Below are 136,525 nucleotides of genomic sequence, written 5' to 3' on the forward strand. Positions count from 1 at the left end.
AGAGGCTTTGTAATCCTAGCAAAATCCCTAATGAACCGCCTGTAGTAGCCAATGGTACCTAGGAACCCTCGAAGTTCGGTTTCGGTCTTGGGTATTGGCCAGTCTTTTATTACCCGGATCTTGTCAGGGTTGGGTTTTACGCCTTCGGGCGTCACAATATGGCCCAAAAAGGCAACTTCTTTGCATAAAAATTCGGATTTATCGAGCTGAATCTTTAGGTTGTACATTTTTAGGGCGTCTAGCACTTTCCTGAGGTTTACGATGTGTTCTTGTAAGGACGTCGAAAAAACGATTATATCGTCCATGTATACGAGGCACACGGTGCCAATCAAATCGCGTAAGACGTTATCCATTACCCTCTGAAATGTGGAAGGCGCATTTTTCAATCCAAATGGCATTCGGACAAACTCGTATCTTCCGTGCTCAACCGTGAAGGCCGTTTTTGGGATATCGCGGGGGTGGACCTCGACCTGATGGAACCCGGAAGCGAGGTCGAGTGTTGTAAAATAATTGCAGCGACCCAATTTATCCAATACCTCTGTTATATTGGGTATGGGATACTTGTCGTCGATCGTTTTATCGTTTAGTTTACGATAATCGACGACGAGTCTCCATTTCCGTAGACCTGAGGCGTCTTGTTTTTTTGGTACGACCCAAATGGGCGCTGACCAGGGGGACCTGGACGGCCGTATAATCCCTTGTCTAAGTAGATCTTGTATTTGCCTCTGTACTTCTTGTTTGAGAGCATAGGGGTATCTATAGCTCTTCGCATGGATCGGTATATCGTCCTGGGTATCAATCTTATGTTTAACTGTATTACCAAAGGTGAGCTTCTCCGATTTGACATAAAATATGGTTTGGTAACTGGATATAAGCTCTAGGAGTTTCCCCTTTTCCTCTGTATTTAAGTGCTGTATGCGGAGTTGGCTAAAAAGTTCATCGGTTCTTGTCCTTGATACAGGTTCTCCTGTGGGACTAATGTCTTCGAAATTGTTTAGTTCAACTGTAAGAGAATCGGGCAGCTCTATCCGTATAGGTTCACTGCTGTTGTTTTCGACCATGACGTTGGTTGTACGGTTTTCCGAAGTGTATACTCCAGACAATATTATTACGTTGTGCTGAATTTCTATGTCATGTTCAATTAAAAATGGCCCGTCTTCAGTATTGGTTTTCACATTGATCATCTTGGTCTCATTTGAGTGGAAGTACATCGATCGTGTTTCGGGGTACTTCCTGAACATTGGAATGGTGGTCGAGGGAAATTTAATCTCGTTTGTTGAGGCGAGAATGTCCGCTCTCAACTCTTGTAAAGATTGATAGCCGATCAATCCGTCAAAAAAAGGGTGAAACTCAAAGACGAAGAAGGTTAGTGGTTTCGTGTCGGGTAACGACGGGAAGGGGTTTAATTTGAGGTACCTGTTAACGATATGGGTACCACTAATGTTTCGAACCTTGTGCGGAGAGCTGTACCCACAATATTTCAAATTGACATGCCGTGGACTAATATAGTTTTGATTGGCCCCGGTGTCTATTAAAAATTTTAATTGCCCCTTTGTCGTTTTTAATTCTATATACGGGATGAAGTTATTCACCCGCCTATCTGGAATCCTGCAGCCAGATGAAAATTTAGGTCATCTGTTGTAATTTCTTCTTCTCCATTATTCTGATGCGGCTCGTGTTGGTTAGAATCGTAATGTTCTTTATACGAGTGATCGTTGCTGTACTGTTCGTCAGCACCTTGGTTAGAATCGTAATGTTCTTTATACGAGTGATCGTTGCTGTACTGTTCGTCAGCACCTTCATGATAGTTTATCGCCCTCTGCGGTTTGTTTACAAACGTACCGCGTGAGCTGGAGCCGGCTTCGGCCGTCATGGAGTTTGGTGGCATGGGGGTTTGGTTCCTATGAGGGGATGGCTTCACATTTCGGAACGTGTTTTGTTGATAATTTGGTCGATAATTTGGAAAAGACCCTACATGTCTGCTGGGACCAGCTGATACATTGTTCTGGTTATTAGTTGGTGGGTGGAACGGATGCTTTGCCATCGGTCGGCGAATGTTTAAATCGCATTCACCATTCTTCCTCGCTAACCTGTTTGCCTTATCATTCGCGAATGATAAGGCTTGCCCCAGGTTGGAGGGTTGTAATAACCCCACATGGGTGGAATAGGGTTCGTCCAGCCCATCGATGAATTTTTCTATGCATAATTTTTCGACGAACCTTGCCAGTTCGTCGGGATGTTTCCATCCCTTATCCATCTGTATATGGGTAGAGATACCCGTATAACAGTCGTTAATAGAGGTGTAAAACTCTCTAACGGGGCCTCTACTCTGTTTGAGTGCAAACAGTTTCTGCAAAAGCGTGGACATTCCGCGCTTATCCCCGTAGATAATTTGGAGCTGCTCTTTGATTTTTTCCCAATCTAAGGGCGTTCCGCAGGATGCCAAATTGTCCCCTGCTTCTCCAATGATTTTGTTTCTGACCTCCATCAACCATAACTCGTAAATGGGGGTGCCCGAAAGATGTTGGTAGATGCGCATGACTCGGTCAGCGCAAGTAACCCAATGATTAATCTGCCTGGGGTTCCCCGAAAAGGTCGGCAGATTTTTTATTAAATCAGGGATCCTTCCCCTTTGACACTCCTCATCTATATTTACGTCCCTTCGGGCGTTAGAGGCTTGCATATTTGCGATCTGTGCCTCTTTTTCCTGCAGGGTTTTTGCCAGTCTTGCCACTTGATTTTTTATCTCCTCGAGTTCCTGGGGTTGGGACAGGTTCGCTTCCACTTCATCTGGGTGCTCTTCAACACCTTCGAGATAATTGTTAGATCTCAATCCGGGTCTCGACATTTCCCTAAGTTGCGAGGTCTACACTTGTCACAAAATATTGCAAAAGAACTAACTTTTCACAGTACCCTAACTTTCGGATCACTTTTTTTGCTTACGTAAGATATCACCTTTCGGATGGGACTTCTACTTTGCACGACTTACGTGAGATATGAAAATTCTTTCGGGAAGTTCCTTCGGGAAAATTTCACCAGGCTGATGCTGCTCCGCTTGTAAACCGCAAGGAGGGGTTTTCACCGATCAGGCTGGGGATGCGCTCTCTGTGTTAGAGATCTTGTCCTCAGATTCTAACGCCTTAGAGCGATCCTACCGACTGCGCCAGTTTTGTGATAATCTACAAATAGAGAGAACCGACTGGATGGGTTGAGTACCGAAAGTTTATTAATTCTTTTGAACGGTCGGGCGCGGTCGTGGCCCGACGATCGCCGTCGGGCATCGCGCGTTATTTCTGGCTCAGCGTTTTAAACTGGCACACGGTCGTGGCTTGACGATCGGCGTCGGGCATCGCTGGTGGCGCTCGCTGGGCTCGCTGGACTTGCTGACCCCGCCGATCTGGTTGCCAGGCTGGTTGTCGCTGACCGGTGAGCGCAGATCGCTGACGCTGCCGGCCTGGTCGCTGCCTTGCGTGACGCGGAACGTAACTTATATAATACATATATATATCAGGTGTACAATAGAAAACCGCCGTTTTTTCTCATGATTTGAGGCTTTATTGTAAAAAACTCCTTACAAACTCATTCTTCAAAGTAATTGCCATTGTTAGCCACAACTTTTTCCCACATTTTGGGCAGCTTTTTAATTCCTCGTCGGAAAAATTTTTCATCTTTCGACGTGATCCATTCATCGATCCGATTTTTGATGTCCTCGAAAGAACGGAAGCGCTGCTCGGCCAGGTCATGCGTCATCAATCGGAATAAATAGTAGTCTGACGGGGCGATGTCTGGAGAGTAGGGCGGGGGGGTAGTATGTGCCATTTTAATGTTTCCAGGTATGTTTTCACGACTTTGGAAACATGTGGTCGAGCGTTGTCGTGAAGAAGGATAACTTTGTCGTGTCTTTCTGAATATTGACGCCTTTTTTCCTTCAACGCTCGACTCAGCCGCATTAGTTGTGTCCGATACAGGGTTCCTGTAATGGTTTCGCCTGGTTGCAATAGACAACGCCGAGCTGGTCCCACCAAATACAGAGCATCAGCTTCGAGCCATGAATGTTCGGTTTAGCTGTAGATGTTGATGCATGGCCGGGAAGCCCCACGATTTTTTACGCTTTGGGTTATCATAGTGTATCCACTTTTCATCCCCGGTCACGATGCGATGTAAAAAACCTTTTCTTTTTTGCCGTTCAAGGAGTTGCTCGCAAATGCAAAGGCGCCGTTCGATGTCCCTCAGCTTCAACTCGTGCGGCACCCAGTATCCTAGTTTCTGGATCATTCCTAGGGCTTTTAGCCGATGCGATATTGCTTGTTGCGTCACGCCCAATAAGTCTGCAAGTTCCTGTTGCGTTCGACAAGCATCTTCTTCCAGCAAAGTTTTCAATTCGGCATGTTCGAACTTTTTCACCGGTCCGGGACGCTCCTTGTCTTGCACGTCATAATCGCCGTTTTTGAACTTGCAAAACCACTCCCGACACGTTCTTTCACTAATGCAGGCTTCACCATAAACTTCTACTATCATTCGATGCGCTTCAGCTGCATTTTTTTTAGTATGAAACGCAAAAAGCAACACTTCCCGCAAATGGCTCTTTTTCGGCTCAAATTGCGCCATGTTCGCACATGAATAACACAAAGCAGAGTGAAAATAAACAATCGAGATTTTGTGGAGTTGTTGACAGATGCCTCAACTGTCATTGCCAGGGTTTTGCATATTTTTATCGTTTAATTTGCAGCTGCTAGCACCGCCTATGGGAAAACGGCGGTTTTCTATTGTACGCCTGATATAATATAACTATAACTGATGCAAATTGCTCCATGTAGAGATGAGTGTAAAGCTCCGTATGCCGGGTGAGAATATGACGTACCCAGTGGTACTCGGTGTTTAATCCCAATTTACACAGGTCACACTCGAGCATTGTGACCACACGCCTCTTTTCGATTTTTTTCCTGCATATTATGTTCGTGTCGTTGCCATGCACCTGAACCACGTGCTGAATCCAAACGTCCGCTGCTGGAAACCGAAAACTGCAAAGTTTACCTGTCCAGGACGTGTTGGTGTGTGCCGCTTCCGAGAATAAAATATTGTTTTCCTCTTGCCGGGATATATCGCGATGTGCATCGATTCTGAGCGGCTCTCCTTCAGCGATACTTTCGGGGGTTTCGTAACCGATTATTGGCCTCATTTGGCTGTGTCATCAAGTTGACGTCTACGTCAACAATACAACGTTTTGTAGAGATGAGTGTAAAGCTCCGTGTGCCGGGTGAGAATATGACGTACCCAGTCGTACTCGGTGTTTAATCCCAATTTACACAGGTCACACTCGAGCATTGTGACCACACGCCTCTTTTCGATTTTTTTCCTGCATATTATGTTCGTGTCGTTGCCATGCACCTGAACCACGTGCTGAATCCAAACGTCCGCTGCTGGAAACCGAAAACTGCAAAGTTTACCTGTCCAGGACGTGTTGGTGTGTGCCGCTTCCGAGAATAAAATATTGTTTTCCTCCAGCCGGGATATATCGCGATGTGCATCGATTCTGAGCGGCTCACCTTCAGCGATACTTTCGGGGGTTTTTTTCGAAGTTTTGCAACCTGATGGATGGAATGGGTTCTTTTCGGGTGGAGCAAGCTCCTAGGCGGCGCATCCGCCTCCGCTTCTCGAGCTGGAGGATGCTGCTGGAACAGGAGCACACTCCAGTGGATTGAAGGACTCTTAGGTGCGCTAGCTATTTTTGGCACCTGCTGGATAGAATTCTGGATTGCGCGGGCTGGGCTCTGCATCACATTATTCCTTTTCAGCTTGAGACTATATCTGGAACAGATGTATTCTCAAGTGGATCGCAGGTCTCTTAGACGCGCTAGATCTTACTGGCTCTGATTCGCTATCTTACTGTATCGTGCGCGGCGTTAAAATTTTTGTTTTTCTACGTAAAGCCTCTGCTACCTAATTATGTTCTACCTATGTTTGCTTCTACTACTAAAGCCTGTCCTACCTAGAACCGGTAACAATTGAATTGGCTCTATCTCGGAATTGGTTTGTCTTAGAAAACATGTTAAGGTGTCAAAATGAAGGTATTTAATTTTACGTTTACAGAAAAATTTCATAAATTTATTTTGTTGGTCGTCGGATGAAATCGCGAATTTTCTGTGGAACGCGCTCCATTATTTTCTGCACAATCTTCTGGTCCACCTCAGCGGCTAATTTGTTCCAATTTATTGCCATCTCTGCGGCATCCTACATCACCTTTCCAGTCTTTTCAACTTCCATTTGATTATTGCCCAATAATTTTCGATTGGGCGGAGTTCAGCGCAATTTGGTGGATTGATATCCTTTGCGATGAAATCCACCTTATTGTCACGGTACCACTGAACTACCTACCTGGTGTAGTGGCAGCTTGCCAAGTCAGGCCAAAACTTAACCGGATCTTTGTGTGACTTAATAAAAGATTTAATTCTTTATATATAATACATATATATATAATATAACTATAACTGATGCAAATTGCTCCATGTAGAGATGAGTGTACAGCTCCGTATGCCGGGTGAGAATATGACGTACCCAGTGGTACTCGGTGTTTAATCCCAATTTACACAGGTCACACTCGAGCATTGTGACCACACGCCTCTTTTCGATTTTTTTCCTGCATATTATGTTCGTGTCGTTGCCATGCACCTGAACCACGTGCTGAATCCAAACGTCCGCTGCTGGAAACCGAAAACTGCAAAGTTTACCTGTCCAGGACGTGTTGGTGTGTGCCGCTTCCGAGAATAAAATATTGTTTTCCTCCAGCCGGGATATATCGCGATGTGCATCGATTCTGAGCGGCTCTCCTTCAGCGATACTTTCGGGGGTTTTGTAACCGATTATTGGCCTCATTTGGCTGTGTCATCAAGTTGACGTCTACGTCAACAATACAACGTTTTGTAGAGATGAGGGTAAATCTCCGTGTGCCGTGTGAGAATGTGACGTACCCAGTCGTACTCGGTGTTTAATCCCAATTTGCACAGGTCACACTCGAGCATTGTGACCACACGCCTCTTTTCGATTTGTTTCCTGCATAGTATGTTCGTGTCGTTGCCATGCACCTGAACCACGTGCTGAATCCAAGCGTCCGCTGCTGGAAACCGAAAACTGCAAAGTTTACCTGTCCAGGACGTGTTGGTGTGTGCCGCTTCCGAGAATAAAATATTGTTTTCCTCCAGCCGGGATATATCGCGATGTGCATCGATTCTGAGCGGCTCACCTTCAGCGATACTTTCGGGGGTTTTTTTTCGAAGTTTTGCAACCTGATGGATGGAATGGGTTCTTTTCGGGTGGAGCAAGCTCCTAGGCGGCGCATCCGCCTCCGCTTCTCGAGCTGGAGGATGCTGCTGGAACAGGAGCACACTCCAGTGGATTGAAGGACTCTTAGGTGCGCTAGCTATTTTTGGCACCTGCTGGATAGAATTCTGGATTGCGCGGGCTGGGCTCTGCATCACATTATTCCTTTTCAGCTTGAGACTATATCTGGAACAGATGTATTCTCAAGTGGATCGCAGGTCTCTTAGGCGCGCTAGATCTTACTGGCTCTGATTCGCTATCTTACTGTATCGTGCGTGGCGTTAAAATTTTGTTTTCTACGTAAAGCCTCTGCTACCTAATTATGTTCTACCTATGTTTGCTTCTACTACTAAAGCCTGTCCTACCTAGAACCGGTAACAATTGAATTGGCTCTATCTCGGAGTTGGTTTGTCTTAGAAAACATGTCAAGGTGTCAAAATGAAGGTATTTTATTTACGTTAAGAGAAAAATTTCATAAATTTATTTTGTTGGTCGTCGGATGAAATCGCGAACTTTTCTGTGGAACGCGCTCCATTATTTTCTGCACAATCTTCTGGTCCACCTCAGCGGCTAATTTGTTCCAATTTATTGCCATCTCTGCAGCATCCTACATCACCTTTCCAGTCTTTTCAACTTCCATTTGATTATTGCCCAATAATTTTCGATTGGGCGGAGTTCAGCGCAATTTGGTGGATTGATATCCTTTGCGATGAAATCCACCTTATTGTCACGGTACCACTGAACTACCTACCTGGTGTAGTGGCAGCTTGCCAAGTCAGGCCAAAACTTAACCGGATCTTTGTGTGACTTAATAAATGATATAATTCTTTATATATAATACATATATATATAATATAACTATAACTGATGCAAATTGCTCCATGTAGAGATGAGGGTAAATCTCCGTGTGCCGTGTGAGAATGTGACGTACCCAGTCGTACTCGGTGTTTAATCCCAATTTGCACAGGTCACACTCGAGCATTGTGACCACACGCCTCTTTTCGATTTGTTTCCTGCATAGTATGTTCGTGTCGTTGCCATGCACCTGAACCACGTGCTGAAATCCAAGCGTCCGCTGCTGGAAACCGAAAACTGCAAAGTTTACCTGTCCAGGACGTGTTGGTGTGTGCCGCTTCCGAGAATAAAATATTGTTTTCCTCCAGCCGGGATATATCGCGATGTGCATCGATTCTGAGCGGCTCACCTTCAGCGATACTTTCGGGGGTTTTTTCGAAGTTTTGCAACCTGATGGATGGAATGGGTTCTTTTCGGGTGGAGCAAGCTCCTAGGCGGCGCATCCGCCTCCGCTTCTCGAGCTGGAGGATGCTGCTGGAACAGGAGCACACTCCAGTGGATTGAAGGACTCTTAGGTGCGCTAGCTATTTTTGGCACCTGCTGGATAGAATTCTGGATTGCGCGGGCTGGGCTCTGCATCACATTATTCCTTTTCAGCTTGAGACTATATCTGGAACAGATGTATTCTCAAGTGGATCGCAGGTCTCTTAGGCGCGCTAGATCTTACTGGCTCTGATTCGCTATCTTACTGTATCGTGCGCGGCGTTAAAATTTTTGTTTTTCTACGTAAAGCCTCTGCTACCTAATTATGTTCTACCTATGTTTGCTTCTACTACTAAAGCCTGTCCTACCTAGAACCGGTAACAATTGAATTGGCTCTATCTCGGAGTTGGTTTGTCTTAGCAAACATGTCAAGGTGTCAAAATGAAGGTATTTTATTTTACGTTAAGAGAAAAATTTCATAAATTTATTTTGTTGGTCGTCGGATGAAATCGCGAACTTTCTCTGTGGAACGCGCTCCATTATTTTCTGCACAATCTTCTGGTCCACCTCAGCGGCTAATTTGTTCCAATTTATTGCCATCTCTGCAGCATCCTACATCACCTTTCCAGTCTTTTCAACTTCCATTTGATTATTGCCCAATAATTTTCGATTGGGCGGAGTTCAGCGCAATTTGGTGGATTGATATCCTTTGCGATGAAATCCACCTTATTGTCACGGTACCACTGAACTACCTACCTGGTGTAGTGGCAGCTTGCCAAGTCAGGCCAAAACTTAACCGGATCTTTGTGTGACTTAATAAATGATATAATTCTTTATATATAATACATATATATATAATATAACTATAACTGATGCAAATTGCTCCATGTAGAGATGAGGGTAAATCTCCGTGTGCCGGTGAGAATGTGACGTACCCAGTGGTACTCGGTGTTTAATCCCAATTTACACAGGTCACACTCGAGCATTGTGACCACACGCCTCTTTTCGATTTTTTTCCTGCATATTATGTTCGTGTCGTTGCCATGCACCTGAACCACGTGCTGAATCCAAACGTCCGCTGCTGGAAACCGAAAACTGCAAAGTTTACCTGTCCAGGACGTGTTGGTGTGTGCCGCTTCCGAGAATAAAATATTGTTTTCCTCCAGCCGGGATATATCGCGATGTGCATCGATTCTGAGCGGCTCTCCTTCAGCGATACTTTCGGGGGTTTCGTAACCGATTATTGGCCTCATTTGGCTGTGTCATCAAGTTGACGTCTACGTCAACAATACAACGTTTTGTAGAGATGAGTGTAAAGCTCCGTGTGCCGGGTGAGAATATGACGTACCCAGTCGTACTCGGTGTTTAATCCCAATTTACACAGGTCACACTCGAGCATTGTGACCACACGCCTCTTTTCGATTTTTTTCCTGCATATTATGTTCGTGTCGTTGCCATGCACCTGAACCACGTGCTGAATCCAAACGTCCGCTGCTGGAAACCGAAAACTGCAAAGTTTACATGTCCAGGACGTGTTGGTGTGTGCCGCTTCCGAGAATAAAATATTGTTTTCCTCCAGCCGGGATATATCGCGATGTGCATCGATTCTGAGCGGCTCACCTTCAGCGATACTTTCGGGGGTTTTTTTTCGAAGTTTTGCAACCTGATGGATGGAATGGGTTCTTTTCGGGTGGAGCAAGCTCCTAGGCGGCGCATCCGCCTCCGCTTCTCGAGCTGGAGGATGCTGCTGGAACAGGAGCACACTCCAGTGGATTGAAGGACTCTTAGGTGCGCTAGCTATTTTTGGCACCTGCTGGATAGAATTCTGGATTGCGCGGGCTGGGCTCTGCATCACATTATTCCTTTTCAGCTTGAGACTATATCTGGAACAGATGTATTCTCAAGTGGATCGCAGGTCTCTTAGACGCGCTAGATCTTACTGGCTCTGATTCGCTATCTTACTGTATCGTGCGCGGCGTTAAAATTTTTGTTTTTCTACGTAAAGCCTCTGCTACCTAATTATGTTCTACCTATGTTTGCTTCTACTACTAAAGCCTGTCCTACCTAGAACCGGTAACAATTGAATTGGCTCTATCTCGGAATTGGTTTGTCTTAGAAAACATGTTAAGGTGTCAAAATGAAGGTATTTTATTTTACGTTAAGAGAAAAATTTCATAAATTTATTTTGTTGGTCGTCGGATGAAATCGCGAACTTTCTGTGGAACGCGCTCCATTATTTTCTGCACAATCTTCTGGTCCACCTCAGCGGCTAATTTGTTCCAATTTATTGCCATCTCTGCAGCATCCTACATCACCTTTCCAGTCTTTTCAACTTCCATTTGATTATTGCCCAATAATTTTCGATTGGGCGGAGTTCAGCGCAATTTGGTGGATTGATATCCTTTGCGATGAAATCCACCTTATTGTCACGGTACCACTGAACTACCTACCTGGTGTAGTGGCAGCTTGCCAAGTCAGGCCAAAACTTAACCGGATCTTTGTGTGACTTAATAAATGATTTAATTCTTTATATATAATACATATATATATAATATAACTATAACTGATGCAAATTGCTCCATGTAGAGATGAGGGTAAATCTCCGTGTGCCGGGTGAGAATGTGACGTACCCAGTCGTACTCGGTGTTTAATCCCAATTTACACAGGTCACACTCGAGCATTGTGACCACACGCCTCTTTTCGATTTTTTTCCTGCATAGTATGTTCGTGTCGTTGCCATGCACCTGAACCACGTGCTGAATCCAAACGTCCGCTGCTGGAAACCGAAAACTGCAAAGTTTACCTGTCCAGGACGTGTTGGTGTGTGCCGCTTCCGAGAATAAAATATTGTTTTCCTCCAGCCGGGATATATCGCGATGTGCATCGATTCTGAGCGGCTCACCTTCAGCGATACTTTCGGGGTTTTTTTCGAAGTTTTGCAACCTGATGGATGGAATGGGTTCTTTTCGGGTGGAGCAGGCTCCTAGGCGGCGCATCCGCCTCCGCTTCTCGAGCTGGAGGATGCTGCTGGAACAGGAGCACACTCCAGTGGATTGTAGGACTCTTAGGTGCGCTAGCTATTTTTGGCACCTGCTGGATAGAATTCTGGATTGCGCGGGCTGGGCTCTGCATCACATTATTCCTTTTCAGCTTGAGACTATATCTGGAACAGATGTATTCTCAAGTGGATCGCAGGTCTCTTAGGCGCGCTAGATCTTACTGGCTCTGATTCGCTATCTTACTGTATCGTGCGCGCGTTAAAATTTTTTTTTCTACGTAAAGCCTCTGCTACCTAATTATGTTCTACCTATGTTTGCTTCTACTATTAAAGCCTGTCCTACCTAGAACCGGTAACAATTGAATTGGCTCTATCTCGGAGTTGGTTTGTCTTAGAAAACATGTCAAGGTGTCAAAATGAAGGTATTTTATTTTACGTTAAGAGAAAAATTTCATAAATTTATTTTGTTGGTCGTCGGATGAAATCGCGAACTTTCTGTGGAACGCGCTCCATTATTTTCTGCACAATCTTCTGGTCCACCTCAGCGGCTAATTTGTTCCAATTTATTGCCATCTCTGCAGCATCCTACATCACCTTTCCAGTCTTTTCAACTTCCATTTGATTATTGCCCAATAATTTTCGATTGGGCGGAGTTCAGCGCAATTTGGTGGATTGATATCCTTTGCGATGAAATCCACCTTATTGTCACGGTACCACTGAACTACCTACCTGGTGTAGTGGCAGCTTGCCAAATCAGGCCAAAACCTCACCGGATCTTTGTGTGACTTAATAAATGATTTAATTCTATATATATAATACATATATAAATACTATAACTATAACTGATGCAAATTGCTCCATGTGGAGATGCGGGTAAATCTCCGTGTGCCTGGTGAGAATGTGACGTACCCAGTCGTACTCGGTGTTTAATCCCAATTTACACAGGTCACACTCGAGCATTGTGACCACACGCCTCTTTTCAATTTTTGTCCTGCATAGTATGTTCGTGTCGTTGCCATGCACCTGAACCACGTGCTGAATCCAAACGTCCGCTGCTGGAAACCGAAAACTGCAAAGTTTACCTGTCCAGGACGTGTTGGTGTGTGCCGCTTCCGAGAATAAAATATTGTTTTCCTTCAGCCGGGATATATCGCGATGTGCATCGATTCTGAGCGGCTCACCTTCAGCGATACTTTCGGGGTTTTTTTTCGAAGTTTTGCAACCTGATGGATGGAATGGGTTCTTTTCGGGTGGAGCAGGCTCCTAGGCGGCGCATCCGCCTCCGCTTCTCGAGCTGGAGGATGCTGCTGGAATAGGAGCACACTCCAGTGGATTGTAGGACTCTTAGGTGCGCTAGCTATTTTTGGCTCCTGCTGGATAGAATTCTGGATTGCGCGGGCTGGGCTCTGCATCACATTATTCCTTTTCAGCTTGAGACTATATCTGGAACAGATGTATTCTCAAGTGGATCGCAGGTCTCTTAGGCGCGCTAGATCTTACTGGCTCTGATTCGCTATCTTACTGTATCGTGCGCGGCGTTAAAATTTTTGTTTTTCTACGTAAAGCCTCTGCTACCTAATTATGTTCTACCTATGTTTGCTTCTACTACTAAAGCCTGTCCTACCTAGAACCGGTAACAATTGAATTGGCTCTATCTCGGAGTTGGTTTGTCTTAGAAAACATGTGAAGGTGTCAAAATGAAGGTATTTTATTTTACGTTAAGAGAAAAATTTCATAAATTTATTTTGTTGGTCGTCGGATGAAATCGCGAACTTTCTGTGGAACGCGCTCCATTATTTTCTGCACAATCTTCTGGTCCACCTCAGCGGCTAATTTGTTCCAATTTATTGCCATCTCTGCAGCATCCTACATCAACTTTCAAGTCTTTTCAACTTCCATTTGATTATTGCCCAATAATTTTTTTAAAGCAGACCACGTGGGGTTCTCAACGTGAGTGTGCAGAATTATTTTTCTTCTTTCGAGTTCTATTGAGCATAACTTTCTATAAACTACGCGTAGCAAGATGAAATTTTCAGCACTGAAAGTCGAATGTTTACTGAAGACATAACTGTCAAAACTTTTGAAATCTGACCACCAGGGGCACTGCTAGGATACATACAACTTTTCCCGATCCTACGTGGGACTTTGATTCTTGTCTGCATGCTTTGTATCTCCCGCGTTGTTTTCAGAAACCGCTTCGCGAGTCACATGCAGGGGAGCTGTTCCAGTAATATCGGGAGCACTTTCACCATCTTTACGAGCGCTGTCAGTTGAATCACTTGGAACGATACTTGTTTCCTGTTCTTCGCCTTGACTGTCGCTTATTATCAACGATAGTAGTTTATCATTTTCCTGAAGCTCAGAGGATTGAGCTCCATTTCCCTGAGCGGGCCACTGGTTATAGATTTTTTCTCTGCATCTACAACTGATGAAGCACGGATGTAGCAAGAGGGTTCTAGGTGGGGAGAAATAATGTCTTCCCACCGGCCGCTCTGCTGACCTCTCGTATAGTAGTAGGTCTACTAGTAAGTAACTTCATTCCTGATACAGTCTTACATCGACTGAACGAAGGTCTGCGCCTCTAATAAATTGTTTCAAAGGCAAATAAGGTAATTATCGGGTTAATTATTATAGCCGCCAGATGCGTCCACCGCTGCTCGACTCAAGGCGTCTACATGTTTCGTTCTATCTCCGTTCTGATGCTCGCATTCTGTGGCTCGAATTCTGTGTGCTCGAATTCCTCTCAACTCTGAAAGCCCCACTGACAATTCGCACATTCAATGTGGCTCATGGCTCTTCCAGCGCGGTACATTTACTGGCTTTCTCTCTCTCTATCTCTTTTTATCTCTCTCTCTCCCTCTCTCTGCTTTTCTCTCCCTCTTTCTCCTTCTCTCTCTCTCTCTTTTCTCTGTTTTTCTCTTTCGCGTTTTCTTACTATGACCGGGCTGTTTCGCTCTCCGATTTTCCCAACGTCAACTGTCCTCATGCTTTCTCTTTCTAACTGAACGGCAATGTTCACCGGCTCTTGCTCTCTCTCTCTCGCGCACTATAACCGCTCGCTGGTTGTCTCTCTGGCATGTTCTCTTGCTAGGACTACTCGCTCACTGGCGCTCTACGAAATCGAGCGGACAAATTATATGCAAAGTCGCCACAAACAGACAGTCATTTATATGTATTAAGTCTATTAAGGATTATGTAAGGAATGTTGACTGTGGAGCGACAGATTATCGGTAATTGCGATTTCACCCAAATGTTGTCACGAAGGTATTAGGTGGATGCACGATGGAGAGAGTTACACACAGGGCTCTAGTATGTTTTGTAATTGATATGATACTAGAAAAAATAAATAACAAACGCAAGTATGGTACTGCGAGACGACCAGCAGCGGCGGCTGGGATGACCATCAAGTGCTGTCATGCGAAGTATGCGTTGTTCTGCGTTTGAGTGTTGAAAGGGAGTACCAATGTGGAGTACCAATTGGCATACACAGTAAGCCATTTAAACAGCGAGCTTTATTTTGTTTAAATTTATTCTATCAACAACATTAAATCCAATGCAGCCACATCTATTAGTCAGTAACAACGTTTTTTGATAGGTACGTTCTTGCAAATGCACCCCGTTTTCGTGCAATGACACGTCGGATCGGACATCGGATGACAGAGTACAAAGTTATGCGCGTTAGTAGCGTTAGTATACCACACTAAGACTCTTGCTCTACTCATACAACCATCACCATAAACTTGTAACAAATTGCAGATCCTTCGTACATCTTCAATATTGGCTCTTTGTTCTTTTGTTTACCTTTTCAATACACTTTATTACGTTCTACTGACACATGAATGCGCATAATGTTTTATTCTGTCATGCGCTTTCCTTGAAACCAGATGGGAAGAACGTACCTTACGAACTATGCTACTAACTAATAGATATGGCTGCGTTTTATAAATTGTAAAAATAAAATCTCTCTATGTAAATGGCATACTGTGTGTGTGTGTATAATACGGCGTTATCATAGAACGTCATATTTATTGACTATATTAGTACTACCACCACTTATGCACGATAGTATAGCTACAACAAAAGTATAATAAATTGGAACTGATTAATATTACACGAAACCTAATAATCTAGTAGCGGTGTTACGCTCCAGAACATGGCAAAGTAGGCCAGGTTAGCATAGGGAGGGTTGGTTAGTGCCTTGGGGTCAAGCGAGACCGCGTGCAAAGGAAAAAGACAGGGCGTTCGGAGCTCTGCTTCAAATGCATAAACCAGCAAACTAAATAGGAGCAATAAAGTAAACTTTTAACAGCAACCCCATCATGCGTAGCCGTATGACCATCACCGGATTCTGGTAACCGAGCAGTACTATGCTGGGCTAGGTTTTCCATAGTCGACATGATGTCCCGGTATAGCGGTAAGTGATGTAGGTAAGCAAATTTGGGGCATACGGAAATAGTACATGGGCTGAAAAGTCCCGGGCCTAACCCAAATGCTGTCCACACCCCACCGTTACAGAAAGCAACAGAGACTAGCATTTTGTCTGGTGCAGGCCAAGACCGGTCAGCGGTTGTAGCCGGATCAGTAGAAGAATGCTATCCCAAAAGTGGCCTTGAAGTCGATGAAGAGTGTAAGGTAAGTGCTCTTACGAAACGCAATCATTTTTTCAACGAGCTGCCGAGTGGTGAAAAACTGAGTCTGTGGTACTTGGAGCCACGGATTAGCACAGACTAGCGTCACTACGTCGTCGGTACGTCGGTCGAATAGGGCATGGGTACTCCTGAGAGTATCTCCATTCCGAGAGTTGGAGATGGAGATCGTCCAACGCCTACAAGCCAGCTTGGGTGCGGTCCAACAGGTTCGGATAAGCCAACCGCTTGGGTATTACGACTTTGAACTAATTCATGCGGTTCATGCGGATACATTTGTGGCTTAACTATCACAACAAAACATATGACTAGTTGAATTAAACTATTGTTCGTCGTTAGCTACTACTTTCTCGCATCTTTCAGGTAATTTCCGGATTCCGTGTCGATTCCATTTCAAGTGTTTGGAAACTGCCGTGTGGTCAAGTCCTAACATTTCTGTAAGCTCGTTCTACGTCTGACATACGTCATCCTGATCGCGCAATGCTGCCAATTCTTCAAACTTTTGTGGCTTTCCAGGTCGCTCTTGGTCGTGCTAACCAAACATCCGATGACGATCGCCATAAACATCCGATGTCGAGACGATGACTTCCGGAAGGCACTTTTCTTCATATTGAACTGATGAAGAAGTAGTACCAGGCAAAAGCGCTTTACCAGTAACAAAACTTGACCTTTTCAGATGGTGGAACAAAAGGTAAAAATGCTGTTGTTTACACTTACAACACCCTAGTAACACCCTATACACCCCAACAAAACACCCTGTACTGCGTTAGATGCGTAATGACAGTAACCGTCAAACACAAAACCGTGAAAACTAGTGAATAATGACATCTGCATGAACTAATTCAAAGTCGTAATAGTTTAATTACTAAACTCCTCATTACGAAGTGCATGGCGGTGCAAGCTGACACTGACAGTTGTGTGTTGGTGGTCTGCGGATTCGGACAGCGGTTCCAGTACGGCAGTGTTTGCGCGCCGCCAGCACGATGTGGTGCCCATACATCGTCCAGGGCGGATGCTATATCCGCCCGGTGGCGCTGCATAACCGAAAACGGAGCAAAAAATACTAAACATCAAAGAAAAAAGCCACAAAAAATATTTTTTGAAACGTGGCCAAAGACAGCACACAAACACAGCAGAACCGGTGGCAGATGCCATATGCGGCCGCTCAGCGACCGGGGTTGCGGCGCTGTCGGTGTCGGTGTAGTTTCGTTCGGTCGGTCCACTGATCTGCCTGGTACCCGGGTTTTGAGCTGAGACGTGTGAGCGCGCGCGGCTTAGTACATCCCGGACGGTCAACGCAAACGGTCGTGTCGGTCGGGAATTTGGCTTCGCTTCGTCCCCCGAGTATCCCGGGGCGGTCGTACGGGGTGGTGAGCCCGGTCTGACACTTCCACTAGTCCGATCGGGATAGTAGGTCACAGTGTCTATTTTTGTGTGTGTGTGAACCCGCCCGGATAGGGCTGACGATATGGAGAAGGACGAGAGTGACGATGGCGGTAGCAGGGTAGCAGGAGGCGAACCACCAGCCACCAGCAACAGTAGCAGTCCCGAGGGCATTGCCACGTTCAAGCGAGAGCTGCTGGAGTTCCTAGCGGAGCCACCGGAAGCGGAAGAGTCGGTCACCGTGGCACCGTGGGATATCCGGCTGTTCGAGGGGTACGGGCGCGGCCTGGTGGCGACGCGGGACATCGCCGTCCACGAGCTGGTGTTCGTGGACCGCCCGATGCTGCTCGGACCCCGGGTCAACAACTACGACGTGATCTTCTGCGCCAGCTGCTGCCGCATCCTGAAGCGGCTCCAGCTGTGCAGTGGCGGCTGCCGGCTACCGATCTGCGGCCGGTGTGACTTCGCGGCGCCCGCGTCACCGCACGCCACCGAGTGCCGGCTGATCCAGAGCTGGCAGCCGAAGGATGCGGGTCGGTACGCGAAAAACATCCTGTACGCGCTGACCTCGATCCGGGGCTTCCTGCTGTCCGAGCGCGACCGCCGGATAGTGCTGCAGATGGAGGGCCACGCGCCGCGCAAGGAGATGCTGACCGAGATCGAGGGCCTGCTGAAGGACGGCTACTTCGGGAACCTGCCGGCCGACGGGCCGGACGTTCGCTACTTGCGCCAGGTGGTCAACGTGCTCAACACGAACGCGTTCGAGACGAGCCGGGTCGTGACGGGCGACGACGGCGACGTCGGCGATGACGGCAGCAACGGCGCCGCGGAACACGAGATCGTCCTGCGCGGTCTTTACGTACTCGGAGCCATGATGAACCACTGCTGTCAGCCGAATGTGCGCTACGTCTTCGATCGCCAGCTCCGGATGCGGGTGTACGCGTCCCGCCCGATCCGGCGGGGCGAGCAGATCCTCAACAACTACTCCAAGCTGCTGTGGGGCACCCAGCACCGTATCATCCATCTGTGCTTCTCCAAGAACTTTGTCTGCGGCTGCCAACGCTGCAAAGATCCAACGGTAAGACCGCGCGCGCAGTTCAACACAACGTTACAGAGCGCAACACAGAGAGTAACACAAGGCCTCTACAGGGCCAACATCCATTTCGTAGTTTCAAAAGGAAGCAATCTGCACGTGAAAAATGAAGTTTTTAATGTAATGAGAAAGTTCAACGGTATCGTAGTGAGCAATTGACATCACTGACAAACGACCATCAATTATACGCCCATCAAAGTTGGCTCTTGCAGTAGATCCCAAACATTGCAGAATGACTGGAAAAATGAGTGTTTTCACATCCTCACTTCTGTAGTAAGTTTTAATAACTTTCGAACACGTTGTTCTGTTGGTAGGCGATTCATTTTCTAAACTGGCAGACCAGAACTTTGACTCTTGGGTTGATAGACTTGTTCGAAAAGAGCAAAATGCCCATCCCTCTGATTTTGAAACTACAAAATGGATGACCCTGTAGGTGGCGGCTATGAAGAAAAATTTCTTATCAGAGACTTGAGGGCCCACAGAAGGGAAGATTTGATATACTGACTGACAGCCATCGCCGCCATGCACTTGTTGCTGAGTTTTTCTATGAGATCTTAATGAACAAATTGGACCCAGGACGACTAGGCAGGTGCTCGGACTTGGTGTACGGCATCAGCAACCGTGGTATGTTGTCCACGAGACACGAGAGATAATGGAGTAAGTAAAAGGAGACACGCAAAACGGTGTGCGTGCGTACGGCCCAGCAGTTATTTTTATGCGACCCAAGAACACCGGACAGCCGCCGGTGACAGCGACGCAGCGCAGCCTGTCTCTGACGGCGGGTTAGGGATTGGGGTGGGTATGGTGAAATCGACTACCTAGCGATATTTTTGGACGGACGCTCGGACGCCCAAGATAGGTCATCGGTCTCGTGTTAGGCGTGCGGACCTCCGACATTATGCGTGAGCCCCCCGCGATTATGCGCTTCTGGCTGGCTGGCTGGTGGCGGCGACGGCGGCTCTGGCGAGTGCAAGTCTTGCCCGGTCGTTAACACGGTGTCGCATATTCGCACTTGCTACATGTCACCCGCCTACATCGAGGTTCTCGAGTTGCAGTGTTGATGATCTGACTGAGCAACGCAGCACGTATGGGCTATTGAAATACGAACTGCACAAGGTTCATTTTTTTGTAGAGGTACCCAGTCGACGTTGGATTCAACCTATAGCGTACTGATTTCTTCACTTTTTGACAATATATCATAAATAAGTCAATAAGTCAAGAAATATGCCTACGCCTGTCAGTGGATCCTGGCTTGGGATCAGCAGCCGAACACGGTCGAGAACATGTTTGAGAGTTGCTATGTCATGATGAAACGTTTGCCGCTATGGTGGAATGATGTAACGTTGGCAAAGGTTCCGAACAACATCCGATGGTCTCGGGTAGTCTCAATCTTAGTGGACTGATCACTGGGTCGTATTTATATGTCCGAGTAGCTGCCAGTGATTAATCAATACATGATACAACGGTGTTTTTAAATGCCAAATGAGCAAAAAGAAAAAAAAAACAAATCCTGTCCTTACTGATCTGGCCCAATGTAACGCGCTCCTGTCATCGCTGTCATGATGTCGTTAATATTTCACAACCGGTACCGAACCGCTACCAAAAAGGCGCCCCACACCGGACCATTGGCTATGGATGGCGGGCGGCCGGACTAGGACGGACCAGGGGGGTTCAATTTTATTTTAAAACTAGCTGTACCCGGTGCGTTGCTTCGCTTCTTGCAGGGTTTTTTGTGTTTTTTCTTTCAATTTCAATTGCTTCAGGCTCCCTTTACTATTGAAAGAATTCGTTGTTTGGATCTCATTTGGAGAGATCTGGCGAAAGTTCAAGGTCATATAATCCTTTTGACCTCCTGGGTACTTCCTTTTGGCTTCATGGAACAGGAAAGTTTATTAGGAAACATTTTTGACAGTCACTTGATTTGTGGTGTCGTCAATAGATTACATAAGTTTGTTGGCAACATGACAGAAAGTCGGAATTGTTGACAAATCGGTTTTGGCATCGAACTATTCCCGGTTTTGGCATCGAACTGAGAGGACATAGAATGCCCTATTAGAAATAGAAGCAAGAGCAGCAACAGCGGAGCCTTTGCAAGAGCATGCATGTCCATAATGTCAGGTCTTTTGGGCTAGACCGGCTCACTAAAAGTTAGCCATGATCGATCCGAAGTTTTGAGCCTTCTGGGTAGATTCCCAGAAAAGATCTGTCAAAGTCAAAAGAGTGATAAGAATTGGCCTACTTTTATATTGACCATCTTTTATTGGACTGGCAACGTTAATGGCTTCGTACCACAAAGTCTTCTCAGCTGACTTCTTGAACTCACGCTGCTAGGTGACATGTCTAGGTATTTTTCCGGAAAATGTTGCCCCAGCTGAATACTCGATATTGGTATACGGGAAGAAGGGTTTTAGCTTTGGTGTGTCCGACTGACCGACTTACTGATCGGTTTATTGGTTTCCGTTTCGTTTGGTCAGGAGTTCGGCACCTACCTCGGGGCACTGAAGTGTGTGCGGGAGAGCTGCACGGAGGGCCGGATGCTGCCGGTGAATCCGCTCAAGATCCTGTCGGTGTGGCAGTGCGACCAGTGCAACCTGAAGCTAAGCAACGTGAAGGCGACCAAGATCCAGGAGATCGCGGGCCGGATGGTGCTGAACAACGCGCTCAAGCGGGACGGGCCCCACATCATCGGCTACCTGAACGACCACATTCTGAAGTTCCTGTTGCCGACCAACCAGTTCATCGTCGAGCTGAAGCTGCAGGCCATCAAGAAGATACAACCGAGCCGGCCGCTGGTCGAGCTGCGCGAGAAGGAACGCTACTGCCTCGAGATCCTCGACTTGCTGGATCGCCTCAAGTACGGCGAGTGCTTCATCAAGGGCATCCTCTGCTACGAACTGTTCGTGACGTGCGCTGCCATCGCCCGGGCGCTGAACGATCGCAGTGTAAGTACCGGAGTACCGGAGTACTTGCCTGTCTGCCTGTGACCCATTTCTACTGCTTCCTTTTTTGTTTCCGCGATCAATAGATTACAATGGACGAACCGAGCCTAGAACGGCTGCGCACCGCGTGGCAGATACTGGGCCCAAGCAGTAACCGGCCCCGCGATCTCCAGCAGCTGGCTGTGACACATGGGATCGAGGAGTGAATTGCGCCATATCCTCAAGAAGAAGAAGAAGAAGAAGACGAAGAGGAAGAAAACGGGAAGGAGATAAACTGCACCAGTGTGTAGACGTCAAATCCGTCTATGAGTGTGTGTGTGTGTGTGAGTCTATTGGTTTTCGCCAATCGTTTTTCACGAACGCGCTCCGTTCGGTCGTTCGACTATGCGGCTTTGAACCGCTAGATCACCTCGCACAAGGTTTTGTTGGTGTGTGTTTGTTTGTGTGTGTGTGTGTGAATAACTTCTTCTTCATCTGGCTACAACTGCGGAGTGGTCTTTGCTTGGACTGCACCACCTGGGCATTTTTTGTTGCTTTCTGTAACGGTGTGACTAGCAAAGTCGACCAATACGCGAAACGCATCGGGAAAACTCACCGGAACTAAGGGCCGCTTCGAACTATTGGGACGCCGGCAATGCACAGATAGCCAAAGGAACCTTGAAAAGGTTGGCTTTCACTACCGGAAAATAGATAACAAAAAAAAGCTTACGTTAGCAGAAGCGTCCTCTGCAATTGAAGCCTATTGAGGCAGACTGATAGTTATGTTGGTTAAAACAAACAAACTCGAATGTGACAGATCAGGACTGTGCCAGGGCTGTGCTTAGTTACCGGATAACCACAGAGGAACCACCAGAAGAAGGCTCATTAATTTCACACAAGAATGCACGAAAAGAATGTTAAAATTAAAAAAAAACATTGCTTCCGAATGATCCGATTGCTTTCAATATTTATATATTGTCAATATATTAAGCACCAATCAGAGAATAGGTTTTTTATGTAGCAGCTTTCTTGACGCACGGATTAGGTCAGGCTGCAAATGAATAAAGTGTGTCGATGCACAAGCGTTTCCATTCTGTCAACAACTTTAAACCTTACTGCGCATCTACAGGTTCTCGATCGGGTTAGGAACCGAAGACACTGCCAGTGCATTTACCCAAGCTCCGACGATTCAATGAACGTAGACTTAAGCCACCAGCAGAGAAAATCATTTGAGCCCACAGCAGTTTTCACGGTCTTCGCAGGCAATATTCACTCGTCAATGGGCGTTCTGATTGGTCCATGTACCGGGACAGTGAGATCCATGAACTAAGTGAGACAGCAAGTACGAAATCCGCCCCAGAACGTGGTTTTGTGGACGCATCTAACCAAGTGCCGCATCATCGTGGAGCAGACGAATGAATTCCAAGAGTCACTATACTTAACATGGTATGCAGGTGAATATGAAACAGCATTCGAACGACAGGAACCAATCTGTGGAGTGCTCTGAGTGGACGCAGTGGTATGCCAGATAAAGCTCCCCGAACAGTAGACTCTTCCGTCTGATTCTCTCTTCGATTTGTTGGCCGACAAATGTTATCGGCGCATTGCTTCTCACCGTTAGGTTGACATTTATTCGGCCGGGGGGGAACAGAAACCCCTCGAAAACGTGGCGAAAACAAAATCTCCTTAATCTCTACCAACCGTCGTGTCCCGCACGGGTCCCCTCAGAGATTGGGACCATGGACTACCGACACCATGGTGGCCCACGAACCACACCCGGCTCATGAAGTCCCGGCTACGATCGCACCGAGCTGCCGGAACCGGACGACATGTATGAGGTCTCTAGTGGTAGTAATGCTTCGCTCGCGATCGCGATCGGGATGTCCTGTGGACTCTACTACGGGGCGGGGGGGCCTCGCTTACTACGAGCTGCCTGTTGCTGTCAACGCGAGGTCGCCGTTGGCCGTGCGACGCAACGCGCACCGTTGCATGAGCGGGATGGCGAACAGCATGACCCCGCTGATGGCGATCGTCGATCCCGCCATCAGGAAGCCGGGCCCGTACGAGAGTGTAAAATCGTACAGCCAACCTGCGAGGGGACGAAACGGAGAACGGAGCGTCTGTTAGGGAGGAGCTGATGGAGAGGAGGATGATCCTGCTGCCCGATGCTATTTACCGGCCATCGGTGGCCCAAGGAATGAGGCGATGCCCTGGAACAGCAGCAACAGCCCGAACGCGTTCGTCAGCTTCTCCAGTCCGAGCAAGTCGACCAGGATGACCGAGGTGAGCCCAACGTAGGCGCCGATCGTGAAGCCAAAGACGGCCGAGTAGACGGCAAGGCTCTCGTAGCTGGTGCACAGCACCGAGCAGGCCGTCGCCACGCCACAAACGGTCAGCGAGCAGTTGTACACCGCGAGTCGGTTGACCCACGGCTTGTCGGAGATGTAGCCCAGCACGATCCGGCCGACCGTGTTGGCGATGCCGATGATGCCGATCAGGTAGCTCGAGTGCTGCGTGTCGATGCCAATCGCCAGCGCCTGCTCGGTCAGGTAGACGTACGGCACGTTGAACCCGATGCTGGTCAGGAAGTTCGACACGGTGAACACGATGAACACCGGGTCCTTCAGGATGGAGAAGTTCATCATCTCGCGGAACGTATCGCAGGTTTCGCGCGAACATGGCACGCACCCGAGGCAGCGCTCCGTATCGGTGTCAGGCTCGGGTGCCACCGACCCGCGATGGTGGCGACTACGGCCCGTGCCCTGTACCGAGCCGTAGCTACCCTTCTCGTACTCGGACAGCGTCGTCTGGGACGGGTGCCGGGACGCCATGTTGTGCACCGAGCCGGTGTAGAGGGCATCCTTCCGGTACATGGTGCCGCTTTCTGCGCGTTTCAGTGTCTGCTCGGCGACGGCGCCCCCTCCAGCCAGCAGCGGTTGGCTCTGCCGCAAGCGTTTCGCCTCGTCCATCAGCTGTCCACCGCCGACCGGGACCGCTGGTCGCTTGTCCAGGGTATCCCCACTGACGGAGTGACCATTCTGTGTGGGGTAACCGCAAAAAAATTCAATCGGTTGTTCCATTTCAGAGGCACCGTTACAGAAAGCTGAACAGCCGAAGAAGAAGACCTACCGCGTTCAGATTGATCCGTGGAGTGTTGCCGCCCAGGATGCCGTAGCTGTTGGAACGTGTCAGGTTGCTCGCCTCGCCGTCGGCCGTCTGCTTCGGATCGTTGGCGCCAAGTGGAGCTAAAAGAAGACGTGTGTCAAGGTTATACTCTGCAGTGGGTTGGTGCCGTTCGCTACCCTACCGGTGTTGGAATGTTGCAGTGGGATGCTGGCGCCCTCTACATCACGCATCTTGCTCGACGGTGGCCCATCGGCGTCGGCGGTGAGCGGACGGAACATCCAGCCGAACACGACGCAGATCAGCACGATGCCGGCAATCGCCAGCATGGCGCCCTGCCACTGGTAGCGCTTGATCAGGGTTTCGGTGAGCGGCGCAAAGATGGAAGTACCGAGGCCCGACCCGCACACGGCTATGCCGGTCGCGAGCGAACGCAGCCGCTCGAAGTACATCGTCACGCTGACGATGGCCGGCAGATAGATCAGACCGAGCCCGAGACCGGTGCCGAGCCCGATCGTGATGAACAGCATGAACACGCTGGTGGCGTACATGCTGAGGGCGAGCGAAGCGCTGGCCAGCAGCGCACCGGCTATCGTCACCGCACGGCACCCGTACCGATTCACCAGCGACGATGAGATGGGACCTACGGGGCGAACATGGTAAATGTCATGATGAAACCAGGCTCAACTGGATCTACTTACCCGAGCATAGCGTGACACCGACGAGGATCGACGCGATCCAGGCCGTGTAGCCCTTGCCTTCGTTGAAGTAGGTCAGGAACTCCGAGTAGAATATACCGAACGAGTAGGTCAGCCCATCCGCTGTAGATCACAAGAAGGAAAGGCTAATGAGAATGGCTTTTGGCAACACTGCCTTGTTTTGACATCCGGCAAATGATTTCACGGCGAAGAAATAAAATGTACTTGGGAAACTTTCAACTACAGAATCGCATCCGCATCCTTATTCGAAGCTTACGGCTCTTGGTAGATGGCCGTTTGCTTTGAGTGGTTCAAAACATTTGAACATGACGATTTTGACTTCACAAACAGTAATCCACATCCCTACGTTTGAAGGCTCTGGGAAAGATCCAGAAGATTGGAAAATGTGTGCCACATGGACGAAAGACAGCAGGAAAACCGAAGAACCACCATGTTCGCCCAAATTCGCCTCGCCAGGTACCAAAGGAAGTAAGAATTCCTCCATTGAATTTGCTTGGCTGGCGATGAAAAACGGATTCATTTTGAGAGTTCTAAAAAGAAAAAAATCATGGGTTTAGACCTGGTAGAGGCCCGTGGGTTGATAGTTGATAAAGTCGGTAGATGGCCGCTCTTAAAAAACACACACCGTTACAGAAAGCAACAGAGCATTAACATTGAGCAGTTGAGCAGAGCAGTTATCATCGAGCAGAGGGTCAAAAGAAAGAAGATGAGGCCAAGAGTAGGGCCGTAAAGCCAAGTAGAAACGCCCGGGAGGCGCGATCAAGGGCAAGCGCAAGGGTACTCCTGAGGACGTCAAAGTCGTTTCGTCATCGCTGAGCGCGCAGCGTGGTTGATAGTGGCGGTTGCCTGTTGATAGTGGGGCGCATTTGTCGCTTATCGACAACTAACTGGCCATAGGCTTGGAGTGTGCCCGGTGGCTAGACTCCGTTGAGGAGCCACAGCCTGGGTGTGTGTCTTCTGACAACTCGAAGGGTCTAGGCCCACGGATGCTGTTACAGCACACGGTGTCGTTGAATGTTATCGCGATCAACGCTCCACAATCAGCTCCGGTTATTTATTACGCACAAATTACGCCCCTGGCACTGAAACCGAAAAACAATGAGCCGGCCACACGGCGAGTGGTGGCCGCAATTGATGGATGGCACCACGGGATGCTATCGCCCGTACTTGATTGATCTGTTATTGACCGCGAGGAAGGATTGGACGGCTACGGCGCTACTTACTGACAATGTGGATGCTGAATGAGGCCAACACCACCATCCAGCCCCAGCCACCGTCGGGCGGTGTCGGAAGCCCCGGTAGGTCGCCCTTGGAGGAGGTGGTGTGCTCGATATCGCTGACCAGCTGCTGCTGCTGCTGCTGCCGCTGGCGGCTAGCCGGTGCCGGTCCGTGTGTCATTTCTCTGCGACTGCGACTTTCTCTCTCACACCACTACTTCCTGTGCACTAGAACGAGATCAGCTAGAGCTGACAGCATGGGGCCTTCTTGGACGGGACGGCTGTTCCTGCCGGAAAGAAAAGAAAACCATTCGTTACGTGCGTGTGTGTTTGCGTGCGTTTGTTTACCGTCTAGCGATCGTTGGAGCACGTTGCTCTCTCTTGAGAAATCCCCGAAGCCTTCCCTCATTACAGGCAACCCCGGATTCCGCACGCACTTCCGTGGACGTCCACGGAAGTGGGCTCTAGAGCGGCTACTCGAGTTGCTCGAATCAACCGCTCGTTGCCCCCGATACGATAAGACATACTGGGGTGCGTACACTGCGGACGGCTGCTCGGCGACTCGGCGACACCTCGTGTTCTCGGCGCATGCGTAGCCTTCGCCCCGTCAACAACCTCAGAGTGCTCGAGAGGTCGGCTGCTCGTCGTGCTGCGTTGCGCTGTCGATATACTCTTTGTGGCAGATACCCCCCCCGGCCCCCCCCACACACGCACACTGACTCACACACTCACGCTGGGAGACCGGCAAGTGAGTACACGGTGTGTCTAGAATCCGATCACCTCTAGACCGAAACCCGACTGTTTTGACTGCCTCTGTTGTTTATTGACCTCGGCTCGGCTCAGCACACGGCACTACCGCGTGCGCCTACGAGCTTGACGCAGCGCACCGCACCGCACGCGAACACTGACACTCTGACTTGGTTCGGCGACCGTCCGGCTGCGACACCGCTGATCGACTGCAGCGTTTCGGCGAGCGCAGAGCGCATCCAAGCGCTATCCAAGCTAACCGAGACTAGCTAGTTCGAGTTCTTCGAGTGTCTTATCAACCCGCGCTGCGTGAAAGCTTCTGTGTCGGGGCTGGGCTGGGCCGGGGCGTGTGTGCACTTCGACGACGTCGATAACAACACCCGCCCCGATAGTGCCTGCCCTGCGCTACGCTCGTCTACTTGTGGCCCTGACGGCCGTGGCTTAGCGGCTCGCTCTACGCTCTACGTTGCTATGTGCTGCTGCACCAAGAGCTTGACACCGCGGCCTGACCATTGTCGTTGGCGTAGCGTAGCGTTGATCGAGAAGTCCCCACGCGTCAAGTCCGGAGTCCAGTGAAGAATTGCGCGCCGGTCTCACACAGGCGTTCTCTTTGTGGTTCATTCCACTGGACGACGGCACACCTTTCCCGCGTAGAACCCGCGGCTAGACATGTGCGAGGGTATCCCAGCAGATTCGCAGATCCTAGCTAGGACGTACGGGGCATTCCATGCCCCGTAATTCCAATTGGTCCCCCTCCTAGTAGTATAATCGGTAGTAATCGTGTAGGTGGAAGGTGCGGGAAGTGGTCGGGCGCCGAGACGAGACAAATCTTTGCTACTGCTTTGGTTGGTTTTGGGTACACCACCACAACAACAACAACAACGGCCGGGGGGGTGGATTCAGTCGATTCGGAGTCGAGATTGAGTTGTATCGGCGCGCGGCGTGCGGCGCTCTAAAAATAGAGCCCTCCACCGCCGCCCCCGGTCCCCCCTGCCTAACCTGTGGGCCTGTCTTACCTCGGTGCCGGTCCCGCTGCCGTCCAACTGTGGGGTGCGTTTCGCGTCGAAAATAAACGTCGCACCGTCTCGTATGGGGGGCGCCAATGTCTCTAGATTCTTCACTTTTCACTGTCTGACGTGTAGGCGGGTGTTGTGTAGGTGTGAGTAATTAAATCCGTACGCGTATCAGAGGGATAACCCAGATCGCGGCCGACTTCACGTAACTGCGCTGCCTCTGCGATAGCTGTAGCGGCCACTACAAAGGGAAACCCCGGAAGCACCTCAACAGCGCTGGCACTGGAAGTCGTCGTACCCTGGCGCATAAAGAATCCAACTGCGTTACGCAAATCTCGTCCCGCAAATCAGGTCCGGCTGCTGCTGCCTAGCTTGTCGGGTTAATTGGGGCACCTGGTAAAGAACTTACACTATCGCGGGGACAAAGCGTAGTGGGCCTTTATCGCTCTCGTTGATAGCGGGCTTAGCGGGCGCCACAACATTGTATCTTGTAGCCACTGAGTCCACCTGAGTCTGTTTGCTCTGGCAGCCGGCCCAACTGGACGTCGCTGTCGTCAAAGGATCTTCTTGGCTACTCAAACCCTAGACGTCCACGTGCGCCTAGTGGCGCCAGCGGATGTGTAAGCATCCAGCGAACCTGGCCTGGGATGGTTTATCTCTCTGGCTCTGGCACAGACCAGACCGCACCAGCGGATAGACGGGGCGTCCATACGCGGCGGCTGCGGGGACGGTGAAAGTTGTTTGCGGTATTGATTGCGGAGTTGACAGATTGGCCGAAACGTTTAGCCTCCGACGGCGGCGGCGGCAGCGACCGGAGATACCGCGAGGTTCCATTAGCCGGCGCTTATCTTATCGCAAACACTAATCGCACGTGGTGCCGAATTCGGCTCCCCAGGCTCGGCTGGCTGGTGGTTGGGTCTTGTTTTTGGTTGAGGGCCTATTGGGCCACGTCCTTCGTCCGCTAGGTCAAATGCCACGCTAGGTCGGCGGATGGATGGGTTGTGTGATTAGCCCGTGGTTCTAGCTGGAGGTACGGTCGGAAACAGACTAGACGTTTCGTTAGCCGCGACCCCCGACGTACGAGTCCAATATGGGCTGGATGGTCCAACATCGATACAACTTACTGTAGCCGCAGCGTGACAACAAGCAAACGTACCGTACACGCTTACTGACAGTTCGGTTAGCCCATCAACCGTCACGGAATGCCCGGCTGATTTCGGACTAACCACGAAGCACATTTCGGCTGAGGGATAATAAAAACAAACAAAGCACCGAGTGTCGAAAAGTTGTGGAGTATTCAATGTGCTGTCTGTGAATACGGGATCGATCAAACATTGCTTGCGGAGTGCTGCTTCGCGGGGGCTTTAAATTTGTCTGCTGGTATCTGCTTATCTTCTTGGCAGCCAGAGCCCATTAATCCGCTCTTGCTGATGGTGATCCATAGAGCTGAAACTGGCATAAGCTAATAGCTCTAACATCAGCGCGTGTTGTCTTTGAAAGCACACTATCAGGTAAGCAATTCTATCAGGGTGCCTATTTTGTGGAATGCGAGCTATGCTTTGTAGTATGTGTACGACTTATCGATGCGGTGTTTGTGTGTGATTATAGCTTTATTTGACAAGTACCACTGTGTGTTGGGAGTGACGCCTATAGGTCCGTCCGGTTCGCAATGTTTGATCATCATCTCGATTTGAAGTAATGGACCTGGGCTGTGGCGCTAGGGTGAGAGGTTACAGTTTACACAAGCTACCAGGACTGCGTTCAGCATCCGGTCGAATGACGTCCAAGTTTTCGGCTTCGCCATTTCGCCGAAGCACCTACATCTGCCAACATTTCAAAGTGTTTACTAAACGTTTTCAATTTCCAGAATGAAGTTTGACGTTTTAAAACGTCAAGTAGTCGGTGGTTGGTGGTGGTTGAAAATCCCGGAAGCACTTGATGGATCTTCTTGGGCACATTTCACACTTCCTTCAGCGGGCTCCAGGTGAAGTCCGCCTGGTAGGTATAGTAGACGAGCCAGTAGAGGATGTTGAAGAAGGTGAAGGAGGTCGGGAACAGGATGCGGGCCGCCTGGTCGATGAGCGACACGCTGTTGATGTGCCGGTTGCCTCCACCTGCGAACGCAATAAAGTCAAGAGTCAACACCCATTTGTCAAAGAGGCACAGCCCAGTCCCCGCAGCTACCTTTGGCGGACGCTTCGCGTTGCCGCCGCCGGCGGAACTGATCGTCGCCGAGGAAGCACAGCCAGATCTGCTTCCAGGTCGGTTCCTTCGGTGGCTCCGTCTGCGTCGTGCGCTCCATCGTCGACAGGTGCGACGACGTCGGCTTGAACATGTGCGTCGGGTCGTTGTAGATCGGGCAGATGAGCGAGCTGCGACGCCGGGCCGCGATCAGACGCGGCGAGTCGTTGCCGATGGACGTTGCCGCCAGATGGGCGGCCACCTGGCGGTCCAGCCCGGGCTTGTCCGGCGGGTGGATCTCGTCCAGGTTCTCCAGATCTTCCCATTCATCCTCGTCCATCGGTATCTCGCCACTGCCAACCTGCCAACCGGGGGACCCCGATAGACGAGAGCCGTAAGAGATAGCAGGGGAGAGAGAGAGAGAGGGAGCAGATGAGCCTACCTTGGTGAAGTAGTGTACACCGGCGAACTCCAGCAGGGTGGCGATGCAGTAGAAGAAGCTCATCAGCAGGAACCAGTCGAGCGCGGTGGCGTACCGCACCTTCGGCAGGTCGGTCCGCGAGTCCAGGCTGATGGTGGAGAGCGTCAGCACGGTGGTAATGCCCAGCCCGACCCGGTCGCTGGTCGCTTCCCGGTGGATCCAGAAGGAGACCCACGACAGTACCACGATCAGTATGCACGGTACGTACACCTGAATGAGGAAGTAGCCGGTGTGACGCTGCAGGTTGAACGAGACGTGAAGGACCGAGAACTCGCCCTCGCGCCGTATGAACGTGTAGTTTTTCTGCCCGAAGCTGATCAGGTCGAACTGGCTGAGCGTCATACCGGGCACGAAGTTGACCGAGTCCTCGTTCTTCCAGCGGTACACCAGCTGCTGGCGGGCGTAGGCGTAGCTGCCGAGGACCAGCGGGCACGATTGGCGGTCCATCGGGAAGCTGCGCAGCTGCATCAGGCAGGACGCCTTGATCGTGAGCCGCATCGAGTACAGGATCTCGCCGTCCTGGCTCAGGCGCAGCAGCTTGTTCGGCACGGTGATCGTGTGGACGTGCGAGTGCTTGCCGTTGTAGAAGTACGTGTCCGGCCGCCAGATGCGCTCCAGCATCTTGATGCTCAGCGACAGGCTCTTGATCGGCCCGTGGAAGCTGAGTCGCTTGTCGCGCCAGTACTGCCGGAAGTAGCAGTCCATCGAATAGTCCTGGGTGACGGCGAGGGGAATCCCAACAAATCAGTAGTAACCTGGAGAAATACCTGAAACACCGCGGAATACCGCAGAATACGCACCATATCGAGCTCCGAGACCGGGCCCATGCTGCGGATCAGGATGTTGGTCTGCACCACCGTCGGCACGCCCTGACCGTGCGTCGGTATCTGCGAGTTTTCGTAGCGCTTCAGCAGGTTCTCCAGGATGAGCGTGATGTTCTTGCTCAACATATCGTCCACGGCCGACCGTCGCTTGAAGCGATCCACCGGGACTTCCACGACCGACGACCGACGTCCCTTGTCGCCGAGGTCCGCCGCCGGGTGGTGTCGTCGTACCGGAATGGCGGCCGACTGGCCGTAGATGTAGTAACGATCCACCCGGGCGGTCTGTGGTTCGGCCGCCGCCTGACCTAGCCGATGATCGCCGGCCCCGGCGAGAGAGAAGTGACGCAGCTTGGGCAGCTTCGGCTCCATCGACGCCCGTTGGCGCTCGACCGGAATGGCCAGCGGAGCGAGCAGCAGGGTGCCGGCGGCCGTCGCGTTGTCGCTACGGAGAGCCTCCAGCCCGGGAATGATGTAGAAAAATTTGTACTCCTTCGGTGGGCCACCGGCCAAGGGTGACGTATTCTCCGACGGAGCCACCGACGGTACGGTGTCCGTGAAGGCGACGACCCCGATTCGATTCCCGACGGTGCTGAGCGTTTAAGAGGCGGTGGGTTTAAGACATGAAAGGCAAGGTTCGTTAGTTCAACTTCAGGCAACTGCAATTACTAACTACGTCCACAACGACTCGCAGTCTGTTTAACGCCGAAACCAACCAAGGACTTCGTCTAGGGTCCCGTCTAGGATTGACAATTGACGACCCATAGTCACCAACTTCCTCGGAGTTGGGAGGCTTTCATGGGCTTCTGGCCTTCTGGGTATTCGAATGTGTTTGATTGGAGGAATCGAGACACGCAGCTTTCAGGACTGATTGGGACTCTTACTCTGGCTGGTCGATTTCTCTTTTGTTTTCTTTCCTTCTTCATTCAGTCTTCCCTTTTGCGTTGTCCTGCCCTTCGGGCGCTCCTGTATTTAAGTCGGATAAATACCGCGCACCTGGCACCCTACTTTTAATTGCCGTCCTCGGACGTCATCGTCTGCACTGGTTACGCAACATTAGGTCGGTGCTGCCTTCGTTGTTTTGGCATCATCCAGCGTTTGGAATCCTGGTATGGAATCATGAAAACCGGGGCCCTGGAGCCCTGGACTTGCGCTGATAGGCATGTGAGCTGAAACTAACCCAAACCCAGCGCCTAACATCTCTCAAGCTCGGGCGCTATCAAACCCGGCTACAGGCTAACAGATAACAGTGTGCAGCTTTGTTGGTTTTAAAGCTAAGCACATTGTCGAATCTTCCGGGCAATAACTGAAGCGTTTGCCCTCCAGTTGGATCAGGAGTCTTATCGACATGCCGTGTGTTCGGTCAGCTTCATTTACACAAGCTCCGTGTTTGGGGCACGCCGAGTGGTCGCAGGAAACGCCGAAAACTGCCATCGTTTGAAGTCCACCCATTCGATTGCCCACACCGCCCCGGGTTTCGTCCGCAGTTTACATAAACGACTACACGGGATGACGCGTCCCCTCTCTTTGTGCTGTTCGCAGTGTGCCGTAGGGGAATACCGCTACCGCGACCTGAGACGCTACTATTAATTGCCCGCACTCGGACGTCATCGTCGTCATCATCGTCAGCTACTTGAGCTCGATGGTAGGAGTGTCACTTGGCGGCGTAATTAGGAGACCAGTTAAACGGTTACACCGAGCACCGACTCGAGAACGTTACACTTCATCACGCGTTTGCAGCAATCTAGGCGCAAAGGCGCGCGCGAGACCTAATAGGTCCTTAGAGCGCTGCGCCAAACAGACAGAGAGAGAGAGAGAGGGGGGGGGGGGGACCGAACCATGGTAAGAGGTTCACCACAAAAAAGGGTATTATTGCAGTTCCGTTCATTCGTTCAAACAAAAGGTCTTAAATTGGAGTGTAATTCTCGTAAAGTTTGAGGCTTTTAAACGTTTTCTTGAGTTTAAAATTTCCGCCAAGCGTTATTGCATTAACTTTCAAAGGCTTTGAACGCTTTCTTTTAATTGCAAGAATAAAATAGTTGAAATAATGTCTTAGTTCATTATTAAAGTTACAGAACCCATATTCATGTGGCTTTTTTTACCGTTTTTGTGACTCTTACCTGCAGGGAAAATAATTATGGTGCTGTAGTAAGTGACCCGACCAAGAATGAAGGACTAAGATTAACGATTAAGATGTAGCCATGAGAGACACGAAATAGCTTTGTCGTTAGCGATACTGGAGTCTGGAGTTAAATATGGCTTTATTTTCATTTGCAGTTTGACTCAGTGCTGAAGGTGCTCACAATGTGGTTGCATTAGAATGCTTGAAATAACTGTTGGTTGGACCTGCGGCTCTGTACGCTGTAGTAAGCCTTGCTGTGGGTGCACTTATGGGTGAGATACCAGAATAGCGAAACAGCGAATCGAAGGACAAAAGACGCGGCACGAGCAAGGACGCCGGTGCCAGTGAAAATCAATAAAAATCCTTCAAAAAAGGGTTGGCAACCGCCAGGCTGCTGGATTGCCGGTAGGCAGTATATATGAATATGCCACAGGATGTAAAATTTATGAACAACGAGCAGTTTGCATAACCGTGCACCGTGACGTAGATGAATTTGCCGATGGAAAAGCAGGTCAGCAGGTCATGGCGATTACTGTTCGACAGAGGAACCTTTTGCGTCCGTTAGTTCCGAATTTGTGGTAAGTACGACTACCATCACTTAAGTATTGGCACAAAACCCTAGGCTCACCTCACTAGCAGCAGCAGCAGCAACGGAAGGCAGCTGCTGAATCCCATGCTGCAGCCGATGGCGATAACCCACCGGATACGATCGACGTCCACTTCCTACTGCTGCCGAAGGATCTTCGCGTAGCAACTATCTCCACTCACTCCACACACTGGCACTCCAGGACTCACGCACGAAGACTCCAGGCAAACACGCGAGTTTGGCCGGACGATGAATTTGAATTTCAAAATGTCAGCCGAAACAGCCGAGTGGTTCGGCGCTAATGTCCACGTCCACAACTGCGGTGAGTTGCAGAGTTGCACGGAAAAGCAACGGAACACACTCAGGCCGGCTCAGCGGCTTCGATTGCGGTTTGCATTCGAATACTTGAGCATAAGTAGTCTACACGGATTTACGACCGACCGACAGACGTCGTCGTCGTCGTTATTTCGGGGACTGACCACCGATTGACAGCGTCGTGCGTACGTCGGCGGACAATTTTAAACTGTAAGGATAAACGTACGGACCGCGCGCTCAGCGCAATCCTTTCTTACTTCACGGCCGCTCGCTCGGTGTGTTCGTATCGTATGTGTGTGTGCGCGTGCACCGTTTATCCTATTCCGAGGAAGCGAAGAGGAAGTCGTGTGACTCTTTCCCTTGACTGGGTTGTTCAATAAGATTTGCGGTTGCGATAAGAAAAACACGTAGCGCAGTCTCCCTGAGCATGAATTCCATCCCTGAAGTGCGCCTCTGTGGAAGGGCTACAAAATACGCTTCCACAGCGCTGTTATGAACTCATTATTTGATGAAAAACGCTTTCCACACATGAATTGGTTTAGGTCTGGAAACAGATGGAAGCCGCTAGGGGCCAAATTTGGTGAATACGGTAGATGTTGTAACAATTTGTACTTTACATAATGGATTTTTCCGATAGTCAAATTGTTCTTCTGACAAGGGGCATATAGCTATAGGCATAAGAAAATAGCTTTTTTTTCTCCTTCAAACCGGGTCTTCTTCAGCTGGTCTAAAAGGGCTTAAAAATATTCAGAATTTTCTGTTTCACCAATTTGCCAGTAATCCACAAACAAAATTCCTTTCGCCTCCCCAAAAACTGATGCTAACACCCGATTCTTTGCCAATTTCTGGACACGAACTGGTTTCGGAGCCGAAGAACCAGGTTCACATCACTTTTTACCCTGTTGTTTTGTTTCAGGATCACGATGGCGATAGTTACACGTCCGTGACGTATGATCGTCTTCAAGGCTGGTACGGCCACGCCTCAATTCAGCAATCCTATTCTTACTGCACCAAGTGAAGGCGAACTCTTTATATACTTTCAACATTCGCTCACAATTTGCCTTTGCTTTTAAACCTTCCAAAAATAAAAATTCAATCGCTGCGCACGACACAAAGAATGTAGTGACAGATTGAAATGAAACATTTCACGTACGTTCATATGAAGAGCGTACCAATATAACCAAACAGAACTATTAGGTCAGCAGCAGTGCCCTCTGGCATTGAAGCGCAAAACTTATTGAACAGCCTGGTAGACTAGCGCGGGAGCAAACAACAATAATCGGAAGCAAGCGGCAAAGTCGGTGCAGCCATCCAGTTTCACGTGGGACCGGAGCTTACCTCTACCTCCGGTGACAGTGCAGCATCAGTTCAGCTTCACTTTTTCCCGACCCCAACCAACGGCACAACAACTGCAGCAACAGCAGTAACAGCACCGTCGTCGTCGTCGTCGTCGGCATCATCATCGTCATCTTCATCATCATCATGTTCTTTCCGGGGCTTATTTTGTGCCTTTGGCTCATTTTCTTGCTTGTCCTTCTTCCTTGGCCACACAATAGAGCGTATAATAGCATTCGGCTCCGTGTATCCGTGTCCTGTGTATGTGCGCGCTCCTCGCTAACAAGCATAATGCCATTCCTGGTTGCCGGGCGCGCGCCCCATCATAATGGCGCGCGGTATTCATTCATGCGTGGTGCGGTGAATTCATGTGGCCCCAAAAACCAATGTATCAACCACGAACCGTCACCAAGCCGGTAGCAGCGCATTCAGCAGCAGCAGCATTTATAATCCACTTACAGCCCCAAATGCATCTCTCAGACCGGTGGACCGGTCCTTCGATTTCGATTTCGGGAATGGCAAAGACTACACACGGCAAAACTGTCAGTATCAACTCTACCAGGTCTATAGTTCCGGACCAAGGATTTTTTCCGCGTTTTAGGATTCTCAAAATGAATCCATCACCAGTTAAAAATTCGATGGCGAACTGACTTCCTTTACTGACTGACTGACATTTGCCTGATGCAGTCTTTTGCCAAAAGGGCATAATGAGGAGTCCACCTGTTTACACAATCCAGACCCATACTTTTGGACCTGGTATATGCAACAATTACAGCAGAGTTTATAACACCCAATGAGATTGTCGTTATACTGTATTTGCCATCAATTGTTGTTCAGCGAAAATATGGCCAAGGTTCGACATCGCTCATTCCTGTCTAAAAGATGAAGTCGACCGTTTCTCGACACCAAAAACCACTGTTCAAAGAGTATAAGAACGAGGCATCCTTTTGAGCACATTACGCGCGTGTCCGCGTCGGCAGCAATGTTCGCGCCACTGTTGGCTGCTGCTCGTGGACTCGAGTACCAACAATGGAATGCTGCTCACTGCTGCTCGTGGAATGCCGATGCGCCGATGCTCCTCGAGCTGGCATTCACCAGGAGCTCGCCACGGCCCTGTTACAACCCGGCACACATTCCCGGCGGTTGAGGCCGGCGGCCATTTTGCGTGGCCAGCCCCGTGGAAAGCCTGCACCAGTTCTTCGACAAAGCTCACGTGCTAGGCGCGTAGCATACTTTGCGGGCGGACCTCCTAACAGGAAGCGAAATGCTCGAAAATACGCGGCTGGCGAAGCGAGAACGCGGTTGCGCTTGTTTCGCTCCACGCGTACGATTATTACTATCTGTAATTGGTGTACGACAGCTCCTATCCTAGCCTTGGGAAACAACAGCCATTTCTTCGGTGGATTCGTACCTGCCGACTAACCTGCAGGTACCAAGTACAATCAAAAGCTATCGTAAAACTAGAAAATGAAATCGAATGGCCCTAGCGTAACATGCCTGTTACTTACATAAATAGAACTGACTGACCCTTGAGGCAGTCGGTGCAGGAGTCCATGTATTCCAAAGTCTTGTATGAAAACCAAATCTGAACGTGAAAAATAAACTATCCATGCACCAGGCTCCCGAAGGATACTGTTGGCTCCAGCAGCTACGACGTCTACCATAGCTGCCACGAACGCGACCACAAGTCAGACCCATATCGAGACAGAAAAGAAACATTTCTATGGCATCCTCCAAAAAGAGCTTGATAGATGCCCCAGATATGACCTAAAAGCCATACCGGAGGTCGTTCAACGCTAAGGTCGTCGCTACGAAACGCGTTCTATGCATCGCTAGGCCTCGGTGGGCTGGTCATGTCATGAGCTGAGTTCACTATTTCGCAAGTCTCTCCAGCTCCAGCGCCAGGACCAGGGGAAATTGTACCGGGAGACCCGAACCCGGGGCCTCGTAATTGTTAGAAATCCGCCCAAGAGTTTCCATCCCCACCACCCCGCCCCTTGGGGGCGGGTGGTCTTATTTTGCCCCGGCAACGAACAGTAATGGTTCCAGTTTCGTTTTGTGGCCTCCTTTCGCTGCGAAGAGTTTTTTTGTGAACTTTTGATGTTTTGCATACGGTGAAACAACGGCCGGTGGGTGGTGGTGGCGAGTGGAGTATCCATACCCCTACCGTTTGATGTGGGCTCTCCGAGGGGGCTCTCCGTAGAAATTATTCGCGCGCGCAAAATAGCAAAACAAAATGAGAACAATTCACCGTCCGGACCGGAGCGCGCAAGTACGAGATGGACATGGACAGAGTCGCTCGTCTTCCACACCATCGGGTGAAGAAATAGAAAACGGCGGACGGAAAGACAAAAAGAAGAAGAAGAAGAAGAACAGCAGGGAAAAGAATGGAAAAAAACAGACACACGTACACCGACACAGGAAAGGAAAGGATTTTATCAAAACCTCGTCCACAGACAGCCGGGTCGGGTTCGGGTCTCTTTCTCTGCTTCGGTACGGGCAGCGCTGAGGCATGCGCAGCCCATCCCCGCAGGATGGTCGGATGCTGTACGTTTGCGTCCGTGTGTGTGTGTGTGTGTGTGTGATGGGTTGTCAAATCTCTGGGAATCGCTAGTCACCGCAGATGGATGGTCGATGCTCTGTCGACCGACGGAATTTTCGTTGCTCGCTCGGTGCTCCAACTCCAAACTCGCGCAGTGCCCCACAGGACAACAGGACCACCAGCCGTCGTCCGCCGTCCGTCGATCAACCAGAACCAGCCGACCAACACAGGACAGGAAGTCCACGTCCACGAGCCGGACCATGGTGCCAGTGGGCTCCCACTGCTGTGTCTAATGCCGAGCATGGTACACCGTCGGCAGGTGCTCAGGTGTTCAGGTAGTTCAGTGTCCATTGCGACCATGCCGATTGCTGCGCCACCGTCGTCGCCGTCGTCGCCGTCGTCGTCGTCGTCGTCGTCGTCGACCTCGACCTAAGGTCCACGCTAGAGGTGAGTTTTCCCCTTCTACGTTCCGTCCGAGTCCTTATCTAGTCTTTATCGCCACCACCGTTGTTCGTTCGCTCGGTGCCAAAACCGACCCATACACCAGAGAAACCTCGGCGATGTTTATCCGGTGACCGAGCACGGGGGCGGGTGAGCGAGCCCGCGATGAATTACTCAATGAACGCGGCGCGGAGTGTTTACATAATCGCCCACCGTGATGAGCGCCCGACCGACAGCTCAATTATGTAATACATCAATCAACCATCCGCCGTCAGGGGGCCGTCTCGATCCAAATCCGACCGCCGACATCCTGATCGAGTATCCTGTATGTATTCGTGTTGTGCGGTGCGTCGTGACACGACCAAAGCATCGCTGCGTCCATTTTCGCGTCCCAATTCGGTACAGGCTTCGATGGGGGCTTCCTGAGCCCGAGCTGGCACATTGACAGTGGGGCCCGATGATTATTCATGATCCTTCATGCCAAGCGCCTGAACCTGGTTCGCCTAATGTAGAGGGTGGTTCGGCAAAGTAAGAAGGGCTACACCCTCTTACATCCAGTGTGATTGTAACCGAGTTACATAAAGCACTTGATTGTCATACCTCGGCCCATCTAGGTCCAGCTTTTGGTGAGGATGTTCTCAACTGCCGAAACCTGTGTAAGCGAATGATGTGAAACCCCGAATGCCTTCGAGTTACAACCCTAGGAAAAGTTGCAAATGTAACAGGAGACCATAGCCTGCTGGATATCCAACCTTTCGGCACGCGACGACTAATCAGCCAATTCATTTTCGAAGATGACCACATTTGATGACATTTTCGATGACCAAAATCTGCACCAAACTGTCACTGGCTGTGCTGGGTGTGCATTGGCTTCTCTTGCACGACGTATGGGTTTCGTAAAGTTTGAGTTAAAGACTCACCATGCTTGGAAATAAGTTTTCAATATTTCCCAATATAGCAAGCGTATAGCGGTCCCATTTCGTAAATGTCAAAGTTTTCTGCTGAATGTTTACAATGTCCAGGATGAAGTTTAACGTTTTTAAAACCAAGTAATTGGTGCTCCAAGTAATTGGCTCCGATATGTGTGTGTGTGTGCGCGTTTAATTTGATCATTGGTCAGTCCCATCCGGTTGGGATGGATCTAATACCAGAAATGGAAGGCACCTTTTTGTGACAGATCACTGTCACAACGCTGGCACACGATAGGTTAATTGACACGGTACCAGGCATTTTTGGCGTGTTGGTCGATCAATAAACCAAAAGCGCTTCGATCGGAAACCATTTATCGGTGTGCAACCTTTCTTCCGTCTTTCCTTCTTCCACAGCACAGCAGGCGTCCAAGTCACTCCACGCCACAAATGTAACTTTTGTCGTCCATCTGTCATCTAATTGAAATTGTCAACTAATTGATTGAAATCCACCAGAGCTAGCGAGATAGAGAAAGCGAGAGAAACGAAGAGAAAGGCGACGCGAACGACAGATAGCGTGAGGCTCAGCCGAAACGCGCAAAGGAAGGAAGGCATGTGGCAGTTCCTGGTGTTCTTCGTTCTCAACTCAGCACCGACGGGCGATGCACTGCGCAGGTAGGTAGGTGAGCCGGACCTGACCCTCGTGTTATCTATAATTCCGTTCCGTCCGGTCTTGTTCTTGGCAGCGTTCACCAAAAGTCCATGGCGGCCGGTCGCCTGGAGAATGTGACACAGACCATATCCCGTATCCTGGAGGGCTACGACATTCGGCTCCGGCCCAACTTCGGTGGTAAGTAGCGAAGATCCCACGATAGTCCCATGGGGCCACTCCCCGGATTGGAGTGCTAATTGAGTTGGATTGCCCTCAACCGTTCAGGTGAACCGTTGCACGTCGGGATGGATCTTACCATAGCGAGCTTCGACGCCATATCGGAAGTGAATATGGTAAGTGTTGGGCAGCTGGCCAGCTCCAGCGCAATGTTGAATGTTTTATGGACCACCGAACTTTTGATGGGCACAGGACTACACTATCACTATGTACCTAAACCAGTACTGGAAGGACGAACGGCTAGCGTTCAACGCGTTCGCCCTGTGGGGAGACAATCAGAACAGCGAGCACGCCGAGCGGGACATCATGATCGAGGACGACGGGGCCAACGACGTCATCACGCTGTCCGGTGACTTCGCCGAGAAGATCTGGGTGCCGGACACGTTCTTCGCCAACGACAAGAACAGCTTCCTGCACGACGTCACCGAGCGGAACAAGCTGGTCCGGCTGGCGGGCGATGGCGCTGTCACGTACGGGATGCGCTTCACCACGACGCTGGCGTGCATGATGGACCTGCACTACTACCCGCTCGACTCGCAGAACTGCACCGTCGAGATCGAAAGCTGTACGTATGGGGATGGTGGTGGTGCAGGATTCGTCTGATTCAGAGCTCTGACTTGACCGGGCTTTCCCCCTGTTCCCCCCGTTAGATGGGTATACCGTGTCGGATGTGGTGATGTACTGGAAGACTACACCGATTCGTGGCGTGGAGGAAGCCGAGCTGCCCCAGTTCACCATCATCGGCTACGAAACGAACGACCGGAAGGTGAAGCATAGTCGCCATGTAGTCGTGTGCCTGTCTATGACCCTCCCTCTCTCACCTCCACCCCCGGGCCATTTGCAGGAGAAGCTGGCCACGGGCATCTACCAGCGGCTGTCGCTGTCGTTCAAGTTGCAGCGCAACATTGGCTACTTCGTGTTCCAGACCTACCTGCCGAGCATACTGATCGTGATGCTGTCGTGGGTGTCGTTCTGGATCAACCACGAGGCGACGTCGGCCCGCGTCGCCCTCGGCATCACGACCGTGCTCACGATGACCACCATCAGTACCGGCGTGCGGAGCTCGCTACCCCGCATCTCGTACGTGAAGGCGATCGACATCTACCTGGTGATGTGCTTCGTGTTCGTGTTCGCCGCGCTGCTCGAGTATGCCGCCGTCAACTATACCTACTGGGGTGCGCGGGCGAAGAAGAAAAGCAAAACGAACAAGGACGCCGAGCGGAAAGTGTTTGGTTAGTATCGTGCTCGTTGACGTCAACCCGTGTATTAGGACTTCTCCCATCTTTCAAGTAGTAATTCGCGGATCCTAACGAAGAAGTGAATTCGCAAATGGTTTTCTGTCAATTCATGTGGAACCTAAGAAGAAGATGTTCAACATAAACATCCGATGACGATATGATAACTTTCGGAAGGCAGTTTTCTTCATATTGAAGTAATGAAGAAGTACTCCCAGGCAAAAGCGCTTTGCCAGGAACAAAACTGGACATTTTCAGATGCTTGAAACAGGTGTTATTTACACAAACACCCTACGCTGCGTTAGATGCGTAATGACAGTAGCTGTCAAACACATATTTCATAGAAAGAAAATTGTGAAGTTTAGTGAGCAATGCCATCTACCGTCAGCATCGCAACCGAATTAATTCATAGTCCTAATAACTACGCTTCCTACCAATCTGGACAGGAAAAACGGAAAAAACGGCCTGCTCGTCGGCCGATGACATCATCGAGCTGCAGGACATCCGCATGAGCCCGATCGCGTCGCTCCGCAACCGCCACTACCCCAACAGTGCCACCGTCACGACCAGCGACTCGGCGGTCGACTCCACCAAGTTTCCGCCGAGCTTCCGGATTGCGCGGTCGTACGGCTCGAGCACCCGGAGCGGCCTCAGGTATCGCAGTGCGCGAGGTAAGTACGAGGTGACCACCCATCCGATGCGACCCCGCCCCCGGTTTCTAATCTTGTTCCTTGTTCTTGTAGGTCAGGGCCGCCCGAAAATGCTGCACGCGATCAAGCGCGGTGCGTCCGTCATCAAGGCGTCGATACCGAAGATCAAGGACGTGAACGTGATCGACAAGTACTCGCGCGTCATCTTCCCGGTCAGCTTTGCCGCGTTCAACGCAGGTTACTGGATATTCTACGTCTTCGAGTGACCCGCAGGAAGCGAGTGAACGGAAGCGGAACCCGTGCCGAAGACCCATCGCCCACTCCCCAGCCACCCTTCACGTGTCACTCACCGTCCCTTCCGCATCGTCCAGCGCGTCGCGTTGTGGTCCAACTCCGGTCCAACATCCGGTCGTCCGGTCCGGAGCGAAGCGCCCCTTTAGAGAGAGAGGCTTCAGCCGGTGAACCGCGTCTTCGGTCCGCCATCGCGAGTGGATGATTACCGCAGGCTAATCCAACGATATTCCAAAGGAACAATAACAAATCAACTACCTGCAAGGGCGTTTGCAACACATACACTGCTGCTACTGTCAATGCGTTACTGCCACTAACACGCAACTAGGCTTTCGAAATCCCTCTTCCGCCTCACACAGATACATCCGAATCCGGGGTCTGGGGGTTTTGGTTTTGCAAGCATCGTGGGAAAAGCATGTACCAGGTAAGTACGGCGGGTCAGGCCACGGTCACGCAAACGTTATGTCATCGTGCACTACGGTTAACATTTGACTCTAGGTAGGCGAAGGTCGAGATGGCGTCGAACTTTCCGTAAGCTATTAGTGTACCTGACCACCACGTTCACGATTTTCTTGTCGGCAGCTGGCTCGATCCATATAATGTCCCTCGATAACCTAGAATGCCAGAATGTCATCGGCATAGGCCCAGATCTGGCTGGACTCGAAGTAAGTGGTCCCTGAGGTCTCAAGTCCAGAGTCCCGGATGGCCCAGCGCGACGTTGAAGAGGCCTTGAAGCCGATCAATAGTCCAGTATGGGAGTAGTCGTTTCTGCAGAACGAGAGAGAAGGCAAGGCAAGACTTCTTGGGTACAGTTCTTCAATACATGTTCTTGGAGCGCTACATCTCTCAGTCGTAGTTTATTCTTCGTTAAGTGGGTGTAGTTATGGCTCTCGTATCTGCTCCTTTCTCATGGAGTCCCTATGAATAAGAACCTGGGTCTTATTCCCACCCGTTGTACTTGGGCGTGTACATTGAGCCGACTCGATTGATGTCGACGATCGATCAATACGTGATCGTATTGGATTGGGAGTAGCTCCTTCCGGAGCACAAAGTTGGTACTTCCAATCAGCAGGTTCCTGAGTGATGAGTGATCACATCACTTACTGGTAGACTTCACCACCGATTCGAAGGTTGCTTTGTTCAAGTTTAATTAAAAGTAACCCTTCGAGATGGTTGCATTTTGTGCACATCAAAAGAAATGCCCAACTTCTTGGTTTGCTCCTTTCTCCTGGCCGAGTATTTGTTTCCGCACATTATTTTTTGCACGGTGAGTGCGAGGCTCCAAGCTGTATGTTTATAGACCATGTTTCTAAGTTTCATAACACCAGTCCCTCCTGTCCGGCTCGGTCGGCTACATCATACTAGGTTGTTCATTATATTCGGAGCCTCGATAACAAGGAGCGATGCTATGAGCCTATTTTTTTTTGGTTATATTGGTACACTCTTCAAATGAACGTATGTGAAGTTTCATTTCAATCGGTCACTTACTTTTTTTTTACAAGCCATTTAGTATCGACATGTCACAGTATTTTTCACAATGAAAAAAATCAAGTCTCGTGCAGTGATTGAATTTTTATTTTTGAAAGGTTTAAAGGCAAGGGAAAATTATGAACGAATGTTGAAAGTGTTTAAGGACTCTTTACCTTTAATTAGGTGGTTAAAAGGGGCGGTTATGAGTTTCGACGTGGTCGTAGTAGCCTTCAAGACGATCCATGTCAAAAACGTCAAAAAACAGACACAACATCGGAAATCATAAAACAATACAGGATATCGTTTTCGAAAATCGTCTAATCACTGATACAAATTAAGTACAAGACCTAGCCAACTCATTGAGCAGTATAACCAATATTTTGACTGGAGTTTTGGGTTCCTGAAAGCTGTTTGCAAAATGGCTGCCGCATTCGCTAAAAAGCCATTCGAATGCATCTTTCTTGACAACATTTAAAGCGTTTTCGATAGGATAAAGTGGATTTTGTGCATTGAATCATCACTATGAATGAAGCTTAGGTCTATCACCATGATCCTGAATCAAAACAAGAGGTTAAGGAGTGGAATGAACCTTTTTCTTCAGTTCCGAAACGAGTTCCTCCAGAAATTTACTAAAAAGATGATAGCATCAGTTTTGCGGGATGTGAATGGAATTTTGCTAGCGGATTACTTGCAAATTGATAAAACAATAAATTTTGATTATTTTTGTAACATTTTAGAGCAACTGAACGCAAAAATTCGTGAAAAAAGACCCGCTTTGCAGAAGAAAAAAAACCTCTTCCATCAGGGCAATGCACCGTGTCACAAGAGCATTTCGAAAATGGCAAAAATCCATGAATTAAAGTTCGAATTATTGGAGTATTCACCGTATTCATCAGATTTGGCCCATAGCGACTTCCATCTGTTTTCAGACAAAAAAAAATCGTGCGCGGAAAGTGTTTTTCATCAAATGATGACGTCATAACAGCTGTAAAAAAATATTGTGACATGTCGATACTAAATGGCTCGTAAAAAAAAAATTAAGTGACCGATTGAAATGAAACTTCACATACGTTCATTTGAAGAGTGTACCAATATAACAAAACAAAAATTAGGCTTGTAGCATCGCTCCTTGTTATCGAGGCTCCGAATATAATGAACAACCTAGTACACCTGCGCTACGTCGATTCATCCGTTTTTTATGCGAAAGTTCGAACCCTGACATCAACTTGCAGTGCAAAAGTGTAAGGCGGTGCTTACCACGGCACTGTCCGTTCTAATAATAATAAATACGACCACTCGCTCGGATATACTTTGATCTTTAGTGTGCGACGGTGTGTGTGTGTGTGTCCATCGAACATCTCTATCTCTTTCGGCAGGCATCTCTTCGAACGGCGTGCCAACCTAAGACTGAAAGTAGAGACTCGTCAAGAGAGGGTCGTGCCGTAAAGCTCGCAGGGAGCTTTATTGGATTCGCCCACAGTGTACGCACTCGTTTAACATGGCAATCGCTCTACCAGGCTGTTTAGTAAGTTTTGCGGTTCGATAAGAAAAACACAATTTTGTATACACTTCCTGATGAGATGCCTAGATGGCTTTTAAATCTCTTTCAGTCGCTCGGCGATTTAACAATATGATATCCTTTGTTTTTCCTACGATTTCAGGTGTTGTTGCTGTTTTTGGACGTCTTTGACGTGGATCAAGGCTTGTACGGCCACGTTTAAATTCAGCAACCGATCATTTTGCGGTACTAATTGAAGGCGAAGAGTCCTTCTACAGGGTGCCTCATCATGACCCATACTTCTTAAATGTTCAATAACTCCGCTTTTGGTCTATTCTATTATTTATTTAGTCTATTTTGACATATCAGACAGATTCTGAAACGTTAGTCTATGCGGTTTTAGTCATAGATCGATTTACTGAAATTATAGCGCTGTACATTGAAAAAAAATCGTTCTGATTTCTTTCTGTGGGACTATTTGAAGAGTATGGTTTATGCCAGACAACCGAAGACCATTGGAGAACTGAAGGCCAACATCATCACGTAAATTGCTGCTATTACACCCGATATGTTATCAAATACAATAAAAAATGCTTAAAAAAGGGCCGCCTTTTGTGTGTCTTAGGGAGGAGGTCATTTATTCAATATTGTATTCTGAGTAAATTGTCAATAAACGACATTCTATGTCAAAATCGGCTGAAAAATGGCGGAGTTTTATCACATTTAAATAGTTTGGATCATGATGAGGTACCCTGTATACTTTCAACATTCGCTCATAAATTTCCTTTGTTGTTCCTCGAAGGTTGTAATAAATATTCAATCAAAAATATTCAATTAAAATATTCAATATCCATTTTTTTCCCACTGTAAAACTACGGCACGAACTTAAAACTGTACTAAACTGTAAAACTTAAAGTACTGTGACACGTCAATACTAAATGGCTTGTAAATAAAGAATGAAGTGACAGATCAAAATGAAACATTTCACGTACGTTCATATGAAGAGTGTACCAACATTATCAACAAAAATTTACACTCGTAGCAGCGCCCTACGTTATTGAACAGCAAAACTTATTGAACACCACAGCATGGTGAATGGTAATGGTGTGGTACCATTTTAGCTACTTGGGCAGGTCTCTCGCATCAGGTTTCTGGGCGATCCGTCGTCCGCTTACTGTCCGCGCGCAACAACTGGCGTATTGGTCCTACAGCGGTCCGCGGACCGTGGTGTACGTGTAACCATGAACGACTCGCGGCGACTTTCGATTCGAGCGCACCCTTCTCTTTTCGGTTTCGCTCCTATCGCCGCAGCATAGCAGCCAGCCAGTCACCGAGCAGCGCTGGTCCGAGTGCGCACCACCGCAGTTTCAGTCAGTGCGAACCGAGCGCAACACGCAGACGTCGTCGTCGTCGGCCGAGAGCGAGCGAACGAGCTGAGCGCGTGCACAAGCGACGAACGGACCGAACGGACCCACGAGACCCACGAGGTTCGCTCTTCCTAGCCTTCTCCATTTCGTTTTCAGTCCGCCATTCCGTGCTATTTCGCTTCAATTGTGCCTTGGTGGTCAGCCAGTGGTTCTGTGTGTACATGTGGTAGTGGTTTTCGCTTGCCTCTGGACTCAAGTTCCAGTTGCTCGAATTTGGGATTCTAAAATGGGGGTGCATTTGTCATCTGCTGAGCCCGCTGGCGTGTGGCAGCAGCAGCAGCATGCCCCAGCGGCCCTCCTGTGTACAGCAGACGCAGGCGAAAGTGAAAACCAGGAAGACGGCAAGGCCCGCAAGCCCTCACGGTGGAACCTCGGCCGACAACAATCAAACTCCCCAACCAACGGGCCCGTGGAGAGAAAAAGAGGGAGCAAGAGATAGACAGAGAGAGAGAGAGAGAGAGAAGGAGGCTGGGAAGGAGGAACCAGTTTCTCTCTCGCAGAATTTATCAGCTTCAGAAAGCAGAGCTTCCACTACGCGGTCCCCTTTTAGCCGGGCCACGCCAAGTTTCCGGCTCCCTCGGAGTTGTCGAAGACTCCCTCGGACGTCTTCCACACACTCCAAGGTTATCAGGAGTTTGTTCTCTGTTATCAGAAGTCCAGAAACGACGACGTCTAGTCGCGTTTTAGAGGTTCCTACGGGTCCGATCGGGAGACTCTGGTCTCTTGGGCACTCCGTGGAGAATAAGTCCGTGACTGTCCGTTTGTTTGGGGTTTCTCACACTCTCGCTCTCTCTCTCTCCTCTGCTCGGCTGTGGCACAGTTTTGGACACTCTTGGAGTATTGGACCTGACCCCAAGAGAACGAAGAATATAATTCCGAGGCCCTCATCCGATTTCTAGATCATCAAGAGTTGAAGAGCAAGCCGTGCCGTGCCATGCCGTGCCGTGTGTGTTCTTGAGAGGTTTCCATTTCAACCCTGTCGCACGCGCGCGCGTGTGTGTGTGCACTTCCGTGTGTAGGTGAGTGGCGAATCCAGTCCAGTGGTCTCCAGTGGTTTTCCGTGTTTAGTGGCGGTGTCTGTGTGTGTGTGTTGAAAAGCGAAACAACGCGAGTGGAACCAGCAGACTGGCGCCACCACCTACCTAGTGTGGTCTAGTGCCGGGACGGGGTACCGTCACTCCTTTTACTTCCTCATTTGTCAAGCGCGGACTTCGGAAACGCCAGCAATCAACGGCCAGCCAGCCGAGCAGCCGGCTGCCGCCCTTCGGACGAAAATGCGTCCCCGATGGAGGCGTCAGTTGACCACCACCGGTGACACCGGTGGTGGCCGATGTCCTGCCGCGCATCAAACAACACCAGCGTGCTGCACCGGCACCAACAACAACCAAAGCCAGCCAGCGATGACCCACCGTGGACCATCGCTCCACCTCGTCACCGTCGTCGCAGTAGCCGTCGTGCTCGGCCTCACCTGTCTCTCGGGCGTTAACTGTCAAGGTGAGTCAGGGCGTCACGCCGGGCTGCTCCAGCTGTGTTGCTGGGCCTCGGCTTCAGTAACGGTGTCCTTCGCGAATCCTTCACTTTCTGTTCACGGTTTCCAATCCATCGAGTGCCGCGAGTCCACTCGTACTCTGTCCGCTATATTCTATGGGACTTCCACCTGCTGGCTTCATTACACCTGAACCCAATTAATTCTACCTCATTGGACCTCATTACGGAACGTGTGAACGCCCCAAAACCCGGCCCAGACACCCCCGGGCCGGGAACAGACCCCGATCAGCCCTTGATCTGTCACTAATTGGGAGCCACGATTTCTGGGTTCTGGCTATGCCTGGGGTCAACTATCGCTCCGTCGAGAAAGCTCCAGCTCGTGCTGTGCTCCAAATTTCTCATGTGCTCTGTACCGAGCTCTGTCCAGCCGGCCACCGCCCCTCCCCCTAGACACAAATTGTTTCCGGCGCCCTCTCCCCCCCCCCTCTTTCTGGTGAGCCAAATGAGGTGCAAGACCCCGTTGACGCCCCGGTCACTTGCGCTGGGAGTCACTGGTGGCACTGGGAGATAAAAATTTCCACAATTTCCGCCACACAATGGTGGGAATGGAATGGTTGGTGGTGGCCGCCTGGGCTGGTAGCTGGTGGTGGTGGATAAAAAATGCGGACACCGCTGGACTACTTCACGGGCACTTCGGACGGACCCCGAATTCGGAGAGGCGTTCCTCGGCTCTCGGTAGATGACGCCGTGTTAATGGTGGTCTCCAGCGACGCTAGCGAACTGTCGTGTATCTTGTGGGATGAGAGACGAAGGAGGGAGTGGAAAAGGGGGAGCCGGACGGGAGGGAATAGGCCATTACCACCCATTTTTATCCCATTTTTACCTCGGCGGTGGAATCCCCGATGGAGTAGTGTACTTGAAAAACACTCGTCGGTGTTCTGGCGTGGCTAAGGTTTGGCCGCTACATCTGGCGGTCGTTGCGCGATGCCAGAGCCTCCCGAATCTGGAGTCGCCTTTACCGAAACCTGACATTTTTCTTTGAAAACCAAGAAAAACGGCCTTCACTAAACTTCATATGGGTTCGAAATCTTCGCCAGATCAAAAGGGCAACAATATGTCAACGTTCGTGCGGCGTGCTGTTACCTTTCTTGGCGCTACGTCTTTGGAGTCCCTGCTTTAGCGGTGGCTCCAGGGCGTCATAGAGTCCCGTCGACTCCCGTGAGTGTACCGTAATGGATTGGACTTTCTCCAAAAGGCAGCCTTTGCCAGCAGAAGTCTCTGCAGTTCTAGTAATAGTAGCACCAGCAGTAGTATGGTTTGGGGCTGTCGGACAGTCTTTTGCAACGATTGATCGGCGCTCGGGCAAGAAATGTGGTAGTAGCTTAGTTCATCCACCTAAACGTTGCACTTTCGGGATGATCCATCTAGTGTTTGGATTTTAAACTTCCCATTACTTGACGTTTTGAAACGTCAAACTTTATTCTGGAAATTGTAAACATTTAGTAAAAACTTTGACATGGGACGAAATGGGACGCTACGCCTTCGCCTCAAGACAAGCCGTATTTTTCGAGTGCTAGATCGTTGAAGTAGTTGCCCGACGAGTACTGCTACTTCGAATGTCGGTTCGAAGGTGACACTTCTGACGTCACGGCGTCATTTTAGAACACGTTTTAGAACACTCCGAAGTCCGGGGCTTTAACTGTGCAGACCACGATGATGATGATAATGATGACTGTCTCGACGGACCGACTGGATGACGGTCAACTGTCGAGGTAAGCTAGTGAGCCCCAACCAATTTTCGATTCCCTCGCTCTTTTGACGTTCTGCCGTTTCAACGATGGACGTAGATCCGCTCCAGGATAGTGTAGTTGTACAATACCCGGCCCCAAACATTCTGTCACGCCGGCGTCACGGTGTCCTCGCGGAATGGCGGCTCAGCACAGCACACGGCAGCCAATCTCATCGATGACATTGTGGAGAGCGGCGAGCGAGCGAGTGGCGTCATTGTGGCAGCCTTCGTCCCGGGTACGTTTCGTTTTACCGAAAGACCTGAGACGACCGGTGCGATGAGGAGGAGGTGGTGGGTGGTTGGACGGGGAGTGGCGATTGAATGTTGCGGAATGAAATGCCACACCTGATCGAGAACAACGCGCTAATGGGGCCACTGAGCACTGGACTGAAAAAATGAACTGAATCCCCGACATCGCCGGTAAAACTTGTTTCTGAGCGCGCGGTTCGGCTCGGCTTCGGCGCCAGCTCCAGGGTGCTGATCATAGTCAGTCACTGGCCAGCCACTCTCACACGAATGCGTGGGAAGGCAGCAACCCAAAATGGGGGAACAGATCCTCCCGGGCGGTTCCAGCTCCAGAGCAGTTCCCTTTCTTCAATGCGATGGCGACGTAATCCGAGTCCTGCGGTGCTCGGTAGTGCCGCGCTGTGGTTGCATTAACACACCGTTTAGCACTTGTCCGACCGATTTCTAGCGTTCTGTATTACCATTCGCCGTCATGGCCACCACCGTTCGATTAGTAGGTCATTCACAATTCCACGCTGATATGGTCCAGTGCATTTTCGGTGCTAAAAAGCCTCCACCAGAAGCAAAAGTCAATGATAATAGGACACAGTTTTTGTTTTCTTCTTCTTCCTTTCCGGCATGGTTTGCCCCGTGTAGACCGATGTTGATCTCTGTTGCTTTCTGTAACAGTGTAGTCCCCGCATTTGTGGATCAATTTCCTTCTTATAGCTGAATGCATTGGCCAATAGCTTCGCTCATGAAATGAAGCTTTTCGGGAGCTTTTCAGGCCATCATCTATTTGGCCAACAACGTGACTGCAAAAAGACACTTTAGCATTGACTTGCTAATAGAGAAAAATTGATAGCAGAGGAACGTTTCTCCAGCACAAGTTGGAAGTTTGCACAACGTTACAGAAAGCATCGGAGATTAACATTACCGCCGTTGCAGGCCAAGACCATTCGGCCGCGGTTTTAATGGTAACCTCGAACAATTAGTTAGTAATGATTTTGCGCTTCTTTCATCTCTCTCTCGCTCTTTTTCTATCGGCCGGGTTAACACGGACTAATAAAAAATGGGAGAAATTCAAAGATTCACATTCTCGCAGAAGGGCAGCCTGTCTAAACCAGAACCTGTTCGAAGCTGTGCACAATAGTTTCCCCTATCTCCCCTACCCAATCCCCACCCCTCTCACTCCCTCGCACTTGTTTTCTCTTTCGTTTTCGCTATCTTTCGGTTTCGGTATCACATGCGTAGCGTAAATCTTTGGCATCTTTTTATTTTAATTGTTTGGCGCCCCCCTACAATCCGGTTCAATGACCGGCCGAATGGGACACCGAAAGATGAGAGTCACTACCGGTATGCCCTCCCCCCACCGCACCCCACGCTCACTACTAATAAGTGTGCAGCGTGCGTTTTCCGTGTGTGTGTTCCTCTCATATATTATTGTTTGCATCCTCCACTCATAACACCCCGGGGGGGCAGGGGGGGGGCAGGGGGGGGAGATGCAAGATGAACTGCATAATGCTGGTTTGGGGTACAAACGAAGGGGCCCCGCAGTCGATCGCAATGGCGTCAAAATTAAGTGTGAATTGTGTGCGAACCAAAAACACCCCCCGCCGGTGCAGGTGCAGGAGCCACCGTACAAAACATGATTACTTTCGAAAAAAACGGTCGATCAACGACGACGGCCGACGGCTGGTGATGGTTTCACAACGATCACCGACACTGCACAGTGCGCGTGCGCGCGCGCCCTGTGCGTACGCAGCTTCCCCGAGACGCCGTCAGTTCTCGGGGAAGCTCGGCGGTCGTCAATCGAGACCCTCCGCCTGCACGGAAGCGGCACGCGGAGCGCGGGGGCCGTCACGGTGCTGAGGCCGCAGTTATGCATTGTTTCGTTGCATGATCGATGATTATCATTTCTATTTCCCATCGTTTCCCGTCGCTCCCCCCCCCCCTCCTCCTTCCCCCGACCTTCCTTTCCCGCATCTTTCTCCTCCGCGCATGGAGAAAACACAGCCCGCGGGTTCGTCGCTTGCCGCCGGGCGTTGAAGTCTTTTGAATTTGCGAACGCAAAGGTCGCGATTTTGAAATGGGATTTTGGTTCGAGATTTTTTCTTATTTCGGGCTTTTGCGTATACAAAGAAAACAAAGGCAGAAAGGAAACAGGAAGTTTGCCAAACTACAACAAAAAAAATCAACGGGCGTTGAGTAACAAAGCGTTGAACCGAAGGCCTCCAAGCGATCCAAAGCAGGAAAAATGGCAAATGGTGCTCTAGATAGTGCGCGCTGCTGCGAATTTGCATTGCAAAAGTTCCCGGTACACGAGCTAGGCTCAGGTCTCAGGCCTGCTTCCTGCTTCCGAGAAGGATCCGCGACGGGTGTCATCAACGGGTTATCCTTTTTTTTATGCGGGATATTTGTGGTGGTAGTTTTTTGCCGAAAAGGGATTGTGAGCGTATTAATGACCGATCTGAACGGAGCAGCGTAACAGCCGATCCTACCCTCCCCCCGTCCGATACGGGACGACCGATGATGGCGGCCTAGACGACCCATGTTACCGAGAAGGTTGCGGAACGGCTATCGTTGTTTTTTGTTGGTTGCGAATGCCGTGCCGTTTTCATTTTTGCATTACGGTTTAGGTAACACCCCTTGTACCGGGAAGTTGTTGATGTGGTCGACGACGAATTACACACACACACACACACACGCTGGCACACGGGCACACACGCAGCGAGGGTAATTCTTTAATAGGCCCCACTTTTTCGAGCGACGCAAAGCCGACCATCGAAACTGAGCGCACTTCTCGGTTGAACGCTTACATCAGCGATGCGGCCGCGCATCAGCTTTTCGCGTATGATGGCGCATATGCGATTGATTTCCCCATTACGGCCAACCGGGGCCAGTCAGCCAGCCCTCGGGGGTGATCTAGCAGTTGAAATAATTGCTTGGTTTTTTTTTAATCGCGCTTAGGTTCAATATCAAGAAAACTCTCCCCGCGGGGCGTGGAGTCCCTCCATGTTAACCTCGTTTGTTGGTTCCCAGGACCCCCCTCCCATGGCGTTTGATGTGACCATATCGCCGGCCAACAATTCAGGTCGTGGACAAAATATTAGAAATTCTATGTGCATAGCGATCGTGTTCCCTTTTCGGGGCTTTCCCGGGGCGGTCCGAGGCACGGCACGAAAGGCAGACAGAGAGAGAGAGAGAGAGCGAACGAGCGAGCTGGAGAACGAACGAAGGAGAAAGAGAGAGCTGATTCGGGGCTCGGGGTGACATGCATATCGCCACTTCGCTCGCGGCTGCCGCGAAGACAATCGACGGTTGGCGACGACGGTTGAAGATTACTAATAATACCCTAAATACCCGTATGTTGCCGCCACATAGCTGTGTTGGAGTTGTTGGACGCTTTTTAACACTGTTCCTCGTGGATTCTTGGAACTATCGCTTATTACTGCGTGTGCACCAGCAACGGAATCCGGGTTCTCAATCCGGGACCGTAGTGATCACGAGGGTAGAGATCTCGTTACTCTACGCCGAGACGGGGTCACAACTTTCACAAGTGACTCACCATACGCGGTACTCTACACTCACATGTATTGCATTTCCCAAAAGATCTGGGATCCTCACTCAATAAATATTCAGCTGGGATTCAGCAAAGCAAGAACTAACAAGGCAAGACAAGCAGAGATTAGTGCAGTGGAGCAATCGGAGCTAAATGGTATGAAGATGATGTTTTCTTCAAATAATTGCAGCCCAGAGGAGACCAATCTCCGACTCGGCGCTTCTGTAGTTCGTCCTTCCTTTTGTAGTTTACTTTTGACAGATTCCTCACTCTTGTGACTCTTGGTTACCAAACCGACCCCACTGTCAGGCCAAATTGGTTAAAAAGTAATTAAGAGCATAAACAACAGCTTTCGTCGCTGTCGTCGGTGACGTCTGTCAATCACGCAAAACACTGTACAGAAAGACGCTCCGCTCCGCAAACAGAGAGAGCGTGTGTGAGGTTGTCGTTGTGCCGTAATGTGCCGAGCATTAGCGAACTTTTGGTGGCCAAGACTCGATCAGGTGCCGAGAAGTCATCGGAAATGTCACGCGTACAGAGACCCGAAGGCCTTTAAGGCCCGTGCACAGGCAACATCGGGGAGTCGCGAGGTGTGAAACTTGATCAAACGATGATCAAGCGTCACCTGCGGCGATGCTGGGGCGATGCTTTCACGAAACGTGGCGTCCCCAGCACATTCGGTGGCCAGTCACTTTCGCTCACGCAGCCTCCCATGGAACGGCCGGAGCCGGAGCTGGAGCTGTGTGTGTGCGTGTGGCAGAGAGCGGCCACGACAAATGGTCGGACGGACGATGAACGCATGGGAAAAGATGTTGCATAGCTTCGCATAGCAAAAGGCAGGTCGCCGGTCGTCGGAACCAACCGCCGACCTCAATCGTTGGCGGTTGGTGGATGTTTGTTCTGGTTGAGGTCACGCCAGGTCCGCGCGAGCGCGTGAACAGTCAGCCAGCCAGAACCAGCAGCAGCAGCAACAGCTTGATAGAATAATCATCGCCATGGGAGAACAATACCAAATGCGCAGTGGGAATGGTGTGTGAAACGTACGAACCGTGGCTTACCACTCGAAGACCCTCGCATTTTGTTGCTTTCTTGTTTTTGTCGTCCAGCCAGCCAGCCAGCCATCTGGCACGAACACCACCGCAAAACGCACGCGATACGCAAAGGTGGTTGTTGTTAATTTTGTTTGTGGTGGGATTCTTTGCGGCCGATGCAAATGAAGAAATCGATTTCACGTAACCCATGCCGTTGCTGCTGCGCGACGAATACCCAAACGGACCGCCATGCGGACCGTGCGGACTTTTCATTGTGGCTGAGGAAATATTCATAACCATCTCTCGTAAGACACGGCAAAATGCACAAAAGGCAAAGCTCCCAGAGAAAATCGGTTATTAATAATTCATTTTATTAGCTTCATACTTATATCATATTCAGCAACTCCAATTCGTCAGCTAATTTTGTGATCGATTTTCTAATGGTGGGCGGCTCGGTGGGTTTCTATCGAGTGGAGTTCTAAGGTATTTGAAGGGTATCGATCACAATATTGATGTTTGTTTCTGCATGCAATGCTTCCGAGCTTCAACAACGGCAAGAAGCTTCATCAGGCCGAGGTCTTGTGGCCTGCAAACGGCGACAATGTTAGCTCTCTGTTGCTTTCTGTAGCGTTGTGTTTTTACTGGTGCGCGGTGTCGTCATCGCCACGACCGCCGAAAAATCAACTCTCCCTCTCAAACGGTAATGCTGACCCGCTAAACGCCGGAGTGTTTTGCGCTGCTGGCGGCCACGGGCTGGTAATCCATGTTCGTTGCGCACGTATTTTGTTAACCTTCACGGTTCGGTTCCGGGTTCCGGTTTCGGCGATCGATTAAGGAAATCAAAAGTGAAACGAAAGTGGTGGTGGCAGGTCTGGGCGAAAGCGAAACGGAGCCGCGGGCGGGGGGACGGGGGGTTTGTTGCCGAAGCCGGCCCGAAAACTGTGGAAATACTTTCACCAAGCGACCGACCGACAGACGGACGGAGCCCGGATGGACGGTGGTGGGGCATGCAAAGTGTCCGACGCCGTAAAACTCGCGTAACCTCACACACACACACACAGACAGAGAGCAAATTAAAGTATTGGAACTTTGGAGCTTCGAATTGGTGTTTCGAGAGCTTTTACTGGACCAACCAATGTTGTTGTCGTTGGTCTCGGGAACCTTTGGTTCTTCGGCCAGCTTGCCGGGGAACCATTTAGGGTTTGGAGCTGGTCCTACGTTTGTGGAGAACGTGGAGGGGTGGTTCACACCACGAGCAGCAGGGTGAAAACTGGTACAAGCTGCTGCCGGTGTTGCTTACGCGGCCTGCGCCACGTTGGTCTCGGACCGCTCCACACACTCCACGCTGGGCTGGGCGCTAACGCCGAAGATAATTCACGTGCAATATGGTTGCACAAGAGAAGGAACCGCATACCGAAGCGGCACCGACACACACACACACGCACTACGGCTGTCTGGCACACGAGCTGAGCGGCACCGAGCAAACGGGACGTGTTACTTCACCCGCTCGTGATCGATTCGTCGAGAACGCGTAATTGGAGTGTGGAGAAAAGAGGAAAATGGCTGCACGGCCAATTGCACCAACCAGACCTCTCTCCCTCGGCGGTATACAAGATGTGCCGACTGGCCGACTGGCCGATTATGATGGTTTTACTACTCATTGGCTACTACTACTACTACTACGGGGTGGTCCATCAAGTGTTTGGATTTTAAAGTACCGATTACTTGACTTTCGGAAACGTCAAACTTCATTGTGGAAATTGTAAACATTCAGACATGGGACGAAATGGGACCTTGGGACCTATTAAAAACTGATTTCCAAAGTCTTGGTAAGTCTCCAACCATACGTCAACACACATACGTCGTGCAAGAGAAGCCAATGCAGCACAACGAGTGACAGTTTAGTGTGGACTTTGTTCTGGCGGTCAGTCGTTGGCCCCATTTTTCTGAAGAAGGATCCACCGTAACACCGTCGATGGCCTGGTCTGGTCTGGTCCTGGTCTGGTCTGGTCTGGTCTGGACCTGGGCGCCACTTTGCTGGTGTCCAGTGCATCCTCAGGGTGCGTCGCTTAAGGAGTTTTCTAAATTTCTTTCGGTTTGCTCGTGTCTTTTTCCTCCCCTGTTGGTGCGCTGCTGCTGCCCTTACCACCGCGCGACAGTGTGTGGGCCTCCGGCGGTGCCAGCCAACGCGCGGGTCCACGTCACGAAGGCGGACGACGGCTCCGGAGGGCTGCGATCGGCACGCTACGAATGCGATGGCGGCTTCGAGCTGTTCGGTCAGGAGACCGTTCGCTGCGACGCGGCGAAAGGCTGGGATCGTGAGTTACCATTCTGCGGTAAGTAACCCCCCCCCCCCCCTCCACCCACTCCCCCAACGATCTGACACATCTTCCTTCAGCGTTCGCTTTCCCTGCGACGTTTCTAATGTCACACCTTCCGCGGCAAAGGGGGCTTTGTTTTGGTACCGCGAAGTGTGAAGTTCCTTCTCATTACCTCCTCCTCCCTACCCTCCTGTACAGGAACGAATGTGGCGTTCCGGAAGCCGGTCAACCAATCGTCGGCGACCCGGGCCGGACCGGCTGGGTACGCGAACGACGGCAAACCGGGCAACCAGAACCCGGACGGGCAGGAGTGCTCGGAAACGCAGAAGGAGGTGTCACCGTGGTGGCGCGTCGACCTGCTGACGCCGGAGGAGGTGCGGGTGGTGCGGATCACAACGCGCGGCTGCTGCGGCCATCAGCCGCTGCAGGACCTCGAGATACGGGTCGGTAACAGCAGCTCGGATCTGCAGCGGAACCCGCTGTGCGCCTGGTACCCGGGCACGGTGGACGAGGGGAGCACCAAGTCGTTCACGTGCGCCCGGCCGCTGGTCGGCCAGTACGTCACGGTGCAGCTGGTCGGGGTCGAGAGCAGCCTGAGCCTGTGCGAGGTGGAGGTGTTCTCGAACGACGAGTTCTCGGCCGACCGGTGCGCCGCGCCCGCCCTCAGCGTCGACACGGTGGTGACGACGTTCGCGAAGACCTGCTACGAGTTCCACATCACGCGCGGCGAAAGCTTCGAGAAGGCGCGGGCGATCTGCCGCTCCAACGGTAAGGCAGACCCGTGAGTCCCCCCCCGTACACCACCGCTACCATTCACTCAATCCGCAGGCGGGGACCTAATACACGACTTCCGGGGCGTTACGACGGACTACATCATCTCCGAGCTGGAGCGCCGCAAGAGTGACCTGCGCACGCAGCTCGTCTGGATCGGTGCCCAGAAGGAACCGGGCATCACCTCACGCACCTGGAAGTGGGTGGACGGTAGGTAACGGCGCCAAGCGTCAACCCGAACCAGGTCATTCGTCCACAGAATCGATGACCTTTCGATAGAGGACCTGAAACCATTGGCCAGGATACTGTACCAATAACACCAATCGGTTTGCCACTCTCTCTCTCTCTCTCTCTCTCTCTCTATCCGTAGGCAGCACCGTGAACAAGCCGACATGGGGCAAGGACCAGCCGAACAACTACAACGGCGAGCAAAACTGCGTGGTGCTGGACGGCGGTCGCAACTGGCTGTGGAACGATGTGGGCTGCAACCTGGACTATCTGAACTACATCTGCCAGCACCTGCCGCTGCAGTGCGGGTCGCCCGACGCGCTCCTCAACACGACCGTGACCGGGCGTAACTTCTCGATCGGTGCCACCATTGCGTACCGCTGCCCTGTGGGCCACTCGCTGATCGGAACGGAGGTGCGCACTTGCCAGCAGACCGGTGCCTGGAGCGGTGCGGCCCCTGCCTGCAAATGTGAGTACTTCGCGCTCCCGCTCTCTCTCTCTCTCTCTCTCTGTGCCCTAATGGTCCTTGGCCCTGTTCTTCTTCGCTTCACAGACGTTGACTGTGGTCCGCTACCGGCGCTGGAGCACGGCAGCATCATCCTGTCGGAGCAGCGCACCAGCTACGGCGTGGTGGCGTCGTACAGCTGCCACGAGAACTACACGCTGATCGGGAACGAAAACCGGACGTGCGGGTCGGCGGGCTGGTCGGGCCAGCAGCCCAAGTGCCTGGTCGACTGGTGCCCGGAGCCGCCCACGATCCCCGGCGGCCGGATGCAGGTGTCGGGCCGGCGGGCCGGCTCCACCGCGCTGTACGCCTGCGACCACGGGTTCGTCCTGCTCGGCGAACCCATTCTGTCGTGCGGGCTCGGCGGCAACTGGACTGGCCGGATTCCGGTGTGCCGGTTCGTGGACTGCGGCATGCCGGCCCGGCCCGACCGCGGCAATCTGCTGCTCGTGAACGACTCGACGACGGTCGGGTCGACGGTGCGCTACTTCTGCGACGACGATTACTGGCTCGTCGGTCCGCAGGAGCTCCACTGCACCAAGGACGGCAAGTGGTCCGGCAGTGCTCCGGGCTGCGAACGTAAGATTTAGCCTTTTTTAGCGTAACACGACGTGGCGTAGGGTCGCTCATGGGAGTTTTTGATTTGGTCTATTGTAGTAATCACCTGCGAGACACCGCACGTACCGCCGGGCTCGTACGTCATCGGGTACGACTACAACATTCACTCGTCAATCCAGTACCACTGTGACCCGGGCCACATTATGCGGGGCGAGGACACGCTCGTCTGCCTGGAGTCGGGCCAGTGGAGCGGCGACGCGCCGGACTGTGAGTACGTCGACTGTGGGACGCTGACACCGAGCCCGCACGGGTCGCACCGGTACCTCCAGAACACGACCTACCTCGGCTCGGAGGTGCTGTACGCGTGCAGCAACTCGCACCGGCTGGCTGGCCCGGCGCGGCGCGTCTGCCTCGAGACGGGCCTGTGGAGCGACAGTGCGCCCCGCTGCGAGGAGATTCGGTGCGCGGAACCAACGCTTACGCCGCACAGCTTCCTGAGCGTCACCGGCAATGATCGGATGTATGGCCGCACACTGATACGCACCGCGTTGGATGCTGCGTCGTCGAGCGGGGCTCAGACCTACAAGGTGGGCGCCCTGGCCAAGTATCGCTGCGAGCGGGGATACAAGATCGTGGGCGAAGCGTTGATCACCTGCGAGGAGAACGGCCGCTGGAGCGGCGAGATTCCGGAGTGCGTCTGTAAGTACCTTGGAGCGCACACTTTCGTGACGGCTATCTGACGCCATACGATGCCGCTTTCTCTTGCCATTCTAGACGTGGACTGTGAGACACCGGCCGACATCGTGCACGGTAAGGTGACGCTGGCGACGAACGCCACGTACTACGGGGCGGCCACCCTGTACGAGTGTGGCGATAACTACAAGCTGGACGGGGTGTCCCGGAGGCTGTGCCTCGAGGATGGCACGTGGAGCCATGAAGCGCCGCGCTGTACGGAGATCACCTGTGATGCGGCCAACGTCACCGACAGCGTACTGGTGAACTACGGGACTCGGCTGGTCGGCGTACGGGCGGAGTTCAGCTGCACCAAGGGCCGCTACCTGGTGGGCAACGCCACCCGCACCTGCCTGCCGAGTGGCCAGTGGTCAGGAAGGAGCCCGATCTGCAAGCGTAAGTCTTCGGTGAAAACGGATCTTTGAAGCCGTCCAAATTACCACTAAACTTACCACTTCCAGTGACCGACTGCGGACGCCCGGCAGACATCGAAAACGGGCGGGTGATCGTGGTGAACGAGTCTACGGTGTACGGCGGCTCGGCCGAGTATCACTGTGTGCCGCACTTTAACCGCATCGGACCGTACCTGCGCAAGTGCATGCACGACGGCAAGTGGAGCGGCGAAGAACCACGATGCGAGCGTACGGAACCTGTTTGCTGCCTGACTGCGAACATCGAATTTTGATTCCTTCTCTTTTTCTCTCTGGAACAGTGATCGTGAACGATGCGCAGGAAACTAGCAGCCTCGGCACGGGAATAGCCATCGGGGCGGCCGTCATTGTCATACTGCTGATCCTGATCGGGGTGCTGTTTCTGCACCGCAACAAGGCGCGTCCCGTGAAAAACACCGAGAACGTGCAGGGGGCGGAACACAAGGAGGACCAGAATGCGGCCGTCATGTCGTACTCGAGCCTCGAGAACGGGCGCCACACGTTCGACCTCACCAACCGGGGCGGCCTGATGACGTTCAACACGTTCCAGTCCAGCGGCGGCGCCGGCAATCATCCGCCTCCGCCGAGCCAGCTCACGCATGGTGGCACCATCCACAACAACAACAACAACAACAACAGCACCACTGCCAGCAATAACCACCACCAGCATCGCGGTGGTGGTGGTAGCCCAAACAGCAACAGTCATTCGGGCGGCGGTGGCAGCGAAAACATCTACGACCAAATACCGAGCGAGCAGTTCTACGACGCGCCGTACGAGATGCGCACCAACGAGGAGGTGTACGAGCCGGAACCGACCGGTCGGGGCAATGTCATCACCATCAACGGGGTCAGCGTTCGATGAGCGGCCCGTTTCGGCCCGAATCGAGGCAAACTAATCGGACCCGAATCGCTCCACGTCCTCCTGCGTCCTTCGGGCGTGAACACGTGATCCCCTGCACCACGTGGAGCCGGTGCCGGCTGTGCTAACAATGTAAAGAAACGAAAAAAACGCGAGAACCATCGCATCGCAGTGTGTGAACTGTTTTCACGATGCGGATCCGTGTGTGCGGTTGTGTGAATGGGCGAGTGCGTGTGTATGTGACAGAGAGGTAGGGGGATGCTGCTCGGACTAATCGTCCTGGTGTTCAGTCAATTCGGTCAACTGTCCGCAAACGTGACAACAACCACACACAATCGTATACCTTCCATTCGACATGGTGTGGCATGATATGTTAAACCGTACTGTATATAGACATTTTAAATTCGTTTGTTGGGTAAGCGACGTTAAGCGGCGCTGGCATTAGGAAGTACAGCGCAAACGGTAGTAGCAACCCCGAAATCGTCTTCGGTCGACCGATTCAACACCTATCGCCTCAGTGCGTGCATCATTACACCATCTTGCCTGTGTTTTCATCAATCTGCATATCCAACAACCAGCACATCCTGCTACTATATACTGAAATCCTTATGCTTAGTTTTATTGTTACTCTGTTACAAGAAAGTCCCGCTTTGTACATAATCAACTTTTATGCAACCCCTCTAGGAGCAACCGAGCAACAAACAGAAAAGCATCGAACTAACTAATCGGTAACAACGTGAAATCAATAACGTGAAGAAGAATTAAAGGTATTAACTAGCTGAACCTCGCGTTGCGACTCACACTTACTCACGAGGGGAAAAGAAATGAACTTGGTTCGCTCCTGTCCAGCCTGCCTATCATGCCTGCATATGTGCGACGCTCCGGTGACCGACGGCAATATTTTGCAACCGCACGATACGTGACTTTTTGATCGTTTCCCGGCATATCGGACACAGCGGGCGCTGATCTACCCAATCGAAGATACACTGCCAGCAGAACATGTGCCCACACTGGGTTACGCTGATGTTTTGCAAGGTGTTCATACACAGGGCACACTGGTGGTGTGACGCATCAACCGTACGTTCGCTCGCTACCGAAGTCTGGCCGCCTGCTGGTGCCATGATCGGTGTGCTTTTCGATTCCCCGCGGTACTGTCGATAGCGCGCAACCAACGTGAGCACCAGCTGTACCAGTGTCGCGTAGCCCAGCACGCGGTACCCGAGCATGGAATGGTTCTCCTTCAGGGCATTTCGTATCAGCACCTATTGGGACAGCGTGAGTGATTAATCGAGTGCTTGTAGGTCGTAGCGGTCCTCTTGGTGGCGTGGTACTTACATAATTGATCCCCACTAGCCGCTTGGAAATGTGATACTTCCCGCCGTTGATGTAGAACAAGCTGGTGTGGAACCCTCGCACGAACGGCACCATCACACGCACCGTGTCGATGAGTTGGCTGAGCGCACCTTTCGCCGAAGGCAGCAGCTCATCGTTCCGGTCGATTTCATTCTGCAGGTAGGCCAGCGCACTATTGGCCAACCGTTCGCCGCCGTATTCCAACAGTATGGCCAACAACTGTAGCGCCTTGTTCGGCAGCATTACGTAGTTCGAATCGACCTGGATGATCCCAGTGTACTCTTCGCCGAGTGTTTGCAGATTGTTCGCAATCGCGTAGTGGTGGTAGAGTATTTCCGCGACCAGCCTGCATAGCGCGTTGTACCGGTACCAATGGCGCTGGCTTAGCATCAGCAGCAGGTCGCTGAGCGCCAACCGTATTTCCTCGATGTGCTCCTGGTCCTTCTGCACACTGCGAATAATCTCCGCCTGGCCGGCATTCGCGTGGAAAAGCGACATTTTCGCTGCTTTCCGTGCGAGCCGTTTGTCTACCGACCGTTGCTCCGAAGAGGCTGAAAACACAACTTGAATCTTCTCCGCGTTTGCTACTGATCTATCCGTATTCTTAGTGCAGACCGCCTTCGTTAAGGCAATTCCAAATACCGATGCTGCAGCTGCAGCTGCGGGAGAACAAATTGGCCACGTTTGCACAACTTTATTGGTTTTACACTTAATTTACCGTTTGTTGTTAACCACTTTGTTGTTAACCGGCTGTGTAGAGCAAGAGCGGAATTGCAATTGGCTGACAGCTCCCTGGTGGAGCTGAGACCGTTTATACGTTCATATCCGCGGCTTTTGAATGTGCGTAGCACAAGATAGATCTATATGTGTGTACTATGTAAAAACTAAACAAAGGGCGATAATGCATCGCGGTCCTGCCCCCCCTGCTTTGCCAGATAGGACCCTGTCGGGGGGAGAAACAGGATGTTTCCCGCATCGGGAAATTTTATAAAAAATACCGCTTCGCGATGTAAACAAATGCTGCTGTCATCGCAAACGTTACTGCATCGCCCCCATCATGCTATTTATATAGAATAGTTTTGCACGACTATTATTGGTTAACCGAAAAACGTACAATGACCGAAACGTTTCCGAGCATAAGTTGACAATCTAGTGGAAGAGAGTAAATTCCAAATTCTGTTAAATTCCTAGTGCACCGCAATCTCGGAAAATGGAATACATACCATCCACCTGAATACGAAAATCTGTTTGACAGTTTGACGACGTTCTATCCGTGTTACTGTTGACAATCCGGATGACCAGTACAGAGGCAAAAGGGTTGACATCAGCGCCTCCAGCCTCCAGCTGTGAGAAACACAATCAGCGGAGCGCCCTCTTCGTCATCGCAGCTGTCAAACAAAATTTCGGCACGGATCGCTGTGCGGAGTCACAATTGTTTTGAGCGTCTTCCAGTGCAGTACGGTTCTTTTGTGCTTGTTGGATTCGTTAACGGTGAGTAAATACGATGGTAGTGGTAAATTTAAAATAGTTCCAAATATTGCACGCGACCATTAAATTAAGGAATCGCAACCGCACCGCATCGCGGCAGAGTGAATTTTCTAACGGATTAAATATTGTAAGATAAATGTTTTTATGCCTTTACCTACATATTGCGGTCTTATTAGTGGATCGTATGAACTGTGAAACGAACGTCGATTTACGACGGACTCGTTTGCTTTGGTTACTTTCGAGAAACATTTTCCCAAGACTCTTTAATGTATCGCTTTGTTCGTGTACATTTTGCAAGACTTGCATTTGTTATCAAACGCACTGCGTTGTCTCTGAACGATATAAGCACACAATAGCAAATCGGTGCGTTGTCCGAAATTAATGAACACAAGCGATATGAAAACGAAAAACTCGTCTTTTCCTTTTATGTCATTAGCGCCTTTTACGGTAGCGCTACAGCATCGCTCTGGATCCAACATTGGCCGATAGTTCGAGTAGGTGAGGAGTGGGAGTGCAACTTGCAATGTAGAGGATGCGGAGACAGAAACCGAACGACTGCGCTTCGGCTAACGGAGAAAGAGCGAACACTTTCGTCTCCCTCGTCGGGAGGTCAATAATGCTAATGTAGTGTGGTAGTGTGCAGCAGCAGTCAAGTAGGCCAGCCTTATAGGGTCATACTTTTGGCTCGCACGAAGTCACCGCTTACTTTGGCCCAAACCACCACACGACCCCAATTGCCGACCATTCCCTTCCCAAAACTAACCGCATGTAGGTCGACGATTACCTGTTGGTTGCGCACTCGGTGCCGGGTGGTTAAAATGGGCGGTTAATTGTTATGGAAACATCTGGCAGTTATATTTTCGTCTCGATGCCCGCTGCATGTTAACCGAGCTGGTTGGGTTTTTGCGCCAGATGTGGGCCACTGCATTCCAAACTGTCTAGCCACAATGTGAGAAATAATGTTTCAATCTTCCGATTTTATTGCTCTCCAGCTCCCAGCGTCAAGTCGTACGGAAAGCGGTAATCATCTCGCAATCAGTCACCGCCATCAACTAGAAACCGCCAACATCCACCGTCGCCTGTACCGTAAAACCAACCAGCCGAACGATGTCTTCCCGTAAAACGGCCGGACGGCGTGGAACGACGAAGAAGCGTGCCCAGCGCGCCACATCCAACGTGTTCGCGATGTTCGATAAGGCGCAAATTGCCGAATTCAAGGAGGCGTTCAACATGATCGACCAGAACCGGGACGGGTTCATTGAGAAGGACGACTTGCACGACATGCTGGCGTCGCTCGGGAAAAACCCGACCGAAGAGTTTCTCGACGGCATGATGAACGAGGCACCGGGGCCGATCAATTTCACCATGTTTCTCACGCTGTTCGGCGAGCGGCTCCAGGGCACGGATCCGGAGGAAGTGATCAAAAACGCGTTCGGTTGCTTCGACGAGGAGAACAGCGGCGTCATGCACGAGGACAGGCTGCGTGAACTGCTGACAACGATGGGAGATCGTTTTTCCGACGAGGACGTCGACGAGATGTTCCGCGAAGCACCGATCAAGGACAGTCTCTTCGACTACATTGAGTTCACCAGAATCCTCAAGCACGGGGCCAAGGACATGGACGAGCAGTAAACACCGGTAGTCGCTTTCATTCGTTCTCTTAATGCACCACGTAATTGATAAAAAACTAACCTTGAGCCCGCTGCAACATAGTTTGTTAGCGCTGGAGCTACATTTACCTTTGATTCCATTTCCATACAAATACTTGCATTTAATTTTCAATTACATTTCATTTGCATACAAGATGACTTTCTGGCATTCTCAAGTGGGAGGTCTTTACTAGACTAGCGCACAATCGCGCAGCGCAGCACAGCGCAGCCGCCTTTCCCAATCCGCGTACACGCTAATAAATTCGAGTGTTATAAACTTTCGGTAATAAAACGTACCATTCCCCATGTTCATTGAACCGATATTCATCATTTCTGTTCGAAGAAAAGCAACCAGGAAAGAGAGCAGGGCTTGAATTGGTGAAGGTTTACTTACTTTTCTATAGGTTCTCCTTAATGGTTCGTTCTTAAAGGTTCATGTTATTTGGAAAACTCTCTCCTTTCGATGCTGAACAAGTGAATACGATAGATACAAATCTGAAAATGTTTTAATGGATTAAATACTGAAGAAGAAAACTGATTTTTGGCACTCACGACAATAATTCACCATGGTCAGGTGTTAGGCAAGCGAAATCGATTAATCGATCGATTGCTGAGTGTGATGGCATCATAAATTTGGCCTAGTTCTCGTTTATCTGCAAACCTAGATTATCCGTAGCTTGCTCAATCCGTATGCAAGGCTGAGCTATATCGGAGAGCCATTGACCTTTAATGTCTACGTCATCAGCATAGCTCGGTCTCTGGCTGGACTTGAAGTAGATGGTCCTTCAGGTCCGGTCTCCAGATTTCTAGGCCGTCGGCGCAAAGAAACAAGAGAGCTTACCTTCACTTGTATTGAGGCATAGTCATTCTAACAAGTCTAGTTAGTTTGGCCGGTATTCCGAAACTAGTTAACATATATTTTACTCTGGCTAAGCTATCAAATCGATGAAGAGGTGGTTAGTGCGGTTATGAAATTGAACGCCGAAGCAGCTTCAAGGATCTCTGCAGCATGGTGAAAGTCTAATCGGTACAGCCACACTGTCGCAGATCGTGAGTTTTTTTAACAGATCGTCTGTGTTGATAGCCGATCTCCGCCTCAAGGCGATCGTTATGTGTGCCTATCAGGAAGAGGACACCGACATCGAAACTTCATTTCCGGTGTTGTGTTCGAGCAATGTGTTCGAAAATTTTCCAAAATATTATATATGCAACAAAATGGTTCATTTATTTCACATGGACAAGCCGAATACGGTATTGGCTAATGCATGCAACGCCCCAATGGTGGTCTGAAAATGATTGCTGCGCTCTGAGTAAAAAATTTTACCTATGTTTTGATGAAAGACAATTCAAATGCCGTTCAGATGCCGAGAAATGCCGCTGCCGTTTGGAGAGCTGGTGTTTCATTTTAGGTGTTTTTAAGATCGCACTATGCTCTCTGCAACGGTAAACGGCCAACCACTCTCGTCGCAGATTGCCAGTAAAACTTACGTTATCAATTGTGCGAAACATTCGAAAATGTTAAACTTAGTATGTTGAAATATATATAAATCGGAACCGGAAATTACGTAAATTTTGCGGGTACGGCCAATTCGTCATCTGGTCACCACCCTCAGGAGAGCTCACCAAGCCGCTCGCCTAGTACTCATTTTCCATCGCCCGGTTCAGCCCGCGAGTGGAGGGGGCAGTAAAAAAAAATCCCTTTCAGAAGCAGGAGCGATTCCGGCCCGGCTTCGATTCCAGATTCGTTAAGTAACAATTAACGACATAAATAACACGGACGGGGGCGGGGGCGGGGGCGGTGGGTCGTAAAAAACCGGATGCGATGACGAAGCGCCAGACGAAGAACGCGTCAGTAACAGGCTGGACCCGTTTCACCCATCCGCCGCCGCCGTCACCCGCTTGGCGATGGGCAGCATTTTCTTTTCCGCTTCCCTTCCCTGCAGAACAGCCCCGCAACTGAACACTGTCGTCATTCGCTGCACAAATCAACCGGAACAGAACGTAAACAATACCACCACGACAACCCTTTCGCTCGCTGTCATTCATGGGGCGGCTAATTGACAGCCATGCGCGGCGTGCAGTTGTTTGCTAATGCTGCTGTTGTTTATATTTTTTTATTGTTATTTAACGAACCAAACGGAGCGTAGTATTCGAATGTAAGTCAAAGTCGCCCCCCCCCCCCCATCAGCAGCAGACCCCGTAGGTTGCGGGGTTTCTGCAACTCAACTCACCGCCAACCGCGGGTGGCCGCGCGGATGACGTAAGGTCTTTTTGCAAAATTTTTCGATTGTTTCGATCGGGATACGCGCATCTGCGTTGTAGAATTGCGAATTGAGTAACGCGATAGGTGGCGCTCGCGCTAGCCACTCTCTATTGTGTACGTATCGTCAGCTCGCACCGTATAGGTTTGAGCACCAGGGGGCCCGGCCACTCATTCCGCGCCGTGAGTGGCCTCAAAGAGTTGCTTGGCGCCGTGCACCGCGGCTGCGTCTCAGTTTCCAACTAACCATCCGGGCTGCGAGTGTGCTGCGGGTTCGGATGACCACGACGAATCTCTCTCTCTGCGCGGTTGTGCGTTGTTTGCCTCCCCCGATTTTCCAACTCCCCCCGGGGGCCGGGCCAAGAAAGTGAAAGAAGTTTTCCCGCTGACGTTGGCGTGAGTGTGTGTAGTTGTTAACAGGCAGTAGCGTGCGTCCACCACTCAATGTCCACTGCTGACCAGCCAGCGAGCGAACTGGCCAGGAAGTAGTGCGTATATGCGCGGCGTTTGCGCTGTTCTAGGTGGTTCTTATATTCGTGTGCAGCCGCTTTCCACCGGCAGGCGGGAAAGGCAGCTAACGGGAATCCTAACGGTAGGTTAGGGTGGTTACATCGGGTCCGGGGGGCCTTCTTTTCACGCGCAGACAGGGTCGGCAGGCTGTTGTTGAGGCGCCATTAGCGCCGGCTGGTCACACAGGAACCAAACGGTGGGGAAGGGTGGGTGGTAGCTGCAGGATGAGGAGCGCTAGTCCCCGAGCTAGCCCTGCTTATGGACTCTCCCGGGTCCAGGGTCCCGGTCCCCGGTAGTTGCGAATTGCGATTCCTTGCAACACTCCCCCACACTGACACACACAGGTCCAAAACGGTTCTCGGGTCCACGGGTGTGCGCGGGGGGTTGTAAATAGGTGGCCCAGTGTATGCCCGTATGTGTGTGTGTGTGGGTGCGTTTACAAAATTAAATAGAGCAATCCTTGAAGAGGTTCAGAACCACGGTGACGCGTGATAGGTGCGCGCTGAACGCTGAGTGCTGGTGCGACTTTGGAGCAGTCAAACAATATATGTGGACAGTGCAGTCCGATCGACCCCCCCACACCCGCTCCCTCCCGTCTCAACAATCAACCACACGCAATGCAAACATTATCAATCATCACAACCAGCGCCAGTTTGTTATTGTTGCTGTCCTGAAGCCGAGCCTGAAGTCTCTCTCTCTCTCTCTCTCGCTCGCTCGCTAAATGTGAATCGCCCACCGGGAACCGGAAAAGCGACCCCCCCCCCCCCCCCCGCCGTGTGTATGTGTTCTAAAAGGATCTACTGTTTACACAGCCTTCCCTCAGCCAGGACACTAGCCACAGCAAGCGACAATGACAGACCGCCGACGCAGACTCAGGTGAGTGGCACACGATAGAGCCGTTTTCGTGGACTTTCTTTTCGTGGAAAAGTTGCGATAAAGGGCTTTGGAGAGTGGAGCGGGAGGGGGGATGTGGGGGGGACAATAGCGGGACACTAAACACTCCGCCAACTGCGCCACTGGCTGGCTGTCACGTCGAATAGCGCGAAAAGAAAGCGTGAAAAGCGGTGGGAAAATGCGGCTCGGCAGGGCCGGGGGGTGTTCTCTTCTCGCGCCAGCCGTCTCTATGGCTGTGAGCGCGTGTGTGGGTGGACAGATCTTGTCCGATACTGTGGCCCACTTGCATGCGGGACGACGACGACGACTTCGAGCAACTCAACGCCCCAGCAATCTACCTTTTCCGCAGATTCTCTCTCCTTCTGTGTTCAAAATATAGGCCGGCCGTCGGCCACATTTCTAGGCCATCTCCCGCGAACCAGAGCCGCATTGCGCATATTGAGCATTTGGGTCTAAGCGTTGCGCGCACGCCACGCCAATGCGACCAAAACATTGCGCGAGCCGAAAAAAGGATGATGTAAGGGCGCGTGCTGGCGCGACAGAATGTGGCCGCGACTCGAGCTGTGCTGCACACCGTCGAATGTGAAATGCGAAGCCGCCGACCAGAAACGGGGGATGGATCGTAAAAGACCGGATGCGATGACGAAGCGCCAGACTAAGCGAAGCGCGCGCGTCACCAACAGACTAACCCGTTCCGGGCGCACGTTCCGACGTGTTCCGACGACGCCCCCAGACGATCTTCTTTGCCGCTTGCTTCGCTGCCGACTCGGTTGCAAGAGTCGCCGAGAACTCGCCAAAGAGCAGATGATGAAGATGCATCAAAACTACCAAACGACATCGAGCTGGGAATCGATCAGCTAAGCCCTACCTAGGAACACATTCAGCGACCTTAGCGCGACCAATTATGTCACGTGTACAAAGAACGAAAATCGAAACTTCGCGATAAGCGCGATTCGCTCGAGATGCATATACGTAGTTTCGGTCTCGAAAACGTTCTTGCATTCCTGGCTGCTTCTTGGCCGCGGCGCACTATAGAAGCCAAAGAAAGTTACGAGGAAACAGAGAGAGAGAGAGAGAGCGCGTGTGCGAGCGAAAAAAAAACACCAAAGGAGAGAGGGAGAAAACGAACCAAACGAGCATAACTTTGCAAGGGGGTGGCGGGGGGGGGGGGGGTGTTTCGCGCTTTGAGCGGGTGCGCGGGTGGGTGAACGAGCAAGAAGCAAGTCAAGCCAGCGAAACAACCTCAACGGGGCCGAGCTGAGAGAGAGGCTATAGTGTGTGGGATGCAATATTTTCAAGTACAGGGTTATCCATGTCGTGGTTTCGAAATCACAGCTGGGCTGGGTTTGGTCAACCCAATCATCTCATCACCCATTGAGTTGAATCGCTTAACACCATAACAAGGTGTTTGAAATGCGAAAACGCTCATTTTTCCATCCAAAATTCCTTCCTTCACCGACGAGACACATTTTTCACTTGGCGGCTGCGTAAACAAGCAAAATCGTCGCATCTGGGTCGCACTGGCAACACCTTGAAACCGATTGAAGGAAACAGCGCACTATGCGGCTGGCGGCGTCAAAGGACCCTAATTTTTCGGAAAATGACGAAGGGAGTCAACTCCGAGCGATGCCGCCAGATGAGGACCCTTTTTTTCGCCCACAATTGAAGACATGGATTTACGGAAGATGGTGTCATGTCAGCGTAAGACGGGGCGTGGTAATTTCGCGCATTTTGGTGATGTCAATTGGCTACCAAAGGATCATGCGCGATTGCCGACACAGTTGCACTTTTTTTTATAAGGGCAAATGATCATGTTCCGGGTCGACAAGCCCCGGCCCACTTTGGGGGCATTTGAAAATGGCCGCATTCGTCAAGTTATGGACGAGGATTCGAACGTGGAAATAATGGCATAGTAGTAAACTTCAAAGGAAATGGATAACCCTGTGCATCCGCCTTTTTTGGAATTTGTTGTTGTTTGTGTTTTTCCTGTGTCATCGACCGCCAAACAGAGCAACGGCCTTAACAACGACTCGTTGCTTTCCCCTGGGGGCCGGCATCCATATAGCATCAAGCAACAACAACACAACCATTAGCCATTACTGTAGCCACAATCAACAATTTGCTCCGGCAATGCTGCGCCAGCGCGGAGTCCGAAAACGAAGCGAAGAGAAAAAGCACTGACAGATAGAGAGTACTCGTTCACTGCCCGGCCTGACAGGAGGCTGCTGGCCCGTAGGGGAGGGGGGGTGATGGTTCCCTGTGTTGTGATGGTTCCCTTCCGGAGCTGGCCACACTCTACGACGTGTCTCGGCCGGTCCGGTGGCGGATTGAAACCACACCGCGCGAATGGGTTGCAGTGTGGTCGAAGTAGTTTCGGATTGTGTTCGGAAAGTGGGCCAATGTATAACGGGAGAAAGCGTGGGGGGGAGGGTCCGTGGCAGAATGGACAGAATCGATTGTTCACCAGCAGAGGCGAGGCCGATTCAGCTACTGAATCCACCGGCATCGGCATCGACTTAGCCCGTTCCAGTTCCACTTCCGCCCCAAAGTACTGTCGGTAGGTTGACCACACCGGGCTTATTTTTGGTAGTCGGTCCCGTCCGTCCGTCCGCCGTGGATCCGCGTGACTTCGCCACACACACACACACACACACTGGGCACTTGGGCTGCATTTGTATGCCTCAGCCGTAGCTCAGCACTACTGTGCACAGAACGGACGGAACAACTATTACGGGGGGACCCAATTCGGCAACGTCAAACGGTTGTTAGGCATCCATACAGGCCTAACAGTGCCCTCGTCCAAGATTAAAACAAAAAAGAAAAAACAAAACGGTTGCTAGGCGTGTACCACTTTCCGTGCCCGAAAAGGTGCCCGGAATCGTGGTGGGATGCGGAAGCGCCGACTTGCGGTCGGCGGGAAGCACTACAGCACGGCGGCTAGTAACTCAATCGGGTTCCACACAGGTTCATGTTTTGTAACACCGCTCGACACCGCTTCCCGTACAGGGCTGCAAGCACCGAGCTAGGGATTACCGACGACGACCCAGCCAACGAAATAGAGACATTGGAAACATCGAGAAAACATTGAAGTATGGCCGTAAAAAATGGAAAATCCCACACCACCCACCACTGGGTGTTGATTGGACAGCCGCACAACAATGCTGCTTCGCTTCCGGTGTGTGCCCTATCGGGAACAATCGGAAGATACGCCGGATGAAATCGATAAACTGTGAGGTAGCAGACGAGACACCAACTTGTCCGCGTCCGAAGATCCGGACCGAAAGCCCGAAGCAGGCCAGCGGGCCAGCCAGTCGCGGAATGCGGAACGGAGTTTGATGCCACGGGCGGCGATCGGAGGCCGATTGTCTCGCCGAGCTCTTGGGTGCGTCCGATAGACCAATGGGACGCATCATCATCAGTATTTGTCAGGATTCCGAAGATGGGGGGCGCCTGTTGAAACCGAATGTCGTCCAAGATTTCAGCTTCGCCGAAGCGCGTCCAATCGCGTCCAACATTCAACTCGGTCGGCGGCTCCTTCTTCGCATTTTCTTCGCAGAAAAATGCGACCAAAGCATCCGCGCGCATCAAACTCGTCACTCGTTGCGCTGGGTGCGTGCATTGGCTTCTCTTGCACGACGGCGTTGGCGAGCTCATCGGCGAAACGTGCTTTTCATTTCGTAAATGTCCAAGTTTTTTGCGGAAAGGTTTACGGATTTCCAGAATGGAGTTTGACGTTTTAAAACGTCAACGTAATCCCCGGGGTTTCGAAATGGTTTCAGGCAAACATTGGCAATCGGCTGGCGGCGGCTTCTTGGTACGCGGTCACGCTTCGCTAGACTTGTTGTTTCGTTTAATTGCTTTTGGGCGCCCGATGCGATGATCGCGAATACCTTCGCCGCAATCCGTGGCGCCGTCCGTTTGGCGCAACCCGGCGCCGATTCCGCCACACGCTGTTGCAGCACTCCACCCCCCCGAGGCCGTGCAATTGGGCCACTCGCAGCAGCTGAGCCCAACACGCGTCGTCGCTTCGGTTCGGTTAGTAAACATTCACCGAACCGGGCTTGGTACCTACATGCCGATGTTGCGCCGAGGAGACGATCGTCGGAAGTACCCGGTGGTGGGCCAGTGAGGAAACTAAAATAGAATTTGACGTATAGGAAAACAATCTGCGGTCGACGCTACGCCATCGGAAAAAAAACAAAAACAAACCGTCCTCCGTGGTTCGCGTTTGAAAACCGCACGGCTGATAAGTGACGTATTCGAGGTTCGGCGCATATGCACATGCTGTCGGCATACGCTTACACCATCACTGTTCGCCTCTCCCCTCTACACACAGTGTTACTCTCTGTCGCCTTCGTTTCTCCCATGCACAACACACGTGGTTAGGTCAGTCGTCAGTCGGAAAACCCTGGAGGAAAACCGACCAATGGTTTTATTTTTAGCCGTATTTATTAAATTAACATTTTATCGCTTACCTTATCTAACCTAACAAGATTACCTTTGTACGGTACGGCATATGGCATTTGCCTGCGCCACTGGATGGCCTAAGGCTTTTGGGGTTCCTCCGTCGAGCGGCGGTCCATCGTTGGTTTGCCGGATCCGGGTCCGGGTCCTTTGCTTGTTGCGTCGCAACAGTACCATCAGACCAGACACAAAGCCAACGGCAGGAACCCAAAATAAAGAAGTAATGTAAGGTCTCTGAGAAGAGTCCACTCCAGAGTCCCAGATGGTTCGCTCCCTTGGCACAATCTATTGATGATAGCGAAAGGGAGTAAGATCAAATTATCAAGATCGCGTAGACTTTCCTCTTCGGAATTCTGCTCGCCAGTTACCAATTACCTGATCAACGTATGGCACTAGTCATTCCTTCAGAACGAAGGAGAAGATCTTACAGACAGTATTCAGCGCCGTCAAGCCCGCCTCTAGTTGCCACGTAGGTTTTTTCATCCCGATCGATTGACTTTTCCTTAGCTGTGAGTTGAAGAATCTCGTGATCAACTCCCTCCAATTTGGGGTCTAGACGCTATAGCTTCGGGAGAGGAACGATTGCCACGACTCAAGTCTCAAGCGACCAGCAGTACTTGGAGGCAATTGACCACGGATTGGATGTTTTTATTGCCAGTCGGCTGTTCCGGAACCGTTTCAGGTTTAGGTCTATCCTCTTGCTTTAGCGTCGCAGCGTACGCTCGTTCAGGGCCCGTCGTGGACGATGATGGGGTGAATTTCCCCTTAACGACGATAAAGATGTTTGGAATGCGTAGGAGACTGCCCCCATCGTATCCCATGTTGGAATAAGTGGAGTGGCTCTAAGCGTTCACATCCAATCAGCGTCACATCCCATCTGTTCGAATTCATGAAATCATGAATGTTGAAGACTGCATAATTTTTTGGTCCAAATGTATCGGTGTCGGTAGTGTGGAACACTCCGCAGTAGCACAGCCCTACGCAGTCTACAGCTGAACAAAGCAACGGTTCGGTTACCGCAAATTTATTTAGCCAGGAGTTTGTGGTGACAGTTCCCCGCGACAGTTCGGTGCCGGGGCGCAACAACATCACTGCTCTAGTCGTTTAGAATCGTTGTAGTGGGTTTAGTGAGACCCCCGTGGTTGGGGGAACTCGCCCACTCAACGAATCCACGCTCCCACCAGAATCTATATAGGCACAATGCCAATAAAGAAACAGTCACTCCGTTGGCCCAGACTCTCTGTGGCATAGTCTCCGAGTGATCGCGGTTGAGAGTAGACCTATGTCTCTCCTGGGACAGATTGGTCTGATTAGCATCTGATAGGGCTCTCCCATAGGGAGACAACAGATGTTAAACTGATGTTAGAAAAGAGGCCAAAGTCACATAAGAGTTGAAAAAGGGCGAAAAAGCTTAAAGTCTCCTCAATGCTAGCAACCACAATCCATCGTCTTGTGGCGTCATTACCTCAACAAGCCCAATAGCAATTGAATAAAGACAATAAACGAGAGCCTAGCATGACAATCTTTCAATAAAACCACTTTCCTGATGGCTGGATTTCGATCCATTGAAGTAATCCGAACCCCCCAAAAATAGCACTCTAATGGCACACTTGTTAAGTTGGTGATGAATTTAAATAAACGATAGGTTCTTGTAGCAGTACCAGCAGCAGTTATATAGCCATGGCGAGAAATGTCGGGGTCCGGTTGATCCGGGACGCCGCACCGGCACGGCAAATGCCTATTATTAGACAGTTCTGCTGTTAGGACCAAACTAGCGTCTCCAGTGGTAAGTAACCACGCTCGACAGCGATTGCTTGGACACATTCAACTCGCAGACACTTTACTGCACATTAAGTCTCGGAACAGTTTATAGATTATTCACGCACCTCTGAACGGCGGTCGTAAAGCTAATGAATGTAGTCGCTCTATTTATCTTTATCACTCTCTCTCTCTCTCTATCTCTCTGCTTTTACCCCTGTTTCTCATACTTTCTCACATTCTCAATCTAACTCTTTCTCCCTATATTTCATTCTTTGCCCCCTCACTGTTTAGCTATTTCTATCTCTCTCTCTCTAACACCGTCTCAACGTTTCTCAGTTTCTGAGAAAGAACACAGTTCTTAAAAAATGCTCTCGTTTAGTTCGCCCTCCCCTCATCCACACAAGACTGTGGCAGCATTGCATCGGTAGTGGTTGTTTAATCCCCCGATTGATTATCCCATTACCCAACGCTAGGCCGACCGACATTCCGCTACCTATTACTGTGGCCAAAAATAGCGGGTATTTGCCTGTAACTCAAAAACTCTTGATTTATCTAAATTCTTCTAAATTCATGTCATCAACGTAGTCCCCCCGTCCAAGATCTCAGACTGTCAATCACCGGTTTTGGAGGGCCGGTCGGTTCCGTTTCTTTAATTTGAATGCTACATGTAGCTCATCAGTTGATGAATGGAACGGCGTAGTTGAACAGTTTCAGAATTCTTCAGTTATGCAAAACGAAGAATTCACTCTTGACACTGTCGGCAAAGGACCCGTATCTCAAACGCTAATTAGTATTATGGTGCATCATTTGACACAGAGTTGTTGGCGGCAGTGTTGCCAACTTAGAAATAAAAACATTTGTCCCTAGCGCAGACATCCAAATTTCCGCTACTTTTTGCCCAGGAGTGTTACTCCAGTGGCCATCGGAATCCCAAAGACCACAGAGTCACTGTAGCCTACGCCACAACCACAGGCAGGACTCGTTATGGGATCGAAAATCAATATCGCCCTCTGCTTGACTCCAGCCCAACCTTGTCCAGGCTTGCTGTTGAGGCGACGCTCTTCCCATTAGGGAAGACAGTGTAAAGTTGCTTCCGGTTACGAGTTGATACAGAACTTATTTCCATTACTACAGAACACGAGCATCGAGAAGCCGAGACTACATAACAGCTTCCAATAACTGCTCCTGTTGTGATTGCTATCCGCGCTAGGTTTGGGGACGATGGTTTCGGTGGCCATCGGCATGATGGCCGAAGTATGAACTTCCCCCAGAAATACCCACTGTTGAATGGCCGTGTTGTCTCGAATGTCCAACCGGCAACAGCGACGTTGCGGGCACCCTGGACCCTGCTCAGACCATTAGTACTATCCAGCAATCCAGATCATTGACATACTAACAGAGATTCACTTTCGCTCATCATATTCCCGTGTGTCTGAATCCACGGTTGAAACAGATCACAAGACCTGTCAAAGACAGTTTGGATGCGTTCCAACAAAAACCGAACAGAGAAATTGGGAAATGCGAATGGGCATCACCCGAAACCGATCTGCCGTCCGAAATTCTAGCAAGTAGCTGACTTAACGTCAGTGCAAGAGTTAGACTACAACACGGTGCTGTCCGCAAGCACCACTCCGCGGATGCTCCAGTCTCCTGGAGGGCCAGGTCTCGGGAGGTAGTGTCTGTTAGGTTATCGCGCACGTGTGTGTCTGGATCTTAGTGTTCGGGTGTGTTCGCGTGCATCACTGATTTCTGTCTCTCTTTCTCTTTCTCTCTCTCTCTCACACACACACAAACACACACTCTCTCTCTCTTTCTTCTCTATTGTTTTTCTCTTTTCCTTCTTGTGGCAAAACGCACAAATCTACTCTGCTGCTGCTGCTGCTGCTAGGTGGAACACGGACTCAGACTGGGGAATGCCGGCCGGTTCCTAGTGCTGCACGACGGACCAGTAACGAAGCCCCAGCAGAGTGTTTGCCCATTGCGTAACATTACGTGCGTGCGTGTGTGTTTGTGAGCTACCGTTCTTGACGTGAAGAAAAACTGTTTGTTGTGCAATACAGATGAAAAGCATAGGAGCTATAGTAGCGAAGGCGAGCTCGTTGATGCGGTCTGATTATTCTGACAGCATGACAGCGATTCGCAACAGAACGGCACGGCACGGCACGAAATCGGCGGGCCACTCACGGAAGACGCTCCGCGAATCGAAGCTCTCGCCAACCAACGGGGTACTCAGCTACACGTCGTAAATTTTGCCCACACACTTATCTGGCGTGGCATTTAAGAGATGCTGAAGGAAGCTGCATGCTAAAAATCACTCAATTGATAATAACAACACAACACACTTCGAACGTGGGTGCTCTCAGGAGGGCGAAAACAAGGTTTGTGTGAGTGCGTATGGCAGAAGCAATAACAGCCAAGCCCTCCTGGTAGGGTTTCGAGACCTGGACCTCCGAGCCTCGCTGTCTGGGTCTCTCGGTGTGTGTGTGTGTGTGTGAAGGGGTTGTTTTTGTTTTTGTTTTGGTTGCCGCCCAGAGTCAGCCACCCCGTCGGCCCCAGTCAGGCCCCCAGCCCGTTTGGAAGTGCGTTTTCTTGACCAATTCCTTGCCTTGATCTCTCCACACTCTCCAGACTCCAGTTTGTCCAGCCGTAGCTGCCGCCCGGAAATGGATTTCCGCTGCGAGAAGTGACGTGAGTGCGTGAATCGTGTCCAGTGAACGCGACAACCTCTCGGGCAGCAGCCGTGCAGTTCGCTATATCACGCTGTACTTTTCGCTCCCTCTGTGTGTGTGCGTGTGTGTGTGTGTGTGTTTATTTTGTCGGTGGGAACGGTAAGGTGAGTCCCCAGGCCTACGGTGCACCACTTCTACGGGTTCTGGGAGCACCACTATGCTCTCCTACGGGATGCCAGTCGAGGACATAGCGCCAGCTCGGAAGGAGGACATTGCGCGAAATCGTAGCCTCGACCTTAGTGCATCATCACACAGCACCACCGCCAAACCGGCCACCATACGGTCCACCATCAAACAATCGGCGCACCAGCACCAGCTACAATCACCACGGGGGTCGGGTGGTCGGACGGGGTCCTCCAGGGTGGTGGCGAAGGACGAGCCACAGGGCGAGAGTTCAACCGAACCACTGCTGCTGCTGCTGCCGCCGCCGCCGCAGGCGCAGCAGCCGCCGAAGGACTCGTCGGCCAAGGTCAGGGTCTTGGCCCATCGCGGCCGCTTGGTGGCCAGTGACGTGGTGAACGGCAACGGGGCGGGCGACGGAACGGCCATGTCGAAGCTGGCCGGTTTACTGAAACACACCACCACCCGCGCACCCGCGGGTGGGGGCACAGGACGTGGCTGTATCAAGAGTAGCAGCTCCTCCACGGCAGGCAGGAGTAGTAGCGGCAGTAGTAGTAGTCATACCGGTAATGTCTACTACAACGGTTACCGTGCAGTAAACGAGGATGACGATGATGATGAGGAGCAGGAGGAGGAGGAGGAAGAGGTAAAAGAAAAAGGAAAGAAAGAAAAACAAAGAGAGAAAGAGAAGAAGGAAAAACAAACAGATAAACAGAAAGAGAAAGAGAACGAAAAGGACTCTTGCAATCAGCAGCAGCAGCAGCCCGACTCCTCCGTTGACTCCCACCTCAACTCCATCAATCCTCCGAACGGAGTGAACTCCCGGCCCACACTACCGCTCCCTGCCGTCAGCAAGTTTGTGCTCCCGGTTCCCGGCGTCATGAAACCGTTCAACGGGAACGGACCGCCGGCGGAGTTGAGTGTCACTCGTGCCGGCGGGGGCGGCAGCGGTGACGTGTCCTTCGGTTCGGACTCGAACTCTCCGATGGATGCAGCTGCAGCTGCAGCGGACTGCGGGGCGGCGAACCGGCCAAAGGTCATCAACAAGCTCGGCAAGCTCCCCAGCAAAAGTGTACCACTGAAAAGGTAAGTGAAGAGGGGTCTGCGGCGTGGGGTAATTTAGTAATTCGGGGTGGGGCGGGTGGAGCAGAGCAAGTTTTATTTTCATCGCGCCAATCGCGCCCCCGGGGTATGTGTGCGGAAGAGAAGGGCTTTTCAGTAGGATGCAGGATGCATCTGCAGCGCACTGCGGTGCACCGCACTCCCAGGAGCACCAAAAAAATAACGGAGATCGCACACACACTCACACACACAAGCCGTCGGGGGGCCGTATGGCGTCGTAGTTTTCAAGGGCGCGCGCATTCGATATCGCAGGCGTACTTCCGCTCGGCATGTTGTTTTTTTTTTTGGTCGTATGTCAACCGAATGCGATGGGCGAAATGAGAGGGAATCCCCGCAGCCCCCTTCGGTGTATAGCTCTGTGTGTGTGTGTGTGTAATGGGAATGTAGTAATGGGAATTTTGATTTTGAACTGCGTTCGTGGTTCCGACTGCGGGACAAATGTTTTTATTTCTCAGTTGGCAACACTGTCACCAGCAGCTCAAACTATACGTCTACACGTTATTGAAATCGAAAAATAGGTACTTTAAAATCGTCGACTGACAGTCCGAGATCCGTCGGAGTGACCCTATTTTCGACTATGAAATGAATTGAAAAGAATAAACAATCAAACAGTTTTTGGTCTACTTCCCGTTATTTGTTGGCCACAGTAGTACCGGAGGGTTTGTTTTCCACTGCGCAATACCACCCTTGTTGACCCCTTTTCTCAGTGAAGCTAACCAGCACCAGTACCTCCCGAGTTCTAACGAGCATGCGGTAACTATCAACAATTTAGCATCGCCGAGCTGAGCGAGTGCGGCAGCTGGCCTACTGGCCGTCGTCACCCCGTTTACTCCGGGAAAGAGAGAGAGTCGACCGAACCCAAACTGCTGCTGAGATGTCGTATCTCGGAAGGGTGCTATCCCGTCCGACTTCCCATGAGACTCGGAGACACTTCCCGGGACCCGAATCGTTTTGTTTTTTTGTAACCCGAAAAACCCGCTTCGTTGAATTGGGTGCTCAGGGTGCATCGTCCTTAACGACGATGAAACTTTCATTCTTTACACCCTCCACTTGAGTTGGTCCCTTTCTTAGGCTCTCGGATCTTGGCGTTCCTCAATAGCTTAATATCTTTCCGCGCATAGCCGCATTTGATATCGATTTTCCGCATACCACCACACCGCGTTTCGCGTCATCAACGCGCAAATCGTATGGGGAATTTTCGGTGTCGTCAACTATCGAAACTTCTAGACAAATGTGACCTTCTTTATAGACCTGGCTGAAAGTCCAACAGCACACGTCGTATTCCAGCATGTTTGTAAAAACATTTGCAACTGACGTTGACCAACGTCAGTTGCATTGGTCAACGTCAGTTGCAAATGTTTTTACAAACCAAGCCGATCTTTAGTGCACATTAGTGATCTTCAATCAAAAGATAACAAAGTTGCTTAATTTCCGAATCTAGAGTGCGTCTATGCAGGAACTGTTTTTGAGAAACTGAGCCAATCGGCCTAGCCTAGGTCATTCTGGGTGTCGGTATTTGGGGAGACTGGAAATATCGCTTGATGGTTCCACCGGTTACAGCCCACCTGTGTGGCATCAGCCGCCGCATTTTGACAGCCGGAATAGCCGGATAGCCGGGCAGACATTTTGGTTTTTGCTGTGCGCACATCGCGCATCGACACAGCGCCCCGTGTAACCCATTAACGTTCGGCTACGCTGGGAATACACTAGTAGAATGGTTAGCAGCAGTTAGCTAGACCTAACCGACCTCGCCAACGTCAGCCGATCGTCAGTCAGATCGTCTCGGTGGTCAATTAGTTCCAATCAACGGGTGCTTTCTCAGCGTTGATGTCATCGACGATCGACGCCCAAGTTGGCTGTGGTGCGCCATAGCACCGAGCCGGCTGGGGCTTTTCCCTATTTTTTCGTTCCCGTGGCGAGCTATGAGAGGAGTTGCGGAAATGTCGCGCAAATGTCGCCGGAGAATTGGTCGGAAATGTCAATCGCAGCTCGTTTGTTCGTCGATATTTCCACGGGGGCTACCTGAACGAGCTGTGTCCTATTTTCAGGAGCATTATCTGGGGCGATCCCCCAGCATTTCTGAGGGCCGGACTCCAGATCCTCACCGTCTAATCTAACTTTTCTCTTCTTCCTCCTTCCATTTGCTTTTCCACAGAGTATCGTTCGGGTCATCGAAGGGCTCGATGGTCGAGACGCTGGTGTTCGAGACGCCCACACCGCTACCGGAGCACGCCGAGCGGGAGTTTTTCCAATCGCCGGCCGTACTGCTGGGGGCCGGCCACACGACCGTCCACAGTGGAGGCGGTGCATCGGTGCAACCGGGCTTCCCCGCTGCACCTGGCGGTGCTTCAACCCCGACACCGAACCAACACCCGCATCCGTATCCGTACCATCCGCAGCAGCATCATCCGCAGCAGCACCATCACCATCACCATCACACGCACCACTACTACTCGGTGGACGGTGCCGGCGGTCCCACTGTCGGACTCGGAGGACGGCCCCTCGACGACAGTGGCATCGAGCTTCAAGAAGAGTAAGTACCAAGTGGGGGAGTAGGTTGGCACTAGGTGGCACACTGGGCTTGGGACAAGAAGTCCAATCTCCGGAACACCGGAACGGACTTTTTTTTCCTGGTTGAATCTCTGGAAACGGAATCCTGGTGGAGTCCCACGAGCCCCCGAGTATGGAATGCGCGTGTTGACGCGTCCCAAGAACACCCAGTCCTAAGTCCCAAGAATCTAGAACCGTCAGCTGTAGACATCCAACTCGGGCGGACGTGTGTGAGGTGTTCTCTGCGAAGTCTGTTTTACGCGCTGTGTGAAAGGGCGTCCAGTTGGGAGTCCAGTGCGCAAAGTAACCGGAGAATGATGAATGGTAATGAACGGGACGGAGAGACGGATAGAGAAAGAGAGAAAAAAGCGAGGGTGAAAGAGTTAGAGAAGCTCCACTTATATGACTTAGCTTCGGGAGCGTACCGCACACCGGAACAACATCATTATGCTAATACACTGCAGTGGCTACTGGTTTAATCAGACCGGTATAGGCCACCGTCAGGACTCTGCCTGAGGTCACACGGGGCCTATGCCCTATGTAGTCTGTGCAGGTCTTGAGATGTAGAGTTCTTCCAAACGATGCGACAGCCCAGCTGATGACACCAATCCATTCTTGCGTATTCTCTCTCTCTCTCTCTCTGTCTGTGTACGTCTGGTGCTGGTGTATCGTCCGAGTCCGAGGGCCGATCAGCTGGAACGACGCGACGAGAGCGGGTTGTCGACGGTCGATCGGTCGTTAATTATGGTGTGCTACGGTTCGATGACTTCGACGACGGCGGGTCCGTCTCGATTAGATGTGTGTACAGTTGTTTGTAGCATAATTTGCGCACATCACCATAAGGCAGAATTAGATCACGCCGGTCCCAGGATGGGAAAAAACTGCTGGGGGATGTGCTTTTTTGCGGGAACATGAGGCTAGAAATGGATCTGTTCTGTTTCATAGCAGCAAGTATGGGGCGACAGTATGTGGGCGTTCACCAAACTACAGTTTAATCCCTGACTTTACCCTTGATGAACTTGGTATGCAAGCTCAAATCATATTTTGAACGAACCCCCTGTCATCTGTGTCCATCGCATATATGCATCGACCGTGAGCGACTTGTTTTATTCCACCTTCCGCACCTTCCGCACCTTCCAGTGAGTGCTCGAGTGCTAACCACATTCTAAATTCTGGCGTTGGCATCGCCGCACCTTCGCCAAAGAAAGTCTGCGAAATAGATGCATGAGGCGCTGCTGAAGTAATGATAGAACAATTAAGGATGTAAACATATGCTTCGGCCATCGGCCAAAGTTGGTCAGAGCAATGGAATTGCTGGGGTTGCCTATGGTCGTTAAGGGATTCTTCCAAGAGATTCTGCCATCATCGCCAACATAACTGTCATTTTGCGGCAGCGCATGCGCTTCGATTTTCGAAGTGGCAATGCGATGGTGATGGCGCTGGTGAAGAAATTCTTGGTAATATTCCCTAACGAAAGCGCCAGCCCCTCACATAATGTTGTTGCTTTGATTTTCTCTAGCCAAATATCCGATCAACCGTGATGCTGTGATAACAGCTTGTGGCGATGGAGATGTTTGACTTCCGTCAGGTTCGTTAGTGTGGAATTCCAAGAACCATTTCCGCCCTCACCCCAACCCAATATTTGTTTACATCGTGAACAGTATTTTAACCGAATAATGCAGCCCGCCCCCTGGCAAGGTATCGCGCAAAGAGTAACTCATTTTCCGCTAAGAGTAACTCATTTTTTCTCCCGGTGGTCGGTACCAACAATGTAGTCCAACTTCACAGCGTTTATGGAGCAATAGCCCGCAGAAACGGGAGAATGATGCGGTTGCATGTGTACGTTCGTATAGAAACTGAAATCCGTTCGATTCACACAGAAGTATTCGTATTTTGTAAACGGGAACGAGATGGCTGACTGAGTCGACCATCGAATGTTTCGCTCTTTCTCTCACTTTTAAACGAAAGGCAAACATACGCAAACGCTTACACCATTATCGAACAATTAGCAGCGTCGTCCTAAATGTTGTTCAGCATAGCTGAGCTTAACATCATGCTAGGAGGCCCGATAGGAATGTTGTGATGGCTCAGCAAATACAAAGCTGCCAAATACGAGCAACATCCGAGCCACTTTAGCTAAAGTTGAGAGCTCCCTGTGGAGTAATGCTATAAACATCGCACCTGGTAGCCTATCCCGCATAGCGCGCTACGTACGAAACATTCTAGTTATCTAGCAGGCAATAGTAAATAGCGATTCCGATGGATTCGGAACGGATATTGCGCGATCCCGAGTGCGCGCGCCCCCGCTGCTTGCGTAGCCCCCCGACGGAAAAGCGCTAGTGGTGGACCTTCAATTACTTGTTGATATTAAACGGCTATTTTTAACTTTTGACCAACAAACAAACGGACTCTGCGGACGCGCGCACACATCTAGGTAGTGACTCGGCCAGCAGATGTTCGTCAGATGATCTCTCTGCCAGAGGCAAAGCAACGGAAAGAAGGAAACTGAAGCAAATTCTGACAAATCGGTTCCGCTTAGAGGAGATTCATTCTGCATGACTTCACTTTCATGCTGCACACCATGTGGGTGTGTGTGTGTACAATACACCGCGTAAGGTTGTCGTTGTATTGTTTATGTTTGTAAGGGGTTGCTAACAAACTAATCGGCACCAAGCGTGACTGAGGTAAGCATAGGTTTATGGAACGGTCCAGGTCCAAGAATTCAATATAAGAGTTTTGGCAGCAATTGCAATTTCTCGAAGGGCACACTTCTCTAGCCGCACCTGTCAATCCGTCGTTGTTGACATTTTTTTCGCATAAAGCGTGTAACGGGATGATCTACGGAAGAACCAAGAAATGCATTGTTTCAATTGGAAAAAGAAAAGCATAGCCAAAGTAGAAACTGGACCGATACAAACTCTGACAATCAGTTGTTGCCCCCCCCCCCCCCCGTCCCCCGGGGGGGGGGAAGCCATAAAACCAAATATCCAAAAAGCACCTTCGAACGCTGGCGATTGGTAGGCGCTGGCGGTCGTGAATCTAGAATAAAGTATTTATTACTCGCTTGCGATCTGTTTTAATGCCGGCAAACCGGTATAGGCCACCATTTTGCCAAGNNNTGTATTGGTGGCTGGGCTGGCTGACAGACCCGATGAGTGGATGTTTACAACACCGTGTTGAAGAGTTTGCACCATTTTCTGCACCAGAGCGCCATTTACTGCAATTGAAACATACACAACAGGCACACACACACACACACATATAATCAAAGCCCGAACCCGGAGTGCGCGGCAGCACACAGCTTTGGGGTCGGCACCGCCGTCAGTGTCAGTGTTGTCTCCCGATGCAAAGCGTGCGGTGTGTTGTGCCCTGAAGAGATCTCTCTCGCAGCTCGACGACGACGCCCGACGAAGGCGGCTTGTTACGAACGGAACGGAACGGGTACGTACGCGCCTTCCTGGATGAGTGCTCCCTCTTGGTTGCCCTGGGGTCCTGTCCGTGACAGTACGACGACGAAACCGTTAACTCTAACCTCCAAAGTGACCTACGAAAAAAAGGGCGTTTAGGGAATGCGTCCGCTCCGTTATTGATGGGCTTCACTCTTTCCGGCCACCCGGGAGCGGGAGGAGCGCGCGCGCGCTCTCGCTCCCTCTCTCGCCCTCTCTCGCTTGTCTCTGTGTGACGGCAAGCAAGGGTCGATGTGTGTTTTGTGCATGGATCGAGCGAAAAGCGAATGAAACAAGCAGCACAACAAAAGCAGAGAAATGAGGCAAAAGTCCGGTGAATGCGCGGCGCCGCCGTGTGGTGGTGGTGATGAGCGGGGCCGAGCAACAACCGGTGATGTGTGTCGATGTGTAAATGATGATGCTCCGTCGGTTGGACACCGAGAATCCGGGCGCCGGGCATCGCGCCCCGTAGGTCATTCTTCTGCACCGCTGCACCGCTGTTCCTTCGAGGTCTTCTAGGCCAACGATGATGTCAGCTCCGTGGAGTGTGGCCGTGGTGGCCGTTAATTTCAACAGATGAACTAGTAAAATGCGACTGCAGTTCTCTCCAATCAATCGCTGCACTGAAGCAACGAAATGTGGCGCCCTGCTGTGTGGCGGAAGAGAGCCACCTGAACCCTGCCTGCTGTGGGAGCAATCGGAACATCCGGAACCTCCAAATAGGAACAGGATTCAGCCCGGAGAGCTCTCTCTCTCGCTGCTGTATTAACTCCGCGCTCTCGACCGACAAGAAAAACACTCCGCCATTAACCCGCCCGGTCCGATTCGGGCTGGGTCCGGGCCATTGTTCCGGGCTCTGCGATATGCGCGGCTCTGCGGCTGATTTGACCCGGGGGCCTGCCGTTTGATAACCGAGTGAGCCCCGAGCCCCGACCGAAAAGTAGCGCAACCTCCGGGACCACCTTCCGGATAGGTCTGGCCACGACCTCTCCTAGTTGTTGACCCTGTTTCGTACCATGTTTTGTTACATTCTACATGCTGTTACTGCTTTTTGGTCCCAACCGAACTCAAATGATATTCTGGCAGGAGTTGGCGGACGTTGGCAGTTAATTGGACAAAGTGGAGGATCACCCCGAAATTCATTCCGATCGAATCCGGCGGTGGCAGCAGTAACGCAGCTGGTTAACACCGTCAACAACAACAACAAGGAACCGGTGAATATTCATGAGCCCTCAGCAGCCTTTTGGGCGAGAGACTGTTACTGTTTTTAGGTCCACCGCAGCTGGCAGCCTTCCGATGAAAAGAAGGGCGGGCACTGGCCGATGATCTCAACTGCCTACGGTGATCGATGATCCTGCCCTGACTGACTCCCCGCACAACAAACTCCCTTTTAAATGCCGTGTCGACCGTGTCGCAAAGTAATGATCAATCGGCTACTAATATTCACTGTGACCGCCACTCTGACTCAAGGTCCGCGCCGTAAAAGCTGAAGCTTAAAAATCGTTTACAATCGTCGCTCAAATTATGCTTATCGTCTCCCCGCGGCCTGAGCCACGTACATGACGTAGACCAGAGACGGGGGGGGTCACAGGCTGAATTGGGTGTGTAGAGATCGCGCGTAAACATTAAACGACCAGGGGGAGGGATGTTGAGGCGCATGTTTGGGTGTATGTTTTGGTGTGGTGCCAATCGTGTCAACGCCCCAACACACCCTCGCCCTAGGCCGGGCTAAAGACAGTTGCCGGTGTGCATTGCCGCACCTTTGCTTTAGAAAAAAACATGCCCATCCGTCCGTGGGCGCCACAACAATCCATTGCAAACCATAATAAACCCCCGCCTGTCTGCCTGCCTGCCTTGCGCCATCACAAGCTGCGCAACAGTAACGGCTGGCTCGGTCAGTATCATCATCGCCTCTAGTAGGTAATAAAAATTCCAAAGTTCCAACGATTGAACGGTCCTTCCTAGCGGCATGTTGTGGGGCGGGAGCGATAGGCGCAGTTTTGGAAGTTTCATCAGCGCCGCATAGCAACAGTAGTAGTAGCAGCAGTAGGCGAGACGAGGCGAGGCGAGACCAGCTCTCTGAACTCCGGCCGTGTCGCCTGCCGGTCGATGATGATGATGCGCGTCGCGAATTTTCAAGGTCAAGCAATACAACAATCCCCCAGCAAACACCACATCCCCCCAGAGAGAGAAAGAGGAGGGATACGTCCTGGGGGTTTGTTCGGAGTAGTGCAGGCTTTTGGGGCGACTTCCACGGCGACGAATGACTAAACGAAGTATGCCTTTGTTGGCACGCACGCACGCACGAATGTGTCAAGAGGAGGAGGAATTTTTCGAAGGACACACTGGAATGCCCCACCGGGGGGGTGGACCGGTTCCGGTAGATCTAGTCGACCTCAAAGCAGGCGAATTTGTGTCAGTTTCAGTTTAACTGCGCATGTGTCGAGGGGGGGGTTGGGGGGACTTCTGGCACGGTTGTGTGCCGAAAGGGTCCCTCCGACCGGAATGCCTCAAATTGTTGCCGTGCTACCTTTTGCCTATTACTGTTGTTGGTCCCACATCCCGCCTCCGTAGATGCCGAAATCCGGTATTCTTGTGGGACATGCTGCAGACATAGTTGGGAGCATTTTTGCATGTCTCGGACTTTGTGGTGGTCTCTCCCAAGTTTCAGCGGGAGTGAATGCCGCGGGAGGAGCAACGTAGTAGCTAGTAACCACCACGATTAGCAACACGGAACCAGCAACAACTGGCCACGACGACGGCGCACATTGGACGCGCCCTTCGGACGCAGTGGACGAGATAATTCTATTTTTAGGAACCCGCCAGCCAGACTTCCAGATCTGGACGAGCCGGGCCGGCTTCAATAAATTTGAAAACCCATGCCTCGCTTTCTTTCTTCCCCCCCCCCCCCCACCCATCTCCCCCTCTCTCTCTCGTCTTTGAACACCGAAAAACGAAGCCAAAAACGTGACCAAAAAAACCCCGTCACCGGCGAAGCGAGTTGGGATTTGGGTGGGTGCCGTTTTATTCTCTTTAAACGGTTTGTAGGTGATCGAAGTTGTGGATGATCTCACACCCCGCCGGGTTTCTTGTTGGTGGTAGTTGTTACAATCACTCGCCGCCGCCATCATCGGTCGGTTGAATCGGGTGCTCTACAGCGCCATGACGCGCCTTCCAGGGGTCCAGCTGCTAGTGGCAGGAACAACTCCCTCACAGTACATTCGAAAATGTTGTCAGATCAGCGATCTTGAGTGTGACAGGCCGACTATTCACACATACTCAGTGTATGCTGTCCAGTGTAGTTTTTATTCGATGTTTGTGGCCTTGGACAGTAACAAAACGTATGAAACTACCTTAATGAAAGTATTGTCCGTCATTAGCTACTACTTTCTCTCATCTTTTAGGTAGTTCCTCGATTCCGTGTCGATAGAACTTCTTATCTTTAGGAGCGATCCCCTCAGAGACCACTTTTTCAATACTTTCATAAGAAGTGAACCGCTGTGTTGCCAAATCGTTACTCATGCAACGGAACAAATACTAGTCCGAAAGATCAACATCCAGTGAATACAGCGGGGAGTTAACAGTTCGCATCCGACATTTTCGAGATAGATTTTGACCGGTTTTGCGATATGGAGTCGAGCGTTGTCATTTTGAAAAATCAGCTTACCGTGTCTTTTATCCCGTTCTCGTCGTTTTATGGCCAAAGCTTTGCTTCAAATGCATCTATTGTTGTGGATGGGATTGTCCTTTAATAATTCCATTAGGTTCCGAAAGCTCAAAGTACACCACACCTTTCATATCCCACCATATGCACAGCATAACCTTTGCGCACCCCGCTGATAGAGCAGTCGGTAGTGCTTTTCGCTGTCACGCAGGTGGCCTGGGTTCGAATCCCTGGATCGGTTGTCACGCAGCCGGCCATGGTTTCGATTCCCGATACCGGCGTGACAGGGGGGTTGGCGCGGGACCAACAACACCGCCCGTAAAAAACGAATTGTTACAGAAAGCATCGGGAGATTAACATAGTCTCTGCGAAGAAGAACCTTTGCGCATTGAATATTTAGCTTTGGATGCGATGGACCTAGTTCACCAGGCTGTATCCAGGCCTTTTTTGCGTTTAGGATTCTCGTAATAATTTCCCTTTTCATCACCAGTAACAATTCGGTACAAGAACCCCTTTTTCTGCCGTGCATTAATGAAAAAGTACTCCCCACAAAAACGCTTGACCAGGAACAAAACTTGACAAACTGTTGTTGGCGTTGGTGGCGAAGAAAGAAATAAATAAAATATTATAAAATCCGCAAACCAGAGAACACAAATGCAACACGCATCCAGACCCAGGATTGCCAGACACTGGATTGGGTCTAGAACCCGAACGGCACCCTGACACCCTTTATGGTCCAGGTCCCTGATCCCTCCTTTGGCCTGGCTGAAGAACCAGAAGTGTCGATGGTTTTGCCGCGTTCCAGGAGTAATGGCTCGCGCGCACCACGCGCCTCTATCAAGGTCGCCATTTGGGCGCCATCCATCCTGGCGGTGACCCCGTAATCGATTTATGAGCATGCCACAAGAACCACTAATGGCTGCAAGCGCGAAGGCGACGCATGACGGCACCACTAACCTGGTGAACTAGTTAGTGCCCATTGGCGATTACCGGAAGTCCCGGCCCCCAGAGAGAGAGAGAGAGAGAGAGCGCAGAAGATGAGAGGGACTGAAGTAATGGCCTCCGCTCACAACAGTGTCACCCTCACTACCATCAACTCGCTCGACTCGCTAGGAATTTCTGGTTTAAAAGGTCCTCTCTCGCTCTCTCTGTCTGCGTCTCTGTCGTACTGTGCCACCCGGCCCCCCCATCTTATCCGCGCCCGACCCCCGACGCTAAGACTTCTGTTTCTGCTCTGCGCTTGTTCCTCTCGTGCTGCTCTACGTTGCTAACGGTGCTTCGTTGGCTGGCCCCTGCAGAGTAGAGCGCTCGAAGGTGCGTGTGTCTTTCTTTCAAAGCAGCAAACCGCAATCAATTAGTCCACCGGAGCTGCTGCACCTGTACGGCGGTGGCGTCGGCCAGAATTTGATCTATTTCGGCGACGGCGGAGGAGGTGTCGGCGGTGGAGACGGCAGCTCAGAATGCTATGTTAACAACAACTCAACGCTAGACACGTACATCACGTCGGCAGCACTCAATCAACAGTTCGACTCGCTACCGGGCCATCAGCAGCCGCCCCATCCGCACCCGGATCACTGGGATCCCAGCATGGCCGCCTTCTACGGGCCCGGTACCGCCCCGCCGCCATCAGCCGCGTACAATCGCCAGATGAGGTAAGCCTCTAAAGTCCTCCGCGGACAGCTTCTTCCAGCAGCCCATACCTCACCTGGAGTCCAGTCCAGAAGTGAAGCGGACCTGGGACCAAAGGAGACCCCAGCACCATTCAAACCAAGGAGCGCCCTGTAATTGGCCTCCCTTTCCAGCACGGGTTAATGTACTGTAAACACTAGATAGTTTCTCGCTAGGCTAGGCCCGGCTCGTCCTTTCCTTTGCCGTTCTTTCAGCCCAGCCCCGGCTTTCGTTGAAGACTCGAGTTTTCTGTTAACCAAGCGTCATTGAATATTCATATGGTTTCATAATTGAAGCCTTTTCACATGCCTCCGGAGCCATCGTCATTCGACATGCACACGCGGTTCATTGACCGCGCGCCCCCGGCTTCCGTTTTATCGTTTTATTTCGTGTACTGCACCGGCGAATATTCAAGTAGACAAGAAACTATTCGGTCCGGTCCGGTCTTGCGCTGAGCTTGATCGGGATGCCTTTGTCGGGCCGTAGCACCAGATCGGTTTTTAGGCGCACCCCACGTATCGTGTCCCCCGGATGGATATGGTAGTGCGAGACCATCCGTATGATGCTGATTTTGATCTCGAGCACCGCAAACCGTTGGCCGATACAGTTGCGCGCCCCGACACTGAACGGCATGTAGTCGTAAGGTCCGCGGCGCTGCTCGCTACCGTCGGCGAACCGTTCCGGATCGAAGCGCTCCGGGTCCGGGTAGACGTTCGGATTGCGGTGGATGACGTAGATCGGAATGAGGCAATCGGTTCCGGCCGGCACCGTGACCCCGTTGAGCTGCAGGTCCTCAACGAGGCGGCGCCCGATGAAGGACACCGGCGGTAGCAACCGGAGCGACTCCTTCACGACCATGTCCAGGTAGCGGAAGTTCTGCAGCGTGCCGTACGTCAGCGGCACGGTGCGATGATCCGGCCCGAGGGTGTCCACAATCTCCCGGTGCAGCCGGTCTTGGATTTCGCGATGCCCGGCCAGCTGGAGAAAGGTGAACGCAATCGCGGAAGCCGTTGTATCGTGGCCTTCGAACATGAACGTGTCGACTTCCTCGCGAATGTCCAAATCACTGAGCGGGCGCCCGTCGACGGTCACGTTCAGCAGCAAATCGAGGAACGTTTCTTTGCGCTTCGCGTACCGATTCTCCTCGCTGACGTCGAAGCGCCCCGCCTGGTCCCCGTTGAGCAGCCGCTGGCGGCGCTGGTGGATGACCGAATCGGTGAACGCGTGCAACCGTCCGATCAGCTTCCGTTGCTCCCAGGCGTGCGGCATCGTGTACCAGTAGACTTGCGGGAAGGACGATAGGACGTGAAAGATGCGCAACAGCACCAGCTCGGACATCCGCTTCACGTCGCGCACGTACTGATTCGTCGGGTCCCTCTGGGCGTTCACGTCCACCCCCATCGACGTGAGGCAGATGCTGTTGAGCGCATACAGCGAGACCGGCTCGTAGATGTCGAACTCCCGCCCGCTGTTGGCGAGCGGTGCCAGCTTCTCCACCAGCACGGTTGCCTCCCGGTTGAACACTTCGGAAAAGGCAGCCAGAATGTTGAAGTGGAACGTCGGTGTGATGATCCGGCGCCGCTGGAACCATTTGTCGCCCCACGACAGCAGCAGCCCCTGGCCGAGCCAGACCTCGAGGAACTGGTAGAACGTGGACTTCTGGGTTTGCTTTGCCATCACCACCTTCGCAACGTTTTCCGCACTGCTCACGATCACCATGTGGTCGTTCAGCAGTGCCCAGCTGAACAGATCCTTACCGTGATCGGTGTGCCGCTGGACCATCGCGTCGAAGATACCGGGCACATCGTTCTTCGGATAGTCCAACAAATTGCCCAGCAGCCAGTGCGGCTTTGCGCCCCCAAAGTGGGCCGCTATCTTGCGTAACTGCTGCCGCTTGCGGTATGCCTTCACCACTGCGTACAGCAGCAGCAGCAGCAGCAGGCTGGTAAGCAGAATGACCACCGACGACACTGACATTCTCCCGGACCGCCTCCCGTGACGAGGGCTGGCGAAAGCTTCCAAATGCAATCCACAACTGAGACTTTACGAGTAGAAATTTGCTGTTTTAACATCAATGAAGACGAGACGGCCACAGGTACCACTTGAATGGCTAATCAGTAGTTCACTCACTTCATGGCCCTTAATCGGTGCGTCCGTCCATTAATCTCCGTGGGCTATAACACTACTCCCCCCGGAACACAAACTACCGTCTAGATAGTTCGAGTAGGTTGTGCTGATAAACGATCGGCACGTTTCGTGGATCTCAAGCGCGCATCAGCGCACAGTGCAGATATAATCGAGAATTCCCGGCAGAAAGGAGCGCCAATTCTTACCTGGTGTACTGGATGCGATGTCTTGGCCCGGTGCATAGGAGATAGGAGAAATCATACCTTCCGTGGAGCCCTTTTTCCAGGCCCTTTTTCGCGCCAATGACGAGGAAATTGGATCGAGAATCGGATCGCCGCATTCCTATGTCTGCCATCACTGGTGTCGCCGCGGCTGTGTCATACCAATCTCTGGCCAGTGGTGGTATCTGAATCGCACGCGATAAACGGAGGACCGCTACGCTCTCGCCCTTGGAGGCGTGGTTCGTGTTCCAGAATTTTCCGTTTTATTTTCCGCTAATTTAATTTGTGACTGTGATTTCCCGACGCCGGGGGTTTGCTTTTACCGGAATGCCTTCGGTGCGCGCCCTCGGCACTTCGGATCTCGGTTTAACAGGCGCACCTCATCGGGCACCACAGTGCCTTACTTGACAGTGAGAAATCATGCGTACAATCGCGCGATGTTTATCTTTATGGCCGCCCTTTTACTGACATAGTTGTTGCGCGCGCGCGCGCACCCCAACCGCTACACGGTATTGTAGTCATGCGGTCCACCCCTGCACCAGATACTTGAAGTACTGAAATGTGCGGACGACCCTTGAGCTGATGTGAAAGTTCTGCTGCTGGAAAGAGCTTGGATCTTGAAGAAGGTGAAAATTCCTCCCGAATGGAGGACCAGATTCAGCACCCCGGCATTACGTCACCGACCACCGAAACAGGTAACTCTTCGGTCGGGTCCCGGCATGCCCTGGTTAGTGCCCTCCCCGCGATAACCCTGACCACGGTGACGCCTGGTCGATGGAGGCGCATGGTCATCGTCGTCGTTTTTTGTTGATATTTCACGTCCAAACATTGCAGATCTTGTCAACCGTTAGAGTGTAGCTGAACTGAGAAACCGAACGTGCACCGGAGAGTACTTAGCTGTGATGGAACCGATATCAAACGTTGGCGGCAATCGAGACAGAAAGATGAGAAACGAGCCGGATACACACACACATCGTGATTGGGGAAGACCAAACCGAAGCAACGGACGGGGGAGTGTGCGCGCGCGCACATCGCAAACCAACCAGTAGATTTTGTGTTATCACACACACACACACGCGCTTGTATGTATGCAGATTAACAACGACACAAAACTTTCGATTCAAAAGAATGCAAGAAGACGAGTGGTTAAAACATCGAAAGCGACTTTGAAAATTCTCCGAGGACCATCCACTCCGCTAAGAGCGACAAACCATCGATTGATTTTTCCAAACAGAAGCGAGAGGGACAGAGAGTGAGAGAGTAAGGCGGGCAGCAGACACACAGACTGGCAGCGGACACACAGACTGGCAGGCAAACATTAGGACAAACAGAGAGACAGGAAGAGGTAGATACAACGAGAGAGAGAGCGACAGAAAAAAGCCCGAGAGAGAGAGAGGGAACAAACGGGAGAACCCCAGTATTGGTTATTGGGTAGTAACCGTCGTAGTAAACCAGCGCGGGGGACAGTGAGCCGTCCCCTCCCGGGCAAAAAGCAGACGACGGGGGTTGGACGGTTAATACGAGCGAGAGCAGCTGCGGGCGTGCGCGAGCGAGCGAGCGAGAAAAAAGAAAACAAACAAACGCGCAGCACATACGTATAAAAAGGAACGTGCACACGTCAGCGCGCCGCGGAGAGCGCGCGAGGAATCGCGCCTAGGTTTCTGCACGGGGCCACACCACCGGGCAGTCGCGGGCCGAATGCAAACGCACGAGCACACAAGCTCCTAGAGTGTTGACCGGGTTGCGCGAGGTAGTAGAACCGCCGTTCGCAGTAGCACACCGAACCGAAGTGCAGTGGTGACCCGGTACGGTGGGCCTGGGGTGGCCTTTCGCTAGAGGGACCTTCCGTTTTCCGTGGCTCTCGCTGTACTGCAACCCTCTGCACTCACGGTGGTGCCGGGCTTGCCTACTCCGGAAGTGTGAAGACCTCTCTGGGTGGATGGGCGCGGTGCGTGTGTGTGTGTGTGTGCGTGTCTGAGCATTGTGAGTTACCCCCCCACCCCCCTCCGAGGCAGCCGACCGAAAACCCCTGCAGGAGAACCCCGGGATGGAAATCCATCACCAGCCGCCCCGGCGGCGGGTCGTGTTTTAAAGGTCAACGGGTCAACGGGGAAAATCGGCAATCAAGTGCATCCCATCGCATAGTTCGTCCGATTACAATCAACCTCCCCCCCCCCCCGCCCCCCGCCCGAAGCCATTGTGAAACCCGTGGCGGCCCCTCCTCACTGAAATGGAATCAAAGTACCGCGGAATGTGCAAGAACCTGTTGTGGCGACGTAGCATCAAATTGACCCCGCCACGCCCCCCAAAAGCTATGGTTTACTTGCCGGATACCCTTCCTCCGGAGGGTATCGTTTGGTCTCGGCGGCTCTAATTGATAGCCTATACACACATACGAACAACAATTGACACAATTGTTGTCCAAGTTTAAATATTGAGTTAATATTCGAGCTCTCTCTCTCTCTCTCTCTCTCTCTCTGTGCGGTTTCGTCTCACAAAGTGGCGGCGCATATTTTTGTGAAGGACGAGGAGGGTCAGCTGCCGATTGGGGGCCGGTGCGAAATGGTACTCCGATGGTCTGTGTGTGTAATGTTTTTGTTTTTTGGGTCGTTTTAGCGTTCGTGTGATGAGCGCGTTGCGCGTATGGAGCAGTAAGGCCCCCCCAACCGATCGACCGACCGAATAATGAGCACCGAAACGTGATCTCAGGCGCGCTCTCACGCTGTTTGGGTTTCTTGATGCTGGCCGAATTGTCACACGCGCACGCGACCCGCGATCGGATCCGGATACGCGCCGTCCAACGCGCCAATGCTAAAAATATGATGAAAAAATTGTGCCCCCGGCGTAAGCGCGTATTTGCGTGCTCCGTCGCCGCCGCACACACTCACGCACGTGCTTTTTTTGCGCACGCCATTGCGTCAGTGTGGTGCGTGCGGTGGATGCGACTTTTTACATCACACTGTACTCGGTCGGATCGCACTCGGTTATGAGTGGAGAGCCAGACGACACGTGGTTTCAATGGAGGCGCCTGGTGCGCCTCGCAGTCACCCTTACTACTTACAGCAAGGATGGCATTGGAGCAACAGGTTACTAGCTCAAGCTAACTTCTTGGGCCCCTTTAGAGCTCTCGTTTCCAGCTCGGACGCTCGGAAAAATCGTGAACGCTTGATGAATCTCTCGAAATGGGGCGGGAGTCGCATGTGCTAGGGGCACCAATTTGTACCAACTTACCAGCTAACGCCGCCAGTGCTTTGCAGGTTCCAGTGAAAGAAGGAAATTAGGTGAACAGGGTGCGTGTGCGTGACTCTGCAGATGGCGCTCGGCTGGTTGAGCGGAAAGTCTCGAGTGGCGACCGTGTTGTAGGTGTGTGGTGTGTAGTGTTGGTTGGGTAGCTGTCACACGAAGCTAGCGGAACAGTTGAGCCGCGCGATATGGTGCACACGGTCGCGACAACACCGTCGCAGTCGCACGGTGGCGCGCTCTACTACGTGGTGGAGGTACCGCGTGACGAGTACCTCAAGGAGTGCGCCGCGCAGGCGGCGACGCTGATGACGTACGCCGGCGACTACCCAAAATCGGGCCACCACCACCAGGGCCACCATTTCATCAACCACCCCCAGCAGCAGTACCAGCAGCAGTTCCAGCACGTGCCGAACACGACCATTCTGGCGCGGCCTAACCGATGGCAAGAGTCCGGAGACCACATTTCCATTTGTTATTTTATTTCCTCTTTTTTTTTTCTTTGTTTTTGTATTTTGTCTTCATACCTCTGATTGCCGGTTACCGGTTCTTTTGTTTGATTGGCAACAATTCGATACTAAAACTGCACCTCGCTTACTTTTCTCGTTGTAGCACCGAATCAGGCTGGGACAATCCGTTCAGACCGGGAGGCGATCTGTCGAGGGAGGCCGATGAAATAGTTAATCTTATCAAGGGTAAGCTGTGGGCGATTCGCCCATCCATCTATATCATGGAGCCGCATGGTCTTTATTATGTTACTCTGTTTTTTCACCGTAGGCGGCAAACCTATTACGCCGACCGGTGATCAAAGCTTAGTGAACGGGGATGGTGGTGCGGTGGATGGTGAAGGCACGGATCCTACCGACAGCCACACCGACGGGGGCACCACGATAGTCGACGGGGTCGTTACAAAGGACGAGGTATGGCTCCCGCGCCGCTCTCCCGCGATCGTGCGGGTCTTTCTTTTATTGGCTCGCGTTCTCTTTCTCCTACTTTCAGTCCGTTCAGCTACAGTCGAGCCAGCAGAATGGGACAAAGTCGCCCCACAAAACACGCGCGGCCACCGGCGGCTCGGCGGCCGTCGGATCACCGGCGACGGCGGGTACGAAAAATGGCGCTCCGACGGCGGACGGAAGCATGGCCCAGACACCGATCAGCAATCAGGTGATACCGGGCCCGCAGTCCGCGTCGCACGTTGTTATCGACGAGAAGAAGAAGAAAAAGTGCACCTGTTGCGTAATACAGTAGAGGCGCCAGGTGACGACGACGAATAACGAACCGAATACGGCGGGAGGGGGGATGGTGGCACAGAGAACAGAGAGGAAGCTGGGGAGATGATATGCCCAACGAAAGCAGCAGCAGAAGAAGAGCAAGAAGAAGACGGGGAGGACGAAGAGGAGGGTATTCTGGTAGTTTTCCTATCACACCACCACCACCACCATCACCGCCGCCGCATGCAACAGGGCGTTACGTTTTGAAGGGCGTAAGAAGCCGTGGCGGTGGGAGGTGCCGGGGTTTCGCTTCCGGCCGGTCGGCCGGCAGGCAAAGGCGAGAGTGGGCCTGTGCTCGATGTTGTCTAGCGCGAACCTCGCTGGACGTTCGCTTTTGATCGTTGTTAGGGTTTGTGTTTTGATTTTATACCAGCCACACTCAGGATCGGTCGTCAAGAGAATGGTTTAGAAGAAAAAAAAACAATGGTGTGATCCGAGTACGCCGAATGCAGCACCCAATGCACATTCTGTGTGTGTGTGTGTGTGTGCGTGTGTGTGTGTGTGTGTGCGTGCGTGTGTGATGTGGGTGGCACATCCTTTAAGTAGCAAACTCTTTGCATCTTCCTTGCGTTTTTTTTATTCATCATCACTCACTCTCTCTTTCTCTCTCCATGCCTTCAAAGTCCCTTCAAGCTATTTTGTCGTGTACTACTAGTTTTTGTATGCACCTACGTTTTACGGTAGGTTAGCGAGTAAGTGGACGATGGTTGTGGATAATCGCTGCAATGCTTGGTTTATAATATTTATTCTACTTTGAGTTTAACTTATGTTTTGCACTTGAACGGGGACTTTTTCTCATGCCCGCGTTGCTCACATGGCGGCGGGCAGGCAACCCTGGTCACACGTTGGACAGGATAGTAAAACGAGACGCATGGCGCAGGAGAGCGTGCCAAGAGCAGATAAGAAAAGTGGTCTTGCATAGAGAGAGAGAGACTAGAGCGTGGGAAAGACGTAGCAGGCACAGAGAAGTGGAAAGCAAAAGGGTGGCGAAGATGACCAACGCGCGATTGGGAATTTTGATTTGTGGCGAAGCATGGCGAGGAACTAGAGAAGCTAGGTTCAACATAGTGATGCCTGTATCGTCTCTCTCACACACGAACACACACGCAGACACGGATATTTTTACAAACGATCATATATAACAACATTACATATAGTAACTAATGTTAATAGTTAAGGTTTAAGTGACCAAACGGAGGACGGGGCAGAGAAAACAAAATGGAGTCGAATTAAATCAACTCAAGATAGACCAAGTGAACGGGGCGAGCGAGCGAGCAAGCAAGCGAGAGAGAGAGAGACAGGCAGGCAGGCAGAATGGCGGAACGGAAGCTAAAGAAAGCACGATCACTGCGGTCCGTATGAATGTTATCCGTTTTGGTTTGTTCGTGGTCGTCTGACGTGCGTGCGCAGAGACAATTTTCTATGTTTTAAGCCTCCCACCACCCTAACAACCCCCCCACACCCACCCGCGGTCGGTAAGAATGACTCCGCCAAAGGAGATCAGGGTGCGGTGAGTCGTCGCTATAGGCAGACAGCGTATTGTTTTAGTTCCTTTGTATTGGAAGCATGCTTTTAAGCACAACTACAGAGAGTCTGAGAACGAGGGAGAGTGAGAGACAGAAAGAGAAAGAGAAAACAGAGGTAGGGCAGGAAAGGTTTTTTGTTTTTGCGGAAATGTGTGTCATTTCGCTCGTCCCATTTGCCCATTCCTTCGCATTGTAGCACGTGTGACAATCGCTGTGCGTTTTCTAGTGCTCGCTGTACGCATCACACCATCAATCAATCGTTTCAGTGTAGCCATTTCAGTGTAATCGGCCAAGAGTTTCGGCCTACCGATGTTGTTGCGACTTTGCGAGAGCCTACACACCCTGGTGCCAGTTTTACGTTAACTTCAGATTTCTGTTCCAGTCTCGATCTCATACCATCTGCCACCCATTTTCTTTCGGTTTTTTTTTATTTCGGCGCAATGACAACTGGTGCAACTGGATCGAGCATATTTCGAAACCCAATAGTATCCCTGTTCTTGTGTAGTGTCGTAATCGGCCTGTATCATATTACTGTGTAACGCTATTCTTTAAATAAATTAAACCTTCTTTCGCCCGCACAGTCACTGTATTATTTTGGTCCTTTCACCGCCTTTTTGTGTTTCATTTTTTTGCATTCGCCTCTCTCGCCTACAAGTCGCTAGCCCCGGCCCTACCATCTGTCTGTTGCCGTTGTATCCCGGATGTAGAAGATAGAGATTTCTTTGAGGACTGTTGTATGGGCAACAGTTCCAGGCTGTTGGTGTGTGCGAAAAGAGATAGTGCGAATTCAAACGGAATGCAAATCCAATCCAATCGTCTCGTCTAACTCCGGTCTGATCCGTACACCGTGCCAGCCTGTGACACGACACTTTCAGGAGCCGGCTCGGCAACAACAAGTCTGTAGGCAGCCACATGCACATTGCACTTTGATTCCAACCGATACCCTAACCCAATCTTTAGCTTCGGTTGTAAGGTAGTTTTTTTAAGGCTCGGGCAGCTTTTGCTTCCTCCCCTGGCTGAGTAGTCACTGAAGTGCACTGCACTGCTGCAGGAATCCGACCTTTTTCTGATCGAAACCAGGATGGATAAAGCCGCACACTTCGAGCGTGGTGGAATTGAGAATTCGAAGATTATTCGAAGCTATTGAAACCCACAGGATACGAAGCGCAGGGGCACATCGAGCGAAATGAACTGAATGCAAATGCAAAGAATGAACGAACGAGCCAGAAATAATGTTTGGAATTAGGTGTAACGGAAAACTAAACAAACAAAAAACGCGTACATAGTTGAAATATTGTATATATATATATATACAATTATGCTCTTTTTTGCTGGGCCGGCCACGAAAACACACGGATTACACGCAGCAGCAGCAGCAGCAGCAAAAAAAGGTTTTCAGCATATTGTAACACCCACTTCCCTTCCTACCCACTTACGAGACCTATTTACACGCAAAACGGCAACGGCAACAACTGTGTGAAAAACCAAAACATGGCGGACCTGGAGGAAGAAGGTTCGCAAAAATACAAAACAAAAGCAGTGGAAACAGGAAATGTAGAAAATGTTATTTTCGTAATTGGATGCCGAGGAAAGTGGGAGAACGGGAACTAACGTGAAGCAAATAACAAAAAACCTTTTTATTACTCGCTAACGAAATTTGATGAAAAATAAAAAGGAGCAAAATAATATTATGAATAGGAGGAAAGACGATTAAAGAACCGAGAGTCCCGGCGTGCAAAAATAGAAGAAAGAAAAAAATGAACAAAACCACAACCCTAGATGCAACATTTAACAATACATTTGATGACTTATATACAAAGGCAGGTGAACGGGCTGGGTGTAAGCCAGCGAACAAACTAGAAATTTGTCTCTCGGCACATTGAGCGAGGCGTGCGCGAAGCACTCTCGTGGTTGTAACGTGCACTAAAGCTTCGGTTCCGTATTCAACCACACATTTTAGCTCCTTAATCTCACCTTTTTCGACTTCCAGCTCCATGGGAGAGAGTAATAGTCCCAATCGCTGCGCAATAGACACGCAAAGAGGTTCACACACACAAACTACACAAACCATGGCATCCCCAATCAAGCAAACGGAACTCTATAGTGACTCTATAGTCTATCCAACAACCGTTACACACACACACACACACACACACACAGTAAAAACAAACAGCGTAGAACACGGAACAAGAAAAGCCGGAAAAGCCAGATACAGAGCGACCGATCGAAAGGACGATGGAAACCGAAACGAGTAAAATAAAACGAAAACCAAGGCAAGACCAGACAGCTAGTCGCCAGGCACAGCTAGTGACACGGCGGTGTTCTCCAATCAGGATCAGGATGGGAGGGCTCCTGAAGGGCGGTACCATAGTATATTTTGTATGAAGAATCGGAGTGAATCTGGCAAGGCAAGGCTCGATCGAGATGGCGAGCAAGAGAAAAAACGGAAGCGACGCAACTGGCGCGATGAACGATGAAGATGGTGAACGTGTTGACTAACAAGAGCCCACTATAAAAAGATATTTAAATAAAGAAAAAATACGAAGAAACTATTTAATGCGGCTGCGGCCTTTCAACGGTCGCCGTTCCAAAGTCTTGCAAGTGTTTAAATTCTACGCGATGGCGATTGTAAACGTTTTACACAATTTATATGGCTGTTTTTGTTCCGTTTTATTTTGCTCCCGATGCGAGAAAAGCTCCTAAGCTCCCCCAACACCCTGTTAGATAAGGCCCGAGGACCCGGGTGATTAACCACACACACGGTGGGCTGAAAAGTCTAGGGGCTTTACACACAGATGGTGCTAGTCTGATTGCACTCTCACCGCTTTTCCCTGTTCGTTACACGGCTTTCAAAGCAATGCCAATACTACATGAATTCGAATCTTCGAATCGCTCCCACATTGACCGTATTCGCCAGATTTGGCTAACCCAGTAACTACTGGCCATTCGCAGACCTCGGAAAACATGCCGCCCCAGAAACGACAGTTCGCTCGAATGGACATTGCGCTGGAATAAACGTGTGGCTCTTGTTGGCGGAGATGACGTTGATGAGTAAAGCCACAATTTTGAGCGAAAACAGAATACATAATACCCCTTATCTCCGGGACTTTTTGTAGTCCATGTGTTATGTATCTTTACCAAACTGTGCATGCTGTGCTCTCCGACGTCTGAGCTGTTCAAAGTTATGTTCGATAAAATTAAAGATCTTCGAATGTTTCTTCAAAAGACCATCCTTTGCATTCAAAGCTCTTTATGGTACACTACTAGGCTGGTCAAAAAGTTCGTAGCCTCGATATCAGGGAGCACTGCTAAGAGCCTAATTTTTATTTGTTATATTGTTACACTCTTCATATGAACAACTCTTCAGATTTGGCCCCGAGCGACTTCCATCTGTTCACGGCCCAAAAAAATGTAATGCGTGGAAAGTGTTTTTCATCAAATTATGACGTGATAACAGCTGCGGAAGCGTATTTTGAAGCCCTTCCAGTTTCTCACTTCAGGGATGGAATTTATAAATTGGAGACTCGTTGGAACAAGTGTAATGATGTTCAGGGAGACCATATACCAAAGTGTATTTCAAACCATAAAAATGTGTTTTTCTTATCGAGGCTACGAACTTATTGAACAGCCTAGTAACAGGCCACCACTAGGTAGACCTACTGGGTCCTTTAGCACTAGCCTCGCTAGCCAACGGCCACCGGTTCCAGACACCGGTTCGTTCTGGACGAGAATCGGCATCGGCCGGTGGTGGTGGCGATGATGGTAGGGCAGAGGATAAACTGGAGCAAAAAACAAACGAAGAATGGGAGAGAGTGAGAGAAAAAACAATGGAGTTGAAGGGAAGGGTGGGGTGGAGAAAGTGAGATAGAATGGCTCACGGGTGATAGGGGCCGCAGAAGCCAGGGCGGGAGACGGGATTGGGACGGGGTCGATGTAGTAGATCAAGGAAGAGAAAGAGAGAGAGAGTGAGTGAGATTGGTAGGTCGGCGGTGGGGCGGCGCGCGACAGCAAGCAAAACTCGGAGTACAAATAGCGCGCCGGTCCGCCGGTGATAACTCAGTTTGACGGTTGTAGACGAACGAATGAAGATTACCGCGCTCGAAGTACTCTACAACCGCCGACAATAGCGGACCAGTTGGCAGTTGGCCGCCATCATCCGGTCGCGGTGTGTATATTGGTGCCCGAGCCACGGCTACTCGGCTACTTAACGTTGCGGTGCCAGGTGCTGTCGCTTTGGTCTGTGGTGTACCTACACACCCCTAGAGAGTCTGTGTCTGCCGCCTGTGCGCGTTGTGTAGTGGCATCAACTCAATCTACGGAGCAGCCAAATCCTTCCGGCGGAATCATGGATGTGGCGGAAGAAAACATGAGCAAAGCCGACACTATCAAACTGCGCCAGAAGTACATCGGGTAAGTCGTCCGAATCTCCCGTATCGCCAGAAGGAATGGCAAGATCCAAGATCCCTTCAAGATCGGGGCCGAACGGAGCAGCACCCTTGACTTGAGCGTTGAGCTGGCTGGGACGCTGGCTGGGACGGGGTAAAGCATCCTCACGGTCACAGGGCACAAGGTCCCCACCCGTCGATCGGTGTCAAAACCACCCACGCGCCTTCGCTTCGCCTTCGCCGACGCGACGGACGCGAATGCGAGGATATGCGACTATTTTTATTTCCGGCAGCACGCCACGCCAACTACGCCGTTGCCAACTCGCTCGTGCCCGGTATCATCATCATCATGACGATGATCATGAAGATTTATGCGCCACCCCCCACCCACCCCCGGCACACGTTTGCCGAGTTGTGGACTTTGTGGCCCGCCTTTGTTGCCGTTTTGTTTTTTTTTTTTTCGGTGGCGCGCGCGCTCTGTGTTGGCAAGCGAATTACGAACGCTCAGCACTTCGCACAAACAGAGCCATCACACACACACGCGATAACGGCATGCGAGGACCCACTTGCTGCCGCTTGCCGCCGGCCGCGTTTTGCGCTCGACACTGCTATGGACTTGTCGAGTGAGGTCGCTGCACGGCACGGAAGAACGATTGTTGTTTCCGACACAGAGAGGGAGCGAGGCAGAGATAGAGAAAGCGAGGGGGGAGGGGGCGCCCCACAAACCCAATTGCTGTTACGTCCACTTCTGGTCCCAGTACCCAGTACAACAAGTTCTTCACGAAGTTCCACTGTTCATTTCCAGCAAATCCTGTCAACTGTTTTATCGTGCCAATCCACTGAAGATAGTGCGCGGCCAGGGCCAGTACATGTACGACGAGCAGGGTGCCCGCTACCTGGACTGCATCAACAACGTTGCCCACGGTAAGTGTCGAGTCGGCGTGGCCAAGTCGGCGATGGGAAACGGCCCAGCCCAACAGGAACTGCTCAGGTACTCAGGTTCACACGTGCTACACACGTGGACCCTTGGCTATTTGCCACGAGTACACCCACGAGTGGGGGACCGCCTGCTGGACCAGTGGAAGATTTGTAGTTAGAGGAGGGAAGTAGAGGTTCAATTGACGTAATTGGCGCTGCAACGAGACCGGGACCTTAATGAAACGCTCAGCCGAGGTCGAGCCCCGCAACGGTATGAACAGTGATAGGGCATGAGCATCACCCCCTCAGAACCGTTTTCGGGGTGCACGATCGTAGAGGATCGTGAGAGCGAACCATCATCGCTAGACGCTGTACTACTTGCAACACACACACACACACAGATAGCTCCGTTCGAAACAAGCTCACTTCTTTCTTATCGATCGGCCCCGGCGCGCCCTAATCCCAATTCTTGGCCTGGAAGCACAACAAATCACTAACGAAGAGCGATGTGGAGCTACTTGGAGCTTGGAGCATGTGGAACCATCGCGCATCAACTATGAACTCCGGTTCCGGTGGTCCGGACCTGATGGCGGCCGTCCAGTTGACGTCAACCAGTCAACAAAAAACCGAGTCCAACAAAGTCGCTAGAGTCACCATGGTTTTGTAGTCTTCAGTTTTCTTGGTTTTCCCTTTTTCATTTTCATACTTCGTGGCTCATGGACATGGCAAACAGTGGGGCACTGCCATCCGAAGGTGGTGGAAGCCGGCGCACGCCAGCTGGCGATGCTGTCGACCAACAATCGCTTCCTGCACGACGAGCTGGTCCAGTGTGCCCAAACCCTTGCCCAGAAGATGCCGGGCCGCCTGTCCGTGTGCTACTTCGTCAACTCCGGCTCGGAAGCCAACGATCTGGCCCTGCGCCTCGCTCGGCAGCACACAGGACGCCACGAGGTCATCACGCTCGATCAGTAAGTCGATGCACACGGTTCCCCAGCTCCCAGCTCGGTTAACCTTGTCTTGTTCCTTCCTCAGTGCCTACCATGGCCACGTGTCCGCCGTGATGGATGTTTCGCCGTACAAGTTCAACCAGCCCGGTGGCGGTCCGAAGCCAGACTTCGTGCATGTGGTAAGGCTTCACGCAGCGCAGTAACCATAGCAGTTCTTCAATATCTGTCGCACCGTCGCGCCATCAGGCACCGTGCCCGGACGTGTACCGTGGCAAGTACCGGGACTGTGACTACCCGGAGGGCACCGACCTGACCGAGCTGTACGTCGGCGAGGTACAGCGGATGCTGGATGGCAGCCCGACCGGGGTGGCCGCCTTCATTGCCGAGAGTCTGCAGAGCTGCGGTGGCCAGATCATCCCGCCACCGGGCTACTTTCGGCGAGTGTACGAGTAAGTGACGACGTTTTTTTTTTGGTTTTTCGCAAGCCGCCTTCGAAGATCCTTACCGTTTTTTTTTTTTCGATCATTCCGGTAGGGCGGTACGGAAGGCGGGCGGTGTGACGATCGCGGACGAGGTGCAGGTGGGATTCGGGCGGATCGGCAGCCACTACTGGGCGTTCGAGCAGCAGCAGGTCATCCCGGACATTGTGACGATCGCGAAACCGATGGGCAACGGACATCCGGTCGGAGCCGTGGTCACGACACCGGAAATAGCGGAAAGTTTCGCCTCGACGGGTGTTTGTTACTTCAACACCGTAAGCACCGATTGGCACCCACACTGGGACGCGTCTGTTATAATTATTCAATCTCTCTGTCACCGTTTCAGTATGGTGGGAATCCCGTTTCCTGTGCCATTGCGAACGCGGTGCTGCGGGTGATTGACGAAGAACGGTTGCAGGAAAATGCTCTTCTGGTGGGCCGCTATCTTCTCGAGCAGGCGGCAGCCCTCAAGAGCGAGTACGGGTTGGTGGGAGACGTGCGCGGAATGGGCCTGTTCGTCGGTATCGAACTGGTGTCGGATCGCCAGAACCGGGTGCCCGCCACCGACGCCGCCAAGCTCGTGGTCGAGCGGATGAAAACGATGCACCGGGTGCTGGTCAGTAGTGACGGGCCGGACGACAACGTAGTGAAGCTGAAGCCCCCGATGGTGTTCACGAAGGCAAACGTGGACGAGTTTCTTGTGGGTTTCCGCGAATGCTTAGCGTACCTGCAACAGCAGCAGCAGCAGCAGTCGCTGGTCTTGGAGGCGAAGCAGATGGCCGTGGTGGCTGAATCGCAACCGGTGCGTGTTACCCATTCGCTCGCGACCGGTGGCGTTCTACAGCCCGGTCCCATCGGTGTTGGCCAGCGTGATTCGTCCAATCTCATCAAATCGGTCTAGAAGAGACATATCTTCCCAGAGCAGCAGCTTCCATTCCGAAGTAATTTGTTATTTGAATTGTGTTTGTTTTTCTCGCTCAAAAATACTGCTTTTTTCCGTTGTTATCTTATATGTATAAGAGGTTAATTTGCGTCCGAATGGCACGTCAAACCGTCGAGGAGCCAGAGTGGAGTGTCTAATCTTTTAATCGACTTGAGTTAAGCTACAGTTTGTTCGAGTTGAACGGACCAATAAAACGGTAACGTTGCGCGCGTGTGCGATGTACGGGAACTCATTCCAAACGGTATCCTCATGGAAAAGTATGGAATAGTTATCATCTGTTTGTGACTCAGTCTGGGGCTGTAACTGCTCTCCTTTGCAATCATGATTCATCATTTATTTTGTTTTCGCCTATCATTTAACCGTCAAGACCATCTCTGTTAATATTCACCTGCTTTTCCATGGACGTTCTACAGGGTCAGGTTCATTTAAGATTCTCTTTTTCATTTGATTATAAAACAAAAACGGCCTCAGAGTTTTCGATGGTTGAACATTTATTCGAAAGGTTCATTTATTACATTTTTATGTATAAAATACAATTTCGGTTGCAGAAAGTTGGGAAATATGGTAAACTTATTTCCAAAGTGCTAGGTCTTCAACGCAAACGGTACGATATTTGAAAAGCACATTTCATTGAGGCTTATTTCCGCCTCGGTGGCTATATTGATAAGCATAATTGTCGTTTTTGGGATTCGGAAAGCCCACACGTCGGGCAAGAGAAGCGAATGCACCCGAAACGAGGGACTGTTTGGTGCGCATTTTGGGACTGACGATATCATCGGCCCATTTTCTTCTAAATTGAAGAAGGAGCCGCCGTAACCGTTGGCGTTGACATCTGGTATCAACTTTTGATATTTTATATGGATGTTTCGTAGGTCTTTCAGTTTGCTTCTTTCACTCGATTGTTGTCGTTTTAGTGGCCAGCAGCAGCCAGCAGTTATTGCCAGGAGTCACTGCGCCATTCACCGCGATCCAGTTCGTTGTCTGTTGTTTTTGCATGAAAATATTCAGTGGATTGCAACAAATAAGACAACGGATGATTGTTCTAAGGTGAGCTGTTGATGTTGATAACGGCATTGGTGGTGCGGCGGGCGCAACGGACGTTTATACAATATATACAAAGTTTAAGGCTCGAACAACTATCCAAAGTTGGTCCGGTTGTGTTTTGTTTACGGTGTGTCAAACAATAGAAACACCCAATAAAAAAAATAGAACACAGTTACAAATAAAACAAAATCGATGTTTACTAGTGGCTTCCACAATTGTGTGTATCATATAGATTAACATACATCGCCATCGTAAAGTACACAATTTAAAAAACGCACCTAGAAGTTTGTTTGCGTGGAAACGCTTAAACCAGCAGAACGACACCTAGCTATCGCTACGCTTATCAGAACATACATCATCGAATATTCAACATGACCCCGACCCTACATTCTTAACGCATATTGCAAGTGATAGTGGAAATAATGACGCCGTTTTTGCATTTGCTTATCCGTGGTGGCATTCAAGGCGTATTTCCGCATCCAAAGGAAATTGTTACTGGCAGACCTGGAAACAAACATTTAAAATTAAGTATTCATTATAAAAAAAAACATGTGTACGAAAAAAAACATGTGTACGAAAAAAAACATGTGTATCGGCAAAAGCAAAAGTAAACTTCAAGAATAGCGACTTTTCTACTCTGCTCTAGTCGCTATTTGTAGGCTGGTAGGCTAATGAATATCAATGTGTATCATCCGAGAGCTACAACCGCCGAGGGATGCTGATCTCAAACAGATACTCCCGTGGTCGAGCGGCTTCGTAAGCGAACTCTTTTAAACAAACTGTTCTCGTATCGTTATCGATACCGTGGCACCTTCTCAAGCGGGGCCTACCACGTTCCCTCAGTCCTTCTGGACGGCCCAAGAACAGCTTCACGGACTGGTTTGGCGTCCATCATGACGACTGGTTCGCTATAGCTTAGCGTGTCGTATATGCGATGCGACAGTAAGCTCGTGAACAGCGAACTTCAGTTCGTTGTTGTAACGGCTGCTCCATGGTTCCTCCACACAGGCGGGGCCGAAAGCAATCTGAGTGCCGATGTGTATCGCTATTCGCCCATTCAAAATAAACATTTCTTCTCCATGGTAGCAAAATAAACGAGAACCAACATCAAAAGTTACTCAAATAGCTATTTTTATGTATATTTTTTCCCAATAGTTGAACTACATGGTTATGAACTGAAATCTACTGCGATAGGTATTAGAACATGTCTACCAGTGAAAGTTGATGTTCAGAGCAACGGTTTTTTTTTTTCTTCCAACGCCTAACTGCTTCTAGTCAACCGCCCTATTTTATAGATTTGTTTTATTCCTTGTGTTTTGTTTCAATTAACTCAAAAGATTTTGTTATAATCTTATCATTCAGAAAACAACAGCGATGAAGCAGAAGTTGCTGACAAAAAGATCGATACCTAAAAATTGAACGAAACTTGTGTGCCTGGTGGTTGCCATGGTTTCCTGGTTACTCAATCTCGTACCGTATGAACCATTTGCAACTTGTTAGAATAATGTTAACCGTCGTCAGATTACCTTAAGAATATTGCATCACCACCGCTTAAACAACTGCATTTGAGTATTGTACGTTTGATCGTATCGAGCGAGCTGTGACGATTAGAGATGGTCGGGTTTGCTGCATTCATGAGACGTTTTCATACCACATAAGAGCAATCAGTTTGAAGTGTATCGCAGTAACACAAGGGATGCATGTAAGTTACACATTTTGTTCTATGTAAATGTGTTTGTGTCATGCCATCTTTTGATGCCGCAGAAAATGGACCATGGTAATGACAGTCCTAGGGTGGAAAAATGGCTAGCGATGCATCATAGTTTTTTTTGTTCGAACTTAAACGCCACCTATGCCCACGCGCAGTCGTTGAAAACTTATCGGAATTCATAGATCTGAATGCACGACTCGGCCACATGCTGAAGGGTGAGAGACTGATACCTACGGAGGAATGTAAAGTAGTAATAACGGACAGCAGATTATCAAACAATCTTCATTTACCATTCCGATGATCGATGGTAATAATAGCCCTCCATAACGGCGCGCGACTTTTGGAAGCAAATATAATAAAACCCGGCAAACGATGCTCCGTTGATGTCTTTTATCTTGTGATCAGGTACCTGTGATCAGTGCAGCGAAAAGTAATGGAACGTTTCGTGTTAGCAACAAAATGTCTGCTCATTTTAATCGAAATGAACCTGCTAATAATTACCAAAAAATGTTCCTTCCAACGCATGAAAACAAAGTCACTCTTCTCCAGCGCATCGTAGTCAAAGTCGTCCGAGTTGAACGTCTTTTGATAATCGCTGAACGCGGCAAACTTACCCTGAAAAGATACAATGATACCGCGAAACATTGCATTACTAATGACATTGTGGAACGCAAACGAAAAGCGATCGCCACTCACAAAGTGCTTCCTATCTACGTCTTCGTCGGCATCCCATTTGCGTGTGAGGAAGGGATATTTCTTTGAGATGATTTCCCCGTCGAAAAACGTAGTCAGGGTGGGGAACTCGAACGTTAGGCCAGTAATCTTCAGGTACCCGCAGAGGTACGAGTTGGCTTCGTCGACGTGCTACAATGGAAAGGGGGAAAGATAGTTAAAGCGACGTGTGGTGGCGACTGGCCAAATTTCTCCGCACCCTTACCTGTAGCACTACCTCCACCTCGTATGCGTTGCCTTTGGACTTTTGATACCCGCGAAATTTGGAGCCATTGTACAGCAGCGATTTTGTGACCCCCAGCTGCTTGGAGTTGTTGGGTGGAGGCGGCACAATGTCAACGCGGACGGGCATAGTTAGATCGTCGGTGCTGGTTTCCGGAGGGCCGGCGTCGGAACCGTCGGTGGATTCCGCCGTGGAACAGGAGACGGCTTCTTCGGCTGCTTCAGCTTCGTCGCGCCTCTCTGGCTTCTCGGTTGTACAAGTAGTTCCGTCGCAGCTGCCACCACCCCTGGGTTCACCGCTCGTCGCAGCACCCGGAACGGTGTCACCGTCGCCGTTGTCTGTTGTTTGGCTCTTCAGTGCGGAGCCGAGTGCCGAACCAGGATGGTCCGGATCGATAGCGGTGACCGGATGCGTTGTGAAACTGGCCGTTTCGCTCTTCCGCTCGCTCAGTGTGCGCGGCGAGTCACCGGCGTTTTCATCGACCAGTTGCTCGCACACGGCGGTGGCGGCGGCGGCGGTGGAAAACGTTATCGCAAGTTTTTCCTTCGAGGTAGCGCTTAGCGTACTGCCACCACCACCATCGACCTCTGCCGCGATTGTGAGGTTATCTTCGTGGTCGTTGCCGTCGCCGCTGCCGCTGCCACCGCCGCCGTCTGCGTACTCGAGGTCAATGTCGTCGTCGAAAGTTAGAACTAGTTGCCTTTTGATGGCTTCGATGATTGCTGATTGCCGATGACGATGCTGATGGTGATGGTGATGGGGTCAGCGGTTCAGCGTTCGGCTACTCGGCCTCGTCACGAATGGCGTTGTGGGACGGGGAGGAGAAAGGACAGTGCACTGATTCTTTTGCTGCACGGTTGTGGACGATGATGGGGGCTTGTTGAAGATGACGATTATGACGACTCCGTCGACAAAGCTGTAACGCCGATAGGACAGCAGAGGTGAAATTAACGAAACCTAATAGGTGAACACAACCGACGACGAAGACGAGGCGGCGATAAACTTTCCCGGTCCGTTTTCTAGCCGGCTACCGTGTAGTATCACTCGAGACTTTATTTTGACGAACGGCGTCGTTCGGGGAACGTCCACGCAACAGCTTCTCTATTTGGCGCTCGATCTAACTCATGCATTTAACCAACGCATGTCTTCAATGTTTGCTCTTCACCTAAGCATTGGCCCAAAATTTCTGGCAGGTTCCTTCGCATACCTGCGTTCGTGGGAGGACAGGGCCTTTCGCGATTAGCTTACGCAGCAATCTTTAAAATGCACAAACACATGCACATCTTTGCAGCGCTTTTCGTAAATTCTTTATCACTCACATACGCATACACACACACACAGGAAGATTCAGGCAGATATTTTAAAAGGTTGGGTAAACGGGTGAAGATCACACAGCAGTGCCAAGCCAATACGGAGCTCCTCGGCGGCGGCACTGGTGTTCGGTTTGGTGCAGCATTCCGTGCGACTGGCTGGTGAATCAATGTGTCGTACGCAACGTTCTCTGGTCCCCACAATATCTGCGATGCTCAATTTGTTCGCCTGTGTTTTTCGTGGCAGCGACTCCAGAGTGTGCGATGCGTGATGGAAACTGTCACACCGATTAGCCTGGTTACTTCGTTAGCAGAGTTTCTCTATTAGAGTGCGGGGCGATAGCTTTCTCTGTGCTGGCGCCCTTCGTTAACATGCGCGCCAGTTATACATGTATAGGTTGGAGTCAATTCCCGTTTTGTTACGGATTATTAATTTACAGATTTCGTTTAATTAAAACGAACAGTTTTTGTTACTTATCGCCTTATGTGGCTGTAATTTTTTTAATAAAGTTTTCAACCCACTCGAAACAACGGGCACCAAAATATTGACAGCCATCGAAAGCGGGCCCGGATATGAGAATTCTTTTTGACAGCTGCAGTCTGGTCTTTGTTATTGCATGGCACGATACACGGCCATGGCCATGTGTTGGTGGGTTTATATGAAAAAGCAAATCTAGCGAACTGCCCTGGACTTCCCGAACTACCACCTGTACTGTAACAGAGCGGTTTTGGTCACTACGGCTCGGTTGATTAGTTATAGAGAGTGCTCTCTGCGGAGTGCCACTCTGTTTGTCAGTCGTGCGTTTACAAGATCATGTTAGCTACTTTGCAAATTTACCATAGTTGCTGGAAACAAATAAATATATCCCTCCGGACAAATTAAATTTCATACGCCGCATACACATATTTTATAAGCAGCACATCGGTTAGATTTTAGAGCAATTGCCTTCTCTCAACCGAATGGCTCCATAAAGTAAACCCTGTATTATTCGGGCTGGAGTATCAACAGCAATTAGAGACGTTTGACAGACGACAAAATGTCTCATTGCTAGTGCATTGTTGTTCGGAGAAGTCGTACGGCGAAACATACAGCAAACAAAGCACCAGGAAGAAGACAATTGGAATAGTTCGTGGCGTTCGAAAGCATCATGTAAACAGTACAGCGAGAGCTCACTTGACACAGCACAGCAGAAAGCTCTTGACAGAAGCAGAAGGAAAAAAGTAATAAAAGAAGGGTTTTTGACAGTGTGTCCTCGTAAATACCATCGCAAAAGACTGGTGAAGCGTGTTAAAGAACTTACGAAAAAAGGTTCAAAAAAGTGCTCGCCTTAACGTAAACAAATGTCACCGAGGCGGACAAGACGCGCGATCGATTGAAAGTTCAGTAGAGTCAAAACGCCAAACACATCCGAAAAGACACACCGCGCACCGAACATTGTTTTTCAATACATCAAAAAGACTAAAGGAAACTGAAGAGACTTACTGCTGGAGGATTGCTTGGGCAGGGCAGGATAGGTCAGCCAATTCTGCCTATCGTTCTTGCTGCTGTTATTGTTGTTGTTGGTGTTGCAGGTGTGCGGGTCCCCGAAAGAGAAGACCCTTAGCACAAAGCGAAAAACGCGCGTCCTGCTGCAGTGGTGGGTCTCACCATCATCATCATCTGCGTGATTATCGCATATGACCACAGCACAGTGCATGCTGCCCTAAGAGTGGTACGGCGGCACAAGGTGGCCAAGATTCTGCTCTTGCCAACGTACCAACGCCAGATTCTTTATCCGTCTTTATGTTCGCTCGCAGCTCGACCGACTGCAAAAACTGGTGGTAGAAATCTACGCTCAAGGGACCCGTTTCACCTATTGTCTTATTGAACATCACCCACTATTCCTCACGCACAACAACATTTAATCAGTGCTGTAACACGATGGCAACAGTCAACCTGAATCCCCTGAATGGTTGCTCGGTGTTAGGTACAGGTGATCCTTCGGGGTCGGTAGGGCAGGGCAAGGACCAGTGGGTGAAATTAAATGTTGGAGGTACCTGTTTCCTCACGACCAAAACCACCCTATCGCGCGATCCCAACTCGTTCCTATCACGGCTGATTCAAGAGGACAGCGACCTCATTTCTGATCGGGTAAGTTCAACACGTGTCTTCTGGCATCTTTTCGTTTTCATTGCGCTAATATTAGAACGGCTTGCGTCACACCGCAGGACGAAACAGGTGCCTATCTGATCGATCGTGATCCACGCTACTTCGCACCGGTGCTCAACTACCTGCGCCACGGCAAGCTTGTGCTGGACGACGGTTTGTCGGAGGAGGGCGTACTGGAAGAGGCCGAATTCTATAACGTGACGCACCTGATCGGATTACTAAAGGATAGCATAGCGCGACGCGAGCAGCAGTGCCCAGCAGCGGACAAGAAACGCGTCTACCGGGTGCTGCAGTGCCAGGAGAACGAGCTAACACAAATGGTTTCGACCATGTCCGATGGCTGGCGGTTCGAGCAGCTAATCAACATTGGTACCCAGTACAATTACGGCGCAGAAGAAAATGCCGAGTTTTTGTGCGTGGTATCGAAAGAGTGCGCAAACACACTGCTTGGGCGCGAGGTCGAATCTAACGACCGCGCTAAGGTGCTACAGCAAAAAGGGTCGCGAATGTAAGCCCTTGTTCGTCGCACAAAGTACATCATGCTTGCCGAGTAGGATGCAAAGGACAAGGAAACAGAGGAATAGTTGGCCTTCCGAAGGACACGGTGTAGTAGAGGGCAATCATGAGAATTCAATTATTAACAGAACATCTACTCACCTATAACATCATAATATACGCACAAAGCCAGTAGTAAGGAGAACTATAGTACCATAAGTAAATGGTGCAGCAAGCGTTAGTATTATACAACAAACTGATCGAAAAACAAGCCCTGTAGTAAAACAAAATATAAAAACGTAGTTCAAGGCAGGAACTACTCCTTATTGGCAATCAGTTAACAAAAGTTGGGTCATGTTAAAAGTTTTCATGACATCTTTTCGTTCTGTTTTTACCAATGCTCACAGCTCGTCTTTCTAGTGTTGATTGTCAAGCAACGGTGACGCTGGGCGACGCTCAAGTAAGATCACGAGGATCTCGATGTAGCCTTACGGCGAAGTTCGCGAGTGAACTGAGAGTTTGACCAAAACAGCGCCTCTGGCACGTTACGAATCAACAAACCAATATATCAATACCAGCTAAGGCAGCTGCGCTCGCACGAGCTCTATTAGTTGCAGCAGTTGTGATATGAGAAAAGACAGGACCTCACAGTAGCACTCTGATGGATGTATAGCAATCAGGACTGTGGAAAGAAAGCAGGAAGACTTGAATTGTAACTATCTAAAACGTAACGCAAACAAAACTCCTTAACGCGTATTTGCATAGTATCTTTGCACAAACACATTGATGGTACAGAGTGGTACAGGACGCTAAGCATGCAATTATAGAGGGAGTCTTGCATGCTACGATCACCAACATTCTCATGAAAAGAGTAGAATGTGGACTCTGTGCGGCTCGCTTTTCATGAGGTACTTGCTCGTTGTCTCCGTTAAAGGATGACCTATGACAACCAACGATGTTCACGGAGTACGACTCTTCGACCCAAGAAAACATATACGCACAATTTACAAAAAAAAAATCAAAGCAATACCCTTGCCGATCGCATTGCCCATCACCTTCTTTATCGTAATACAGTACATGTTATTTTCATTTATTTTTCCATCCATCCATCCATCCATTTCCATCATTTATGTTCATCTCCATTACGTGGTTAGCGATGTGCCCCGTTGCTGTATGGTGAACGTCGCATTGCTTAAGTAAGGTACTGATGGTGTCCCTAAAACTCTTGAGGATCCTGATTGGAACGCACAACGATAGACACGCGCGCGTGCAATAACCAGCAGAGCGACAGCATTGATTGTAAAAAGTAATGAGTTTCTCGTTCCAGCGTTTTTCGTAGTCTGTTAGAGCTGCGCCGGCAACGCGCGGCCGTGGAAAAGTGAGAAAGAGAGGTAGAGAGAAAGTGTTTAACTAAACGTTTGATTAGAGACTATATGGGCACCTACTTATTATGAGGGGGCGTTTTGCGGGAAGTGCAGTGCTTCCCGCTGCTTCCGTGGGCCGAAACCACGGGTAATTGTATAGGATGCATGGTGCCGATTATGATCGCCGCCCTGTTAGAACGGGTCGTTACCAGTTAGGTTACTTCAGGAGCGAAGATCGATCGAATAACGGTATCCCTTCGAAGATGTAATTGTATTTCGAAATCAATGAAGATCCATTCACGAACGCACACACGAAAAGAAACTATAAATGGCTCCAACCGTGGTAGGAACTATAGTGAATTTATAAGTTTTTATCTCTATTTTTACCAAACAAACAACCATAAATGAGATACCTGTTCGTACGCGAGGTGTGTAAGATGTGGATTATAAGAAACGAAATAAAAGCCGATTAACGCAAACGTCAGTCAAACCTGCATTCCTTGCATCGCCAAAACCTGCATTTGTGGTAGCCATTTGTACTCTGAGTTTTATTTGTTCACCTACTTAACATTTACCATACAACGCATAGCATAGTCGATGGGGTGCCCCGCTGCTAGCTAGAAGCCATTCCTAAGATCGTATTCCTTGGGCGGTACAAACTCATCGATCGGTTCTTGATAGTTGAGGCGCGCATCTTCCAGCGACTGCTTCGGCGGTAGATAATCGATATCCGGCTCCTGAGGTGGTAGATACTCGTTGTTGGGCGGTAGGTAGGCATTGTTCGGTCGATCATAGTGATACCCATCGTCCAAAGTCACTGGTTCTGGCGTAGTGGTGGTGGTGGTTGTCGTCGTTGTCGTCGTTGTCGGCTTCGTGGGACGAGGCGTTGTGGAACGAGTTGTAAACGGTCTAGAGGTTCGTTGGGTTGGCTGCGGTGCCTTGTTAAGTCTGTAAAGATAGATGTGGCCCGTACTTGTATAACGCCCAAAATCCAAGCTCCAACTCCAAGTTATGAAATCGCGACTTACTCGGGAATCTCCAAGTCCAGCATGGTGATCGGGTGGTAGCCGAATTCGTCGGCCGTGTAGCGCACCCTGTACCGCTTGCCATTGGCACCTGTGTACGTGTAGGAGCCCATGACGACGAACGTCTTGGAGTCGTTGCGCAGCTTGCCAATCTGCTCGATTTCGATGCCATTCTCCGTCTCTACACTGCACTCGGAGTAGTGTCCAGAAATGGTGACAACAGAGGGTCAAGACACCAGCACCGCCAAAGAGATAATGTTGCGATACTTACGCGTACTTGAACTTCCCTTTGCCCTGGTTGCGCACCTCCGCCATTACGATCGATGCCTTCATGACGTTGCCGCTGAACTTGGACGGATCTTTCTTATCCTCGACCGGGAACGTGAACTCGTCCTCGGAGAACAGATCATCGTTGCGGCTCTTCGCTGGTATCTTGATACGAGCCGCATGCACCATTGCCACTAACGCTAAGCACAATACCGCCAGTGACCTTAACCGCTGCAAAGGGCAGCACGAAAGTGAGAGGTTAGATGAAAGATGAAGCGATCACTCAACTCGTGCATATTTCCTGGGACGGTCTGATTTTGATAGTCTACGGTGAACAGGTATCGGCGGCTCCCTGGCCAAAGGGGAATCAGCAATTTGACGGACCATATAACTCATTATGAAGCCAGCTAATGAATTGGTGCCGATCCGGCATCCATCATGTAGCGCCAATCAAAATCACGAACCGCCCCGGATGGAAATGGAGACATCAGGGAGGCATCGGCCTCCGTCCATCGTTGCCGTGAAGGCGTCGTCCACCTGCACGCTAGGATACCGATGATGATGATGATTGCTTCGCTTTTAGCATTATGCTAATTTGCTGTTTATCACCCGGCAGCGATTTGGGGTTTGTGTCTGGCCCACCAGCACCACTCGTAGGTGTGAGCGCGTTTCTATCGATATTTTTCGCTTTTTTGAATCTCAGATAAACGGATTGGGTCGTATTTATTTCGATCGATGTTTTGACGACCGAATTTTAATGAGGAACCGACCGCCAAGAGTATCCTCTCCCCTTTCCCGGTACTGATTTTGAGGTGTCCAAGATTTAAATTATTTGGCGGAGACAAATAGGCGTTCTTACGCTATGGCAAACCCATGGAGGGAAGCCCATTTGAACCAGTTCTATCGAGCTGCTTCGTGGGCGTACTAGCCCGTGGTCGTTGGTCGGGGGCAGATAGTTGACTTCAGCTGCTGAGCCTTTTTTTGCGCTTCTACAAACAAAAACCATACAGGTCCTCACAATAGTCGGTTGTTCTTTGCTAGAGTCCGTCGCAGCAATAGCTTGTATGGCGCTTCTTTGTTCGTTAAAGTATTATTAACGACGTAAACTAGTGCTTCCGCATCTTCGACATAACTGCATGGCCATCGCCATCGTAACTCCACCTCCATAAAATTCAGCTACTGCTCGGACTTGCTCTGATCAACTGATCCACAAGATCAACTGACTTTAGTTTCCACTAGAGACTTGGCCAAAATGCCAATAACTGAAGTTCTCCACCGAAGTTCCACCGAATACCAACCGACCACAACAACCCAGCAGATGCAATAAAAAGAAAATGATGTTTGAATGTTTGATTGATTGAAGGGAACGATCATTTGAGCTAGAACAGATCCTCAACAACCCACCCCTGCATTGACTGATTGCCTCAATGGCGGGCAGGCAGGCAACCACCGTCGAAAGGGGTAGCGGCATTGCCGCTTACTTACGTGCTGCATCGCGGAACAAATGGAAAATCGAACAATCCTAAATCTCAAACAATCACGTCCACCGACACGCTCTCGCTTACAGCGTTAAACCTCACACACGTTTTGCGCGTTACAAACTCCGCACTCGACCGCACTACCGAAGCAGAGGTAGAACTCCAACTGTACTCTACACACCACCGATCGCCACGATCGAAGAGTAGTAATCCTTAGGCACCCGAAGCAGAAGATGTGGCAAGGATCAGTTTCGGCGACAAACTAAACCGGACCAAACGGACGGATAGGCACTTTATACCACCGAACCGTCGCCGACGACGGACCTCCAAAAAACCCCAAAAGAAAAGAAAAGAAAAAAAAACACCCAACAAAGCACAGGTGGTGTGTCGTCGTCGCCGTCGCCGTTATCGTCGCCGTTGTCGTTGCCAATCCGTGCGGGTCGGAGTCAGGCAGCTCGGGCTGAGCGCGAACTGGAGAAGATTACAGATTGATCGCATCCTTTTCAGACCCACCATGCATTGCATATCACGGTGAATGGCTGTCGAGGAAGTTGGCCCTGGCCGTACTCACTCACTCGGTCTTCTAAGGGCCCGGCGTAGGTCAGAACAGTATCCGCATGAAGTGCGAGAACTGCTCACAGCATCACGGGGTTTCAAGATCCGAGACGTTGTCTGATATGTAACGTCCGGTATGGTCGCCTACAGTGGAAGCCGAGCCGGCCAGCCGAGATCAGCGTATCAGGGCGTTCTGGTTTCCCTCTGTTTTTTATTCCTTACTTTTCATATCTTTTCCAAATGTGCCCATTGCTCCCCCACCTCCTACTTATACATATATGTATTGATATAGGTAACAGCACCTTCTTGAAAGTCTTGAAAGTTGGTTGTTACGGTACCGATTCCCACAGCTTGAAACACACCCACGGGCTCCACGGGAGCTCGTGGCTCGGAAGATGCGCTGAGCCCGTTTGCGCTGAGTACTCAGCTCGGTGGCGTGGCACCCAAGGCACGAATTTGAACTTCAGCGACGAACGGCACACTCCGGAAATGTGCGATGCGTGAGATGAGCCGGTTGAAGGCCAGCATTTGGCCAACACCGTGCGGCCCACCAAGGAAGAGATCAAGGAGATGGTAGTGGAGGGGCGCGTTGAAGATTTACGACACGGCGGCCGCCGAATCCCGTCCCCCGGCCCCGGACCGGGGGGGGGGGGGGGGGGGAACAGGCCGAGCCCAGCCCAGCCCAGCACTAATTAACGGGGACTGAAATGCAGAAGCCGGCTAAGAGGCGGCTCCGAAGGGAAGGAAATAAATAACCTAAACCGGATTCCGGTCCACTGATCCAGATCCCCCCGTGGTGGTGGTGGTGGTGGTGGTGGGCTGTGGGGCGCGGACTGTAACAGCTGGGCCACCTGCACATGCTGTGAAGCCACCCCATTCTTGGCCATTCATTTCTGAGCCGCTATTTGCGTGATTCTCGGTTCGGTTCTTCGCCGACAGTTTTCAACGCGACATTTTTATTCTAACAGTGTGCAGTCGGATTGGTAGTTAAGATAACACCACATCAGCGCGACCCGGGACATACTCCTTTACGTTCGTTCGCTCCGTCTTCAAGAGCTGACTCAATGGGACAAGCGATATCGCTGCCGCTGGGCACGGGACCGCTCTGCCTGTTAGCTCCGAAAACTCTCCAGAGCGCAAAGGGGGCTTTTTCTTGTTTTCTCCAGTGCCCAACAACGGGATGACGTCTCCTTACTTGGGCGGACCAGGTGGCTTTCGAACGGCTCCGGCCACTCTCCTGCACTCCCGGTACGCAAGAATGAGAACAGGGATAATCGCAAAGAATAAGTCCCGTCCCGGCTCGCTCGTGCGGACACGCTGCTGCGGAACGGAACGAAAAGGTCCCCAAAAACAGTCCCAGCCACCCCTGGTCGTAGGTGATCGTGGTGGTCACGGTGGGTTTGGTTCGGGCAACGGGTTTTTGTTGGGTAGTTGATCACTCCCATTGAGCCCAGGGGGGGTGTCGGGTGCCTGGGCAATTTGTATGCTTAACGGGGCAGACCGCAGACGTGGAGACCTCACCGCCAAAACGGGTTGTCGGTCTGCTATGCTCGGTCTCGGTCGGTCGGTCACTCACAGACGTTTATTTATGTCCACGATCATCCCTACCGCCCACTGCGTCTGCCCACTGCCCCCCAGGGACCGATCAAGGAACCGACCGGAGGTGGGTTTCGTGTGGAGAAATGCGCAAGCCAAGCCAAAGCACGTGCACGTGAATCGCCTTTCGAGTGGCTTGCCGTTTTTTGTTTTTGTTTTTGACACTTCGAACGCCTTCTCCACCTGAGGTTGCTTTGCGCGTTGGAGGAGTTGAACTCACTGACCAAAAAAAAAAGACAGCGAAAACAACAAAAAAACCTTTCGATAACCGCCCGCATCCGATCGAAAGCCGGCCCCTGCTCTGTTGTTCTCCGTGGGGTCTCGGCCTCCGTGGATTAAGATTTCTGTGCGCGAGATTCACCGCGAGAAACTCGATCGGGTGAGGCGCGGCGTGACATTTAGACGTGTTGGAAATATGTTCCTTGATGGCTTTGATGGGCGCTTCTTCGTCGCGCCACTTTTTATGGCCTCGGCCTCTGCCGCGCCGAATATGTCGATATATTCCAAGTCAGTTTCATAACTGACGAATTGATCAAATTTCCGGAGGCCCCGGAACCGGGCGTAGCGACGACGCCGAGGACGACGACGGTGTGATGCATAGGCGGCTGTCGGGTTTTTGGTTTTTAAATCGAGTGACTCGATTAGCAAAAGCTAAACCCACCTAGCATGATAGTAAATAATGTCACCTTTCGGATGGGTCGTGAAGGAGTGTCCTTTTCGCGTTTTTAAGACTACTAACCTATGGACCTTGCTGCCATACCTCGAGTGGTGGCGTAAACGAATGGATTACCGTTTCCCCCATTTCCCCAATTGCGTGCGAGCTTCCTGACGGCCGCTCCATAACCCAAACTCCACAGGTTAGCTCAAGGTGGATCACTGGTGCCAGCTGTGACCTGTCGAAACTTCGCCGAACTATCGAACGAAGATCGTTCGATCGGCGATCAGTCACACATGGCCCCGCGCACTCAGCGCATCGGTGGTTCACTTTGATGATGACGAAAATCTAAACCGGCCCGTCTTCTGGGAGCCCTGGCACCGGTTCGATACTTTATCGATCGTTCGGGCGATAGTTCACGCGTCGCACCCTCGATGGTGACAGTTCACGAACACGACTCGCAGCAGCGGGGCTGTGGCAGTTGTGGCAGGGTTGGCCAATTGACCTTCCGTTCCGTAAGATGACTGGCGAAACAAAAGCTGGCCACAGCGGGCGAGATGCTGGATGGATGGATGGAAGGGAACACACATTGGCGGTTCCCTTGGCACTTCAAAGCCATTGACAGGCCGGGAGATTGTCAAATCTGTCCCGTAACTCGCGGATGTACGACGGTGACGATGGTGGTTTTCAAGTGTCTGCCTGAGTTTGGAATTTGGCAGGTTTGTTTTGCATTCTTCGAACGCCCATCCTTGCCCGTGCCCCGTCGAGTCCACTTCCACTTCGCTTTGTTGGAATTTTAACAACATTTCCGTCCGGTCCGGTAACGGGGTGGCCTTACGCTCTGGAACGATCTGGTTCTCCTTGCCAACACGCTGATCCGCCCGGCCATCTACAGTATCAGCCCGGTAGATGACATGCTGATAGGACATCTTAGTGAGATGCTTCCTTCGTTCAAAAGCTGCCTTCTTGTTCGATCAATTGAAACTACAATTTCTCCCCTTTTGCTCACCTGAAGCTTACAGCTTCGCGAATTTGCTTAAGTCGGATAGTATGCACCGAGAACACGTGCTTCAGGGATAGCAAAAGTAGCGACAAATTTTTAAAAGAATGTTTCGTCGCGTGAAAAGCGTCCCACATTTGGTGAAGCATCAAAAGCCCCTTGCGAAAGCTTTTACCCACATAAAGCACTGATGCGTCAATATTTTAATCAATTGGCGCGCAGATGTTGATAAAAAAAACTAAAACGAAACATTGAACTCCCTCACGTTACCCTTACGAGGATATCTAAGCAGAAGGACAGGACTTAGGTTGCATTCGTCTTTGCAATGGTCGGTGCAACAAAAAAGGGGTGCAAACACTATTTTTACGGTTTCTGAATTCTGTTCGCGATTCTGTATATTTTTGTTTTATTCATTTTGGCTTTCTTGAGACATACACCACATTACAAATGCTCTCCACACGCACGCGGAGTTGGTGCAAATAGTCCCCGGTGTTTAACCCACTCCACCTGAAAGATAAATGGACACAAATACCAGAAATAAAACAGAACAACAAGCAGAACAAAAATACTGTTCGCCCCGAACGCACAGATAGCACTGCAATAAATAATTTGTACAGAAAACCGCAATCGTAACTTCATTTATCTGCACTAGTCGTGGCTGTGTACTAAGAACCGGGCACACCCATACGCTTTAAGCCCATCATAGTTTTGTAATACATATCTACTTTACTTTAACGGACACCCGCACATTTTGCTTCAGATTTATGCGCTTTGAGACACGCAGCTACATCAAATACCGGGCGATACCTTCTGTGCGGAGGCTTCTCTGTGCGTTAAAAACACATTACACATAAATACATTTAAAAAACTGCTTGCCGCCATCGCCACTGAAAAAATGAAGCCACAGGAAAGATGACTGAACAGGTGTCATGAAATAAAATCCACAATAAATGGCACACTAACGCTCTTCGAAATGCATTCTTCTTCTTCTGATCCGACGATTACCGCCACAACCGCCGGGTGGTTTTGCGGCCTGCACCGGAGACAATGTTAACCGCTGTTGCTTTCCGTAACGTTGTGCTTTGTGTTACGGACAAGGCTATAAGCCCCGCACCAACCTCCCCTGTCACGCCGGTCGCCGGGAATCGAACCCATCGGACAGCTGCCAGCAAACGACGAGCTCCATCCGCCCCCCGAAGTCCTCTCGTGTCGACCCTTTGCCATTACAACAACACCAACCGCGTTCTGCACTTTCACGTTCCTGATAAAAAGACACTTTTATTTTTTCTTATAATAACTATCATAAACTCTGTCGCTACGCTGTCTGCTCTCGGCTTTTATGTTTCTATCGCCCGCGCATTCCGCAATGGTTATTCAAATTTCATCAAACCGCCATCCGCCTGTTTGTTGTTTGTTTTTTTTTTGTTGTTTTTCCTTCCATTTTTCGTGACTACTGAATGATTTTTCTTTACATCGGCCATCGGCCAAAGCATGCGCGTCTTTGCCGAACGCACGGAAACGCACACCTCCATTGATGAATCATCCGGCGTAATCAGCCGGATGTAATTTTACGCTTTACCCATTACGGTGTCATATAGTTTTGCACGTGCATAAACGTTTCATAATATTTGATACTCTTCCTGCTGCTGCTCATCAATGTCCATTTTTTTTACTTTTAATCTTTGTTTAATTAATCACCCGCTTAAGTCTACATTACCTTAATTATACCATTGGTTTCCATATGTTAAACCAAATGAGATCTATACACTTTTCCCGACGGTGCAGCAGCAAAGTCGTCACACCTCCCCCCCCCCCCCCCCTCCTTCAAGGTTTCCAATTTTTCCCCCCGAGGCGCGCGCGCCACACGCAGGACGTTTCCTATTTCTTTTGTCTTTTTCGCCGCGCACACTGCGCACGGCACGGTACACGGCGGAGGAGATGACAGAAGAAAATGTAAAATAAAACGAAACCGACAAAAAATCAGCAATAAAAGACTCCTAGTTTATAAAAATTAAAATTTCGCCTGTTCAATGTGTGCTCACGTGTTAAAATAACCTCACGTGGTTAGGTAGGTACTAAAATTTTACTAAAAGGTGAAACACAACTTGATGTACGACAGCGAAAAAGGGCAAAGTAAACTAGTAAAATTTAATCACAATAATTCTAAGCGTTGAACACCATGAGAGAATTGGCTTTTAAAAACCCGCGTCAGCGTTAAAAGTCTTTCAGACACGAACGCCCACCCCACGGGCCGGCGCTCGCAAGCCGGAGCTAAACTGAGATTGAGCATTGACGACACTGTGTCGACAAATGGTGGCTTTACACCGTTCGTGTCGTGTTTAATTCGCGACAACCGTACGCAAGAGGTAGGAGAAGCCGAGCGGCGGAGAGCGACTATAACGGACTAGCTGTGTAAAGGTATTGCTTTACTTTCCCATGTTCCCCCCACCCTCTGTGGGCTGATTTTCGTTCAATCCCAATGCAGCGTCGTGTAGCGGGCTGAACAGGAGCACCAACAAGCAGCTCTGTGATTGTGTAGACTGTGGCTGAAGAAAATAAAACCAAAACCACGGGCCGAAAAAAAATATCTGAACTTGAAGGAGGGATAAACGGTAGCCTATAGCATCGTAGAATGTGCCCCAGAACAAAAACCAACCGAATCAGCAGCAGCATCATCATCGTCGCCCCCTGTAATCCTGTAATTATTTTGCCACACGTCCGATGGCGGCGGGTACGGAAGCGGCAGCGGCAGCAGCTGCTCCGTAGCCAGCCGCCATTGCGGCGGCCGCGGCCGCGATAGGATTCGAATGCTGAGCCTCCTGCAGCTGTACGCAGTTGACGGTCAAGTTGGAGAAGTCCACTACGATCGGGGCCGAGATGACGTGATGGTTGACGTTCAAGTTGATACTTTGCCGTGGTTGCTGATGGTGATGGTGCGGTGCGGCTGCCGTTGCAACCGACGCAGCAGCAGCAGCAGCAGCAGCGGCAGCGGCAGCAGCCGCCGCCGACGGTTGGGTCGGTGAAGGTTGATGCAAATGCGGTGGTTGATATTGCTGTTGCGGTAGTTGTTGTTGTGGTTGTTGTTGATGGTGGTGATGGTGATGCTGATGTTGATGCTGATGTCGGTGCTGATGCTGATATTGATGGTGCTGATGGTGATGCTGCTGCTGACGGTGGTGGTGTTGTTGCAGCTGATGAAGCTGGTGGAGTTGGCGAAGCTGTGGCTGAGAGTGCTGGTGAGAGTGGTGGAGTGGTTGCGTAACCGATGATGCTAGTGGATGCGGTGGCTGACACGGCTGCTTGTGCAAATGATGATGGTGATGATGCATATGTTGTTGCTGTGGTTGTTGCGTCTGAAGGGCAGGCAACATCGACGTTAGCGACGGTGCTGCTGCTGATACTGCTGGTTGTTGTATCTGTTGTACGTGATTTACTGTTGTTGTTGTTGCCAGGAGCGATGGTGGAGGCGCCGAAGGTTGCTGCTGCTGCTGCTGCTGGTGCTGGTTATGAAGATGCCGCTGTGGCGGCTGCAAGTGAACGGGTTGTCGCAGTTGCTGTTGAATGTGAGCCGCCGCAGCCAGATTAAATGCTTGGCCGGGGACGAGGCCCGGAGGGTGATGCTGATGATGCCGATGCTGTTGCTGATGGTGGTGGTTGAGAACTGGTTGAGGTTTCGTTTGTGGGGCAACAACAACTGTGGCCGCCGGTGGTGCCTGCGAGGCGGCTACGGTTGTCTTGGGCTGAATCTTGTGCTGCGTCGTTAGTGGCAACTTGGCGCCCACTGGCGAAAAGTGTTGCTGATAGTGCTGCTGTCCGATGCTGGCGGTAGATGCTGGCACACTCTGAGCCGATTGTTTCGGTTGCTTTTGCTTCGATTTATGCTTTGCCGCAACAACTTGTTCAGCAGGTTTCAGAAGATTCTGTTCATGGTCTCGCGGGACCATGCATCTTTCGCTGGCAGCCGGATCGACTTCAACACCGCTCACTACGCTAGTAGACGATCCCCCGTCAGTGGGCCCATTCTGAGTCCTTCCCTGAGGTGGAAAATGGTGTACTTTCCGTACCTCTGCTGCCTCCGGTTGGGTGCCGCTTTTGCTGCTTCCCACACCCCGCCCAGCTCGCGGTTGTTGAGTGCGAACACTAGCGCCGGCATTTGGGTGTGCGGTTGGTGCCCGTCCTTTGGCACCGCCCGAAAATGTTGCTACCGGTTGGCTGTCCATTGACTGACTCCGGTGACTGCTAGTGTCTACTGCGACGCAGCCAGCCGGTGTCGTTAAGGTAGCTTCCACTGGGGGTGAGGAGGCTGGAGGCGAAGAGAAGTGATATGCGCCTGTGGAGGAACGAGCGGCCTGCTTCGGAAGGGACTTTACAGGCTGCTGCTTGACAGTAGCAGCGCTGTTCGGTGGCAGTGATGGGTTAACCGTACGCGGGGAAGACATCGCTAGAAACACCGGCGACGGTTGCTGCTGCTGCCCGAAGCCCGATGTCGTTCGGCTCGGGCTCGGGCCACTCTGTTCAGCTTCAACACCGTGCTCCGGCTCGCTACCGGCTACCGTCGATGGTACAAACAGCAGTGGTGGCGGCGGAGGAGGAGGAGCATCTGGCCCCAGCGTAGCGGACGAGGATGGTTGTGCAGCACCGGGAGGGGAATCGCCACCGGAGCCATTCTGCTGCTGCGGAGGCTGCTGCTGCGGATGATGATGATGATGGTGATGATGCTCTCCTGCTTTGGCGATAATGTGACCGGACAGGTACTGATAACCGCCGCCACCGCCACCGCCACCGCCACTATTGTTGACACCGTTGCCGCTGCCGTTGCTCACGACGAGGGGGGTTGTGGTGGAGTTTGTTGACGATGCGGCCGCCGCCAGGACGAGGTTTAACTCCGCACCGATCGAGTCCAGTCTGTGTCATTTTGAGTTCAGGGCAGCATTGATTTGCGTCCACAATTCTTTCTTACACGATTTTGAGCTACCGAATGGAAGAGAGAGAGAGAGAGAGAGAGCGAAAGACATAAGGAAACGAACGCTACACCCTCGCCTCGGCTCGCTGCCTATTACCGTTTGATCGACTGCAACCAGTCTTTGAATTGTGCCGTGCCTTCGGGTGTGATCGTGAACGCGTTGCGCGCCGACAGGATCGTGCTGGTAAAGTCCTCGTAATCCGGCACCGTTAAATGATATAGCTTCTGGTGAATGCATTGGAAATACCTGCGAGGAGGACAAAATGGTACCGTTATCAGTCGTCGGTCGGTTGGGGAGCGGTTCACGCACACACGTACATGCTCTGGCACTTGTTCATCAGGGGTGTAAGCGCGGCCCGCAGATGGTGCATCACGAGCGCGGGATTGTTGCGGGCCAGATAGCGGGCCGATTCGAGCGCAACCTCGTGCAGCACGAACGGGCTGACGATCGAGTTGACGACGCAGATGCAGAACTGGTGCAGATACTGCGTGCCGAGATTCTTCGAGATCCCAAGCAACCACTTGACGTCCTCGCCGTACGGCGGGTTGCGGGCATACTTGGCCTGCGGCCGGTCATCGTGCACACGCCGGGCGAGCGTCTCTAGCGCCAGCATGCCGGCGTTGTAGGCCGCCAGCAGATAGCGCAGCTGCGTGGGCGTGAACTGGGGCGGATGGCGAGGCCTGCTTGGGCCACCACTGCCGCCGCCACCAGACGCCGATCCAGCGTTTCCGATGGCGGGCAACAGGTGCTGTTGCTGTTGCTGCTGCTGCGGGCCGGTGCCGCCGCTGTACGGCGCATACGGCGAGCCGGAACCGGGCTGAGGCCGCAAACCGCTGTTCGGTCCTCCCATGACGCCCGACGGCGGTTGCTGCTGTGCGCCTCCCGGTGGTGGACCCATCTGCTGCTGCTGCTGCTGCTGCTGCTGCTGCTGCTGCTGCTGCTGCTGTGGCTGCTGTTGCTGCTGCTGGGCCGATACTTGGGCGGCGGCAACGGCGGCCACCGCTGCCACGGTCGGTAGTTGTTGAGCCAGCTGCGATGGGACCGGCGGACCACCGCCTCCCCCTGGTGCGGCTGCACCGTAGAACTGCTGCAGATTGGGCTGCATCTTGGCTTGGGCAGCGTTTGCCGGTGGACCCGGGTACTGTTGGGGGGTGCCGTAACCCTGCGGTGGTGCCCCCAGCGCACCCTGCATCGACTGGTAAGCGGCGGCACCGAGCGGAGGCTGCTGATAGCCGCCGACTAGTGGTGGGGGTGGTTGCTGCTGTTGTTGCTGCCCCTGCTGTTGCTGCCCCGGCGCGGACACCGTCGGGCCACCAGCGTGTGCCGGCGGTGGTGGTGGCGGGTACTGAAACTGGGGTGGTGTCGTGATGTACATTTGCATCTGGTTGGCAGCGGCTGCTGCGGCTGCGGCTGCAGCGGCGGCAGCAGCGGCCGGGTGCGGATAGGGCAGATTCTGGTGGTAGATGGCGCTCTGGCAGGGAAAACTGTACCCGTACGGGGACAGGGCGATCGGGGCGAGGGTGGTCACCGGTTGAAATGGTTGCGAAGGCGTAGCGTTCACCACCACCGGCCCCTGCTGCTGCTGCTGTGGTTGCGGCTGGAGACCAGCTCCTCCCGACAGCACACCTGCACCGCTCCCTCCTGCACCCCCTCCACCGGCCAGTTCGGTCACGTCCATGAGCGACATAAAGTGACCGTGACCGAACTGCTCGTGGTGTTGCTCCTCCGAGGCCGCTTCCAGCTCACCGCCCGGCGTGTTCCGCAGGAACAGCTCGTACCAGTAACGGGACACCTGAAACAGCACCTCCGGGTACACGCCCCCACCCTTGGCGGCGTTCTCCACCGTGAGGCAGGCACGCTCGAGCATCCGATCGCTCTGCTCCTTGCACTGCAGGATCGCCCGTTGGATCTCGTTCGGATTGAGGGCGGCCGCGTGCGGCAACACCGACAGCGCCAGCTCGGCCGCCGGGTTCACCATGTTGCTGTCCCAGCCACGCGACGAAGCCCGGTCAGCCATACCGGCCGCCTCCGGTGGCGTCAGGTGACCCTCCCAGGTGTCGATCAGGAAGGAGATGGCGGGTGCCCCGATGTCCATCGCCTGGCCGATGATCCAGGATACGTGCGACGAGTACGTGCGCGACAGCCAGTTCGAGCTGACGCAGTTGTGCAGCCCGAGCGCGTATAGGCCCAGCTGGAAGGCGCACATGTGCAGGCCCCGGTGTGGGCCCTGGTGGTTCTGGTTGGTGGTCGCTTGCGTGAAGAGCGACGTCGACGAGGTACCGCCCGCCTTCGTCAGAACGTTCTTGGCGAGCTCGAACATAAAGTGTGCGCTCGCCTCGGACGGTTGGTTCGGGATCGACGGGTACGCCCGTTTGCCCTTGTACCGCGAGTCCTTCGAGCGGGTCGTCGTTACGGCGGACGTCGTGGGCGCGGAAGACGACGCAACACTCCCTCCGCCAGCCGTCGTCGTTGTCGTTGTGCTGGTGGTGGTGGCGGCGGCGGCCGAGGGAGTGGTAGTGGTTTTCCCTGTTTGACCAATCATACCACCGTAGGAGGCGGCCGCCGTGTTTCCGGTCAGAGCGGGAGCACTTGTGCCGCCACCACCAGCGCTGCCACTGGCACTGGCACCGGTTATGCTGAGTCCACCGATATTGAGTTCAGCCGCCTCAGCGCTCGTGCTGCTTTGCGGGCGGCTGCTGTTGACCAGTGCAAAGTCTTGCTGTCCCGGCACATGATGGCCACCGGCCAGGGGTTGCTCCGTGCTGCCGACACTACTGCTGCTTCCACCACCAGCACCCGCAGCACTGCCATGATTTGAGAACTGTTGTTGCTGTTGCTGCAGCTGACCATTACCGTTGTGACCTTCGTACTCATCGAGCCGCAACAACTGTGACGTTTGGCTACGCGTTGGCGGATTGTTCGAGTAGTACGACGGCAGGAGGGGTGTCTTGATGAGCACATGAATCTCCCGGTCCAGCAGCTTCTCCATGATGCGACAGATTTTGCGCGGTTCGTCCTTGTAGTACGCGAGCAGCGTTAGCGCGAGGTCACCGCGCTGCCGGCGGGTTCCCTCGCACAGCAGCGGATGCTCGGCCTCCGAGACGTTTGCTTTCAAGCCGAGCGAAGCGACCGCTGCCTCAAAGCCCCAGTTCTCGTCCGTCGGCAACCGGTACGGGCTGCTCATCACCTTCATGCGGTTTTCGCGCCCCACCACCGATGGCATCACGAGCGCATCGAAGATGAAGCTCGCCAGCATGATCGGCAGCAGGGCTTCACCGCGTGACTTCAGCGTACCGTCGCGCAGCTGCTCGGCACGCTCGCGAATCTTCCGAAGCTCGGCACTGCCAAGCGGGATGCGCTTCAGCAGAGCCAGCAGGTCCGACTCCTGGTTGGCGAGCTTCACCTCGAGCGGCTTGGTGCTGGCCGGTGGTCGGCACATCTCCAGTCCAAAGATGCACACCCGGAACGCGAGGTGGTAGTGTTCGGAGTTTTCCGCCAGCACCGTACAGAGAAAGGCACACTTGGACAGGGTGGCCGACGCCAGCACGCTCAGCTGGTGCGAGATGGGATTGATGTTGTGTTTCTTGCCCTTCTTCTTCGGCGGTGGTGGCAGGTCAATCATCAGATTCGGCGGATTGGCGAGCATCTCTTCGGCAAGCCGCACACCGAGCGTGCACGCTTCGCGACCGTGCCCGTGGGCGTGCAATCCTTCCGCCCGGGCAAACAGTATATCCCAGGCGTCTTCCGAGGGCTTGAGGTTCGAAAACACCTGCTGTTGCTGCTGTTGATGATGTTTCGGTTCCTGCGGTCCACCGGCCGCTGATGACTGCTGATGGTGCTGCTGCTGCTGGCGGACCGGTTTATGTTGCCCAACCGGTGCGGCAGACTTATCCACGACCGTGCTGTCACCGGCGGCACTGCTAGACGCTACTCCTTCGATCGCCTCCTTCGGCCGCCCGTCAGCGGGGACGTGCGGTTCCTGACCCGACCCCGACGCTGTCGCTGGCTGTTGTTTGGCACTGTTACGACGCTTAACGCCGGCGGCACTACCGCTGCTGACCGCTACCACCGGCTCCACGATCTCCTCCCCGGACTGTTCCGGTTCGACGACGTTGAGCACCTCGTACAGCTTGATGTTGCCGGAAATTTCGTAATTGTTCATATCGTTCAGGATGCTGTTTTCGTTGCTCGAGTCACTCGAACGGGACGACGCCACCTCACCACCGGAGGACTTTTTCTTCTTCAGCGCATCGCCGCCGGTCGCCGAGCTGGACGACGAAGAGGATGCCGAGCTGGTCGACGAGTTGCTCACACTCAGCAGCAAGTTGGTAGGAGGAGGCGGTGGCGGTCCAGTGCCTTCTCCGGGTGCTGCCGTCGACGCTGCCTCCTCGACAGCACCACCGTCGGGAGGCTTTTTGATGAGTTCAGCAGTCGGTAAGCCGACCGGACCCGGCAGATCGTCTTCGTTCTCGCAGAACCCTTCGCTGCTGACGCTCGATCGGTTACCGGTGCCGCAACCCGTCGCGTCGGCAGTTTTACTCTCCGAAGCACCAGTGCCACCAGCGGAAGCAACAGAAGCTGTACTCATCGATTCGCTTCGTTCACCAGCGCTGGTTCCACCGACCGCTGCTACCTGCTGCTGGTGTACCAGACGATCCGGGACACTGTCGCTGCTACTGTTGGTGCTCTTGCTGAACGATCCATACGCTCGGTCGCGGTGAGTACGCCGATGTTGGTTTTTGGTGCAAACGTCACGATCTCCGCCGCTCCCGGCACCCGAAGCCGCGCCTCCACGGTCACCTCCAGTAGCAGCTGGCTTCGAGACCGAGACGCCCAGCTTTGCCAGTGCTCCAATCATCTCAGCCGAGTTGGTAGACTTTTCGCTAAAACTACTCGTTCCGGCTACTGACAAGGGTTGGTAAGCCGCTGTGTGATGGTGACTGTTGTCGTTGCTACCAGCAACGCTTGTACCACCGTCCGCACAGGCACCAGCCCCGTTGCGCCCCACCAAGGAGGAGCTGTTGATTGCCGCAACCGAATATTGATGGCTACTGGCCCCCGTTGCGCGCAGCAAACCGTGTTGATGTTGTTGTTGCTGCTGCTGCTGCTGCTGTTGATGGTGATAGTGACCGTGGAAACTGTGGTGATGGTGATGGTGGTGATGGGGCATCAGCTGGAACGCCTTCACGTTGCTGTGCAGCACGGCCTGACTAGCGTTCACCTGGCCCGGGCCGGCCGTTTCGGACTTCGATTCAATGTTCTGCTTGAAGCACGTAAACGGACAGTGGTACATCGGGTTGGTGTCCTGCGTGTGCGTTACCCCCTCGATCGGATAGTCTTCCCAGTCAAGGTAGCACGCCTCGATGGCCGGCTTGAACCCGGCAAACAGTTCCGTGTCGTTGCGCATATTCTGTTGCTGCTTGCTGCTGTGCGACGACGATGCCACCATGTTCTTCGTGACCCGGTCGATGATCTTCAGGTGCCAGCTGGTGAACTGTGCGTGCAGCATGTCCCGCTCGTCCGGCGCCAGGCCCGGGTTGAGGGCGGCCAACCGCCACAGCACCACGATCTCGTCGCACAGCGACGCACAGGCGTGCTGGGTCGCGTTCGAGTTGCTGTGCGTGTTACCATGCTTGCCCCCACCTCCGCCACCACCGCCGCCTCCACCGCCACCGCCGCCTCCACCGCCACTACCACCACCTCCTCCGCCGCCACCTCCACCGCCGCCACCACCACCACCACCACCGCCTCCTCCTCCTCCGCCGCCACCCCCGTGACCGTTGGAGCCAACGAGGAGGGCCAGTTTGATGTTGAACCACCACACCAGTATCTGATCGCAGGCCATCACCTCCTCGGTGATGATCTCCAGCAGCCGAATCGCATTCCGATCGCACCGCCGGTACATTTCGCGCACGATCGACAGCAGATTCCACATACCCTCCGGTTCGCGGCCTCGCAACGGGCGCAACAGCGAGCTCCATTCGGCCGCGGCGGGTGGCGCCGAGTTGGTCAGGTAGTTCACATCACTGAACACCATCGGCGTCGGGAGGCAGAATTTGATCAGTATCTTCTTAATGTTATCGTGCAGCGTCTTCTCGTCCAGATACCAGTTCGTTTGGTCGTTCACCGACGCACCGGCGGTCGGATCGGGTGCACCGCACACCGTGTTGATCGTGGTCGGCTGCGTGCTCAGCAGCTCGTCCAGGATGCGCTGGGCGATGGGGAGGATCTGCTGCGAGAGCTCGCTGATCAAATACTGGGCAAACTTTTGCAGCTGATCGCGCTGCAGCCGCAACAGTGACTCCGATACCGGCGCACGTAGGCTTACTTTGGTGGGCTAAAAGTAATCGCAAAAGATGGAAGAGGAAAAAATAAACACACGCGAAACGAAGACATGATAACAATCGTAAAAGAAAATCTCGAAAGTGAACGAAACAGAACATCAGGAAGGATGTAGGATCTACTTACGCAATGGATCCGATAGAGACACACGGCAACGACGTGCGAACACCAGTAGGCGGTCGGGAGACAGGTGCAACTGCAGGACGATATTCGTCGCCGATCGAACGTAACCGCCACGTTGTGCTGGTTACGCGGCTGCGTCTGCACGACCGTCGCCGACAGGTGGAAGCCGATCTGTAGCGGCTCCTTGACGGCTCGGTTCTTGAACAGCTGCTCGCCGCGGTGAAACTCATCCGCCGAGCTGTTCGCGAGGCACGAGTACAACCGAATGTCTTCCTCGTTGTCCGGGAAGCTCCAGAAAGCGATCCGCAGCTGCATCTGCTCCGGAACCGGCGGGTACAGTTCCTCGACCAGCTCGAACGGAATGTACGTGGCGACGCACCGGGCGGCCAGCTCCGTCAGTGAGGACAGCTCTGCAACGGGGTGAAAACGTGATTCCATTAGCCCCGGTCGGTCGCATTTGCTGCTGCTGCTGCTGCTGATTCCTAATTAACCACTGGCGACCTACCCAATAACCACTTACCCCCATCGCTCGAGCGGCGCATGGTGTTGAACCCGAACGTGTTCGACGTGCCGGTCGGCTTCTTCCACCCGCGCCAGTTGTTGCACACACTTTCCGGCTCGGAACTCCAGCTGCACAGCGAGTCTTCCTCGAAGCGATCCGAGTCCTCGAAGCTAAACCGGTCGAACTCCTCCGCGTTGTTGTTACCGTTGTTGTTCGCCGCATTATTGTTACTGCCGGGGACGACGGGAGCGCTGTTGTCGTGGCTCCCACCACCGCCGCCGCCGCCGCCGCCGCCGCCGCTGGCGCCGGCACCAGCAGCATTACCACCAGCCATTGGCGCCGATCCTGCGCCACCCGCCGCCACGACGACCGGATTCCATTCTCCTATTCGACCATCCGGTTCGTCGTTGTTGATGTGCGGATTATTGTTACTATTGCTGCTGCTGTTGCTGTTGCGGTGGTGGTGATTGTTATTGCTTACACTCATCGGCTCCTGCTGCTGTTGGCTGCCGCTGCTGCCGGCAGAGGAAGGGCCAGCAGCTACCATCGCTACCAAAGCATCTCGGTGGTCGCCCGCAGCAGTACCAACAACACGATTACTATAGGCACTGCTGGACTCACTTTTGTTGCCCGGGCTGGACGTTGCCGTGATAGACGAATGAGCCGTGTGGCGCCGCGCTACCCGGAAGAACGAAAAGAGCGAGAGAGATGCTCGCTGCACAAGTTACTAGCGGTAACGGTCGAGACTTCCGGTTGGGGTTTCGGTTCGCAAATCCTCTGTGGTGGTGGCGGCGGCTATTACGTTGCTGCCGAGGGAGGTGATGATGCCGTTGTCACTACGCTTTGCGAATCCTTTGCCGTAGCGATCTCCAACGATCCCCAGCGTTCGGGTGCGTGTCGTTTGTGGCTTCGTCCTGCCGTGCTTTCAAGAATTTCCGCTTACACTGCTCGCAAGCTTATACCCTAGAGTTTTGGGCAACTTTCCCTCTAGTCCTTGGTGGTTTCATAACGCTCCACTGGCTCCAACCGCCTCCAACACAGGCTTATTGCGCTAGAAAAATGCAGTCTACTGATTTGAGCCGAAACACGTTACCGTCCCCCTGAGTTGCTC

The 136,525-nt window shown here is 51.5% G+C and overlaps 15 protein-coding genes across 20 annotated transcripts; 7 read left to right on the forward strand and 8 right to left on the reverse strand.

Moving 5' to 3' along the window:
* Positions 1 to 17,541: 17,541 nt before the first annotated feature.
* Positions 17,542 to 22,726, forward strand: LOC128274468 (SET domain-containing protein SmydA-8). 2 transcript variants are annotated; one of them, XM_053012692.1, is made up of 3 exons: positions 17,542 to 18,700; positions 21,190 to 21,669; positions 21,741 to 22,726. In XM_053012692.1, exons 1-3 carry the CDS (start codon positions 17,708 to 17,710, stop codon positions 21,858 to 21,860), a joined length of 1,593 nt encoding a protein of 530 aa, XP_052868652.1. In that variant the 5' UTR covers positions 17,542 to 17,707; the 3' UTR covers positions 21,861 to 22,726. The 2 variants fall into 2 exon arrangements, with proteins under 2 accessions (XP_052868652.1, XP_052868645.1); XM_053012685.1 differs by having other exon boundaries at positions 21,190 to 21,657.
* LOC128274458 (monocarboxylate transporter 12) lies at positions 22,590 to 27,635 on the reverse strand. The gene is made up of 7 exons (XM_053012674.1): positions 27,425 to 27,635; positions 26,699 to 26,979; positions 25,458 to 25,577; positions 24,941 to 25,399; positions 24,763 to 24,878; positions 23,810 to 24,671; positions 22,590 to 23,722 (listed from the first exon to the last, which is right to left on the reverse strand). Exons 2-7 carry the CDS (start codon positions 26,871 to 26,873, stop codon positions 23,556 to 23,558), a joined length of 1,899 nt encoding a protein of 632 aa, XP_052868634.1. The 5' UTR covers positions 26,874 to 26,979; positions 27,425 to 27,635; the 3' UTR covers positions 22,590 to 23,555.
* Positions 27,636 to 30,411: 2,776 nt separating this feature from the next.
* LOC128271369 (gamma-aminobutyric acid receptor alpha-like) lies at positions 30,412 to 32,100 on the reverse strand. Its single transcript, XM_053008896.1, has 4 exons — positions 31,915 to 32,100; positions 31,076 to 31,828; positions 30,637 to 30,994; positions 30,412 to 30,566 (listed from the first exon to the last, which is right to left on the reverse strand). Exons 1-4 carry the CDS (start codon positions 32,062 to 32,064, stop codon positions 30,412 to 30,414), a joined length of 1,416 nt encoding a protein of 471 aa, XP_052864856.1. The 5' UTR covers positions 32,065 to 32,100.
* Positions 32,101 to 40,739: 8,639 nt separating this feature from the next.
* Positions 40,740 to 43,402, forward strand: LOC128273807 (gamma-aminobutyric acid receptor subunit beta-like). 3 transcript variants are annotated; one of them, XM_053011852.1, is made up of 8 exons: positions 40,740 to 40,859; positions 40,931 to 41,034; positions 41,122 to 41,189; positions 41,266 to 41,638; positions 41,724 to 41,839; positions 41,918 to 42,305; positions 42,755 to 42,979; positions 43,052 to 43,402. In XM_053011852.1, exons 1-8 carry the CDS (start codon positions 40,798 to 40,800, stop codon positions 43,222 to 43,224), a joined length of 1,509 nt encoding a protein of 502 aa, XP_052867812.1. In that variant the 5' UTR covers positions 40,740 to 40,797; the 3' UTR covers positions 43,225 to 43,402. The 3 variants fall into 3 exon arrangements, with proteins under 3 accessions (XP_052867812.1, XP_052867820.1, XP_052867831.1); XM_053011860.1 differs by having other exon boundaries at positions 40,931 to 41,031; XM_053011871.1 differs by having other exon boundaries at positions 40,797 to 40,863.
* Positions 43,403 to 49,028: 5,626 nt separating this feature from the next.
* LOC128276915 (sushi, von Willebrand factor type A, EGF and pentraxin domain-containing protein 1) lies at positions 49,029 to 62,875 on the forward strand. Its single transcript, XM_053015718.1, has 10 exons — positions 49,029 to 49,138; positions 57,899 to 58,075; positions 58,259 to 58,828; positions 58,889 to 59,041; positions 59,202 to 59,528; positions 59,613 to 60,143; positions 60,222 to 60,821; positions 60,897 to 61,250; positions 61,316 to 61,495; positions 61,567 to 62,875. Exons 1-10 carry the CDS (start codon positions 49,045 to 49,047, stop codon positions 62,145 to 62,147), a joined length of 3,567 nt encoding a protein of 1,188 aa, XP_052871678.1. The 5' UTR covers positions 49,029 to 49,044; the 3' UTR covers positions 62,148 to 62,875.
* LOC128277353 (peroxisome biogenesis factor 10) lies at positions 62,580 to 63,995 on the reverse strand. Its single transcript, XM_053015836.1, has 2 exons — positions 63,480 to 63,995; positions 62,580 to 63,406 (listed from the first exon to the last, which is right to left on the reverse strand). Exons 1-2 carry the CDS (start codon positions 63,993 to 63,995, stop codon positions 63,002 to 63,004), a joined length of 921 nt encoding a protein of 306 aa, XP_052871796.1. The 3' UTR covers positions 62,580 to 63,001.
* An 888-nt stretch (positions 63,996 to 64,883) lies between these two features.
* Positions 64,884 to 67,022, forward strand: LOC128267298 (myosin regulatory light chain sqh-like). The gene is made up of 2 exons (XM_053004107.1): positions 64,884 to 64,988; positions 65,978 to 67,022. The coding sequence occupies exon 2, from the start codon at positions 66,093 to 66,095 to the stop codon at positions 66,615 to 66,617; it is 525 nt and encodes a 174-aa protein (XP_052860067.1). The 5' UTR covers positions 64,884 to 64,988; positions 65,978 to 66,092; the 3' UTR covers positions 66,618 to 67,022.
* A 2,158-nt stretch (positions 67,023 to 69,180) lies between these two features.
* On the forward strand, positions 69,181 to 100,787 carry LOC128269368 (uncharacterized). Of its 2 annotated transcripts, none has more exons than XM_053006824.1 (7): positions 69,181 to 69,290; positions 70,217 to 70,280; positions 82,650 to 83,027; positions 91,453 to 91,806; positions 98,023 to 98,105; positions 98,188 to 98,330; positions 98,410 to 100,787. In XM_053006824.1, exons 2-7 carry the CDS (start codon positions 70,255 to 70,257, stop codon positions 98,656 to 98,658), a joined length of 1,233 nt encoding a protein of 410 aa, XP_052862784.1. In that variant the 5' UTR covers positions 69,181 to 69,290; positions 70,217 to 70,254; the 3' UTR covers positions 98,659 to 100,787. The 2 variants fall into 2 exon arrangements, with proteins under 2 accessions (XP_052862784.1, XP_052862777.1); XM_053006817.1 differs by lacking the exon at positions 70,217 to 70,280 and adding an exon at positions 79,152 to 80,458 and having other exon boundaries at positions 69,187 to 69,486.
* Positions 92,135 to 93,842, reverse strand: LOC128269383 (cytochrome P450 4d2-like). Its single transcript, XM_053006837.1, has one exon. It carries the CDS (start codon positions 93,797 to 93,799, stop codon positions 92,249 to 92,251), a length of 1,551 nt encoding a protein of 516 aa, XP_052862797.1. The 5' UTR covers positions 93,800 to 93,842; the 3' UTR covers positions 92,135 to 92,248.
* Positions 100,788 to 104,281: 3,494 nt separating the features above from the next.
* LOC128274593 (alanine--glyoxylate aminotransferase 2-like) lies at positions 104,282 to 108,320 on the forward strand. Its single transcript, XM_053012834.1, has 7 exons — positions 104,282 to 104,617; positions 105,398 to 105,516; positions 106,244 to 106,478; positions 106,543 to 106,636; positions 106,704 to 106,906; positions 106,992 to 107,211; positions 107,283 to 108,320. Exons 1-7 carry the CDS (start codon positions 104,553 to 104,555, stop codon positions 107,835 to 107,837), a joined length of 1,491 nt encoding a protein of 496 aa, XP_052868794.1. The 5' UTR covers positions 104,282 to 104,552; the 3' UTR covers positions 107,838 to 108,320.
* Positions 108,321 to 108,413: 93 nt separating this feature from the next.
* LOC128274604 (glucose-induced degradation protein 4 homolog) lies at positions 108,414 to 112,337 on the reverse strand. Of its 2 annotated transcripts, XR_008269313.1 has the most exons (6): positions 111,572 to 112,337; positions 111,331 to 111,498; positions 111,136 to 111,249; positions 110,925 to 111,043; positions 110,450 to 110,864; positions 108,414 to 109,427 (listed from the first exon to the last, which is right to left on the reverse strand). XR_008269313.1 is itself a non-coding variant. In XM_053012846.1 (5 exons), the coding sequence occupies exons 1-5, from the start codon at positions 111,716 to 111,718 to the stop codon at positions 110,801 to 110,803; spliced, it is 612 nt and encodes a 203-aa protein (XP_052868806.1). In that variant the 5' UTR covers positions 111,719 to 112,337; the 3' UTR covers positions 110,038 to 110,800. The 2 variants fall into 2 exon arrangements, 1 of the variants encoding a protein (XP_052868806.1); XM_053012846.1 differs by lacking the exon at positions 108,414 to 109,427 and having other exon boundaries at positions 110,038 to 110,864.
* A 1,827-nt stretch (positions 112,338 to 114,164) lies between these two features.
* Positions 114,165 to 117,346, forward strand: LOC128277717 (BTB/POZ domain-containing protein KCTD5). The gene is made up of 2 exons (XM_053016224.1): positions 114,165 to 115,030; positions 115,108 to 117,346. Exons 1-2 carry the CDS (start codon positions 114,821 to 114,823, stop codon positions 115,558 to 115,560), a joined length of 663 nt encoding a protein of 220 aa, XP_052872184.1. The 5' UTR covers positions 114,165 to 114,820; the 3' UTR covers positions 115,561 to 117,346.
* A 178-nt stretch (positions 117,347 to 117,524) lies between these two features.
* Positions 117,525 to 119,693, reverse strand: LOC128267109 (uncharacterized). Its single transcript, XM_053003900.1, has 4 exons — positions 119,685 to 119,693; positions 118,204 to 118,430; positions 117,936 to 118,118; positions 117,525 to 117,855 (listed from the first exon to the last, which is right to left on the reverse strand). The coding sequence occupies exons 1-4, from the start codon at positions 119,691 to 119,693 to the stop codon at positions 117,525 to 117,527; spliced, it is 750 nt and encodes a 249-aa protein (XP_052859860.1).
* A 6,391-nt stretch (positions 119,694 to 126,084) lies between these two features.
* Positions 126,085 to 127,427, reverse strand: LOC128267120 (putative cyclin-dependent serine/threonine-protein kinase DDB_G0272797/DDB_G0274007). The gene has a single exon (XM_053003911.1). The coding sequence runs from the start codon at positions 127,425 to 127,427 to the stop codon at positions 126,186 to 126,188; it is 1,242 nt and encodes a 413-aa protein (XP_052859871.1). The 3' UTR covers positions 126,085 to 126,185.
* Positions 127,428 to 128,366: 939 nt separating this feature from the next.
* LOC128267131 (zinc finger SWIM domain-containing protein 8 homolog) lies at positions 128,367 to 135,961 on the reverse strand. The gene is made up of 8 exons (XM_053003922.1): positions 135,753 to 135,961; positions 135,433 to 135,644; positions 134,916 to 135,322; positions 134,184 to 134,784; positions 129,448 to 134,090; positions 128,765 to 129,396; positions 128,544 to 128,693; positions 128,367 to 128,454 (listed from the first exon to the last, which is right to left on the reverse strand). Exons 1-8 carry the CDS (start codon positions 135,959 to 135,961, stop codon positions 128,394 to 128,396), a joined length of 6,915 nt encoding a protein of 2,304 aa, XP_052859882.1. The 3' UTR covers positions 128,367 to 128,393.
* Positions 135,962 to 136,525: the final 564 nt, after the last annotated feature.

This window comes from Anopheles cruzii, chromosome X (assembly GCF_943734635.1).
Source record: "Anopheles cruzii chromosome X, idAnoCruzAS_RS32_06, whole genome shotgun sequence".
NCBI classification, from domain to species: Eukaryota; Metazoa; Arthropoda; class Insecta; order Diptera; family Culicidae; genus Anopheles; species Anopheles cruzii.

What these genes read in the sequence shown, in the direction of transcription:
- LOC128271369 (XM_053008896.1), bottom strand. Translation starts at nt 32,064, where the DNA reads ATGTTGAGCAAGAACATCACGCTCATCCTGGAGAACCTGCTGAAGCGC. An exon ending in GTGTACACTACTTCACCAAG is followed by an intron (nt 30,995 to 31,075) that starts GTAGGCTCATCT and finishes CCCGGTTGGCAG; the next exon opens with GTTGGCAGTGGCGAGATACC. An exon ending in ACGCGAAGCGTCCGCCAAAG is followed by an intron (nt 30,567 to 30,636) that starts GTAGCTGCGGGG and finishes TTGCGTTCGCAG; the next exon opens with GTGGAGGCAACCGGCACATC.
- LOC128267131 (XM_053003922.1), bottom strand. Translation starts at nt 135,961, where the DNA reads ATGGTAGCTGCTGGCCCTTCCTCTGCCGGCAGCAGCGGCAGCCAACAG. An exon ending in GTCTCTATCGGATCCATTGC is followed by an intron (nt 134,785 to 134,915) that starts GTAAGTAGATCC and finishes GATTACTTTTAG; the next exon opens with CCCACCAAAGTAAGCCTACG. An exon ending in AGGAGGAGGCGGTGGTGGTG is followed by an intron (nt 134,091 to 134,183) that starts GTGGTGGTGGCG and finishes GTGGTGGCGGAG; the next exon opens with GTGGGGGCAAGCATGGTAAC.
- LOC128277717 (XM_053016224.1), top strand. Translation starts at nt 114,821, where the DNA reads ATGGCAACAGTCAACCTGAATCCCCTGAATGGTTGCTCGGTGTTAGGT. An exon ending in GCGACCTCATTTCTGATCGG is followed by an intron (nt 115,031 to 115,107) that starts GTAAGTTCAACA and finishes GTCACACCGCAG; the next exon opens with GACGAAACAGGTGCCTATCT.
- LOC128269383 (XM_053006837.1), bottom strand. Translation starts at nt 93,799, where the DNA reads ATGTCAGTGTCGTCGGTGGTCATTCTGCTTACCAGCCTGCTGCTGCTG.
- LOC128274458 (XM_053012674.1), bottom strand. Translation starts at nt 26,873, where the DNA reads ATGACACACGGACCGGCACCGGCTAGCCGCCAGCGGCAGCAGCAGCAG. An exon ending in ACTGCAACATTCCAACACCG is followed by an intron (nt 24,879 to 24,940) that starts GTAGGGTAGCGA and finishes GTCTTCTTTTAG; the next exon opens with CTCCACTTGGCGCCAACGAT. An exon ending in CCTTGGGCCACCGATGGCCG is followed by an intron (nt 23,723 to 23,809) that starts GTAAATAGCATC and finishes GTCCCCTCGCAG; the next exon opens with GTTGGCTGTACGATTTTACA.
- LOC128273807 (XM_053011852.1), top strand. Translation starts at nt 40,798, where the DNA reads ATGTGGCAGTTCCTGGTGTTCTTCGTTCTCAACTCAGCACCGACGGGC. An exon ending in ACGAAACGAACGACCGGAAG is followed by an intron (nt 41,840 to 41,917) that starts GTGAAGCATAGT and finishes GGCCATTTGCAG; the next exon opens with GAGAAGCTGGCCACGGGCAT. An exon ending in CGCCGAGCGGAAAGTGTTTG is followed by an intron (nt 42,306 to 42,754) that starts GTTAGTATCGTG and finishes CAATCTGGACAG; the next exon opens with GAAAAACGGAAAAAACGGCC.
- LOC128267298 (XM_053004107.1), top strand. Translation starts at nt 66,093, where the DNA reads ATGTCTTCCCGTAAAACGGCCGGACGGCGTGGAACGACGAAGAAGCGT.
- LOC128269368 (XM_053006817.1), top strand. Translation starts at nt 79,410, where the DNA reads ATGCTCTCCTACGGGATGCCAGTCGAGGACATAGCGCCAGCTCGGAAG. An exon ending in AAAAGTGTACCACTGAAAAG is followed by an intron (nt 80,459 to 82,649) that starts GTAAGTGAAGAG and finishes GCTTTTCCACAG; the next exon opens with AGTATCGTTCGGGTCATCGA. An exon ending in GCGTACAATCGCCAGATGAG is followed by an intron (nt 91,807 to 98,022) that starts GTAAGCCTCTAA and finishes TTCTCGTTGTAG; the next exon opens with CACCGAATCAGGCTGGGACA.
- LOC128267109 (XM_053003900.1), bottom strand. An exon ending in AAAGGGAAGTTCAAGTACGC is followed by an intron (nt 118,119 to 118,203) that starts GTAAGTATCGCA and finishes CTCCGAGTGCAG; the next exon opens with TGTAGAGACGGAGAATGGCA. An exon ending in CTGGACTTGGAGATTCCCGA is followed by an intron (nt 117,856 to 117,935) that starts GTAAGTCGCGAT and finishes CTATCTTTACAG; the next exon opens with ACTTAACAAGGCACCGCAGC.
- LOC128277353 (XM_053015836.1), bottom strand. Translation starts at nt 63,995, where the DNA reads ATGTCGCTTTTCCACGCGAATGCCGGCCAGGCGGAGATTATTCGCAGT. An exon ending in GGCTAGTGGGGATCAATTAT is followed by an intron (nt 63,407 to 63,479) that starts GTAAGTACCACG and finishes CTGTCCCAATAG; the next exon opens with GTGCTGATACGAAATGCCCT.
- LOC128274593 (XM_053012834.1), top strand. Translation starts at nt 104,553, where the DNA reads ATGGATGTGGCGGAAGAAAACATGAGCAAAGCCGACACTATCAAACTG. An exon ending in CTGCGCCAGAAGTACATCGG is followed by an intron (nt 104,618 to 105,397) that starts GTAAGTCGTCCG and finishes GTTCATTTCCAG; the next exon opens with CAAATCCTGTCAACTGTTTT. An exon ending in TACTTTCGGCGAGTGTACGA is followed by an intron (nt 106,907 to 106,991) that starts GTAAGTGACGAC and finishes TCATTCCGGTAG; the next exon opens with GGCGGTACGGAAGGCGGGCG.
- LOC128276915 (XM_053015718.1), top strand. Translation starts at nt 49,045, where the DNA reads ATGACCCACCGTGGACCATCGCTCCACCTCGTCACCGTCGTCGCAGTA. An exon ending in TCGTGAGTTACCATTCTGCG is followed by an intron (nt 58,076 to 58,258) that starts GTAAGTAACCCC and finishes CCTCCTGTACAG; the next exon opens with GAACGAATGTGGCGTTCCGG. An exon ending in CAGTGCTCCGGGCTGCGAAC is followed by an intron (nt 60,144 to 60,221) that starts GTAAGATTTAGC and finishes GGTCTATTGTAG; the next exon opens with TAATCACCTGCGAGACACCG.
- LOC128274468 (XM_053012692.1), top strand. Translation starts at nt 17,708, where the DNA reads ATGGAGAAGGACGAGAGTGACGATGGCGGTAGCAGGGTAGCAGGAGGC. An exon ending in AACGCTGCAAAGATCCAACG is followed by an intron (nt 18,701 to 21,189) that starts GTAAGACCGCGC and finishes TCGTTTGGTCAG; the next exon opens with GAGTTCGGCACCTACCTCGG. An exon ending in ATCGCAGTGTAAGTACCGGA is followed by an intron (nt 21,670 to 21,740) that starts GTACCGGAGTAC and finishes CGCGATCAATAG; the next exon opens with ATTACAATGGACGAACCGAG.
- LOC128267120 (XM_053003911.1), bottom strand. Translation starts at nt 127,427, where the DNA reads ATGGTCCCGCGAGACCATGAACAGAATCTTCTGAAACCTGCTGAACAA.
- LOC128274604 (XM_053012846.1), bottom strand. Translation starts at nt 111,718, where the DNA reads ATGCCCGTCCGCGTTGACATTGTGCCGCCTCCACCCAACAACTCCAAG. An exon ending in GTTGGAAGGAACATTTTTTG is followed by an intron (nt 111,044 to 111,135) that starts GTAATTATTAGC and finishes CACTGATCACAG; the next exon opens with GTACCTGATCACAAGATAAA. An exon ending in TACCATCGATCATCGGAATG is followed by an intron (nt 110,865 to 110,924) that starts GTAAATGAAGAT and finishes ATTCCTCCGTAG; the next exon opens with GTATCAGTCTCTCACCCTTC.